We start from the raw sequence: 109,983 nt of genomic DNA on the forward strand, positions 1-109,983 counted from the left end.
TGTATGTTAGCTTATGGCAGTCAGAATCTTTCTTTAGTCAAATTCCTATAGAACAGGGAGGAAGTTCAGCCATTTCTAGATGTCTAAGAACAAACTCATTTATACTGATCTCAAATTGAAAGCAACTACAATTAAATTCCCTAGTCAACTATTCAAAATATCCAATCCTTGCAAAGAAACACATTCAGTTAATAACATTGGTAAATTTTCTCAGTGCTCTGTATTACAATGTATTTAATATAATCCAAGCAATATAATGTTATCTGAATGAGTATGCAGTTTACAGACTCTAAAACTATAAGATATGAGCCACCTGTTCTGGTATCAAAGGTCACCTATTGTGCTGTGTTGATATTGATAAGGCTGGCTGTTGACTGGTACACAATAGCTGGTCATTGATTGCTAATGTTACACAGTCTTAGATTAAAATCAATTTACAAATAATACTGAGCATTAATTGAAATTTTATTTAAAATTGAGGAAGAAACATGTCTCCTAACCTACTTGAGCCTTATTGAAGCATTTATTAACCCTCAAATATCAGTTATATGAAAAAATATAAAAAATTCGAATTTGCCTGTATCTCTGAAACCGTTGGAGATAGGAAGCTCAAATTTTGGGGATTAACTTCTTTTAATAGTATCTCTGAGCCCTCCAAATTTCATTGAAATCTGAGATGGTCGAGCATAACCTCTTGTTGATTTGGCATGGAATGACCCTGCTGTGAAGAAAACTTTCATTCAAGCTGTTGAATATAGAAGGTTTTAAGACATGCGAAAATGCCATTCACAAGGTTACATCACATGCTACATCATTGTACTTTTGGATTTCGCTGAGAACTACTCTTTCTTGGTACAGGATGCAGCGCAGGGGTACCACTGGAACAACAGCCAGTGCACCCTTCATCCATTTGCTGTTTACATGAAGAAGAGCAGAGATGATGGGACATATGAAACAACATTCATATCTACGTGTCATAAGTGACTGCCTGAAGCATGATACTATAGTCATTCACACATTCTTAAAAGCAGTGATTCCATACATTCAGCAACTCAGTCCCCAAATTTCTAAACTTGTATACTTTAGTGATGGATCAGCTGCCCAGTACAAAAACCACAAAAACTGTACAAATCTGTTGCATCACCAGGAAGACTTGGGTATGACAGCTGAATGGCACTTTTTTGCTACTCCCTATGGAAAATCACCTTGTGACAGGATAGGTGGCACCGTGAAGCGTTCTGCAGCTAGAGCCAGCTTACAGGCAGTTACTTCACAACACATACTGACACCACGAGATCTCTGTGTGGGCAGAAAAAACATCCATTTCATTTGGATTGAAAAGGGGGAAGTAACAAGCAATGGAAAAGTTCTTCAGAAGAGACTTTCAAAGTCCTCAACAATACCAGGAACAAGGGACAACCACTCATTTGTTCCCATCTCAGAGAGCCAGTTGCAGATCAGCAGAGTGTCTGGTGGACCAAGCTTCATTGTGGACATGAGTGGCACTCATCCCCAGGTTGTAGATGATGCTGTGAAAGAAGGTTACACCCTGTCAGACATGATCCCAGGAAAATATGTTGCATGTTTGTATGACCAGCAATGGTGGATTGGTAATATCTGTGCAATATCGGAGGAGGAACAGGTGGGCAAGTATAATTTATGCACCCTCATGGTCCTGCAAAGTCTTACAGTTGGCCCAGAAGAGAAGATATCTGTTGGGTTCCACTGATACACATCATAAAGATCATAGATGCACCAATCACATCAACTGGTAGACAATATGTAGTTCCGTCTGGTGTGGTGAAAGAAATTGACCAGTTATTCAAACGCTTCAAATAGACATGCTAAGTCTACATACATAGAATTAAATTTGTGTAATTGACTTTTGTGAGATTTGTAAATCATTTGTCATATTTACAAATATACTACATATATGTATAGTCAAGAGAATTTGAATTAATAATGATGTAGCATGTGATGTAACCTTGTGAATGGCATTTTCGCATGTCTTAAAACCTAGATTCAACAGCTTGAATGAAATAGTTTTCTTCACAGCACCAACTTCATATTTGGTACATATATCAATTAGACCTTGCTCTTTTGACTGATCCAATTTGTTTTCTGGTAGACCTTGTCAGATTTTTGCTATAAGCATTCAAATTACAGACGCGACAAGCTTTTTTCCATTTTTAGGGGCCTATATATGAGACAAATATAATTTGTCACAGATATAACATGTTTTCCTGATAATACTATAACATGTCTCATATATTAAAAAGAATCAGACATCTGGTGTCATTAAAACTGGAGATACAGAGCCAAAAGTGCTACCATGGACAAATGTGCATTCCAGGAAGCCATATTTGGCACGCCATAAATCTGCAAATATGTCACATACAAAGCTCTCCTTCTGTGTACAGAGCTTTATTATATCAAAGAATCATGTGTGCAAATTTGAGCCATTTAGTGTGAACAGTTCAAAAGTTATTAGCCATCAAACTATGGATGTTTGATTGTAACACTTGTCTCGTCTCGATCTGTTTATCTGGGGCCGGGTCGCGGAGGCAGCAGTCTGAGCATGGAAGCTCAAACGTCCCTTTCCCCAGACACCTCAGCCGGCTCCTCGGGAAGAACACCGAGGCGTTCCCAGGCCAGCCGAGAGACATAGTCCCTCCAGCGTGTCCTGGGTCTTCCCCGGGGCCTCCTCCCGGGGGGACATGCCTGGAACACCTCCCCAGGGAGGCGTTCACCAAAACCCTTATGGAGAATCAATCAAGGACTGTGACGTCGCCCGGTATGGCGCAGCCGGGGCCCCACCCTGGAGCCAGGCCCGGGGTTGGGGCTTGTATGCGAGCGCTTGGGGCCCATGGGGCCCGGCCGGGCTCAGCCCGAAGCGGTGACGTGGGCCCGACCTTCTGTGGGTTCACCATCCACAGAGGTAGCAGTAGGGAGCCGGTGCAGTGTGGATTGGGCGGCAGTCGAAGGCAGGGGCCTCGACGACCTGATCCCTGGACACAGCGGCTAGCTGTAACACTTGTTTTTATGCTAAATATGGGGCCACGCCCCCTTTTTGAAGGCTTAATATCTCCGAAACTAGTGGAGATGTTGGCCTAAAATTTTGCACAGCAGTTATTAGTAACAAGGACATTAAAATAAAATAAAAAAAAAAATGAACAAATTCTGAGATGGTCAGTCGGGAACTTTCTCTAAAATTTGGTGATTTGGCACGGAATTACTCTCACGCGGAAATTAGAGTTTTAGTAGTTATGATCTGTACAAAATTCCTCGAAACAGTTGGAGTGACAATGTAGCTATATGGCCTAGTGTTACCTACATAGATGTTGGAATGTACATTCTCACTGCATTTTCTCTGTTTTAATTTTTTTTAAAAGGTCCCATGGCATGAAATTTTCACTTTGAGGTTTAACGTTAAAATGAGTTCCTCTGACCTTCTTAAGGTCACCCCAGTGGCTAGAAATTTCATAATGTGTAAACCAAACTATGCCCAATATTTGAGAATGGTGCGTCAAAACGGCACGTTGAGAAGCTCTTCCCTTGCTGACGTCAGCAAGGGAGATGATCCCCACGCCCCCCCGGATTCCCACCCACCGTATGGATTGCCCGCCCAGTTGTAGTGAGGAGACCATAGAGGACACAACAACATGGCACCACCTAAGCGAGCGAAACATGGAAGTTGTGCTGTACATGGATGTGACAACACAGAAAGGAGTCTGTTTTTACTGCCGACGGGAGAGCCCCTGAAGACGCAGTGGCTTAATTTTATTTACTTCAATAATACGCCGTTGAGTCTACCCAAGACGGTGCATGTTTGTCGGAAGCATTTTACTGATGAATGTTTCCACAACTTGGGACAGTACAGGGCAGGTTTTGCACATCAACTGTTACTGAAGCCTGGGTCTGTGCCAAGCATCCCTGCCGCATCAGCCTCAAACACCGAACAAGTGTATAACTGGTCGTTTTGCAGTGTTTTAAAATCGGTGCCGCGTTAGCCTAGCAATGGCTACATTAGCTGTGCAGCTAACTGCTTCCTGCAGTTAGCCAGGTAATCTGCGCGACAAAACTAAAGAGCATGCAGCATCGCTCTGTTAAACTGAGTTTAGCAGGGGTGATAGCGTTCCGGCGCCACGCCGGATTTCCGGCGCGCCGTGGCTGGGGAAAAAAAAATAAAAAATCTAGTTCGCCCATTGTCCTGTGTCATTCTGAGATGCGCAGATAGACAGTAAAGGGAATTCGGAATTCCCTTTACTGTCTATCTACGCATCTCAGAATGACACAGGACAATGGGCGAACTAGATTTTTTTTTTTTTTCCCCAGCCACGGCGCGCCGGAAATCCGGCGCGGCGCCGGAACGCTATCACCCCTGGTTTAGTCTGGAAATTGACTAACTTATGAGCTTATGTTTGACTATTGCTCTGCAATGCATGTCTTCTGTTGGATAAGCGATATGTTGCTGTAGTTGCTGCTTCTATCCTCTTTGGTTATGGAGTGTGTGTTCAAGCCTAGGGTATTATACGTTTGTAAACTACCATTCCGAACACTCTCACTCTGTTCTCTGTGTCACGTTGAGTTTACGAAAGGAGTCCGAGGGAGAACGGGGTTTTGTCTTAGCAGCGTGGCTACAGGCGCTGATAGCAGTGAGTATGTGTGTGCACGCAAACACTATACTACTATACTACTAGTGTTGTACACACATTTTCCCACTCCCTTATTTAGACTTGTGAAGCAGTTTGTTCAACTGCTTGCGCTTCTGCTTCGGGGTAGGACTCCGGGTCAAAAGCAAAAGCTTGGACTGTTGCTTAACCTGCCATTGCTACTGTTCACACACAGGCCGCAGCTTGGTCAAGCCCCTCCCCCCATGGCCCGCCCCCACCCTCTACCCTTCCCCGCCTCCTGCTTCTCATTAGCAAAATGACGCACTGGGAAAAGCGCTGAAATGGGGCTTTCTCCCAGGAGGCTATATTAACGTGCCGAGGGTTCATTTCGAGAAAGGCTGCGGATATAACATCCGGAAGCCTCCACAAGCCCGTTTAAAGCATCAACAAACCACCATGCCATGGGACCTTTAAATTGTTGTTTGCTGGAAGAGAAGAGCAGGGACGATTGAGAATCAAGCGGCTGTGGTTTATTTACACTTGATATTAAAACTTGTAGCGTCCTAGCAACCACCACAAAGACACTTACAAAAAGCCCAGAAATTCCTCCTTACCCTGGCATAAACGATACAGGATTTATCTTGGTGTCCTGATCCCCAGATCTTTAACCCAGCCACATATAAAAAGTTGTTCTCCTCCATGCTCTTCCAGGTTTTCATCTATTTGTCCGTGTAGAACGATGTCTGCAGCACCAGGGTGTTTGAGATGTCGGGGAACTCAACGGATGGATAATTTTCCAATTCATAGGAAAAATCCTTCTTTACTAGCGAGTAAGGATCTATCCCATCACAAACAGCAACTTTCTGAAGGTATCCTGACTGTGTATTGGCCTCTAAACTGTGAAAATTGTCAGAGACGGTTTCACTTGCTCTTTACATGACAACAGCCAAAACAGTTTGCCTGAACACCACTTCATTCACTGGAAGTAAACTCACAAGCAAAAGTCATGTGACTGAATACAACCTATATTCTATTCCAGGTTAACCACTCGCAAAGAACGACTGAAAAATCTTCAACTCCGTGGACTGTCAGTGAAGAAATTGGCAGGATGGTGGCTGCACACTGACTGTATGGCAGGCCTCGGAGAGAGCTGTTCTCACACAGCATCGTTATTATGGACTTGAAGCTGGAGTGAAACAAAGGGATTCACTGACAGTGACATAAAAAGGCGGACTGGGTTCTTCCTACTGCTGTGAAAAAAAGTCTCCTACTCCCGGATCAGAGATATTTCCTTTCTAAAGAAATGCCCAAGTCAAGTTCCTCAGCCACAATCAGAAGTTCAAGACAAAGTTCTAGGGAAAGAAAAGAAAGCAAGCACAACTTTATTCATCACACACTTGTGAAATTTCCTCTCTGCATTTAACCCATCTGGGGCAATGAACACACACACACACACACACACACACACACACACGAGCAATGAGAGCACACACATACCCAGAGCAGTGGGCAGCCATGCTAACAGCACCCGGGGAGCAAGGTGCCCCGCTCAAGGCTGTCCCATATTAACCTAACCACATGTCTTTGGATTGTGGGGGAAACCAGAGCACCCAGAGGAAACCCACGCAGACACGGGGAGAACATGAAAACTCCAAACAGAAAGGCCCTTGCCGGCCGCTGGGTTCGAACCCAGAACCTTCTTGTTGTGAGGTGACCGTGCTCACCCCTACACCACCGTGCCGCCATTATGTGAAAGGGGACAGCGCAAACGCAGTCCCCCACTACCAGAAATTCTCTCATCTCATTATCTCTAGCCGCTTTATCCTGTTCTACGGGGTCGCAGGCAAGCTGGAGCCTATCCCAGCTGACTACGGGTGAAAGGCAGGGTACACCCTGGACAAGTCGCCAGGTCATCACAGGGCTGACACGTAGACACAGACAACCATTCACACACACATTCACACCTACAGTCAATTTAGAGTCACCAGTTAACCTAACCTGCATGTCTTTGGACTGTGGGGGAAACCGGAGCACCTGGAGGAAACCCACGCGGACACAGGGAGAACATGCAAACTCCATACAGAAAGGCCCTCGCCAGCCATGGGGCTTGAACCCGGACCTTCTTGGTGTGAGGTGACAGCGCTAACCACTACACCACCGTGCCATCACCAGAAATTATGCAGTTGAGAATTCACAAAGGTCAGCACAGCCTGAGTGCAATGGCTGGGCCTCACCTTGAGCAAACCACCTTCTTGATCATGGTGTTGCCCCTGCCAGGGAGACGGTAATACTGTTTATCTTTTTCTCTGTTTGAACGATTGGAACCACAAACAGCGCAAACATGAACCATATTTAAGACATTTCCTTGCTTACAGGAAAGACGATGTCTGGTTGTCCCCCAGTAGACGCTATCATGTGATGTGTGATGTCATGTGCAAGGAGTCTATAATATCAGCCAAATTCATCCAGATGACAGACAACTGTGTGATCAAAATATGACCATCGAAGAAGTCTCTTATGCAATTGACCATCTAAAGGTGAACAGATCTCCCAGTGCTGATGGTCCCTCTGCTGAATTTGAGGAGACCTTTCCAGAAGAGTTGGCCCCCTTTATAACTGAAGTCATATTAGAAAGTACTGAAGTAGACACTCTCCCCCCTTCAGTGACTCAGGGCTTGATTACTTTAATTCCCAAACCCAAAAACCATCTCATGTCTATTGATAACTGGCGACCTATTTTCATTCCTGAATAATGACAAGATTTCTGCCTCCATAAGTGCTAAACAAATTAAAAATGTATTAGATTCAGTTATTGATGAAGTTCAGTCAGGATTTTTAAGAAAAAAAATACATATTTCTAATAATATCAGGTTTGTCCTTGATTTGATTGATTATTCCTTCTTCTGTCCTGATGACCGCTACATCCTCTTTTTGGACTTCTATAAACAGGGATGTGATTGGCCAAGGACAAAAAAAAAAAAAAAATCAGGAAAATATATAGACCCATAATGCGACATGGCAGCAGTGTGGTGTGGTATGGCATGGCGCGGCAAAGACGCGGTGCGGCAACAATGCAGCCACTACACACAGTAACTTCATTTTGATACTTTTAATGACAAGTGCAATACGCAAACATTTAGTGCCAATTTTCATCATTGGAAAACAATTATTTTGAGGGCAAACAACCTCAAACATCAAACAATAGGTGTAGATATTAGAACAGGTGATGAGCACACACACATTTTTTTCAAAATATGCACAATAACAATGTCAGTAAGTGTAGTATAAAGTCAAGAAGTGTAACAAAGTACAAAGTCAGGAAGTGTAACATGGACATAAGTGAAAAAACACTAAACTCCCTCATCAACAGCTTTAATGTCAGGGCTGTTCACTGCAAGTCTGGCCATAAGTCCAAAGTATGCTAGAAAAGATATAATAAAATAAATTGTACAATTATGACACAATCCCTGCATATTTTAGCCAATAAACACAAACTGCAGTACACATGAACTTGGTCTATCACCAGTATACTGACATTGTTATTATGCAGCATGTATGATAATGTGCTATGCAGCCAAGATGGACTATAATAATAGTTCAAGTTTTTCATCAGCATCAACGTTGATGTTATGTTGCCTACACTGTTATGTTATTATGAACCACACTGAACATTCTGTAATTAAGCAATATAACAAGGGTGGGAGTGTGGCTGTTCCTGGATATCCTCACAGGTGTGGTTTAGCTGCAGGTATGAAGTTCAGCTGAGAGTAATCAATGAGTATTGCTATCTTGGCAAGGCATTCCAATCATCTCTACCAACTCAACGACAGAACAGGGTATACTGTACAGCAATCCTTAAATTAAATAACTTTTTTTTTTTTACTACCTTTAGATTTTTACACCATCATGACAGAGTTGCAAGTGTTAATCAGCGACCTTTTGCAATGTGTACACAGATTAACATATATGCGATACATACTAGTGTTTCAAATGACAAACAACCAGTGAATTGCTATGACGTCGGCATCAAACTGTTGAGACCTCAGGTTTGAGACGACAATCTTGATAGGCTAAAGCCCACCATTTAAACGAACTGATGCGAATTGTAGCGGACAGAATTTCAATCAAATTAGGACACCTCATAGTCAAAAAAATAATACCTCTACAACCAAATTTAACACTTAATTGCCTTGTTCACTTAACGTTCACTTAACGCTAACATTCTAAGGCTACGTTTACACTAGACCGTATCTGTCTCGTTTTCTTCGCGGATGCACTGTCCGTTTACATTAACCCCCCTGAAAAAGCGGGGAAACGGGAATCCGCCAGCGTCCACGTATTCAATCTAGATCGTATCAGCTCCGGTGCTGTGTAAACATTGAGAATACGCGAATACGCTGTGCTGAGCTCTAGCTGGCGTCTCATTGGACAACGTCACTGTGACATCCACCTTCCTGATTTGCTGGCGTTGGTCATGTGACGCGACTGCTGAAAAACGGCGCAGACTTCCGCCTTGTATCACCTTTCATTAAAGAGTATAAAAGTATGAAAATACTGCAAATACTGATGCAAATACTGCCCATTGTGTAGTTATGATTGTCTTTAGGCTTGCCATCCTTCCACTTGCAAGTAATAAGTGATATGCGCTGGGATCTCACACACAGCGGCTCAGTCCCGAATCGTGGCTTGTTCACTTCACTCGCGCGCTCTGTGAGCTGCGCAGGGCCGGAGTGCGCACCCTCCAGAGGGCACTCGCTGTTCAGGGCGGAGTGATTTGGAGCGCAGGATGCCTGCGGAGCCGAGCGTATCCGCGTATTGGTGTTGCTGTGTGCACGGCTAACGGTTTTAGTGTAAACGCGAATCATTTTAAGAACATTAATCTGATGATCCGCTGATTCGACGTAATGTAAACGTAGCCTAAAACCTTAGTAACATTAGGAAGCCATCTCATGCGAACGGCTTGGCAATTACTAGGCAAACAATTTTGTTAGCTGTGGCAAATCATGTTGAATGCTGACATACGAAACTTCATCTCATCTCATTATCTCTAGCTGCTTTATCCTTCTACAGGGTCGCAGGCAAGCTGGAGCCTATCCCAGCTGACTACGGGCGAAAGGCGGGGTACACCCCGGACAAGTCGCCAGGTCATCACAGGGCTGACACATAGACACAGACAACCATTCACACTCACATTCACACCTACGGTCAATTTAGAGTCACCAGTTAACCTAACCTGCATGTCTTTGGACTGTGGGGGAAACTGGAGCACCCGGAGGAAACCCACGCGGACACGGGGAGAACATGCAAACTCCACACAGAAAGGCCCTCGTCGGCCCCAGGGCTCGAACCCAGGACCTTCTTGCTGTGAGGCGACAGCGCTAACCACTACACCACCGTGCCGCCCCATACGAAACTTTCCTTTCCTAAAAACAAAAAAAAAATGCCTTTTTCCAACTAGACAAGTAAATCATCTAAACACTTTCAAGAGGAGAAATGTTTACTCACTGATATCTGCCGTTTTCATTTTTTTCAACCTAGCCTGGTAGCTACACACTGACTAACCTGGCTAGTACCATAACTGGCTAACTAAGAAACATTTGACTAACGTTAGCATTAATACCACCGTGGCAAATCTTGGACATTGAGATCAGTGAAAAACTATTAGATAATAGACATGCAAACAAATACATGAAAATATTAGCATGCTACATCACACACGAGAGTAGGGTGACAGCTGCATCCATTCCAACAACAAACTGACTACTAACGCGCGTGCGTCTTACATTACTTGACTCGGGTCACAAAGGTTACTCTCGCGTTCTGCATAATGGACTTTTTTTTTATTATTATTGGCACCGCTTAACCTAGGGTAGGTTATTATGCGCACGCGTGGCTCATTGGAGTTGCCTATGGATAATGTGCTCCTACCCTAGCCTAATAAACTAGACCCACCCGCCTAGCGGCCAAAAATATTTTTGCCTACAAGTGGGTCTAGCCTCGGACCATATCAACAACACACCCAGGGCATCAAATCGTGCCCGCCAATCACAACGCAAGGTTTTTGCTTGGATTCTTTGGGCAGGCTTTTGCAGGAGTGACAAGGCTGCACGACGCTGGAGAAAGCGCTATTGAACAGCGCTCGTTTGACTCCACTTTGGAATCAGTTTTAGAAGAATTAGACTTGGAGTTTTCGTTGAAACATGAGCAGGAAGAGGCTCTCCGCTCATTCCATGATCGCTGAAGCTTCACCAAAACACTCGACCCTCCAATGGTGTCCCTCTCCACATGCTGTTTGTTTACCCCATAGACATATAAACATGGACGCCGCATTGAGCTGGTGGCCCGTTGCTGGGATACGTCAGAGTGTCCGCCGTATTGGATGTGGCAAATCTTCCCTGTAAACCAATGCAAGTAAATGGACTGAACTTCATAAAGCCCCTTTCTACAATAATGTTTACCTCGATGCCTTTTATTCACCCATTAAGACGCACACGTATATATTTGGGAAACAAACAGGCATCAAAACAACATATATAACTTTTAATGTGATGGTTATAAATAGTGTGCAAAATACCCGTCAATATTCTGAATGACCGCCAAACTGAGTTCGGCCAGGTTCTAACGTCATACCAAAACAAAATACATCACTGATTCCTTCACATTCAGAAAGGTTAAAAACATTCATCATACGTTCAAAAACGTTCATCATAGAGTGGCACTGTATTATCTAATTCTCACTGCTTATAACTATACACCTCCCCGGTGGAGATGAGCTGGGAAACTGAAGACTGAAGGAACAGTATTGAAAAGCATTTTTCCAGTCTCACCTGTGAAAGGTAATCCCATGTGATCTCGTTTGGACGGTAAACCTGTTGGTACAGTTAAACGCAGCACATGAATGAGGCATCTTTATTCTCAGCTACTGTCTCGACGCTATACCAGAGACAGTTGAAGAATCTCCACTTTGCCACATCCAATATGGCGGCGAGGATGACGTATGATTCTACGCAGAAGGCGGCGTCTATGTCTATGGTTTACCCTCCCCCACTGCTTTCTGTCGCTCTGACTACGTCACAGTCACTGTTGCGCTGATTGGTCAGAGCGTGGGCCTATACGCACAGAGACAGTTTGAAAGACAACGGGTTGTTCCTACCCACACCCTTCGGAAATGTCTACGACCGAGACCAGACTAAATATTCACATTTAGTCTGGCTTGCCAGGCTAGTCCTACCCCCCCCCCAAAAAAAAAAACAATTTGCATGATTCACGAGGGTCGCATTTTTATGCCTGAAAATCCGGAATTCCGGAAAAATCCGGAAGAATCACATCCTCGAACAATACTGCATGCCATCAATAAACCCGCTAGAAGGGAATAGAATAGGAAAAAAAAAAAGTGTCCTGTATGCATAATATTTAAATAATATTGGCTGGCATCGAGTGGTCTATCAAATATATTCCATTCAGCGAGCATGACACTGAACGAGTCGAAGACAAGTAGCTGAATGGAACATAGCTGATAGATCATGAAAAAAGCCAGCCAATATTATTATTAATGCACATTCGATGGAACAATTATAGATTTTACAAAAAGTTAAGAACGGGGGCCTTTCAGGTGTTCAGTGCAGCTTTCGCTTTCAAAATTCTCTCAAAATCTTCTGCCTTTAACGAAGCAAACCTGGCAGCCATGTTTGTTTACAAACTGTCCCAGTTGCTCACTTGTGCTGAAGTTTTACACGTAATACGCATCTTATTGCATTTTCAATTCACTGCAACAGGTTACTGCGGGCGCCGCTGGCAGAACAGAGAAATGCCGATACACTTCTCATTGAATATTCGCATCATGTTGTCTTGACAACCATGCAATGTCGTAAACCATATTCAACGCTCATTCTCCATTGGGTAGAGTGACGTGATAGACGTAGGATAAGTGATACGCTAACAATATTGCATGCTATCAAACCAAATGAACGAAACCTGCTAGAAGGGAATAGAACACGTTTTTATTCCATTGAAAAAGTGTCCTGGAAGTAAAATAATTCCCGATATTTCACTCCGATGAGGTCACTCCCAGTGATTTCCTGTTGACTGGATGCATGTTTGTCAACATGGTGAACCGGTTCAAAATTACGATTCTTCTGATTAACTTGAGGATTTTTTTTTTTTTGTGTGTGTGGATGTATCAATATATTATAATCAGGGGTTCCCAAACTTTTCCATGCCAAGGCCCCCCGAACAGCATTAGCTTCTGGCCGGGGACCCCCTTTGCAAAACCACAGACAATGCTACAAAATATGTAAAGAAACATCAACTTTTAGAATCTTTTCTCTTACTTTTATTCTATAGAGATCTTGCAGTCACGTGACCGGAAAGTACACAGCCGCCATCTTGTCGGTCAACAGCACAGCTGAATACTGCTGCACTCGTGTACAGAATGGATCAATTTCAACCGACGGACTACACGTCTCATTTTTCTAATGAACAGATAACTAGATATATGTCTAAAATAAACGATCTACAGATTAGTGACCCTTATGGCTTTCCGGACGGAGTTTTCACGACCGTGTCAGTGGATATGGAACTGCCAGAGGTGGAATACCCAGACATGTATAATTACCTCATCAACTTTCCCTCGCTGTTCCAGTGGTGAAGCACTGCGTGCTTATAAATCTCTGGACAGTTTTCTTTACAGAAATTCAGGATTTGTCAGCGACTCAGATGTGGCATCTTGTAAACAAGAAAATGATCCTCACTGGATGGGTAAGTCACTTAAGTATTGAGTATAGCACTGACCAGCCGATTATAGAATAGAATAAGGTAATTCCAAATCGTCCGTGTTGTTTACCTGGCGTTGGAGTGGTAGAGGCTTGGCAGTGGAGGTTTGAGTAGCTGTTTTCTGAGCTTAGTCAACAGGCCGGCTCTGAAGCCTCGCTTTTGCTTCCGCTCCCGGCGCCGCCTCCTTCGCTTTGCTTCCAATAACAATCCACAGAGACCCCGCTGGTCTCGCTATCTCGTCCGGAATGTTTTTTTTTTTCTCGTCCGGAATGTTGTGCATGCGATGGAAATCGCTACAAACCATCATTTTCTGCTGGAAACCAATGTCCAATAAGTCCATACGGTTGTAGTGGATATTGAAGTCCGGTACAGACGAACAACACGCAAAAATACACACAAAAAACATAAATGTGCACAGGTAGGGAGAGCTTGTAGCCACAGCTGTTGTAGTAGAATTGTATATAGTAGCGTTTTCCAGAAGAAAAGGTAGAAGTAGAACCAGAAGTAGAAGGCGGAAATATGGCGTTTGACCGACAAGATGGCGTCTGTCACAATCTGGATCGACTATGACGTCACATGCAAGTGCTCCATAGTCAATAATTGTTATATTTGTTTAGCATAAGAATATTATTAACTAACATGTTTTCAACACAAATATTTTCACACTGAACAATAAATTGTATAACCTCCTGTAGTACCTGATTCAACTCGTTATCCATCCTTTTTGCGACCAGTGCCTCGCGATGGAGCATGCAGTGTGTGGCCACTACATGCGGGGCCTTCTGCTTAATGAGAGCGGTCACTCCACTGATCTTCCCGGTCATTGCCGCGGCTCCGTCCGAACACACCCCCACACAACGGGTCCAGTCCAATCCGTTAGACTCGATGTAATCGTCCAAAACCTGAAAAATGTCTTTCCCAGTAGTTCTTCTTTCAAGTGCTTTACAAAATAGTATTTCCTCCACAAATCTTTCCTGTGAAATAAATCTGATGTACACAAGCAGTTGGGCCTCATTGGATAAATCTGTGCTCTCATCCAGCTGAAGTGCGAAGTATTCGCTGGCTTTCACCTGCTCCAACAGCTGAGCAGATACGTCTTGAGCCATGTCACCAATCCGTCGGCTCATGGTGTTATCAGAGAGTGGGACAGCATCGATTTTTTTGGCAGCATCCTCACCAAGCAATTCTCGGACAATGTCTTTGGTGGCTGGTAAAATCAAATCTTCTCCAATTGAGTGAGGTTTAGCACGAGCAATGTGGTACGAGGCTAAAAATGATGCCTTCAGGGCCTGCTCAGGGACAGTACGGTAGCTTGCTGGGTGAATGCAGCAGATTGCCTGACCAAATGCTCTTCTTTGCATCTGAAGAAATCTACTGTTTTTTCGGCATCTGTCGGATGTTTTTGTACCAAGTGACGCTGAAGTTTCGAAGGTTTTAAGCACTCGTTTGACAGGGTCTCCAGACAGAGGACGCGTTTCGGGCAATCATGGCCATTTTTCTGTATGGCTGTAAAGTCATACTTAAAGGGATAGTTCGGGATTTTTGACATGAATCTATATGGTATCCCCATCAGCAGTGTTGTGCATCCACACTGACTTACCCCCGACAGTGTTCTGTGAGCCTAGATATTGTACAGTGTTGGTCAGTGCACAAGTAGTTCCGGCAGGTTTCCTGGGGTCTGCAAAGTAACACGTTTTTCTTCTCAAAACAGCTCGTGTTCGAATGAGTGATTTATTAGCATAACAAAACCCTTGTAGTCCAAAAAGTCACACCTTGTAATTGCTTGGGGCTACTTTCTCTCAATAGCGATCAGTGCGCGCTGTCACTGTTAACAGTTGTGTGTGAGCTAGCCAACAACTTTCATTAGTTGTTCGACAGTGTTTAGCAGCAGCAAATTGCTTTCCTCCTCAGTATACAAGTGCGCTTCCATGGCAGGGAAAAAGAAACTACCACTGCTGCCTATGTAGTGCCCTATTTATACAAATAGGAGTCATTCAGGATTCAGCCATGACACGAAGCAAAAACATGGCTGAATCCTGAATGACTCCTATTTGTATAAATAGGGCACTACATAGGCAGCAGTGGTAGTTTCTTTTTCCCTGCCATGGAAGCGCACTTGTATACTGAGGAGGAAAGCAATTTGCTGCTGCTAAACACTGTCGAACAACTAATGAAAGTTGTTGGCTAGCTCGCACACAACTGTTAACAGTGACAGCGCGCACTGATCGCTATTGAGAGAAAGTAGCCCCAAGCAATTACAAGGTGTGACTTTTTGGACTACAAGGGTTTTGTTATGCTAATAAATCACTCATTCGAACACGAGCTGTTTTGAGAAGAAAAACGTGTTACTTTGCAGACCCCAGGAAACCTGCCGGAACTACTTGTGCACTGACCAACACTGTACAATATCTAGGCTCACAGAACACTGTCGGGGGTAAGTCAGTGTGGATGCACGACACTGCTGACGGGGATACCATATAGATTCATGTCAAAAATCCCGAACTATCCCTTTAATGTATGCTGCGTCATATTTTCGGATTTTAGTTGGCCAGGACTTCTTAGTTTTTTTCGCAGCAGTGTCCTCCACAGCAGGGCTGTTGGTTTGTTCCTTCGGTCTCTTCAAAAACCTGTCCATGTTGTGCTAGCAATACGCTAGCTTGAGGAGCAAAGCAGCTTGATAAATGGCGCAAACCGCAACGTCACAGGCAATCGGAGAGATAAGCATGGCAAACAACATTTTGATATGATGTATTATTAATAATGATATTTTATAATAATGATTAAAAAACTAATTACAATATATTTAATAATATTTTTAAAAAGTATATTTTTTTCCGCAATTTGTTATAGTCCCTCCAACTTTCTGAGGCCCCCCTAGCGCCCCCTGGCGGCCCCCACTTTGAAAACCACTGATAAAGAACATTACACAGTGGCACAAAGATATGAAGTTTATCTTCTTGTGAATATGTTCACCACTCAAACGTCATATCTTCGTGCAACTGTATAATATCCTCTCTCTATTTTTTTTATACATTACATATAATTTATAATAAATGTTTTAAACACACTTTGAAGCCTTGTACTCAGATGGGTAAGCTTGACAATGTCTCAAAAGCATTTCCTTGTTCAACGGCCTTCATCTCTGGTTATTTCTGTCTCTAAATTCCCACAGCACTTGACTCAATTATGCATTTACACAAACCTAAAAAATATCTTGTCTACAGCGCAGGTTTCCGAGTCCTACAGTAGGCCATATCCTGCACATCCGAGTGTTAAAAATCACCCAAATCAAGTCAGAACTGGTTGTTGATTAGATAATTCATTTAAGTGTGTGTGTGTGTGTGTGGGGGGGGGGGGGGGGGGGGGGGGGGGGGGTTAAATGTGCAAGTCAGGAAATATTCCATGACGAGGACTGAACCTGTGGTCTCCAGAAACCAGAGCATTTTTCTTTCATGGAGCTGGTGGTGTTTGGATGCATTTGCCACACACTAACCTCAGGAATAGGGGCGTTGAGGCCAGGAATCTTGAGATTGGGGTAGGACGGGGGAGGACCGTATCTCTGCATCGCAATAAGCCATGGAGGAGGAACCTTATGGGAGTTCTACAGAGAGAGAGATCGTTATTCACAACATAGCTGTGTCAGAAATGGAGATCATCAGGGGAATAAACGTATGACAAAAGTCTGCTCACGCATGCGCACGCAGTTTGAAAACAGCAGAACAAGCGGTTCTCCACATCTGCAGCACCCTCTGCTGGATAAAGTGCACCAAGTGTTGAAAAGGGTGGGTACAATGGAGAAAGGTACCATTTGTTTTTCTTCTCCGAACCAAATAACGGCACCAAAAACACAATGTTCAGTAGCGAGTTGGAGCATTTCATCTGAACAACTACACTCAGATTTAACTTAAACCCTTCACTGTCTGCTTAAAATATAAGCGGTTACCTAAAAATCAGGAAAAGCCTTGGTGTACAAAAACACACAAAGTCGTTATTATTGTTCCATTTATTTCCCCAAACAGTGGAAATGATCACGTCCCATCACCTCCACTTATGTGTGACCCTTCACTAGCAGACAACGATTTAAAAAAATAAGACACACAGAACCCAAACAGTGCTGAGAAAGTACAACTTCTTTATTAAAAAATAGGTTTAAAAATATAAAATTTTAATCTATAATATTCTCTTTTTATTATAAAAGCAACGCCAATAATTTGGTTGGCCAACACGAGACACATGCAACTTGGCTTAGAGTACAAGGATAAAGAAAATCACAAAGAAGGGTAGAAGTCTTCACTCACTGGTTACACCAGGGGTCACCAAACTACGGCCCGCGGGCCAGATCCGGCCCGCCACCCCCCTTTGACCGGCCCCCCAGCCCCTCTGCCCCCCATCACTTGAACCGGCCCTATGAGGCAATCCCCAAAAGTGGTCATGGCCTATTTTTTAAAATTGCTTTTTGGCAAATAATAACATGTCTGCATCTTGTATTTTGTTTATTTTATCAATTAAATTGATATTTAGTTATAAAATGAACTATTCATATTTTCCGAATTTTCGTCATATGCTCGCAATCAAGCAGTGACAGGCAGCGCATGCGCAGAGAACTGTCAGTGTTCAGGACAGCAAAATGGCGAGCGGTCAGCAAAAAGCTGACAGAGAGTGCAGAGTTTTTAAACAACAGTGGACCACCGAATATTTTTTCGTTCAGTGTAAGCAGGGTTCGAATTATAAATTTGACCCTATGGGGGTCTCTATTTAAAAAAAAAAAAAAGCAATGCATACTCGCTCTCCTGGACCAGCGCACTTTTGCGCACTGCAGTGCACAGCTTTCACACACAGGCGCGCGCATGCACGCACGCACACACAGTGTTGCGCATATATATATATATATATATATATATATATATATATATATATATATATATATAGTTAAACAAATTATATATATAATTATATATATTGTTAAACAAAGGAAGATCGTTGTGAGATAGAGGACAAGTCTTCTTCGGACTTAACTTCACATTCGATTTCGCAGGCTGCAAATTTCAGTTTGCGCGCATAGTGGTGTGGTGGTGAAGTACAGCCGTACATGTTGCGGTTTAATAACACGTTCAATACAAAGTTATGGCTGCATGGTGATCGGAAATGAAATGAGTTTTATTTACATTTATATGGTGATATAGGCTATTCAAGCTTATTATGGTGATATATGACGTATTTGAGAGACTTCCACAGAAAATTAAGTTTGCTTCTTTCATGGGAGCCTGAGGGAATGGGAGCTCAGCTCCCACTGACTCCCACGTAATTCGAACTATGAGTGTAAGGACCGTGCAGTTTGTCTTGTATGTAAAGAAAGTGTGCCGGTTTTCAAAGAATATAATCTGCGTCGTCACTACGAAACCCGCCACAAAGAGTATGCTAGTTTGCGAGGGCAAACAAGAGAAGACAGGATTCGGAGGATGAAATGCGGACTGGCTGCACAACAGAATGTATTCCTTCCCCAAACCCAGATCAACCAGGCTGCTGTCCGAGCTAGCTATAAGGTAGCTCACCTACTAGCTACCCATGGAAAGCCGTTTACTGATGGGGACTTTGTTAAAGTATGCATGCTTGCTGTGGCCGAGGAGGTGTGTCCCGACAAGAAGGATGCGCTCGACGCGGTGAGTCTCTCTGCACCTACTATGACCAGGCGAACCGAAGATTTGGGGGACAACGTGTATGACCAGCTGAATGAGAAAGCGTCAGAATTTGAGTTTTTTGCTTTGGCCATGGATGAGAGCAATGATGTGCAGGACACAGCACAACTGCTGTGATCTATTGCTCATATTATTATAATTTCACTGTTTTTTAAAATTTATTTATTTTATAGGCCTATTTATTTGACCTTTATTAAGTGCTGCATACAATTATTATTTATATTATTAATAATATCAACAGGCCTACCTACAATTTATAATTTTCCACTCACCTTTGCCAGTGTCAATCACCTCAACTAGGCAGATGTTTCTTACCTTGACAGCTTTGATGTTATTTTTATTAGAAAACAAATAAATGGAATATCTGTGGTATTTCAAATTAAAACAAAGTGTGAAGACTCAATTACTACTTTTGCAAACCACTAGTAAAGATAAACAAATATGTGCCAGGAATCAAGTGTTGATATAGTAGTGGGGATATAGTAGTGGGGATATAGTAGTGGGGATATAGTAGTGTGGGTATAGTAGTGGGGATATAGTAGTGGGGATATAGTAGTGTGGGTATAGTAGTGGGGATATAGTAGTGGGGATATAGTAGTGGGGATATAGTAGTGGGGATATAGTAGTATGGATATAGTAGTGGGGATGGCCGTGCCAGGCTAGTAATCTCTACTACACAATGAGGCCTGCTGGTGGTCATATTTGTCTGGGTCATACAATTCTATGTGATATAGCTGACCCGACCCCGGCCCCCCATCACAGTCAGGAACGACAATGTGGCCCCCAGAGAAAAAAGTTTGGTGACCCCTGGGTTACACCCTTATTAAATTCACATCAGTCCATTAATTCACAGCAACATGACCCAAAGTCAGATAAAAAACACATACACACTTAAGAGGATTCAAAGCACTGCACACTATATATCACTCTTGTTAAAACACAACAAACCCAGTGAGGATTCTCCCAAAACAAACAAAAAAACAAAGCAAATTCTATGCTCCCTGACCCCAGGGTAGTATATATAGCAGTTACATATGCCAAGGCTAGATGAGCACTCAGTGAAATTCCTAACCAAGGAAACCCGCACTATCCAAAAAAACAACAAAATAATAAAAATATAAAACAAATGAAAGCAAAACAGTGACTATTAACATTCTGCCACCACTGTACACCGTCCTGCGCTATGGTGGCATCGCGCCAATTAGCTTACTCCAGCTCCCGGCCCAACTTCCCCGCTGGTACGGCTTGCATCTGACCACACAAACCACCGAGGGCACACCACATACGTCTTATTGGCTTCTCTCGGATACCAGCTATACCAACAACCATACACGTTGAAGGCTAGTAATTTCGCCTCACTGTTGGAGTAACATTTCGAAGCTTCAAAAGTTTCACTCGTAGTGTAACTACAGACTTCTAGACCTCACCAGCCAACTTTACGATGGTGCCCTGGCGAATGCTACAACTCATGTACTGCAACCCGCTAATGAGACCAAACAATACTTTGGGACCCAACGCGAGATTTCAAAGGCTCTCTGAGCGTCAAAGTAAAAGTCTCCCACTTACAGCTACTCCATTCTGCCGGTTACATATGTATTAATGTACCGTATTTTTTGGACTACAAGTCGCACTTTTTTCATGGTTCGGCTGGCCATGCGACTTGCACTCCGGTGCAATGTATATATGTTTTTTTTTCACCGCGAGAGGGCGCTATGTAGCTTTGCATGCAAGTATGTGCCGTGTTCTCTATTAATACCACTGAAAGAAAAAAAAATACCGTTACAACTATTGGTGGGACATGGCGATTCATTTCCGCCAGTTCGTTCATGTCGGTCAGTTCAGCAAAGAAATTCGTTCGTTCAGTTCCTTCACTCGTTCATTTTGATGACGTCACACCAAAGCGGCACAACAATGGCTGTCGTCCGAAGTTTAGTTCATCTTGAGTGAACGAGAGGCGGCAGAGGTGCCATCCACAATAGATTTTCATACATTACAATGTGCTTGAGAAAAAGATGGAAGAAAAACATTATCCTAGCATTATCTGAAAAAGACTACATAAACAAAGCTCTGAAAGTTAATTAAATGTAGATGAGAATAAAGCTGTTTTTATATTTATTATATTTATTTTAGTAGAGCCATGGTCTGCCGGCTATGCAGTTGTTCTCTCAAACCCATTAAGCAAAAAAAAAAATTGCTTATTGTAGGTATCATGCCGCCATCTTGTGTCAGAACTACAATTCCCAGGCAACTTCCGTGTGACCTACGTCACGCGTGGGCGGGATCACCTACGTCAGTCTGCCATGCACGCATAAATCCAAGCGGAACCTCCACCATCTTTGTCTCTCACGTCTGGCTTCCGATGAATCTGGACGTATAAAGAGGCGCTCTCCATCAAAAAGACGTCTTCTTTCTTGCAAGATCCATCACTCAGCACAATTTTCTTACTTACCCTTGGCAAAGGTAAACTCTAGAGTCGCGCGATCTTTAAACTCAACCTGAGTTACAATCGGTTTACTTGTATTAGAAGTGACGTCACGACTGCAGCCCAGGCAGTTAGAAGTTAAGAAGCGATTGAATCCTTTTTAACTCAAAAGCGCTGTGCATCTTATTCTGATCAGAGACTTTTCCTCACGAACGCTGAGGTTCGGACCAAGAATCCTCTGCTTTCCACGGGAACCACCCAAGTGCTCCGCTGGACCAGAAAGTTTTCTACGCCTCCATCTCGAGCGGCTCACGTGCTCCCACGGCGAGGCCCGAAACTACACCGGCGAATAGTTCTTCATATCTTGCTAAAGGCAGGATTAAGTAAGATTTTGACATTTGGGCATGATAGTCTTAGGAATTTGCTTTTATTGAAATAGTGTGAATTTAAACCCAGGTTTATCTGTTACACTGTTAGACACGCAGCGTGTTGATTTATTTTGTTCTATGTTCTCTCAATTGTTTTTTTTAATAGATAGGCTGTGCATGCTTTTCTTTACTACTAACATATAGTTCTCTTATTATACATCTTGATCTCAAGATTTCAGTGGATTCAGTATAGTTATGAGCTAGTGGGTTAGCTACAGCTTCCCTTTTGTCTGCTTAGCAACACAAAGCTAATCAAGGCCTACCATGTGCTCAGCAGGCCATCAGGCCTGATAAACCACACCTCAGCTAGAAATCCACAAGCTAGCTTTTAGTTAGCTACGGCTAATACCCTTGTCTTTAGCAACACGTGCTCAGTAGGCCTCACCAGGCCTAACAAACACACTTTAGCTAGGCCATAGGGCCTTTAGCAAACTCACACTAGCAACACAAGGCTAAACACCGAGCTAATCCTTTGTTCTGTTTAGATAACATTCTTTTGTTTAGCTACCAACAAGCTAGGCCTCCACCACGTGTAGTTAGCTACACGAGGCTAAACACATGGTCAAGTCCTACACCCACACACACCTCACTGCTTGTATATATTGATTTATTATTTTTATCTTTTTATCTTTATATAATAAATTCATTTATTAAACAAACTTTGTTTATTTGTGTGATCAACAATATCTGAAGTCCCCAATCTTCTCAAAGAATTCAAAAAGGGTGCATATGTTATGTAATATGGTAAGTGATCGTAATAATTTGGAAATGTACCATAATTTAGCTGTTTGGTAATTTATTATTAAGCACCAGGATTAATGGTATGATTCACTAAATGATTCATTGAACGATTCATTGAATGACTCACTTCAAATGAGACTGATTCTATGGTATGGTTCAATTCAAACGAGTCAAATTAAACGATTCAATGGGATTGATTCATTTTAATTATTGACCTTCAAAATTTAATGAGACTGATTTAATGAGTGATCACTTAATATCAATAATTAACTGATTGCACCCACGTTATTTAACAGCAACACTCATTTCAGAGAATAAACAGGCTGGCTGTTCGTTCGTTTGCGAACTGCTGAGCTCGTTCGCTGTGAACTGAAATGTATTGCTGAGTGAGAGCTCTAAATTGTAAACTAAAGACCTGGCATGTGTCAATGCTCTGATAATAGGGCTCAGATAGCCCTTAAAGAAGTAAAGTGGCGCTGCTCTGCACAGATCAAAATGCAAGTTGGACGCCCTTCTGCTACTGAACAGATCCTGCTGATTCGCCAATGACCGAGATTCAGCGACCGCCCTGCTGCCAGCGAGCAGAGACTGCTGATTCGCGAACGACCAAGAACGAGAGGCAGCACGAACTAGTTCTAGTCGTTCACTTCGAAGACTTGTTCAAAAAGAACGGTTCGTTCGTGAACGACACACCACTAGTTACAACTGACAACAAAACAAATTAGCATTACAACAACGACTGAACAGAAATATGCCCCCAAAAAGAAAATCATATACTGCTGAATTCAAGCTGCAAGTAATTAAATATGCAGCCGAAAATGGTAATAGGGCAGCTGAACGAAAGTTTGGATGCAGTGAAAAACTTGGTAGGGACTGGAGAAAAGCGTTGGATAATTTGAAGAGAATGAAGAAAACAAAAAAAGCTAACCGAGGGCTAAAGGCTAGATGGCCACGTTTAGAAGAGGAGGTATACAAATGGGTCCTTGAACAATGCGCTGCCGGGAGAGGCCTGTAAACTGTGTAGTTACGGCTCCATGCTCAGGTAATTGCCAAGGCAATGGATATAGCGGACTTTGCAGGGGGTCCGTCTTGGTGTTACCGCTTTATGCAACATAACCGCCTCTCTATCTGAGCACGGACAACCGTGTGTCAAAAACCGCCGGCCGACTTCCAAGTCAAAATCGATAACTTCCGCGAGTTTCTGACAAATGAAGTAGCTGAGCACAACGTGACACCAGACCATATCATCAACATGGATGAAGTCCCCCTTACATTTGACATCCCCATGGGCCGAAGTGTCGCAGAAAAGGGGGTAAAGACTGTGAACATAGGGACAACGGGTCATGAGAAGTCACACTTCACAGTGGTGCTGGCATGCTGTGGAGACGGAACGAAGTTGCCTCCCATGGTCATCTTCAAACGCAAAACGATGCCGAAAATTGAATGCCCCCCCTCAGTTGTCCTGGCCATGAATGAGAAGGGGTGGATGGACCAGGACATGATGAACGTGTGGCTGACAAAGTGCTATGCCAAGCGTCCGGATGGGTTCTTCAAAACACCCAAGGCCCTGCTTGTGATGGACAGTATGCGGGCGCACATCACACCACAGTTTAAAGAAAAATTGAAGGCTTTCAACTCCATCCCTGCCATCATTCCTGGAGGCTTGACAAAAGTGCTCCAGCCACTGGACATCTCGGTGAACCGGAGCTTCAAGGCAGTTCTGCGACAACTGTGGGAGCAGTGGATGACTGATGGGGAACACAGCTTCACGGCAACCGGGAGGATGCGCCATGCAACTTTCCTTGATGTCATCGGGTGGATTGACAAAGCATGGGCTTCAGTGACAACGGAAACCATCCTGTCGGGGTTTCGAAAGGCTGGAATAACTGGAGCTGATGCCGAGTCTGACGACAGCCACGCAGAAGAGGAAACGGCACTTCGTCTGCCGCTGGAGTTGGCAGAGTTGTTCAGAAGCGACACCGAGGATGAGGAATTCAACGGATTTGCTGATTTGGAGTGAAATCGTCAGCTTGATAAACTTGATTGACCTGTGTTTTATTATTAATGATAGGCCTATAGTTATTTAAATAAGTTATGTAATGATTTTAGGCCTATAGGCTATTGAATAACTTGATGTTACGGTACATATTCAGCCAGTTTTTCTCTGGGCTATTGTAAATGATTTTGTTTTGCATTTTTAAAAATAACTCTCCTTCCAAGATGAACTTTATTCTTCGTCTCTGATGTTATGGTGTTAATGGTCTGAATAACGTTTAATGTTTTTATCTGATATGACGTTAACTGGCAGGCGCACTTTCTGCCTGTTTTTTTCTCTGAGCGGTTGTTTGTTTGTTTTTTTTCACTAGACGGTTGTTTTTACTACCGTACCTGTCTTTGGAGATGATATACCTATAGCTTACTTGGCCTCTGATTTGATGAAATAAAATTCGACAAAAATGAAGAATGACACTCCTCGATGATGACTACAGCTTTAATAACAGAGATGAAAGAGCCATGGGGCGATAATAAGCCCTACCGGTAAAAATATTCTAAAAGCAAACTGATTAATGAATCAGTAATAGGCTACTAATATTAGTTATAATAATAATATAGGCTATTAGTAATAACGATAGTGATAGTATTAAAGATAGTAGTAGATATTTAAAATAATCAGACGAGGCTACTTACAGGGCAAAGGGCGCGTTATCACTGCTCAGCTGTTCGTTTATTAAATAAACAATGCAGTCGCGCAGTAACCACGCGCCGCTTATCAGATAGAATCACAGATTCTATGGATAGAATAACCCTTCAAAAAAGTGTGACTTGTAGTCCAGTGCGACGTATGTGTGTTTTTTTTCGTCTTCATAATGCATTTTTTGGCTGATGCGACTTAAACTCCGGAGCGACGTATAGTCCGGAAAATACGGTAATTTAATTTCACAGTAAAGATATTGTTCTTTCAGGATTTACTTAAAGGAGAACTGAAGTCATTTTTAAACTTACTTTATTTCTTAATTAACGTGTTCAATTGTGTTTTCGGTTTTAGTAACCTTATATCGTGACTCGTATTGGCAACTAATTGCAATTAAATATTTATTATAATTTATTATAATTAAATATTTATATACTTATTGGCCTATTCGGTTTTTAGCCATGCTGAATTTAGTTCGTTTGGTCCACGGCAGGTGTCGCTTATCTTCACGAGACTTCAAAATGTGAAGTGTCAACCAGGTGTCAGTGCCGCCATTTTGAAAACTGTTTTCCCAAACGAAGTATTGCACAAAAACGAGTTTAAATGATGATTACTGCCTACTTTTTTCAAACTTTCCTGACTGCTATCAAAACAAACAAAACTTCCAGATTGATTACGTCAGCATTCGAAAGAGGGTGCGCACGTCTTGACAATGTTGGCAGATGTCGGTCACTTTGATTTCCGCTGTACGTTTTACTTCTGTGCTACGATGTCTCGCACAGGTCTCAACGAATCTCGTTTACGCCCATCGCTTGGACATATGGACTGATATTACAGAGCGCATTTCAAAACACCCATAACTTGCTATAGCAGTGACAGAATAGCGATCAGAAATGCATTCTGATATTTAATAAAATGGGAGAAATAGAATTTTGATGATAAAAAAATTTTTTTTTTTGCCTTCAGTTCTCCTTTGATATACACTGTTTGCTCTAGTTACCAGTAAATTTGACATTTGAAACAGCACAGTAATATTTCACAAATTATGAAATTTAGCTTTTTGGGACTGTGATAGTGGAGAGGCGGGGTCTCCTTCGACACCTGTGTGCAAACGGTGCCTCAAGTTGTGTGTGATGGGAGGAGGCAATATCTACCCTGATGAAACATTAGACGCACATACATCCCAATTTATACAGAGAATTCCAGGAACGGAAGCTGCGCATTATGATGGGTACTGAACTTCGTCCATGGTTGGCTTGTTCAGGAAATTTCCTGTCCTGAATCTAGCTAACAGTTTAGCTGCTCTAAAGTTACACAGGGCTAAGCCAGCCACTGTGATGATCGCGCATTAATACGCTTTAATTTTAAAACGCATCACGTTCACTACATTCACACGCAGCGTCTGCATCACTGCGGAGTTTTCAAGCTCCGAAAATGGAGACGGGGGGGGGGGGGATGCTCCTGGATATCATTTTAGTGTGGACGGGCAAAAACAGGACGTTTGGAAACAATGACGCAGAGACCCACGTTCGCTTCCTGATTGGGTCTCAGTTATGACACATCTTTCCCCAGATTCGTCAGCCATCACATGACCCTTTCCCAGAAGAAAACAAACGAGATCAGCTGTTTATCCCGGCATGCCCAGTGTACATGAATGGTCATGTGGTGTGCGCGCGTGTTTGTATCAACAGAGATCATTTCTGATACGGAGCTAAACACACTTATCTGGACAAAAACTCTATTTAAAACGCTGTTTTAAAACATTAACGCAGATGGATCCTTAGTCTATTTCGCAGTCTGCTCCTTCCTTAATTAATTCACGAATGAAAGAATAACGATGCTTTGGAAATAACCTTAGGTCAGATATTTGTAAAGTTAACCGACTTATAAATCCTTCTTTCTACACCTGTCACTCCTTTAATGCAGTGTATAAACAACACAAATTTTGAAGTTTATTAATTTATCAGTTTGTATGAATATTTATTACACTGGTAGCAAACTAGTACCGTTACCATTCTACCACGCCAGGTACCGAGCCAACACTAATATGCACATGGGGAACAAAACACACCACGCAAACGAGATCAACATGAAGAAGAACTCACAGGGCCAGTGGGCATGCCCAGAGCGATCCTCAGCTCATCAGACAGATCTCCAGGTTTCTTCTCCTTCAGCCGCGTCTCAAACTCCTTCCCCTGAGAGACGGAGCGCAAAGCAGAACCATGAGGAGGAGTCACACAAAAGGCACGAGAGAGACAGAGAGCATGAATATACGAAATCCTTTTTCTGAAAACACGTTCCAGAGAAAGGTCAGCGCTACTCAAACAGTCGGCATTTTTTCACTCAGGGTAAACATTTGCAGAAATAAGACGTTATGCAGGTGTATTTAAAAAAGAAAAAAAGTCATGTTTCTTGTATTAAACTTATGTTTACATTAGTGTCATCGGATCACCACAGAGAACAATTTTTAAATTTTGTTTCCATGTTGATTCATTTTTTATGCCTTTTTGGTCCATTTTGGCATGTTCTACTGTACACTGAACTATACATCATATAAAACCCCACATCTCTAGTGCATTTTGTGCTACAAGATTGATATGAAATGATAATGTAGCATCTCTGCTTCATTTAATATATGCATATAAAGGAGTCATTTATCACCCGGCAAAAATTTTGCAGTTCTTTAATAATGTGTCCGTCGTTATGCCAAATGACGTTTTTGGTCAGTGTTCTCAAAAAGGAACCCAAAAACTCAATCACGGATTCTTTTAATGCTATCCATTTTGGTAGTTTCAATCTCTATACATGTCGGAATAATGCACAGAAAAAATTGTTGACTGTAAGGCACCGACACCTTTCAGTGTTGATTGAAAAGGTTCACTGGGATAATGGAAAAAGCAACGTAGTCTCCGTAGCCCTCTCTAAACTCGGGGTTTAATCAGGGTTAAAGAATTTCCCGTAATGTTTTTATAATTACCATGAGAAGTAAAGGTATAAAAATGCCTTTAGTCATTACAGACTTGAAGTAATTGCACGGAGTAGTGGTTTAATTGAGAAATGTAGTCTCCGTAGCCTCCAATTCTTCGTTAGGCGTTTCTTCGTTAGAAAAGATATTTGATTCTTTATTCGTACAATTGTTCATTCAATAAAGAACTAGGTAAAATATCCAAATCACTTCTGTTAGCAGTATTTTTGTTTTATTGCATAATAAAATGTGAAAAAAAAATTGCTCTTAGCGATCAAAATTAAGGAGTGTCATTTCATAATATTTCCAATAAAATAAATGTTATTTCCCAGCTGGGAGGTCCACATGGTGAAATACGGTGACAGAGGTCTTGAAAGTACTGACTGAGGCCCTCTGGGCCGGGATCACGGTATTTCACCATACGGCCCGACCTTAAGCTGGTAAATAATATATTTATTTTCTTTACCAAATTCTAACAGAAAACGAGAGCGTCCGAAAGGGAAAACCGAGCCGAGCCGCCATTTTGAATCCTCATTCACGGCTGTAATGCAAATGGCTTCCTCCTCGGTATACAAGTGCACTTCCATGGTAGGAAAAAAACTACATTTTGCCGCCTATGTAGTGCCCTATTTATACAAATAGGAGTCATTCAGGATTCAGCCATGTTTTTGCTCGGCGTTAGCAACAGTTAGAGGTTTTTAGCTTTCTACTGAAATGTTTTCTTTTATTTCTTCTTCCTCAGGGTAGTAAAACTCGCTTTCGCTGTTAACACTGTCATTATCGCTATCCATGCTGTAAAATTAATGCTATTCTCCTGAGAAATGCTGGCAAACATTTATAAGATTTTTAATACTTATAAATAAATCTTATTAAAAAAAAAAATGTTTACAAAAAAAATGCTACCATGTTTGTTGTTGTGAACAAGCGAGTCGACAGAGGTCCGTAACCGGGGTCCGCTCGCCAGCCAATCAAAGCGCAGGATTTGGACCGCGAAAAAAATAAATCTAGTTATACCTTTAAAATTTATATATTTATAATGGTCTTGATCAGGGGTGTCAAACCTGATCCATAAAGGGCCTTGTGGCTGCAGGTTTTCATTCCAGCCATGCAGCAGCACACCTGACTTGGCTCATTCAATCAACTGAACTGTCTTCACACAGTCAAATACTTGCAGCCACACCCACCCTTGATTAAAGGGTGGGTGTGTCAGTTGATTGAATAAGCCAAATCAGGGTGCTGCTGCATGGCTGGAATGAAAACCTGCAGCCACACGGCCCTTTATGGATCAGGTTTGACACCCCTGGTCTTGATCAACAGGCCATAGCTTCTGAATCAGATGAGGAGACCTCATGAAATTTTCACACTGTAATATTAAGATATGTGGAAACAAAATGCACCGACTAAAAATCTGAAAACCAAACTTTCAAAAAAAAAATTACCATTTTGGAACAGAAACGTGTACCCTGAGTGAAAAAAAATGCAGAGTTAAACATGAGAAAGGCCAGTGCATTACCTTGTAGTACAGGTCTCCATGGATGGTGAGCTTCGGCTTGATCTGCCACTTGAAGAAGGCGTCATGGAGCTTCTGGTAGTCGATGTCAATCTTTCCCATCTTTGGGCGAACTTTCTCTCGCATTTTGGTCTTCATAGTTTTTGCATCCTCCTGTTGAAAGGACAAACATTGAGCCGGTATAACCTTTCCTTTCCTCACATTTTATTCAAAAGCACAGGGGGAAGGTTACACTGGACTGCAACAGCATGGAATTCCAATGAAAGGAACGGCAAAGCTGATTACATGTGTGGAGCACAAACACCAACCGGTTTTCCTCTTCAGTTAGTGTTTGAATTTCAACAACCTCTCTTACAGCCTTTAAAACCGACAGAAAGATCCTTCAGGATTTTCTAGATCAGTAAATCATTTTGAACTGTTAAGCCAGTATCTCACTGGGCTGCGACAGCCTGCGACTAGCTGGAGACACAATTGCAATAAAATATGCGAATTTCCACTTGGAATCGCACCAAATTGATATTTGCATATTTTACCGCAAGTGTTGTGTCTCCAACTAGTCGCAGGCTGTCGCAGCCCGGCTTTCCCTCAGCAGGCAGGGAAGGAGAGGAAGCCTCATGGAAACTGACTTGAGAAGGGTTCGCGACGGCTTTGCGACACCGGCGACGCGTTTGCGGCTATTTTGAGAGAAATTTCGTCGCGCGAATTTTTTGAACATGTTCAAAATTTCAGTGACGAAGGAGCGACACTTTGCGACTCATGCGAGGAAATTGAGAAGCTCTGCCAATGTTTCAAGACACTTTTGAAACTCTCTCGCAAATGACGTTCGCAATTTGTCGCAGCTGAGTGAGATACTAGCCTTAGGGCGTTCCATCTGAGATGAAGATCATGACGAGAGCAGAAAGCATGTAGCAGCTCCACACACACACGGTGAAACTGCAGTATATTTGCACTAACAGGTCACAGGGATTATGGTCTGGCACTAGTGACGAGATACATCAGGCCACAATGTTAACTTTTTGAGGCCATTTGAGGTGTCAAAAGTTTTTACCCCCTTGAATTTCCTTTTGCCCTAAAATTTTGCAGTATTTCGGCAAGTTTTCAAGTACACGGTTCAAGGCAATACTGATATGTTTTCTAGCGGTAGAATTGAGTTATCTAGACAAAAGTACATGTTTAAAAACATTTTTTTAAAATTATTTTTAAGAACATTTATTTCTGCAACAGAACAAGACAAGCCCTGAAAACATGACACAATCAATATCATACTGTATGTACAGTACTACTATATAATACGTCTTTTTATATAGGAGTTTAGGACACAAACACACTGTTTTGCCGATAACAATGACGAGCAATCCTGCAAACATGAATTATAAAACAGGAGTCTGTCCTGCAGTGCTGATTTGCCATTGCATTTAGGAGGCAATTAAACCACCCGTCCTCCTCATTTACTGTAGAGGGTGTGGTTTACTATTTGAGACACAAAAGCACGTCTTTCCATTCATTGAATACTTACCACGAGCTTTTTACACACATGCACGACTATTTGCTCTTCAGCCTTTTAGCAGGATATACAGGTTAAAAAATAAACATCAAAATGTAGAATTGAAAACTATATGTTTCAACTGATCCTTCAGTTTCACAGAAACAGCAATAAAAAGATGACTTTTTTTGAGTAGCGATTGCAGAATTGCTTTATATTTATACTCAAGAATCATTCACGCACAGGACAGGCATTTTACAAGGAACTTTGGTATGTCGCAGCCGGGGCCTGAACCTGCGACCTCCTGCTCAGGGGGGCAAACGCTCTACCACTGAACCGCCGCGGAGTTTTAAGAACGGGGAAAATTCTTGCGAATCAACATCTTTAATGTAACTTCTTATTCACGTAACAGGGCTCGACATTAACGGTTGTCCGCGACAAGTGATCCTTTATGTCGGACAAGTTCATCGTCTCAGTTACTTGTCTGATCGGACAAGTGCCAAAATACGCTGATATTCGGGTTACATATCAAATTTATCAGTTTATTCACATGATTTCCGAAGCATCTCACTCGACATATTGTTTTGATGAATCGCCGGATGTTTCTCTTTGGAAAGAGCGATGTGCGCATGCGCAATATTCCACTTGCGAAACCGGCCAATACCGCTTTGTGTATCTGAGCTGAAAAGTAAACGGTCGTTTATCAGACCCTCCAGGATTTCGCGATGTTGCAATTTGCAACTTCAACGCAAATTCAACCAATCCCCGTGAATTCAGGGTGGTGTTGTGATTATATCCAATCACCGCAACTTTCCCACAAATTTGACCAATCGTTGGCGTCGTCTTGAGGTGACGTCGACAAACTACCTTCCGCCTTACTTCCGTGTTTCCGTTCAAGAGAAGCAGCATGTGCGAGTCAGTGTTTATGTAGGCTTAAATTCTGTTACTGAAAGTGTGTTATGTTTACAGTGAAGGACTGTGTGCACTTTACTTTTTTTTTTTTACTTAATACAAGAAGTTAATGGATGCCAACATTTTTGCCAAAATGGTATTTTATTTTCCATTGTTTAGGCAGCTTCAGCATCATACTGTGAGATTCTGTTCAAATTGGGTTTTTTTTTCTTCTATGAAGCCTGAGACATTTATTTTATTAGTTTATAATTATTGTTTAATTTAGTCTTCAGGAGAGACTGCCTGCACACAGTACTAATATTAATAATTTTTTTCTTACATGAAAGCTGAGGCATTTATATTATATTTTAAGGTAACTTCATGTTGTGCTGTGAGGTTCTATGCACTTTAGCTTTTGAACCAACAGGTGCATTTGGATAAGTAAAGCCTATTTTTCTGCATTTTTGTAGTCCTGGTAAAGTTGTTTATAGGACCATTTCTCAGTGTCTTTGTTTTTTTTAATCAATAGTTTTTCAGTAATAACTTAATATTTAACATACTCAATTTTAATCACAAAAAGAGAAAATCGCAACAATTTCTCGCAACTTTCACTTCCTCCCACAATGTAATCGCAACAAAAACCTAAAAAACACCGCAACTTTCATCGCAACCATTAAATACCATACAGGAGCCACACTGAATAATTAGACAACAATTAATCAGTGGAGGATATATATTCAAAGTTAATAATTTAAAAATGAAAATATACTGTATAATTTTAATTTTCTGGTTTTCAATTTCTCATAAATAAATTAATGATTGATGGAGTCCAATTTTTTTAATGCAGTGAATAGATTGTGTTAAAGTAATTCTGGTGAAATTAGTTTATTACAAATAGTTTTTGTGGGGTTTTTTTTCTCAAATTTTTCTTCGGACAAGTCAACTTCACGTTCGGACAAGTAAATTTCCTTTCAACTTGCCCGACAGGACAAGTGGTTTCAAAAGTTAATGTAAAGCCCTGCGTAACATCTACCCCTTTTCCACAAAATCAGTTCCAGGGCTGGTTCGGGGCCAGTGCTGGTGCTGGTTCACAACTCGTTTAACTTGCGAGTCAGCTGAGAACCAGTTTGCTTTTCCATAGCTCACGGTGCTAAGGGAAGCCACGTCATTACGTCGCTGTATACGTCAGTTACGTCGCTACGTTTGCAAAAACCTTGGCGCGAATATCGAAGCAAAAACACCACAGAAGAAGCAGCAGCAGCAACAATAAATGACTTCGCGTTTGTACAGCTGCTGCTTCTCGTCGCTTAAAAATGGCGATCTTTCGCGGTCTTATTGTTGTTGGTCTTAACTCCGCCCCCCGCTGACGTAAGCGGTTCTTTCCTCTGGCCCAGCAGAGAGTTGGTGCTAGCCTGGAACTGGTTTTTCTGGCCCAGAGCCAGTTCTTTGTCAGTGGAAACAGAAAACCCGGTTCCAAACTAAGCACTGGCCCCGAACCAGCCCTGGAACTGCTTTGGTGGAAAAGGGGCAATTGAGACCGACAGAACACTTCCACTCGAGTTTTTTTTTTTTCAATGCTCAAAGCGAATAACTGAGCGGGTCCACATTAAAAACACAACTAAAGAGGAGGGGGAAAAGGGTTTGGAACATGATTATCCACAGCAATGCTTTTATCCTGGGTATAACTGGACGAGGTGGACATAATTGCTCTCAAAGCTGTTCATGAGTCACACATTAATAGAGAACATCATCTACATCTGAGGTCACTGGTCAAATAAAACATTTGCCCATAGTTTATCAGGACCAGAAGCTACACAATCCAAAGATGATTGTGAATATATAGTAAATGCATGCAAGTAACCAAGTGGTTCACCTTCTCCTGCAGGGCTTCTCTCATCTCCTGGATCCCGGTGCGTTTGATGAACTCAGGCAGCTCGAAGGGTGGTTTCTCGATACCCCTCTTCCCCTGCAGGTACTTCCTCCTGAAGCACCAGTGGCGTGGTACGGGTACAGTGTTCCTCGTGGCCTTCAGGTGCACCAGCAGCTTGGGCTCCTGCGCAGTCACATCATGCATCTCCACCACGTCTGGACGAGCCACCAGCTAGCGAACGAGAGGAAATGGTGATCAAAGATTACACATCGTGTATACATGGATAACTCAGGCTTTATATTTCTACATATACATCTTTGTGTGGGGCAGCACGGTGGTGTAGTGGTTAGCGCTGTCGCCTCACAGCAAGAAGGTCCTGGGTTCGAGCCCCGGGGCCGGCGATTTCTGTGCGGAGTTTGCATGTTCTCCCCGTGTCCGCGTGGGTTTCCTCCGGGTGCTCTGGTTTCCCCCACAGTCCAAAGACATGCAGGTTAGGTTAACTGGTGACTCTAAATCAGGGGTCACCAAACTACGGCCCGCGGGCCAGATCCGGCCCGCCACCCCCCCTTGACCGGCCCCCCAGCCCCTCTGCCCCCCATCACTTGAACCGGCCCTATGAGGCAATCCCCAAAAGTGGTCATGGCCTATTTTTTAAAATTGCTTTTTGGCAAATAATAACATGTCTGCATCTTGTATTTTGTTTATTTTATCAATTAAATTGATATTTAGTTATAAAATGAACTATTCATATTTTCCGAATTTTCGTCATATGCTCGCAATCAAGCAGTGACAGGCAGCGCATGCGCAGAGAATTGTCAGTGTTCAGGACAGCAAAATGGCGAGCGGTCAGCAAAAAGCTGACAGAGAGTGCAGAGTTTTTAAACAACAGTGGACCACCGAATATTTTTTCGTTCAGTGTAAGCAGGGTTCGAATTATAAATTTGACCCTATGGGGGTCTCTATTTAAAAAAAAAAAAAAGCAATGCATACTCGCTCTCCTGGACCAGCGCACTTTTGCGCACTGCAGTGCACAGCTTTCACACACAGGCGCGCGCATGCACGCACGCACACACAGTGTTGCGCATATATATATATATATATATATATATATATATATATATATATATATATATATATATATATATAGTTAAACAAATTATATATATAATTATATATATTGTTAAACAAAGGAAGATCGTTGTGAGATAGAGGACAAGTCTTCTTCGGACTTAACTTCACATTCGATTTCGCAGGCTGCAAATTTCAGTTTGCGCGCATAGTGGTGTGGTGGTGAAGTACAGCCGTACATGTTGCGGTTTAATAACACGTTCAATACAAAGTTATGGCTGCATGGTGATCGGAAATGAAATGAGTTTTATTTACATTTATATGGTGATATAGGCTATTCAAGCTTATTATGGTGATATATGACGTATTTGAGAGACTTCCACAGATAATTAAGTTTGCTTCTTTCATGGGAGCCTGAGGGAATGGGAGCTCAGCTCCCATTGGCTCCCACGTAATTCGAACTATGAGTGTAAGGACCGTGCAGTTTGTCTTGTATGTAAAGAAAGTGTGCCGGTTTTCAAAGAATATAATCTGCGTCGTCACTACGAAACCCGCCACAAAGAGTATGCTAGTTTGCGAGGGCAAACAAGAGAAGACAGGATTCGGAGGATGAAATGCGGACTGGCTGCACAACAGAATGTATTCCTTCCCCAAACCCAGATCAACCAGGCTGCTGTCCGAGCTAGCTATAAGGTAGCTCACCTACTAGCTACCCATGGAAAGCCGTTTACTGATGGGGACTTTGTTAAAGTATGCATGCTTGCTGTGGCCGAGGAGGTGTGTCCCGACAAGAAGGATGCGCTCGACGCGGTGAGTCTCTCTGCACCTACTATGACCAGGCGAACCGAAGATTTGGGGGACAACGTGTATGACCAGCTGAATGAGAAAGCGTCAGAATTTGAGTTTTTTGCTTTGGCCATGGATGAGAGCAATGATGTGCAGGACACAGCACAACTGCTGTGATCTATTGCTCATATTATTATAATTTCACTGTTTTTTAAAATTTATTTATTTTATAGGCCTATTTATTTGACCTTTATTAAGTGCTGCATACAATTATTATTTATATTATTAATAATATCAACAGGCCTACCTACAATTTATAATTTTCCACTCACCTTTGCCAGTGTCAATCACCTCAACTAGGCAGATGTTTCTTACCTTGACAGCTTTGATGTTATTTTTATTAGAAAACAAATAAATGGAATATCTGTGGTATTTCAAATTAAAACAAAGTGTGAAGACTCAATTACTACTTTTGCAAACCACTAGTAAAGATAAACAAATATGTGCCAGGAATCAAGTGTTGATATAGTAGTGCTGATATAGTAGTGGGGATATAGTAGTGGGGATATAGTAGTGGGGATATAGTAGTATGGATATAGTAGTGGGGATGGCCGTGCCAGGCTAGTAATCTCTGCTACACAATGAGGCCTGCTGGTGGTCATATTTGTCTGGGTCATACAATTCTATGTGATATAGCTGACCCGACCCTGGCCCCCCATCACAGTCAGGAACGACAATGAGGCCCCCAGAGAAAAAAGTTTGGTGACCCCTGCTCTAAATTGACCGTAGGTGTGAATGTGAGTGTGAATGGTTGTCTGTGTCTATGTGTCAGCCCTGTGATGACCTGGCGACTTGTCCAGGGTGTACCCCGCCTTTCGCCCGTAGTCAGCTGGGATAGGCTCCAGCTTGCCTGTGACCCTGTAGAAGGATAAAGCGGCTAGAGATGACATCTTTGTGTGAGAAACCTGTTTGAGCTCCGCTACAGTCAACCTGTTCATCCTCCTCAGCTTCTTCTTGGAGAGTTTCGGCACATCCTGTTTGGTTTCCTGTGAGAACAAGAAGAAGGGGAGATCTAGTTCAATACAGAACACACGAAATAGAACAGACCCAAACGTTCCAGGGACACGTCACCTTGTCACTGTCTTTCTTTTCCTCTAAAAATTTCTTCTTATATGAGGTGATTTCCTGCCTCTCAGTCTTCTCCGGCTCTTTCTCCTTCTCTTTCTTCACCTCATTGGTCAACTGGGGGACACCACAGAAACCCATAAAAACCACAATAATACGTCTTAGCAATCAGAGCGCTTCTGTGCTGAAACGTGAGAAGCGCGTAACACCCGACTCTTGGTTTTCAGCCTTAGTTTGCACTCTCGACTTGGCAGGACGTAAACGCTCACCTTAAACGCTTCAAAGATCCTCTTGAAGAAAATGTAGTTGGGGTCGTAGCTCTCCGGCTCCTCGGTGACGTACTCGATCTCCACTGCGTGATCTTTCTCTTTGTCCTTCTCAGCCTCGTTCTTTCTCGCCTCCACTTGATCATTCTTCTCCTGACTCCTCTTCTTCTTCCGGTTCCTGCGTCTGCGGCTTTTCTGGAGGTCACATTCAAGTTTTAATGGTCACCATCAATGAAGAAAGTGTTGCATTTTGCTGAACTAAAAGTCCTTAATGGCAGTAAAAGGCATGGGGATGCTGGGAGGTTTTTTTTTTTTTTTTTTTTGGGGGGGGGGGGGATCAGCATCTCTGCATTGGGACAGGCTGCATCGCTCATCCTGTAGTTAATCAAGTTAAACGAATGGCTGCTAAAAGAAATGTAAGCCGGCTGATTGAATTATTGCCACAAACAGACTTGCAAACTTACTTCGAGCATTAAAAAGAAGAGGAGCTGATTGGAGAAGTAAGGAATAAATCTGTGTTATATTTTCCAAAGAAAGGTTTTATCCTCCTCTCACTTTTTAAATAAACTTGTATCATGACTTTAACGATCAATTAGCAGCACACGTCAATTAGCTATGAACCAGAGATGGGACCAAGTCACACATGTGCAAGTCTCAAGTCTTAACCTTCAAGTCCCAAGTAAGTCCCAAGTCTTTTTTGTCTTGGGCAAGTCAAGTCAAGTCACAGGCTATGTCAAGTCAAGTCAAGTCAAGTCCTATAATAAGTCAAGCCCAAGTCAAGTCACCTTAGGCGTATTGGCGTAATTTTAGCAGCAGAATATGAATTTAATACATTGAAAAGGCAATACATAAGTAAATGTCAGTAAACATCCCTGGCACATGTGCCCAACCTGTTAAATATTTGCATTTTAAATACTCATGTTCTGTAAAATACATCATGGAATAAAACAAAACAGTAATAATGTCACAAAGTTATTTATTGATGGCAAAATTGATTGCAAGATTGAAAGCCAACTAAGTTTCTCACATTGTCATCAGCCAACAAGAAAAATAAACAGAGAATTGGCATTCTGTTATGTGCGTAGTTAAAAGAGGGTAGGACGACACCTTGGGTTAACAGGGGCATGAGCTCCTCCAATCTCTAATCACGTCAGATGAGATGATTATTATTAATAAGATACACGTGGAGAAACCTGAAGTGACTTCGATGCATGTTTGCGCCAGTAAAAAAAAAAAACCCAAAGGATAGAGAAATGTGTCAGACATAATTTAGGTCTCAAAAAGAAGACCTGTTCGCCCGTGCAAAAGTGACATCATCTTACCCCATAGGACAAGCTCCAGAGGTGTGTGCAAAAGCGCTCTCTCTCTCTCTCTCTCTCTCTCTCTCCGAGGCGCCTCAGCCTGTGCGGAGCGGGGACAGATAGAGCGACTTTAGCGCAGGAGTCTTGGTTCCCGCTATAATAGATTGTTACGAAAATAAACGTTAAATGAAATATGCATCCCGCGCATTCCTTTCCACAGGAACTTTGCTCACAACGTTTCGGTCGTGGCTAACGCACTGTCCTCCTTACCACAAGCGCAACGTTTCGGGAACAATACGGAAAGGACAGCGCGCGGGATTCATCTTTCCTTCAACAATTACCCAGAGACTTTTTAAATGACCTCACTGGGAAATATCCAGTGCACCTGTTCAGGTACAGAGTTGCGCTCTCTAAATTGTAGTCATTCAAACCATTGTTTTGGCGGCCTGGTAGCCTGATATACTAAATGTAAATTCATGGTTTGGATGACTGCACAATTTATTTTCCTAACACTGTGTTACAGCGGGAACCGAGACTCCCGCGCACAGTCAGCCTGTTTTGCAGAGTTTAGTATCGCTGCTAGCCTGCATTCAAACAGCGAGTGGCATGCCGGGGAATCCAAATCGTGGCGCTTTCTTCAATAGTGCATGATAGGCAGTGGGACGGAGTTTTCTTTTCTTTTTTGATCGGGTAGTGTGACGAAAAAAATGTGCAGGTTGCTGCAGTGCTATTTCAAACGGCTATGATAAACTCCCTGCCTCTCTGCCCTATGGACAGTCTGGCTAATGTACACGAACACACTTACACCAATTTGTGCTGCTCATGACCGTGTAAATGTTCACAAGCTGACCATCAGCTTAACCCTGAAACAGAACAACAGGGTAGGAAGCTGCTTATGTTATTCAGCATCACGACTGCAAAGTGCACAATCAACTTACTACTACTGATATACAATATCATTAAACTTGACGTAACTACATTGCTTACCAGCATTCACATAAGAATTTCACAATAATAAACTGAATCCCGAGCTCCATCTGCAACAGCTAAAATCCTCCTACCGCTCACTCTCGTGGCTAACATTGGCTAACGAGGAGTTTAGCTGCTATCACCAAATAACAACACATTAATAAACTTACTGGGCAGAATGGATCTTCAAATGCCGGACGAAATTGGAGGTCGTGGTCTGGCTGTCAGAAATCGTCACGTTGCAAATCTTGCACTGCGCCGTTCGTCGTTTACCTTCTAGGCAGTAGCCCTTGAAGCCGAAAGTGATTACTCTTGGGATGGCTGACATGATGATATGATGTGAAATCTGTGAACACATCGTGGCATGGGGCGTGCCGGTCTATAGCCCACGCAGAGCGCGTGCCTGATGGACAGGGCGGTGACAACGCAACGGCAGTGCAATCAAAATTACTGAAGTATGTGCATATTACATTTTATTTTCACAATAAAAACACGATGGAAATAACACTCAAGTCACTCAAGTCATCGTGTGTCAAGTCAAGTCAAGTCCCGAGTCTTAAACTTCCAAGTCCGAGTCAAGTCTCAAGTATTTTCATGTTTTGTCAAGTCAAGTCACAAGTCATGAAAACAGTGACTCGAGTCCAAGTCCCCAAGTCTCAAGTCCCCACCTCTGCTATGAACACATACAGTTAGGTCCATAAATATTTGGACAGAGAACATTTTTCTAATTTTGGTTCTGTACATTACCACAATGGATTTTGAACAAAACAATTCAGATGCAGTTGAAGTTCAGACTTTCAGCTTTAATTCAGTGGGTTGAACAAAATGATTGCATAAAAATGTGCGGAACTAAAGCATTTTTTAAACACAATCCCTTCATTTCAGGGGCTCAAAAGTAATTGGACAAATTAAATAATTGTAAATAAAATGCTCATTTCTAATACTTGGTTGAAAACCCTTTGTTGGCAATGACTGCCTGAAGTCTTGAACTCATGGACATCACCAGACGCTGTGTTTCCTCCTTTTTAATGCTCTGCCAGGCCTTTACTGCAGCGGTTTTCAGTTGCTGTTTGTTTGTGGGCCTTTCTGTCTGAAGTTTAGTCTTTAACAAGTGAAATGCATGCTCAATTGGGTTGAGATCAGGTGACTGACTTGGCCATTCAAGAACATTCCACTTCTTTGCTTTAATAAACTCCTGGGTTGCTTTGGCTTTATGTTTTGGGTCATTGTCCATCTGTATTATGAAACACCGACCAATCAGTTTGGCTGGATTTGAGCACACAGTACGTCTCTGAATACCTCAGAATTCATCCGGCTGCTTCTGTCCTGTGTCACATCATCAATAAACACTAGTGACCCAGTGCCACTGGCAGCCATGCATGCCCAAGCCATCACACTGCCTCCGCCGTGTTTTACAGATGATGTCGTATGCTTTGGATCATGAGCTGTACCACGCCTTCGCCATACTTTTTTCTTTCCATCATTCTGGTAGAGGTTGAGCTTGGTTTCATCTGTCCAAAGAATGTTCTTCCAGAACTGTGCTGGCTTTTTTAGATGTTTTTTAGCAAAGTCCAATCTAGCCTTTTTATTCTTGAGGCTTATGAGTGGCTTGCACCGTGCAGTGAACCCTCTGTATTTACTTTCATGCAGTCTTCTCTTTATGGTAGATTTGGATATTGATACGCCTACCTCCTGGAGAGTGTTGTTCACTTGGTTGGCTATTGTGAAGGGGTTTCTCTTCACCATGGAAATTATTCTGCGATCATCCACCACTGTTGTCTTCTGTGGGCATCCAGGTCTTTTTGCATTGATGAGTTCACCAGTGCTTTCTTTCTTTCTCAGGATGTACCAAACTGTAGATTTTGCCACTCCTAATATTGTAGCAATTTCTCGGATGGGTTTTTTCTGTTTTCGCAGCTTAAGGATGGCTTGTTTCACCTGCATGAAGAGCTCCTTTGACCGCATGTTTTCTTCACAGCAAAATCTTCCAAATGCAAGCACCGCACCTCAAATCAACTCCAGGCCTTTTATCTGCTTAATTGAGAATGACATAACAAAGGAATTGCCCACACCTGCCCATGAAATAGCCTTTGAGTCAATTGTCCAATTACTTTTGGTCCCTTTAAAAACAGGGTGGCACATGTTAAGGAGCTGAAACTCCTAAACCCTTCATCCAATTTTAATGTGGATACCCTCAAATGAAAGCTGAAAGTCTGGACTTTAGGTCCATGTCCATTATATAACTATAACTTGAATAGGTTTCAGTAAACAGGTAAAAAAAAAAAAAAATTGTGTCAGTGTCCAAATATATACGGACCTAACTGTACAATAAACCTTTCTACTGACTACAGAGAATGAAACGAAAGACTGCTGGTAAAACTCACCTCTTTTTTTAGAGAGTGTGCTTTCTTCTTCATCATCCGAGTACGGACGAGAGCTGTTCATGTCCACATCGGCCGTGTCGTCATCTTCCTCTTCTGAGAACACAACACACACGCAGTGTTAACCCTTCAGTTTCCTGGAGCAATTTGCTCGGCTCAAGGGCGTTCACTGCGTTCTCACCGGTAGGAGCGGCGGTGAGCTGATCCTGTCGGATCTCCTTCAGCTGCAGAATCTTCTCCAGAGCCTGAGGGATCTTCGGCCTGACTCCCACATCATCACTCTGCCACGCCTGATCACGCAACATACAAGAGATAAAATATCTGGATCAGCAAAGAACAAAATAGTTATTTTTACATTAAGACCTGCGACTTTCATGTCATTTCCAAAAGTTAAGACCCAGAACACTCATAAAATCCCATCATGCACTGCACTGGCTCGTGTCAAGCTGCTGTAGTGTCATGCAAGCAGAACAGCCAGAACACACTGGTGCAGCGATGAAACCATTTTCGTGAAGCATAAAAGAGCAGGTCATACCTCTCTCGCATCTTCTCCAGGTGGAGGTGGTACTCTCTGCCTCTGACTGCTCTGCGGTACCATGGAAACGCCTGGAGGGGGTGGGCCACTGGTTATCAAGGCTACAAGAAGTGTTGAGATGGTGAGAGGTGAATGAAATTTATAGCTCAGCTCACTATTTCAAGCAAGTAGCTTTTTTTGTCCCGTTAGAAAAATTTACAAATTGAGAAGATTGTGTTTGCGCCCATACCTAATGTAAAAATAGCCTTTTGTTACTAGCTGTTTTTTGTTTTAATTAGGTAAAGGTGTAGATCTGGAGGGTCCTCAGGCATAGTGTTTTGGTAAACTGGGATGTATGGATGCTGTCACCCCCCCCCCCCCCCCGGCTATCACACATTCACTCGAGTTTGTTGATGGTGTAGTGGCTGCTGCTTTATGTCCTGGGGCTCCCTCATGTCTGTGTTACCTTCTGGCTCTCCCTTTTAGTTATACCGTCATAGTTGTTGGCCGCTGTGGCCTGATGGTTAGAGAAGTAGCTTTGGGCCCAAAAGGTCACTGGTTCGATTCCCTGGACCAGCAGGACTGGCTGAAGTGCCCTTGAGTAAGGCACCTAATCCCCCCCCAAGTGCTCTGGCAAGAGTGCTGGCGTACCTCGTGTCCAATTAGCCAAAGAAAAGCTGATGATGTGATCATCAGCTCGGGTGGTTCCCGACTGTCATAATTAGCCTTGCTGGAGTCCTTGCTTACACTCAATGCAAAACGTATACTGTTTTTAACCATTCAGTGACACCGGGCATACCCAACAACTTGTGTTTTCACATCTCGATCTCCTGAGATGGAGATGCTGACCTCTTCGGCTCCTCGGACCTGCCTGATCCATCCTGATGCCCTACTTCTGGTTGGAGTCTCATCACATCGCTCCTGTGGAGGACGGCCCCGCATGGACAGTCGAAAGTCGCACTTGGAAGATGCTCTGGACACTTACAGTTTTGCTATGATGGCTGAGGACTACAACTGACATGAGAACTTTAGGACTGCAGTCGTACTCAAGTCTCCAACAGTTGATAACTTCAAAGAGACTTCATATTTAACACTGAGGCTGCGGTCCCCCCGGGGGGACTTTTTGGACTGTTCCAAACACACGTCTGAAGCTCCGCGGGTTTTTGTGCTAGAAACATTCAAGTAACACCACTAGAAACCTTGAATCTTCTAGTTTTCAAAAAAATTTTTTTTATATATCTCAACAGCCTCTTAACGACACACCCTTCAGCTATTCACATGTTAAGCGCATGGAACATCAGTGTCGTCATTCGCTCATTGTGTAGCAAGGGGAGATGAGAACACGCCCCATTTCACCGGTATAAACAAGCGCACATGTTCACTTGTTTCCATACCAACTGAGAAACTTTGAGGAATGGCCAATGCAAGGAAGATGTCTCACTAGCGGTTGTTGTCATGCTTTTTCGGTTAGCGTATAGGGAGAGCTACATTACATTTAGCAGACGCTTTTATCCAAAGCGACCTTACAATTGAGAAAAACAAAATCAAGCTACAGTAAAACACAGGAAATCAGAGTAAGAAGTGAGTGCATGTTTGATGGTTAGTGGGTTGTTAGGATAGGAGGTGCTCTTTGAAGAGAAAGAACTAGTTGATCGAAACGTGCCGTGTTATTTTCGTCAAGTTTTGAAAACATTTTTTCTGTTGCCAAACTATGTTTCACTGATTTACAGTAATTAGTTACCTAAATCAACATGCCCTGCATAGACATAGTTTATCTTCATTGCTAACTTTAGATTTATTATAGTCCATGCATAAGATTATGAAATGCAGCTCTGGCTTTTAGGGATTCTTTTCTTTGCAGTAACTTTCCAAGCAGAGAGGTGTGGGAGGGGGCAGGGAGGTACAGGGGCCAGGGGCTTTGACAAATGGACTATTGACAGTGACGGGGGGGGGGATTACTGGTGAATTACACCTACCTCATGAATATTCATTTGAAAGGCCAACTGGCTTTGAAGAAAACAAGCTGTGTTCACACTTATACCGGTACGAAAGTGGTATAACTGTATCGATACAAAGTATACCGGTACAGTTTAGTGCATCTGTCCACACTAGCGAGAGATATGTTTGCGGTTTTCTTTCACGGAAGTTGAAATGCGCGTGCGCGAAATGTTTCCGTGGTTACCGAGTAACTTCCTTCCGAGAATATGGCGGATGAAACAACGCGTGTGTGCTTTTTGTTGTCAATGTACAGTCTGTATTTCTGGTGGTCATTTATTCAGTCGAACCGTATAAAACGCGCGAGGCAGTTGAGAAAGAAACAAAGAAAACGAATCTCCCTTTCTCCCTCTTCTTCCTTTCTTCCTCCCTCCCTCCCCCCCTTCTCCCTCTTTCCTTCTCTTCCCCTCTTCTTCCTTTCTTCCTCCCTCTTTCCCCCTCCCTTTTCCCCCCTCCCCTCCCTTTTCCCCTCTTCTTCCTTTCTTCCTCCCTCTTTCTCCCTCCCTCCCCTGCTCCCTTTCTCTGCTCCATGTAGCTCCACGGTCGTTTTGTTTTCGCATGCGCATTATATTTGTATTGATACAGAGCCGCTTCATCTGTCCACACTGCAGCGAAGCACTACAGTACCGATACTGTACCGGTACGAAACCCATACATTTGTGGGTTTCGTACCGATACAGTTATACCGCTACAGTACCGGTATGGACCCTTTTCACGTGACGTCACGACAAACGCGGCCGCCATTTTGGACATGTACTACCAGTAGTTTACCACAGCCAACATTGAGGAACGACAGCAAAGAAAGTTTTTACTTTCAGCAAGACTTCCATCATGCCACTATATTGTTGTGCACCTGGATGTAGTAACCATCAACAAACAAGGCAAGGGTTATCGTTTTATCGGATCCCGGTAGATGCTGACTGACAGAGAAGATGGATAGCGGCATACCAACACTTGTGTAGTGACCACTTTGTTGGAGGTAAGACGAATAAAATTAGCCAGAAAAGGCATTACATTGCTGTTAACATTCCATTCTAGTTTACTGTAATTATGATCTGGCAGCTATTTACACCGGATCCAGTGTAAATACCTGCCGGAGCCAACATCCGAGCTAGCGAGCTAGCGCTGGCTCCGGCCGGGCGCGAGCTAGCGCTGGCTCCGGAACCTCGGACGTTGGCTCCGGCAGCTATTTACACTGTATCCGGTGTAAATAGCTGCCAGATCATAATTACAGTAAACTAGAACGTCCGAGCTAGCTCGCTAGCGCTGGCTCCGAGCCTCCGCGAGCCAGCGCTGGCTCGCAGCGGCTCGGAGCCAGCGCTGGCTCGCTAGCTCGGACGTTGGCTCCGGCAGCTATTTACACTGGATCCGGTGTAAATAGCTGCCAGATCATAATTACAGTAAACTAGTAAATACAGTTTTCTGCATCTCGCTCCTTTTTCTTTTATGTTTGTCGCCTTCCTCGCATTCAAACCGATTCGAGCAGAAGTCCACTACATGTCCAAAATGGCGGTCGCTGTTACGAAGGTCACGTGACTGAAAAGGGTCTATAGTTGCTAGTGTGGACAGGTGTTGCGGTACGAAAGTAGTATCGTATCAGTACAAAATCCCTAGTGTGGACAGGGTAATAGATAGTCTGAAGTTTATACAATTAGTATTGAAATTACAGAAAATTTCTGAATGCTGTTCTTACTTTTACGTAGCCAACACCTATGTTTACAAGGTTCAGACTTCAAAAGTCTTGCGTAGATATATATATTTATATAGTTTTTTTTTACAAGGTTTGAAGACTCTGAAAATAGTTTTTTGTAAGGTTGTGTTTGCACTTAATTGAAATAAAGACAAATTTCATTACATTCACTTACTCTCATATTGCTGAGGGCGTCCAGAATATAACCATGTGTGTCACTTTTGCATGGATGTTTTTAGTTGGATGAAACACTTAAAAATGTCAAGGTTTATCAGACTGCCACAGAGCGTCTGACAGGCCCAGGACCTCAGAGTGTTATACTATAATTCATTTCCTGGTTACATAGTAATACTTTGACTATATAGAACACCATTATAGAAGCTTTTTATTTATAAAATCGCACCAGCTTATCACCCAGATGAGGATGGGTTCCCTTTTGAGTCTGGGTCCTCTCGAGGTTTCTTCCTCGTGTCATCTGAGGGAGTTTTTCCTAGCCACCGTCGCCACAGGCTCGCTCATCAGGGATAAACAAATTTATTAGGGACAAAATTAGCTGAGGTGTTTAAAGCCTTTAAATTTTCTGCAAAGCTGTTTTGCGACAATATTGTTAAAAGCGCTATACAAAGAAACTTGTATCTCGCCTCGAGCAGTATGTTGGCATTCGTGGCACTGCTCTCCAATGGTTTAGGTCATACTTGGCAAACAGGAGCTTCGCTGTGATGATTGGCGACCTCTGTTCTTCATATGCATCCCTCTCTTGTGGGGTGCCACAGGGCTCTATTCTCGGCCCGATTCTGTTTTCTTTGTACATGTTACCTCTGGGATCAATTATAAAAAAAAAAAAACACAATCTGTCTTTTCATTTTTATGCTGATGATTTGCAGATATATTTGCCCATGAGACCCAATGAAAATACGGCGCTTACTAAGTTACTGGCTTGTATTACTGACGTAAAGCAGTGTCTGGCACGGAACTTTTTGCATTTGAACGACAGCAAAACAATGTATTTTATTTGGCACGTCACCCACGTCAAATGTTTTTACAACAAATTTTGGTACTCTGGCCCCCTTTTTTAAACAATTTGTACAAAATCTTGGGGCAACGTTTGACAGTGGGCTTAAATTTGAAAAACAGATTAGTTCTGTTGTTAGAACGAGCTTTTTTCAACTTCGTCTCTTGGCCAAAGCGAAGCCGTTTCTTAGTCGGCAGGATCTCGAGAAGGCAATTCATGCATTTATCAGTTCGAGACTGGACTATTGTAATGCCCTGTATGTTGGCCTCAGCCAGTCTTCAATTTTACATCTTCAACTTGTACAGAACGCTGCAGCCCGATTTTTAACAAGCACGCCTAGACGTGAACACATTACTCCTGTGTTGTCGTCACTCCATTGGCTTCCAGTCTGTTTTAGAATTGATTTTAAACTTCTGTTTGTTTTTAATGCCATCAATGGCCTGGCTCCCTCTTACCTGTCTGAGATTTTAACTATTCGTGATCGTGGTAGGGCCCTGCGTTCTTCGGGTCAGCTTCTGTTAGAAGCTCCAAGGTCGAGATATAAACAGTGGGGTGATCGTTCTTTTGCTGTCGCTGCTCCCAGACTGTGGAACAATCTGCCCCCGACATTCGCACCACTATTGATCCCGGCCTTTTTAAATCCAAGTTGAAGACCTACTTTTTTAGATTGGCATACAATCCTGACTAGGGGAGTCTTGTTTTTGAGGGGTGCTTCGTTTCGTCTGTTTTATTTCAAGTACTTCTGAAAGGCTTCTGGTAATCTGCAGCACGGTGGCACCTTCCGCAGTCAAAACCTGTGTGTTTTTATGCGTTTTGGTGTTGTGTTTTATGGCTTTGATGTAAAGCACTTTGGGTACCTTTTGGTTATTGTAAAGGGTTATATAAATAAAATTTGACTGATTGAAAGAAACTGAGTTGACAATTCAAACAGGAAAAATAATAATAATAATAAAAAAAAAACCTATGCAGCCATCTACAATATAGCTACATTGATTTATGAACCTAGATCTGGTTTGAATTGAAAAGGAAAAGGTTGCTATTAAAGACAATCAGCATACACTCTACTACTTACCAGAGAAAGCAAGTGAGAAATCTGCAATTCATCCCTGAGTCTTAAGCTGAACATTGACAGTTAATAAAAGCTCATCAGGAAATGTCCACAAAAGCACTGCCATGTGCAAAATTTGAGACACTGCAATGAAATACACGCGCAGCACGAAACCTGGTTATGCTAGAAAGGTAGCAGGGGCTAATGCTAACTAAAGAAGAAACCCGTAATGCTCGCGCTTCTGCTCCACTCAGTGCTGTTAAACCCAACATTCAACTGAACTGAACCACATCAGATCAGGAGTGAATTCAAGTTTAGAGAATCATTACTTATTTATTGTTTTGTGGATCATATGTACTAAACATCAGATCACATCTGACATGCTACTGCACGGCTCGAAAGTCGCGGTGGTCCGGTCGCCTGAGGCGACTTAATTTGTCATTTGGCAGTTAATTCCTGTCACGAGCCAGCCCGGCTGGCTAGTTGAAAATAATTTAAAAAAATAAAAATAAAAAAAATAATAATAATAATATGAAGCGAAGATTCAGACACGCCGCCACATATTAAGCGCGTGCCGTGTCTGTGTTCATCGATGTGTTTATCGGCAGGACGGAAAATACCGAAGAATTCCGAATCATATCGTGTACGAGTCAGGCTGTCAGTTTTTTCACTACTGCGCATGCATATAATGCATCTCGTTGAATATCGCGGTAATGACGTTATCAAATTCAATAGATGTGGCCACATTATCGCCCATTTAAACACGCGTTTTTGTTGTTTCATCTACATCGCAATGAAGCTTTGGCAGATGTGGAATTTTCTGAAAGGTGTACAGAAACCGCCAGAGACGGGGACAAAGCGACCTCGGTCTGAAGAGGAGGAAAAGGCCACCGATAAAGCGTACGAGAAGGAGAAACGACAAAGGACTTATAAGCAAACATGGGAGCAGGGTAGGCCTTGGCTGCGATACGATTTTTATGGAATAATTAATTTTTTTCAAGTTGATTCCTAGTCAATATGAAGCTCCTAATGCTTTCTCTCTCAAATGGTTAAATACAGAAAGTAGGGGTGGGACGCGATTAAAAATTTTAATCTAATTAATTAGAGCCTTTGAAATTAATTAATCGAAATTAATCGCGTTTTAATCGCATAGAAATATCTGACTTGAGAACAGGTAGAAAGACATTTTTTCCACATGGATTTTGAATGACAATACATAAGCTTAAATCAACAAAATATTGTTGTTTATTTTTTTTTTCAAAACCAAGATCAACAAGCCAGTGCAAATTCTGCCATAAAGTTCAGCATATTTAGGAAAGTTAATTTCAGAAATTCAGGTAGCTTTATAGGTATAGGTAGATCTTCTGTAAACTATAACTGTTTTTGGGGGGTAAAACGCAATACTTTCAAGTACATTCAGAACAAGGTAAACCCTGTTAGAAAACATCTCTGTTGCCTCTGAGGCTTTAACACACTTTGTTGATTTATCAACAGTTGAAATGATTACAAAAAAAATCAGAGAAATTAAATCAAACTCAGTCCAACTCTGAATAACATTGGCCAAGACAAACAGTTCAACATAAAGTGATCCATTAAAAAAGTGCCATAAAGTTCAGCATATTTAGGAAAGTTAATTTCAGAAATTCAGGTAGCTTTATAGGTATAGGTAGATCTTCTGTAAACTAAAACACTTTTTTTTTTGTAAAACGCAATTCTTTCAAGTACATTCAGAGCAATGTAAATAAACCCTGTTAGAAAACATCTCTCTGTTACCTCTGAGGCTTTAACACACTTGATTTATCAACGGTTGAAATGATTACAAAAAAGAGAAATTAAATGAAACTCAGTCCAACTCTGAATAACACTGGCCAAGACAAACAGTTCAACATAAAGTGATCCATTAAAAAGTGCCAGTGATTGACCTCAATCTCAAGTCTTCCAATATCCTTTTGAAAAATAACTGGCCAACTGGCCTCAGGATACATTTAACTGATTACTGCTCCTTCTCTTTCAGCCAGTTGCTGAGACAAACTAGCCTGTTGACATTTTCGGAGCTCAAGGCTGCCCTCTTCTTTTGAGCTATATTACCTGCCAGGGAGAATAATCTTTCGCAAGGGACAGAAGTGGCAGGGCTGCCCAGATACTTGCGGGCCAGGGCAGAGAGCTGTGGATGGGCTCCCTCATGAGTGGACCACCACTGCAGTGGGCAGTCTCTCTCACTGATGGTAGGCTCTGCCCTGTAACGGGTCAAGGCTCCTTTGGGCCAATCTTCATCCTCCGATTCAGAATCTGAATTATACAGCAGGAGGCTCCTCTTCCTTGCTGGCTCCTCTGTGCGTTCCGGAGTGGCTCTGCCTGGTTGTTTTTGCACCAGTGCCTCAATGCTGGTCCACACCTCTCCTCGCTCTCCTCTTGGTAGACACTTTAGGTCCTTAAAATCAGAGTAAGAATCAGAAACAGGTTTGTTGTCGGTTGTCAGTCAGTCATTTGTTGTCAGTCAGAGATTTACAGTGTAAAAGCTGGGTGAAATTCATTGTCATATATGGTTTCCATCATGTTATTAAATAGAAGGGGGGGGGGGCAGAGGAAACGGGTTCATAAGCAAGAAAAGAGAAAAATAAACAAGACATTACAGGTTACCTTAAAACGAGGGTCGAGTGCTGTTGCCACTCTGAGCCATCCATGGTTGAGGGTAGAGGTCGACCGATTTAATCAGCCGATTTTTGCCATTTTTTAATGTATCGGCATCGGCTGATTTTCTTATTTGGTCGCGCCGATTTAAAGTCAGGCACGACAGCTACATAGAACGCGGCGTGCAAAAGACCCAAGCCAACAAATGTTTCAGGAGTCAGCAGAGATAGCCTACAGGTAAGGCTTCAATTCTTACATTTCAATGTCCTAAAGTCGTATATTTGCTCTCATGATAGCTGTAGTCTGTGATGTGTTGCTTCATTTAGCGAAAGGAAAAACGAATAGCATTTCAACTGCATCGGAGTTGTAGAATTCCTCTCGAAACGAAACGTTGCGATGCGTAGCCTTGTGGCCGCGAGTGCGTCGGGAATGCGTCGACTATGTAAGCCCCCTTAACGCTGGTGACCGCTATGTTCCGATCTAAACTGTAGTAACGGACAATCTAAGTGAAAAGTTAACAAAAAGAGGACGCAAAACTAACCTGTGAACGTATTATAACATTGCCATCCCATGTCCATTCGTTTTCGCGATGTATACATGTTTGATTTGATTGTGAACCAGAGACCGATGCTAGACCTCTGCAGTTCCTATTTCCGGTTTCCTGCACAGCATGCTGGGAGACGGAGTTTTATATTGTTGAAACAGAAACGTGTGAAAGTTCAAGGCATGGAAGTTCCACAGTGAAACTGTATAACTTGAACATGTATTTTGCCGTTTTGAAGTAACTATCTGAAGTTGTCACATCATGGAAGTCTTCTTGCACTCTGTTAGTCTATTGATTATTTTAATACGTTTAAGTCATTAATTTGTTAATTCTTATTGTTATGATGAGTACAGTCATTTTTATATAATAATATATAGTATAAATATTATGTATGTTATTTATAATGAAAATAAATGTTATGAATAATAAAATCTAAATGAAATTAATAATTTTTCATTAACATATAGTAACAGTAACATTGAAGGCACTATTAAATGCTAATTGTGTTAAGTTTATAAGTGTTGTGCGTCCTCTTACTAGTATGATATTTTAGCATGCCAATTAAGGACAACACGATAGCATATCGGCCCTAAAAACCGGCCCAAAAAAATTGGCAGCTCATATCGGCTGACTCTGACCTCTAAATATCAGTATTGCCATCGGCTTTAGAAAAACCCATATCGGTCGACCTCTAGTTGAGGGCATCCTCGCGTTGAGACAGTTCCTTTTCAAACGCAGCCTTGAACTTCACCACATAAGCTGGGTCATCATCTGAGGCCTCCATGGTGCGGGTCAGGTGGCGGAGAGCAGGTAACACAACTGAGCACGACACATAATTCTCACCCCCAAGGAGCTCTGTCACATCTCTGCAGAGGATAGTTAATCAATCAATCAAATCAATCAATCAATATTATGTAAATAGCACATCATACATAACTGTCATTCAATGTGCTAAAGAGTAGAGAAAGACAAGAAAGAAGGGTATTGCAATAGTCAACTCTACAGGTAATTAAAGCGTGGATTAATTTCTGCAAATCCTGTTTACATACAACATTTTTAATTTTAGCCATGTTCCTAAGGTGCCAAAAAGCTGATTACAGTGATTAATTATTTTGCCATTTAATAGTGGATTAAAAACAGTATCAACTTTATACTATAGTCATAGTGATATTAACATTCAGTACAATACATTTTGGAAGGGTAATTTAAGTTATACTGGACTCTCAGTCAAATCACAACGTTTTGAATCCCATTAATGAAAGTTGGTGAGTGTTTACCTGCATGGTGAAAGTAGGGTTTCGAGCCTCTGCAGTCTGTCCCACTCAGCAGTAGTCAACATGGTGAGCTTGTGCTTGGCGAGCGTAGCCTTCACAGCATCTTGGTTCTTCAGCAGACGAGAGACCATCAACAGGGTGGAATTCCATCTTGTGGAAACGTCCTGCATCAGTGGCTCGTTGTCTTGGCCTAGTTGCGTTTGCTCCTGGTGCAGTTCCTCTGTGTTTGAGGGGCTGTGTTTAAAATGCCCGACTATCTTACGACATCTCACCAGTGTGGCTGTGAACCCGCTGTCAGCAAGGCAAACTGTGATCGTCCTCTGTAACAGGTGAGCAACACATGGCATGTGCTGGAATGTGAGCTGTCTCATTGCAGCGGTCATGGCATGGGCACTGTCTGTTCCGATTGTGGTGACTTTCTGTGTGATTTCCCAGGCCTCTGCCACAGACTCAAAATCTTCTGCCGCGTTTTCAGCAAAGTGCCTTGTGGTGATCTTCTTGATGGTTAAGGCAAACGAGTGAAGACGCCACTTGTCAATAAAGTGTGCCGTCACACCGAGGTAATTTGCGTTGCTGACCGAGGTCCAGTGATCCCCAGTAATAGCGACGCATTCTGCTTTTTCCAACAAATTCTCTTTCTCTCCCTTTTCACTGTCGTAGAGCTGCTGGACCCTCTTTGTCACTGTTTTTCTGCATGGCAGCTCATACGTGGTGTCAGACAACGCAATCTGAAGTACCTTTTCCAGCCCCTTATCTTCTACCACTGCAATGGGTCTGCAGTCGAGAGCCGCCCAGTAAGCCAGCGCGTTGGTCATTTTCTCTGCCGTGGTCTTGCTGACCTTGCCCTTGAAACTCAGTTGATGTAGTGTGGGTTGGCTGTGTGTCGTCCATGTTGGGTTAGCTTGCGCGCCATCTGCCAAGCTTGCTGCTACATGTTTGGCATTGAGGTGGTATTTCAGGCTTGATGCACTGCGGTGATACACGAACTCCTTGTTGCACAATTTACATACGACCACGCTCTTATCAACTCTCCCATCCTGTATTTTATAACAGAATTTCCCCTGCATGGGGCCAACTAAAACGTTCTCATCCGCTTCTTGTACTTCTTCCATCTCTCCTTCCAAAAACCAGCGTCCTTTGAAAACCGGCGTTCTTCTTCTCCTGTTCTTTTTCTGTTTCCGTCCGGCTGTATTCCGTCACGCATTAGTGCTGCCCCCACAGGTAAAATCCCAAACGACGACTTCTGAGTTTCCAGAAGGCTGTGTACACCATCAGACGTAATGCCACTCTCCACTGCTCTAATGCAGAAGGACGTGTCTGTTATAGTGTGCGATTAAAATACGTTGTTTTTTTTTAACGCGTTGATATTTGTGATTAATTAATCGAAATTAACGCGCTAATGTCCCAGCCCTAACAGAAAGCATGTTGGACATATTTTGGGTGCTATAGTCATAATAGTAAGTATATTTGTTTTCAATACTCATACACCAAGTTGCCAAGTTTTCCAATATATTATTATTTGTTGATATTCTATTATGGTGCTCTGTGTTGTTCTCATTTATGTATTTAACAACAGTATCAAAATACTCGGGTCTTGAAATAAATGCACATTAGTCATGAACAACGGTAACTACTCTCTTTTGCGTTATTTTTGACAGAAGTAAAATTCACACATGAACAAATTTTGGCGAGTTGATTTTCTGTTTCGCTAGTCACTTTGGAAGGTAACTAGTCCGGCTGGCTGGTGAAAAAAATATATGAATTTCTAGGCCTGTACTGGTACCGATACGCATAACGTTCAATTATTCAGTCGGTTTAAAGGCAATGTGAGGCTCCTGTTTGAAAGCTACAATACCGTTCAAAAGTTTGGGGTCACCCAGACAATTGTGTGTTTTCCATGAAAAGTCACACTTTTATTTACCACCATAAGTTGTAAAATGAATAGAAAATATAGTCAAGACATTTTTCTGGCCATTTTGAGCATTTAATCGACCCCACAAATGTGATGCTCCAGAAACTCAATCTGCTCAAAGGAAGGTCAGTTTTATAGCTTCTCTAAAGAGCTCAACTGTTTTCAGCTGTGCTAACATGATTGTACAAGGGTTTTCTAATCATCCATTAGCCTTCTGAGGCAATGAGCAAACACATTGTACCATTAGAACACTGGAGTGAGAGTTGCTGGAAATGGGCCTCTATACACCTATGGAGATATTGCACCAAAAACCAGACATTTGCAGCTAGAATAGTCATTTACCACATTAGCAATGTATAGATTGGATTTCTGATTAGTTTAAAGTGATCTTCATTGAAAAGAACAGTGCTTTTCTTTCAAAAATAAGGACATTTCAAAGTGACCCCAAACTTTTGAATGGTAGTGTACATCAGACAAATACATATAAACTACTTTGCATAATAAATTCTCTCTAACACACAGTTGAAGACTTGAATAAACACAGGATATGTCTGGCAGCCATCTTGGCTAGGTAATGTACAACAATGCAGTTAAAGGTGCTGACTGCAAAGTCATCTGAAATTTAAAAAAAAAAAAAATTTGGGCGTGACATTTTCCTGTCTCACATGTGGAGGAAACGATCATTTTGCTGTCCTGAGGGTCGCTTTCCTCTGTTCTGGGACTGAGCATCCTGCCTTGAGGTAAACAGTACGGCGCTACGGAAACAGCCGAACACGAGGAGCTTTAACTAATTAGCATAACTATGGAACTGAGTCACACCAAGATGGCAACATGCGGAAAACATCGTGACTCTGCATCGACCTCGGAGAGTTTTCAGTCACAGGGATATAATTTATGGTTGACATTCGTGAACAAATTTGTGAAACAAAATATGACTCTCTCTTTTCTCTGTTCCTGCTTTTGTGTTCTCGTTTCTTTCTCTGTAAGACCAAAACATTAGGTGTATAACTCCATACTCGCTACTGTGGAGTCGAGCCCACGCATTCTCAGGCTAAGATCGCTAAGTGCTAGCTAGAATGATTTAGTTATCTGTCCAGAAAAATGAGGTCATCTAATCTTGCTCCATCTTGCAGCTGCACTCACTAGTCAGGTTTTCCTTTTCTTTTCCGCTGGAGGGAGAGTCGAGTCCGCCATGTTTGCCCACGCTGACTTGCTTTGGTTAACAGTAGGTCAGACGCCCCACGGTGGTCACATGATATTGTTGCTCACTTACTTCAGCAATCTCCGGAATCGTAAAACGCGGGACGCTTTTTATCTCGGCAAAACATTTACACACAGGATACACGGTGTGTGCAGCAGTGAAACATCTCCAAACTCCAACAGCAACAGAAATAAAACATTTTACCCAGAATTCAACTTTGCAGTCAGAAGCTTAAAAAGCAATTCTGACTCCGCTCTAACTGTGGAGTGGAGGAACAGACAGTCACCTCTGAGTGGAGGAATAGGGGGCAGCAGGTTGGGTGCAGGTCCTGCTTCTGGGGCCCGGGTGCCTGGTGGTCCCACCTGCTGCAGCTTAACCAGCTCCTGCTGCCTCTCGTGCTCCAGCAGCTGTGCAGCCTGGAGACAAACAGGAGAAGCTTAGTGGTGAAATGGAAACAAAACCCACTGAACACGTTCAAATTAATTCATTTTTTTTTTAGCCGAGTCTCAGAGTACCAAACTAAAACCTGTGTACATGAGTACAGTGGTTATAAATGTTCTTACTCTCTTCTGTTGCTCGAGAAGCTCCTGCTCCTTCAGCTGCTCCTCCATCACTCTGGAATCGCCCTGAAACACCACACACACACACACAAATCCATTTCACTTCCATCAGCAGGCACCCAAATTGTTGGTCATAAGAAGGAAACCATCTTAAAACAGACAATATCACATCGACATTGTGATACATTACGCCACTAACTGCATTTCAGAGAGACACAGTTTGTGCCCAACACTGTTCCTTGTAGCAAGCAGCAGCAGTTTAACGACCAGGGCTGTGAAATAGAAATGACAAAATCCGAGGAAACAATTTTAGCAGGGGGTCTGGGAGGAGCAGCCCCCCAGGAGCCGGGGGCCCCAGAAGCTGAACAGATTGTGTGTATATTGATGGATTTGAAGCATCTCCTGAAAGCAAATATTTTCTCAACCATGCCATTTAATTTGAACTGTTTATTATTATTATTATAAATTGAATATATAAAATGTGAACAAGATGGTCTACCTGGTAATCTATAGATCGACAGCTTCAATTTCACCAATTCCGCATGTTTTTTTCCTTTAACATGGTCAACCAAACGCGTTCTTCCACCAGAACCGTACTTCACATCCTGATGGCACAAGATGCAGTAAGCTTTCCCCGGTTCTTTTAACTTCTGTATGTGCTCATACACTACCGACTTTAAACTCCAGCCATCGCCAATTCCATGGATTTTTGATGCCGTTTTCCTTGTCAAATGTTTGACATCGTCGGTCTTCCCGTCCTCCCTCTGAACGATGTCCCTCCGTGACACGGACATACCGCGAAATTCTCCTTTTCAAAACTGTTGATATCGAAAGCGTGTTTAAAGAACACAAGATTCGTGCCATGGTTTGTAAGCATGGCGCAACCTGTAACTGTTACTGTTATAGTCATGTTGTCTGTTGTTGCCCAAATGAGGATGGGTTCCCTTTTGAGTCTGGTTCCTCTCGAGTAGGGCTGCGTACCGGTACTGTACCATGAAAATCGATTCGGTATAGGTCCAAAACACCGGATCATGAAGTACCAGTACTGTACCGAACAGATAAATTTACACCAAGTATCTGCTTATTTTGTGACTGAAGATGCGTAAATCCTACCACAAAGACAAAAATTTAGCACTGGGAAAGACGTAAAATGCCGCGCTGAAACTTGAAATCAGAGCCATCTTTGATTTGAGATCCTCTCGCCACAGTCTCACGAGACATTGCGAGAGCCTGGCTGATCCAGCGTTCTGATTGGTCAAAAAGACTCAAAATCAGGTCAGCCATTTTTCCTTTGCTGGCACTGGCAGTCTTTGCTGCTTTGTGTAATTTTGCCGCGTAAGTTAAAGGCCGCAGACTGCGCGGAGTCTATAGTACTCTAGTGTAGTCACTTCTCACTGTGAGACAACTTATGACTTTGTCCCAAGTTAACTATAGTGTGAGCAGCAGTCTCAAAAGTAGCCGGTTACCGGCGGCAAATCGCCGTCTGTGGCTTGTTATGCCGCTGGCTATTGTCAGTGGAGTCACAAAATTTAATATTCAATATTTCTGACGGCAAAAAAAAAGTTGTGAATGTAAATTACATCCACTATGTCATGTATGTCCGTTGCCACGTCAACTTTGTTTACATCCTCGACATGAGTGCAGCCATTACTACCCCTTGTGCCATATGTAAGCCGTACTCTGATTGGCTTAGAGTGTTCCATGGACTGTGAATGGTTCATACCATCATGTGACTCACAAATGGCGACGAAGAGAGTTGCAAGCGGCTCCATGCCGGATGCATGGCTAAAAAGGTCTAGAGGGAAAGGTAAGTACGTTTTGAACGCAAATTTATTCTGTCATTGTGTTGATATAGAAAAATAAATACGTCCTAGTCCACCGTTTCTCAGCCTTGCTTAAGACATTATAATCGCAGATCGTAAAGTTGACTCTGCGTTTGACAGCTGCTCGAAAAAACAAACTGCGTGCGTAACAACGCTAATCAAGCTTAAGCTAGACGACCCGCCTCAAATACCCGTCCCGGGTAAATGTTATCCCAATTTTAGATGACCTGTTCGTAGGCCCCTACATGTATATAAAAATATTTCTTGAATTTATATATCATATAATCTTACTTTCTTTGATTTATTTTGGTATGAATCTGGAGAAACTTGTCACCTTAGCTTAGTCAAAGTGCACATCAGACTTAAAATTATTATATCATCCATATGTGGATTTCAATCGGACTACTTATGTGTTTGTTTGCAAATATTTCTGAAATTTGATAAAATGACTGAGGTATGGTTTCATATTTCAAGTTTCCAAATAGTATTGATTACCCTTTATTTTCACTGTTAAAAGTTACCAGAGGCCACCATTTCTCAGAGCATTTCATAAAATTTTCCGTGCCAAAAAGGGGGGGGCACACCTCCCCCTTTGAAACCCCCCCCCGCAGGCTTTGCGTGCATTATGTCTGCCGTTGGCAGACATTTTACCATTTTGCACCCTGCTGTAAATTATTTGTACCCTGCTATTCTCCCAAACTTTGAAGCCCCTGTGTGAGACTGAGAGGGTGACTGAGAAGTGAGGTAGGAAACCTAGTTATGTTCGGTTTTCTTTGAATAAACATACTGACAAGTTGTCAACAGTTTATTAATGATTCTGTCATTATTAAAGAAGTTCAGAAGAATTTGTCAAATTGTTCAGGTACAGGTCCGGACCTGTACCGAAACCTCTGTACCGGTACCTGATGTTACGTTTAGGTACGCAGCCCTACTCTCGAGCTTTCTTCCTCATGTCGTCTGAGGGAGTTTTTCCTTGCCACCGTCACCACAGGCTGCTCATTGCGGATAGATTAGGGATAAAATTAGCTCATGTTTCAAAGGAACAGTCCACCGTACTTCCATAATGAAATATGCTCTTATCTGAATTGAGACGAGCTGCTCCGTACCTGTCCGAGCTTTGCGCGACCTCCCAGTCAGTCAGACGCGCTGTCACTCCTGTTAGCAATGTAGCTAGGCTCAGCATGGCCAATGGTATTTTTTGGGGCTGTAGTTAGATGCGACCAAACTCTTCCGCGTTTTTCCTGTTTACATAGGTTTATATGACCAGTGACATGAAACAAGTTCAGTTCCACAAATTGAAATGTAGCGATTTTCTATGCTATGGAAAGTCCGCACTATAATGACAGGCATACTAACACCTTCTGCGCGCATCGACAGCGCATTGATACGAGTAAGGTGGACTGTTCCTTTAAGAATCCATGTTGGAGTTGATGTAGCTTAAAAGAGATATGATCGATGATTTTGTTGTAAACACAGTGTTCCATTACCTTTGAGACAAGCGGTAGTAAGGAAATTGGCCTGTAGTTAGAGACTTCATTAGCTGGGCCATTCTTTAATATCGGGACGATGTTCGAAAGTTTCCATTCGGCTGGTAACTTGCCTAATGTTAGACATTTATTGAAGAGGGAACATAGTGATGTACATATCAGGGTTCTCCACAAGAGGTTTTAGAGGGGAGGGTCGCCCCCCTTTCTGTGATTCCCGCCCCCGTTTAATTTCTGCCGCCCCTTTACAAAAGGTAGAGACGTCCCTTTGTTTTCTTTGTGACAGATAGCCTTTCTCTGTTGGAGTACCGACAACGCGACAACACCCGAGTGTGAAACGCGTTTACCAGCAATTAGTTTAGTCAGTCTGACGATTATAGTCTAAGAAAAGCGTTTCACGCTTCGGCGTTTTTGACACATTGTTCTTGCGCTGGGAGATAACACGCTGTGGCAGCGGGGGCGTGGTCAAGCATCGGTCTGCTACAGGAGGGCGGAGTCAGGGAAGGTAAATGGCAGAATCACTACACCTGTCATTAATTAATGTGTTTGTGTGTCTTCCCAGTGACCGCGCCCTATTTAAGGAGAGAGAGCGAGAGCAGAGGGAGCTCTCTCCCCAACCAGACGGCTGATGTGTGTGCGTGTGTCTGAGCGTGTGAGAGAGTATATATGAACGCTGAAAAGCTGAATAAAAGAGAGTTTTGTGAACTCAGTTCTGGCCTGCCGTCCTTCTGTGCTCTCCCGGGTTTCAGCACCACTGTGACAGTTCATGTAGGTGGGTGGAGCACAGAAGGACGGCAGGCCAGAACTGAGTTCACAAAACTCTCTTTTATTCAGCTTTTCAGCGTTCATATATACTCTCGCACACACATCAGCCGTCTGGTTGGGGAGAGCGCTCCCTCTGCTCTCGCTCTCTCTCCTTAAATAGGGCGCGGTCACTGGGAAGACACACAAACACATTAATTAATGACAGGTGTAGTGATTCTGCCATTTACCTTCCCTGACTCCGCCCTCCTGTAGCAGACCGATGCTTGACCACGCCCCCGCTGCCACACACGCCTTTATAATAACGTGTGAATCGACACCAAGTTCGAGATAACTGATTGTTATTGTCGGCAGAGAAATAAAGGATAAAAACAAAAAGTTTAAAAGTTGGTGCGGAGCAGTGTAAATATAGTTAAAACAACGTCTTTTCAATGTACTTTACTCTCTAAAAAAAAATTATTTTTTTCCAGTGGTGCCTGCAATTACATTTCCATTTCAAACAATGTCAGCTTTTGTGGAGCAGTGTGAATATAGTTAATACAAAAACTTTTCTGTACTTTTCTGTTCTTTTTTTGTAGTTTGCTAAATAAAAAAATATTTTTCCAGTTCCATTTCAAACAATGTGTCTGAATATGATGTGTAAGTGTGTAATGTATGATGTGTTTTGTACCAGTCCAATTGATTCCTCTATTCTAAATGATTACTATTTGAGAGTATTTTATGCAAATACTATGCAAATTACATGTAAATTTATGCAAATATGTTTCAAGGTCATCCGATTGACCCCCACCCCCCTATATTTTCAATCCGTGGAGAACCCTGCATATGTATAGTGCACAACTCCTCAACAATCGAGCTGGTATCTTGTCAGGACCAGTAGCTTTTGTTACATTCAGCGATAGTAGCGCGTCTTTTACATCATTTGAAGAAAGTTGTAGATCATCTATAGTGTCAACCAAAGGAGTTTTTACAGCTTCAGATGGTGTATGGCTTTGATAATCTTCAGGATTCAGCGGAGGCTTGAGTGTAGAATAGAAGTAGTTGTTGAACAAATTAGCCACTTCGATAGGATTATTAGCAGCTTCTTTGATTGTTCCGTCGTCGCTTTTCAAGACCATTTTGCAAGGTACGCTTGACTGTTTAGATGTTGATTTAAAGATAGACCAGAACTTATTAGTGCTTGATTTTAACAGAGTTGGTAGAGTTTCAAAGAATTCCTTACGCTTAAGGGTGATAAGTGCCTTAGATTGTCGACGTAGTGTGCAAAATCTTTCACGTAGGTTAGTTGAAGGAGTTTTAGCTTTGGCTTTTCTCCTAGCAGTCTCTTTTTTTCTTTAATAGATGCTTGACTTCACTGTCGATCCACGGGGGAGAGCAGCACCTTTTGATCGTCTTCGATGGAATGTATTCTGAAGCAGCAGCTAAAAAGATATCACTCCAGCATTGCCAATCTGAGTCAATGTCGATATTAGATGTCGGTGATGGCGAAAGATCAGCGAATGTTAAAGAAGCAGAGAGACTGTCCCAGTCAACGTTTTTATAGTCAAAAACAGTTATTGAATCGTGTGAAGAAATAGTTGCGTGTGTTGTGAGGTCAAAGAACAATAGGGAATGATCAGTGAAGATACCCATTGTTCCAGGTTCAATGCATGTTATGTTTGAAACCATCTCTGGGGAGTTGACAAAAATGAGATCTAAAATGTTATCTTGTCTTGTTGGATGCATATTTAATTGCTGTAAAAAAAAGTCAAAAGTCAGTTCATGAAAATCCAAAGAACCAGAAGAGATATTCCTCCCAATAGATGTTGAAATAAAATCAGAGTTTCAAGTTAAGTCAGGAAAATTAAAGTCACCAGTAATCAGTATTTTATTGTACTTTGAAGTGAGTTCGAGTAGCAAAGCAAACAGTGACAGCCATTCATTAAGATCACAATTCGGAGGCCGGTAGCAAACGCAGAGAAGACAGTTTTTAGATTTAAATCATTCAAGTTCAATTGCAACGATCTCCAAATGGTTAGACCAGTCCCCTAAAACGATTCCATTGAAAATTAAGGTCTCCTTTAGGGCTAAAAGTACACCTCCTCCTCGCTTATCAGCCGCGTGATCTTTTCGAATTATGTTCTATCCAGTTGGAATGATTTCAATGTCAGAGATACTGTCGTTAAGCCATGATTCAGTGATGGCAATGATGTCCAGCTCTTCTGCATAAACCAGATCTTGAAAGGCTTTCAGATTGCTGATTTGAGTCCCGTCAGATGACTTATTTAGGCTGCGAAGACTCTGAGCGTTAAATGACAAGCAGCGAAAATTTGATGCGACAATAACGTTCCTGGGTGTTGTATCTGAAGCTTGTCTTGGACATGAAACAAATTTGCTAGCCATAAGTAGGAAAATTACGTTAAAAACCATAAAAATATTAGAGACACAAAAGCACACAAACACATCCGGGACATGAATGTGTGCATAACCCGGCGAGGCTCTAGCTTTCTTAGCAGCAGCCTGGAAATTTGACAGAGAAGTTCAGAACATTTCTAGGGACACCATGAGGTGGTCCTTCTTCCATTTCCGCTTGGCTCTACGACAGACCTGCCTGAGGAGGTGGGTAGACTCATCAAGCCACTGTTGGGATTTAAAATTGGGATGTCTGAATTTAAGAGGAGCCACAGTGTCTAAGATGGCAACACAGGAGGTATTGAAAAGGAGCATTAACTCCTCTGGACTGGAGAGGTGCTGATGTGCAGTGGAAATAGAGGTGGTAATGTCATTTATTAAATAACATCGAGAGAACTTCTTTGCAGTGAAAGAGTTAATATGACGGGAGTAGTGACCAGAAGATCTGGTTGTAAACAGGTGGTGAAATAATTTTACGCTGAACACAATAGGCATATGATCGCAGATAGATGCATCCTCGATGCACATGGAATCAATGGAAAACCCACAGGATAAAATGAGATCCAAAGTGTGGCCATGAACATGGGTTGGCTGATTGATGTGTTGGATAAGGCCAAAAGAATCCAATAAGGAACAGAACTCACTAACCATCATTAGCACACTAACTGTGAAAAAAAGTCAAATACAAGTGTTTGCGTGTTAACTGTTCAACGCTGTCAAACCTTAGCATTAATGCTAATTTAAAAATGCTGTCTAAAATGAGCGTCAGCACGCTAACTTAACAAAAACTGTGAAAGACGAGCATTAGTGCGCTAACATTTAACAAAAACGCTCTCAAACTCTAGTGTTAGCACGCTAACTTAACAAAAACCCTGTGAAAAATAAGAGTTAGGATAGTAACTTTTAACAAAAACGCTTTCAAAAACGAGCATCAGCGTGTTAACAAAAATGCTGTCAAACTCTAGCATTAGCATGCTAGTTTAACAAACCTGTCAAAAATGAATGTTAGCACACTAACTTAACAAAAATGCTGTCAAACTCTAACATTAGTGCGCTGTTAACAAAAATGCTGTCAAACACTAGCATTAGTGCGCTAACATTTAACAAAAACGCTCTCAAACTCGTGTTAGCACGCTAACTGTTAACAAAAGCCCTGTGAAAAAAGCGTTAGGACGCTAACTTTCAACAAAAGCGCTTTCAAAAACGAGCATCAGCGTGTTAACAAAAATGCTGTCAAACTCTAGCATCAACGCAGTAACTGTTAAAAAAACGCTGTCAGAAACGAGCGTCAGCACACTAACTTAACAAAAACCACCAAACATGAACAAAAACCATTCACAAACTCTAACATTAGCATGGTAACTATTCATAAAAAACGCTTTCAAAAACGAGCATCAGCGGGCTTAACGTTAACAAAAACCATCAAACATTAGCATTAGTGCGCTAACATTGAACAAAAACATTCACAAACTCTGTTAACGCACTAACTTAACAAAATGCTGTCAAACTCCAGTGTTAGTGCGCTAACTTCACAAAAACACTTTCAAACTCTAGCCTTAGCATGCTAACTTAACAAACTCACTTTCAAAAATGAGCATCAGCGGGCTAACTGTTCACAAAAATGCTGCCAAGCACGAGTGTTAGCGTGCTATTAACAAAAACGCTTTCAAAAACAAGCATCAGCACGCTAACTGTAAATAAAAATGCTGTCAAACTTTAACGTTAATGCACAATCTTAACAAAAACACTGTCAAACTCTAGCGTTAGTCTGCTAAATGTTAAAAAAAAGTCAAATACAAGTGTCAGTGCACTAACTTAACAAAAACTGTCAAACAATAATATTAGTGCACTAATGTTTAACAAAAACGCTGTCAAACTTTAACATTAGAACGCTAACTGTTAAAACGCTGTCAAACTCGACCATTAGCATGCTAACGTTTAACAAAAACACTTTCAAACACTAGCATTAGTGTGCTAACCTAACAAAAATGTTGTCAAACTCTAGCATTAGCGTGCTAACTGTGAATAAAAACACTCAAAAAACGAGCATCAGCATGCTAACTGTAAACAAAAACGCTGTCAAACTAACGTTAGCACGCGGTGAACAAAAATGAGCATCAGTGCGCTAACTGAACAGAAATGAGCATCTTCACAAAAACACTATCAAACTCTCACGTTAGCATGCTTACTGAACAAAAATGTTGTCAATCTCTAGCATTAATGTGCTAGCTTAACAAAAACGCTTTCAAACACGAACATTAGTGCGCTAACTTAACAAAAACGGTTTCAAAAACAATTAGCGCTCTAACTGTGAACAAAAATGCTGTGAAACTTTAACGTGAGTGTGCTAACTTAACAAAAACACCGTCAAACATTATAGTGCGTTAACTGTTAACAAAATGCTGTCAAACTCTAGTGCGAGCACGCTAACTGTTAACAAAAACGCTTTCAAACACTAGCGTTAGCACACCGTTAGAAAAATGCTTTCAATCACTAGCGTTAGCATGCTAACTTAACAAAAACACCGTCAAACTAGTGTTAGCATGCTAACTTAACAAAAACACTGTCAAACATTAGCATGCTAACTGTTAACAGAAACGCTTTCAGACACTAGCATTAGCGTGCTAGCATTTAACAAAAACGGTCTTAAATGCTAATGTGAGTGCGCTAAGTGATCACAAAAATATTTATTCATGTAGTTTATTTATTTATGTAAAGAAGAGAATGCAGTGTGTGTAAATAAAAGCTGAAGTTGATGGTGTTTGTGTGTGATGAAGTGTGAAGGAGAAACACAGTGGTGTTGGGTTTTATCTACACAGACATCAGCAGCTGAACTTCATCCATTTTATTGATCAGATTCAATTCTGCAGTAAATCTCAGTGTGAACTGTAAATCAGCTTTATTCAGATTTGATTCGCAACGACAAACTTCCACAATCATAATGTGTAAAAAACAGACTGTAGGATTCAAATGATTTATTGATGAGAAAACAAACCCCAGGCATTAAAATAAACTGTACAGCACTTTAAAAGGGGAAATGTCTTTCTAACATTCACCAGAAAAAGTAAAATATTTCTTTTGATTCTCACCATTTAATAGATGATTAAATCTGTGAGGTGAAAATTCATTCAGGTTTAAATACAGGAGAGATGATCAGTGGGGCTGCGTTTTTACCTCCATAATTTCCAAAAGTATCGAAGAATGGATAGAGTTTCTGAGTGAAAGACTGAGCAGTGAAAGAGTAGATATGAGATCTGGACTTCACATCGTAAAAGGAGACCAGACCCTCATCATAATCCACAAACACCCCCACCGTCTCCACCTTCTCTCTCAGTGGAAGGGGGACACGGGGACCAGCATTAGCCCAGTACTGATTCTCATCCCTCAGTCCCACAGTCCAGAATCCATTCTGAGGTTCCAGTGTAATCCACCCCTTCCTGTTAATGTTCTCTCTCACAACTCCTAATGTCCACCATGTTTTCCCTCTGACCTGCACTTCATAATAAAATCTCCCTGAGAAACTCTGCTTTCCCACAACACAGCCATACTCAGTAAACCTCTGTGGTGTATCAGTGAGTTTCTGCCGCTCGTCTCCACATCTCGCTTGTTTTCCATCAGCAGACAGGATGAGATATGGATGAGCTGTATCAGGATCCAGAGTCACATCCACTGAGAGAAACACACAGTGTGTGATGTGAGTTTGCAGGTAAAAAAGATTAAATCATCATCCAGTGGCTCAGATTCATTCGGATTTATAAGAGGATTTGTAGAAGATTAAATAATTCAACATTTTTAAATGATCTCTTGTAAAAAGAGAAAACTTGTCCACACTGTTCCAAATGTCTGTCGTTTTCACAGCATTTTTACTGAATAATGAACAAATGCTGACTGTCGAACCTGTAGACAGCATGTTGCTGTAGATGTGAAAAGCATCATGGTCTAAACTCTCTGCTGGGTGAATTCCACACTCAATAGATTTTTCCTGTGAAATACAACACCGTCATTTTGAGAGGTATTTTTTTAGCCGGATCTTTTTCACCTGCTTTTCTCCAGACAGTTTTGTTGTCAGAGTTTACTGATAAGATTCCACAATTTCTTCAGCCTTTGACTTCAGTAAGGTCACTGAGCTCATTATTTTACTATTGTACGGTAATTGATCAGTTTTCAGGTTCCCTGTGTGTGTAAGTTTAAAAGCGCACTGGGAGAGAGAAGGAGAGAGACACACCTTCATTAGCTCGTAGGCGAGTGTGTATAATATTCCCAAAATAAACTATTTACACACAGCATTGTGAGAGATTTTATTATCTGGAGGCATTTAGCTGATGACGTCATCAGTTTGAGGTTCAAGTAACATTACTGGATAAAAGCTAAAGTGGAATCGTGTGTGTGTGTGTGTGTGTGTGTGTGCGCGCGCCACTGAGCTCTGTGTAAAATCTGGAGGGCTCAGAGCCCATCCCCTGCTGTAGAGACGAGTGAAGCCACCTGGCCGCCATCTTACCGCTCACATCGCGTGTATTTGGTTTATGTGTTAAAGCGTCGTATCCGATCAAATTTGCCCCAAGAAAAGTATCTCCTGACTTTTTCCTCTTTCATTCCCTCCTCTTATTTTCTCCACTTTATCCCCCCATTCCTTACAGATCTTTATCGCACTCCGCTTCACTGTTATTGGTTTTTCCCTTTTCCAGTTCAGTCTCTGATCTTTTTTTTGAACGGCTCTTTTACTCCTATAATTATTTTTATGGAGATTATTTCAGTTTCTCTTAGGCTGCTGGGCCATAGAAGGTTCACGCTGCATGTTGCACGCTGCACGCTACACGTTCACGTGAAGAACCGGACCCTGGGCCATTAAACTTCATGCTTGGATGTTCACGTGTTGCGTCTGTTCTACTTTGACCGAGTAACCAACAATATGGACTCTTCGGATGACGACGATTGCCTCATTCTGCTTTTACTGAGACAGAGGAAGAGAAAAAGGAACAGAATTTGGAGCCGAGAACACTTCCTTCTGAGAGAAACCCGTGGTGAATTTCACCGAACATTCTATAATCTGCTTGACAATCCCGATGAAGAACTATTTTTCAATTATACCATTCAATTATATTTTTTCTGAAGTTTTCCCCTGAAAGCATAGAGTTATCTCCCTAGACCCGTTCTGATTGGCTGGCGCGGCGGTGACCGCATGCATTGACTGGAATTTCCGTCTTCACGCCTAGAAAAAAGTGTGCATGTTCATTTCTCGCTTCACGCGTGAAGTGTGCAGCGTGCAACGTGAACGCCGTTCTATGGCCCAGAGCAAGTCATGCTACGTTTGTCCACTTTTCTTTACACGCGTGTAGCGTGCAGCGTGCAGCATGCAGCGTGCAGCGTGAACCTTCTATGGCCCAGCAGCCTTATACAGTCGATATTTCTCTTTCGTATATTTCTTCTTCCTTTCTATCTATCTAGAGCAGCAGCTACAATTATCGACAGTCCATAATTATCGACACCTTTTCAGATTTACCAATAAAAACAATTTTACAAAAGGTGAGTTTCAGTGATAACAGTTATTATTGGTTAATTAATCAACCGGAAGACCCGCCTCACCCTTTGATCATGTCGTCTGATGACACAGCTCGTTACCTGAGATGGAATTTTTTAGCACGATCAGCAATTTGAGGAAAACCCGGGCGTCATCATCGCAGGTAAGCATGGTGGAAAGATCATGGACATGTTTTTACTGATCAAATTCACCGATATTTCATGATCTCCTTGTCGAAACCTACTTTGTTTCTGACTCTTTCATTTGACAGTCGCCATTTTGTATCTAAACGCGTGTTTGAGAGTCACGTGAGGTGTCGATAATAGTGATCACTTTCGTTTAGTAGATATGTTACGTTCATTATGTCTTCTTATTAAATCAAATCATTAGTTTTCTTTTGTTTCAGACGTGTAAAAGTTTTTTCCTTTACCTGACATGTTTCGACGGTGTGACCTCCCTGTCAATATTGACCCTCTGATGAAGACGGAAGTTACACCGTCGAAACATGTCAGGTAAAGGAAAAAACTTTTACATGTCTGAAACAAAAGAAAACTAATGATTTGAATAGTGATCACTTTCACCGGTGTCCACCATTATCGACACCCTGTGGAATTAAGGGACATTTACAACTGTTATGGATCGATCTTTGTGTAACATTGTTGAAGTAGATGAAGGACTTAAAAATATATGAAAAAGTGCTGTGATTTGTAATAATTTTTTTCTGATTGATAACAGAATGGAATGTTTATCGAGTATTTGGAATCCAATTGCAAGAAATAGAATTAGAGCAGAATTAAATTCCTAACATATAAAAAATTACATGCTTGAAATATTCAGATTTTTCTATTCCATTCAGAATTTTTTTTTGCAGTTTGTTGTAAATATCGACCACATATTACAATATCAGGAGACATTTTATATTTTGGTTTGAGGAATGACATGCGACCTTTGACCCGGATGTCCATGTGGTTACAATGTCAGTTGCCTGTTGAGATTTATTGGTAAACGACAAAACTAGAAATTAATACAAACAACAATGAATGACGAACAAAATGTGATCGATGAGAATACTTAGAAAGTGGAACAAAAAGATTTTCTGACAGGTTCAACATTATCAGTTCATTTGTTTACAAACATTAGAATTACTTCCTCATTTACGTAAACACCCACATCCATATATTTATATAAAAGATATTTTGTACTAAATATAAAAGTCTATGTAAAACTAATTTGAAATAAAAACTGTTTTGTTAACTTAATACCACATACCGACTATTTTTTAATGTAAATAATCATCTGGATGTCGATAATTGTGGAACGGTGTCACGTGATCTGATACGCTCAGTAATCAGGAATCAACTCTTGTTTTTTTTTTCCCCAGTGGAAGTTTGAGTCATTATTCATGCACAATTTACATATTGAAAGTCTTTTATACTTTTGCAACGGCCAAAAGATCGTTAAAGTGCCGATAATTGTAGCCGCTGCTCTATCTATCTATCTATCTATCTATCTATCTATCTATCTATCTATTAATTATTATACAAACACAAAGGCTGTACAATATTTCCTTTCTATTTCGGACAGTTGCTGAAACAGGATTATTTTCTCGTGTTATTTGCCATTTTCACTTCATTCTCACAGTCATGTCTTAACAGTGTTTATTGGTCACATAATTCACCGTCATTTTAGACACAAACAACTCAATTTTGATGCTTTTTCTTTTTAAGACCGCACAGTGTTTAGTAAATGGTGTAACCTTTAATGTGTGAAACAAATGCAATGAGAAATAGAACTTGGCAAATGATGCGACAAACAAATGCGACTTTTATCCGCACAAACGTCGCTGTGCACACACGTGTAAAAATGATCACACTATCAACACTCGCAGGTGAAATGTCCGTCCACAACCTTTGACCTGACGGTTTGTACAGTTCACTGCTGCACATGCAGACGTTTTTCTTGTCATTTTTCTCACCAACTCCAGAAATAACTTGTCCAGTTTTTTCTCGTTGTCAAACCGGCCGAGTCGACAGATTTGTTGATTTTCGAAGGTAAATCTGCCATAATTTTCTGAATATTGTTGCTATTAACATCAGGTTTGAGAAAATCATTAAATGATGAAATCTAAAAGATATTGGTTAATAAGTTAGTTAATGAAATCTTATTTCTTTGACATCACCATTCACTAGTTACTGCTCACAGATTCACTGGGTAAGTCCTTTATCTTTCAAATGAATATGAACATGTATTTATATGGTCATGTGACCTTACTAATGAAGTGTTCATTCGTATTAAAACTATTCTATGATCAATAAAATCAATAAAGAAGCAGCATCAATATCTGCATATCTGTAATGTGTGTACAATGTGCTTAAATTATTCATTTAATCCCTATAATACGCCCTTTAATGTCCCTCGGCCCACATCATTTTAAATGTATAAAGTTATAAATGTGGTATTTTGGGATCATAATGTAGCCCCCTACTAATTTTAGTTCATCCTTTTGTATTTGTTTTGTTGTTATCTGCAATGTAGGGTTGCCCTGGTTTATAAAATATCACCTCATTTATTACTTATGTGATTTATTTTATGCATTAAAAGAGGAAACTGTGTATTTTTGTTAAAGTGTTCAAATACCCCACGTTTAGAGCAGATCTTGAACTTCTCATGTCTGTTTTCTGCGGGGGATAGACAGGTGTCAATCAAACAAGTTGGGATAGACTTTTGCGCTGTCGGATTTTGTGAGGGGCGGGACTTAGTTCAGACACGACGATACGGAGCGAGGAGAGAAAAAGAGGATAATACCTGTTTTAAAGTTCATTTTATTCTTTGGAAATACTTTTTTTTGGAAGAATTAAAAACCCAGTGGGATTGCGACTTTGTGTAATTCTAACCAGCGGAGTGTGGGCTGCGTTGCGAGACGTTTTAGTGCAGACCTGGGCATTTTACGGCCCGCGGGCCGCATCCAGCCCTTTGGTTCATTCTGACCGGCCCGCGTAAGGTTAATTAGAAATTACAAAATAAACGCATTTTCTAATTTTACCTCATGCATGGACTGAATGTGCATTGCTTTTATTTTGAAGGTGTGTTCAACAAAAACGCAATGCGCGCGACATGAACATGACATGAAATCCCACGAAACCTAATCCCGCGATAACTACTTCCGTAATTTGTCCAGACCAACCACAAACTTGTACGTCATCCTTCAAACGGTCCAGCCAGTCACATAGTGTGACGTCACCAGCAGGCGCCGGAGCCCGAGCCGATCTGTAGATCTGATTCCTACTTTTTGGTGAATAATCTCATTATTTTTACAAAATATTACATACACAAGTGTCGACATGCCAAATCCCCCCTTCATGGCCTGCTCTTAAGAATGAACTGTCCTTGTTACAAAAATGTCTGAAATATATAAACAATCCCCATGCAGATATACTGCACACATTCAGAGCAGAAGTTATCCTTTCATAAACCCCTCGTTTTTTTCCATTTTACATATATTGTGTATATATATGTATTTGATAAGTTTTCTTTTTAGATTATATTTTCAGAGGAGGTGTGATTTTATGTTGTAATATAAAATAATTGTTTATGTTTAATTTAATAAAAAAAGATCTGATTCCTACACCGAATCGACTGATGATCATCTGCCAGCTGTGCTTCGCATCTCCACCTCAGACATTCAACCTGACTCTGACGCGCTCGTTAAAGACCAACAGAGACGAGATTTCTCTCACTGAACAAATAAAAAACTGAAAAACACCAAATGAGGTGATTAGACTACAAATGTGGGCATCATTATTATAATATGATGTATCTTGCTTGATATTTGGAGTAGAAAGACAATATTGTGATGTCTTTATTGTGTTTTGGGGTGAATGTGACTGAAAAAAATGGTACAAACGTTCACATTTTGTTAACCATTGTTTTGGGAAATTTGATTGAATAAATGACATTTTTTGTAAGGCAACCTCGTTTTTTCCATACTCTTACCAGTCTTAGCAGCTTGTAAAAACAATGTTATTTATTGCTTTATATAAAGAAATACAATTAATATTATGCAGAATTTAGTTCAGTCTTTTGGTCCGGCCCTCCACAAAATTTTCTGTTTCTCATGTGGCCCCATGGAAAAAATAATTGCCCAGCCCTGTTTTAGTGAGTATGGTGACTGAGCTAGTTCTTACCGTTAGTTGCTAAGCTACTACTGTTAGCATGTAAATGGAGTTAGCTGACTAGCGTGCGCCTTCACAGGAGCGAAGGAGACCTGCGTTGGGCTGCATGTAGGAAGCCTGGGATTATTTACAAGTTTGAGTGACTATAGGTATTGTGGATGCTAAAATTATGCACATGGTCGTTCATCAGCGTATTCATTTGAGATTTTGACTTTCAATGTAAGTGTGCTTCAGACATCGCCACTCATGCTGCTGCAATAGAGGTGCTCAGGACTTGCAGCTGCCAGGGACTTTCTGCACGTGGACCGAGTTTTTCTTCTTCCTCCTGCTCGCTGTGTGTGGAAGGTTTGAATGGACTGTTACTACCATCTTTCTGAGTTTCCAAGGGACTGAGAGTACTAACTCTTCTCCAGCTGAGGGTTACATATGAGCTCCAACAGCGCGCCAACGAACATGCTACCATAGACTGAGTTAGAAAATCCCGGGTAATATTATTATTTTCATTTGTTTTTTTTTTTTTTTTTGTTTTTTTGGGGGGGGGGGGGGGGGGTTGAAATAAATACTGTGATATTTTTGCAATCAATGTGTGTGTATGAGAGTGATTCGTGTTAAATAGTGATGGAAGCCATTTCACTGCAAGATCTGATTTATGTGGAACATTAAAGGGCCATATCTGAGTAAGTACGAAGCATGGGAGTTAAAGCTCACACATACAGTATAGCTAAATTATAAGCTAACTGGGCCTCTTTGCACCTTGGTTTGAATCATGTTTTTTTTTTGTACAACCCCGATTCCAAAAAAGTTGGGACAAAGTACAAATTGTAAGTAAAAACGGAATGCAATGATGTGGAAGTTTCAAAATTCTATATTTTATTCAGAATAGAACATAGATGACATATCAAATGTTTAAACTGAGAAAATGTATCATTTAAAGAGAAATTAGGTGATTTTAAATTTCATGACAACAACACATCTCAAAAAAGTTGGGACAAGGCCATGTTTACCACTGTGAGACATCCCCTTTTCTCTTTACAACAGTCTGTAAACGTCTGGGGACTGAGGAGACAAGTTGCTCAAGTTTAGGGATAGGAATGTTAACCCATTCTTGTCTAATATAGGATTCGAGTTGCTCAACTGTCTTAGTTTTTTTTTTTTGTCGTATCTTCCGTTTTATGATGCGCCAAATGTTTTCTATGGGTGAAAGATCTGGACTGCAGGCTGGCCAGTTCAGTACCCGGACCCTTCTTCTACGCAGCCATGATGCTGTAATTGATGCAGTATGTGATTTGGCATTGTCATGTTGGAAAATGCAAGGTCTTCCCTGAAAGAGACGTCGTCTGGATGGGAGCATATGTTGTTCTAGAACCTGGATATACCTTTCAGCATTGATGGTGTCTTTCCAGATGTGCAAGCTGCCCATGCCACACGCACTAATGCAACCCCATACCATCAGAGATGCAGGCTTCTGAACTGAGCGCTGATAACAACTTGGGTCGTCCTTCTCCTCTTTAGTCCGAATGACACGGCGTCCCTGATTTCCATAAAGAACTTCACATTCTGATTTGTCTGACCACAGAATAGTTTTCCACTTTGCCACAGTCCATTTTAAATGAGCCTTGGCCCAGAGAAGACGTCTGCGCTTCTGGATCATGTTTAGATACGGCTTCTTCTTTGAACTATAGAGTTTTAGCTGGCAACGGCGGATGGCGCGGTGAATTGTGTTCACAGATAATGTTCTCTGGAAATATTCCAGAACCCATTTTGTGATTTCCGATACAGAAGCATGCCTGTATGTGATGCAGTGCCGTCTAAGGGCCCGAAGATCATGGGCACCCAGTATGTTTTTCCGGCCTTGACCCTTACGCACAGAGATTCTTCCAGATTCTCTGAATCTTTTGATGACATTATGCACTGTAGATGATATGTTCAAACTCTTTGCAATTTTACACTGTCGAACTCCTTTCTGATATTGCTCCACTATTTGTCGGGGCAGAATTAGGGGGATTGGTGATCCTCTTCCCATCTTTACTTCTGAGAGCCGCTGCCACTCCAAGATGCTCTTTTTATACCCAGTCATGTTAATGACCTATTGCCAATTGACCGAATGAGTTGCAATTTGGTCCTCCAGCTGTTCCTTTTTTTGTACCTTTAACTTTTCCAGCCTCTTATTGCCCCTGTCCCAACTTTTTTGAGATGTGTTGCTGTCATGAAATTTCAAATGAACCAATATTTGGCATGAAATTTCAAAATATCTCACTTTCGACATTTGATATGTTGTCTATGTTCTATTGTGAATACAATATCAGTTTTTGAGATTTGTAAATTATTGCATTCCGTTTTTAATTACAATTTGTACTTTGTCCCAACCTGTTTGCACCGTGGGTCAGAGAGGACTGAAATTTCATCTGTGCTGTATGTCGAGCATGTATAGCATATTTGACAATAAAGTTGACTTGACTCCTGACATTTATTTACTGTAGATCAGGATTTTAAAACATGAATCAGCCTCAGAGATGCGCAGAAACGTCAGCAGTGATTCCATAATATCCATGCAAATTTAAGCTCCAAGATTCATGTCGGGGAAATAATATGGTTTTAAAAAGCGATGACTGAGACAATTCTTTGTATATTTGAGAGGAAACATCAACTTCTTTGAGTGTTTGTGTCACTTGTTGATATTCCACGTGTGCCGGATCCGCCATGTTTCTATCGCAGAGTCGATGTCGGCAGTGAGGAGACTCGAGCTAATAAACTCACGAGGTGCAGGTTCACATCAGATTATTTGAGCTCACGCCAATATATATATATATATGCCGCTTTTCCACTACAAACGCGGCTGAGCCGTGCCGTGCCGAGTCGAGCTGAGTCGAGCTGAGCGGGGCTGTTGGAGTTGCATTTCGACTACAACCGCGCTGAACCGTGCTGGCTGGAAGTGGGTGGACACATTGGGTGGAGTTAGCGAAAGTGGGTGGACGTCAGGTGATGTCGTTAAGCAGCGCAAACAGTGACATCAGTGACAGTGGCGGAACAAGTCAGAGCCGGGCCGGGGGCGGGGCAAATGACCGGGCCCTTTATTAAAGCTTATCATAACATCATTTTAGGCTACAAAATGTCCGCAACTGCGGTGTTTACCAATTTCAACACTACCGGGTGCAACTATGTTATTTAGTACATCAAGTCCTTCAAACGAACATGTAACTCAGAAACAAAAAACATTAGGATACTGTACATGGCTCATAATAAAACATCAATAGCGCACATTATTTGAAGGGCATGCGAATGAGCGCTCAGAGGTTGCAACGGTGACAGGAAGAGTCAGAAATAAAAGGAGGGCGGTGCAAACCTCACTGAATGCACTGTGTTTACCAATTTCAACACTCCGGGGTGCAACTATGTTATTTTGTACATTAAGTCCTTCAAACGAACATGTAACTCAGAAACAAAAAAACATTAGGCGACATACTGTACATGGCTCATAATAAAACATCAATAGCCTACTGCGCGCATTATTTGAAGGGCATACGACGAGCCTTGCGCTCCGCGAACTCGTCCACGATGCTCTGTATGTCACTGATTCAGTGAGCTTTTAAGCGGTAGTCTCACGACCCGAATAGTAAACAATAAACATGGAGGACATGGAGTCGTTAGTGTTGCTGGTCTTGGTGCTGTGGCTTGTTGTCACCTACAACGCCAACAGATACTGGCAAGAGCGTATAGATGAGGCGAGGCGCATAAGGCTTCAGAAATTCTCGTAATTCGTAATTATTCTTCTTCCGGGTTTGCGGTGTTTACAGATCCCAGCGCGCTCGCGGGGCGTGTGTGGGCATGTGAGGACACGCCTCCTCACCAATCAGTGCACAGGGGAGTGTCTGCTCACGCCCCCAACCTCAGTCGGCACGGTTTGGCTCGCTTCAGCCCCACTCCAAAACGGTGCGAGTTTTAGGGGCTAAGCAGGGCTGAAACGAGCTGAGTCGTGCTGGTTTTTGGTAGTCGAAACGCGAGCCGTGTCGGGCTGAAGTGAGCTGAAGCGAGCTGAAAAAGGGTAGTGGAAAAGGGCCAATAGAGAGAGAGAGAGAGAGAGAGAGAGACCATCTAAGCTTCTGTTTATGTAAAAATTGATGGATTTTACAATTATCGAGCCGTTTTGTAATCAGAACTAAAGGTTGAATTGAACAGTTAAACCACTTACAGTGGGGTGATAGGCTTAATTTTTATCTGAAAATGCGGCTGAAGAGACGATCGATTAGTCTGTCAGTGTTTAAACCTCTGTGGGAAACTGAGCGAGCCGTCAGAAAACAAAAGAAAAGAGGAATCTGTCTTTTCTCTGTTCCTGCTTTTGTGTTCTCGTTTCTTTCTCTGTAAGATCAAAACATTAGGTGTATAACTCCATACTCACTACTGTGGAGTCGAGCCCATGCGTTCTCAGGCTAAGATCGCTAAGCGCCAGCTAGAACAATTTGAACAATCTGTCCAGAAAAATGATGTCATCTAATCCTGCTCTCTCTTCCAGCTGCACTCACTCGTCAGGTTTTCCTTTTCTTTTCCGCTGGAGGGAGCGTCGAGTCCGCCATGTTTGCCCACGCCGATGTGTTTTGGTTAAAAGTAGGTCAGACGCCCCACGGTGGTCACGTGATATTGTTGCTCACTTGCTTCAGCAATCTCCAGAATTGTAAAATGCGGGACGCTTTTTATCTCGGCAAAACATTTACACACAGGATACACGGTGTGTGCAGCAGCGAAACATCTCCAAACTCCAACAGCAACAGAAATAAAACATTTTACCCAGAATTCAACTTTGCAGTCAGAAGCTTTAACTGCATGATTATAAAACTCTTCGACTTCTTCGTCCAGCACAACAACAACATTCACCTCTGAAAGGGAAAGAGTTTTATACTCATCACTTTTCCACACACATGGTGGAACAAATCATTCTTTCAGAATAATCCGTTTTTTCCACACAGTGTTTTACTCACATTTATAATCTTTCATTTTTACAAGTGAAGCTGAATTCAATCAAATCATAAAGCTGAACAGTGAAGGCTAAAGAACAGTGGTTTCCTCAGAGTCTGGGGATTTGGACTCCACCCCTTCCAGTCTGATCTACCAGTGGATAAATAGTTTGTATGATCTATAACGATGTCCAAAGTTGATGCTAAGGCCATTATTAAAAAATGTTCTGTTTCCGGTCCACCGGCCGGGTGAGTGCCGTTTGTGCGGTTGAAAAAGTTTTTTTAATGCCAGTTTTTCGACATTTTTTTCAGGTTCATAAATCTAAAATCGAACTTGACATTTACACATTCCCAGGGCTTTCCACTAAGGTGGTGTTTACATTAGACCGTATCCATCTCGTTTTCATCGCGGATGCACTGTCCGTGCACGTTAAAACGCCGGGAAACGACTCCACAGGCGGAACAACTTGAATCCGCCAGGGCCCACGTATTCAACCCAGTTCGTATCTGATCCGGTGCTGTGTAAACATTGAGGAACGAGGAAACGCTGTGCTGAGCTCTAGCTGACGTCGTCATTGGACAACGTCACTGTGACATCCACCTTCCTGATTCGCTGGCGTTGGGATCACACACACAGCGGCTCAGTCCCGAATCACTGCTCGTGCGCTTCACTCGCGCGCTCTGTGAGCTGCGCAGGGCCGGAGTGCGCACCCTCCAGAGGGCACTCGCTGTTCAGGGCGGAGTGATTTGGAGCGCAGGAGGAAGCGCTGAGCCGCACTGAGGTTTATTTACACATTTCAACTTATTTACCTCCTTCAGGCGCTTCCGTGAGAACATGAACATCACAGCCAGGTGTGTTTATCTGCTGGAGAAGGTGTTCGCTTGCCATCCTTCCACTTGCAAGTGGTGAGTGACTTGCGCATGTCCGATATGCACTGGGATCATGTGACGTGCCGTCTAATTAGTCATGTGATTAGCGTATCCGTGTATTGGCGTTGCTGTGTGCACGCGAATCGTTTTAAAAACGTTAATCTGATGATCCGCTGATACGGTCGAATGTAAACACCACCTAAGGCTCATACTGGGGGGGGGGGGGGGGGGGGGGAGTAAACACAAAATAAACTCCTGTGCACGCAGTTCCCAGGATTAAATGTATTTTCCACAGACCATTTATTTATTCACTTTACTCAAATACAAAGTGAAATGGCAGTAAATCTTCTTTCTTTTCTTGCGTATTGCATCATGAGGCGTTCCTGGCTTGTCAATCTCTTATTTTCGGTACATGACACATTCACGCAGCTGAGCATGCTATGAATTAACAACGACAACGGTCTGCAGTGGGGCTACACAATTACACACTCAGCGAACATTTCTCCATTTGTGTATGAAAATACACTCCAACCACTCAGTTTGGCTTCATTTACAACCAACGGTGTCTTTTGATGCCAGCACGTAATTGACCGAGAGAAGACTGGTTTACCGGAGACAAAATAAGCGTTATCTCTGCTTCTGTTCCCTCCGACGGCCCCGACACACTACTGCCTCCGCCGAGTGCACGCGCGCTCTGAACTGAATCAGCTCTGCGCATGCGCCGTGCGGCACAGAAAAATGTCAGCCACCATGAAGGAAGGAGATCCGGAGTTTTCAAACATTTGCTTAAGTGTGAAATCGCAAAATGGTATTCTAGCGAACAAGAAAATAGTAAAGATTCAGAAAAACAAATCATTCAGTGATCATTTTAATAGTGTAATTTCATCCGAACTAGGCCTAACGCTCGATTTAGAGCTACAAAAAGTCCGTGTGTCGGACATTTTAAGTGCCTTTGTAAAAGTTTTGCAAATGTTGCAGTCAGCATTTAAAATGCTAACTTAAAGTTTTTGTACAAGTTTCAGTTGATTAAACTGTCATATTTTATTAAATGTGTCTGCTTTTGTAATAAAAAAGTATTGAAAGAAAAAGCAAACACAGCATTGCGATTTCTTATCCATCCATATAAAAAAAAAAAATCCCTCCCTCCTGACTGAAATTTTTTTTGCTCACCCGGTGGACAGGAAACGGATTTTTTTTTTAAGGATGGCCTAATCTGTGTTTCTCTCCTATGAATGAATGAAAAGTACAAACAGGTCTCAGGTGCTCCATTATAACTCACTAACTCCCCCACACTCCTGCTGCAGACTCCGGAGAAAGAAATAACCTGAGAGTTATAAAACACATTTCTTTATGGATCTGATTCAAATCCACGATGACCTTCACCGTGTTCTGTTGCTATAGTGATACAGGGGCGCGCTCGTGAGAGGGGAGACGTTTAATGGCAGGAGATGTGAAACGGTACGACACGCTCCAGACTCGATGGCCTTTGCCTCGCCCAGAGTAACCCGGATGTTCAACTGGAATATTTGTGGTGTTGAATTTTGCAGCCTGAATCTGACTGGTTGAATCCGACACTGAAATTAGCGACCTGAATCCAGATTTCTGAAGATCTGAAAACTCAGTTATTCTGTCTGAATTTGTGAACACTGAAAAAATATATTTGAAAAAAAACATACTTGATTTTTTTAATCTGAATTTTAAAACATGAATCTCTGAACACTGAAAAACGATAACTTGAATTTCAAGGGTGTTAATTCAAAATAAATAAATACAGACATGAGGTTTGCAACTGTATATATTTCACTCCTGGGTGTAAATTCGAGGGGGTTTGGGTTTTAACCCCCCAATAATCAAAAGCAGCCAATACAACGCCCCAAATAATCATATCGTCATGATGAATGAAAAATATCAACTGTTATAAAACATGATAAAGTGGTCGGTTTTCTTGATTCGATGTAATTAGGAAGTAAAGAATCACATTTCTTTCAGCCCCCCGTCCCTGTGTAAGACGTGTTTGTGGAACCCATCCTCCTCTCCCCGCGTCTTCTCACAAGCAGTAGCCGGTGCGAGCGGGAGCGAGCCGTCATACAAAATGAAAAGAGGAGCAACAAAAAACCAACCGACAGCTTTAACTTGTTGGTGTAAGAAAAAGAGAAAAGCGTCTTCCCAACAGGAGGTATGTTACTGTAATGGCGCTGACACTCATGAGTCAAAGAACTGAATGAAAGTCTGATTTTCTGCTGTGGTTTCACTGTGTGAGGTGAACTGTTAGCTAACTAGACTAGCCTTCAGAGAATCACACCGCTTTTATCAGAGATACTCGCTAACTGCGATTATCTCGATTATTTCGAAGATTTATCAAGTGGTTATTTTTAAATAATAATTTAGGAATTACCCGTTGCCAGGGTTTTAACAGCGATTAATGCTGCAATAATTATGAGGCAGGTAATGATTCACTCAATTGACAATTTGATTCACGATATACATTTTTAAAATAGCGAATGATTTCATGTCCATTATTTGCTCGGAAATCCCCTCAAATTATATCACTTCCCAGCCACAGACTGGCCTGTTTGTTTGTTAGTTTGTTTGAGATATTCCAGAAATAAACGTATCACAATCACCAAATTTCAGAGAGAACTAAATTTCACCAGTTTTATGAAATCGAAAGGCCGTCTCGCTTTAACAATGACTGTAACAGGTTGCCACTAAATTAACACTAACAGCAGCATTAACTGCAATGAAACTTTAAAACGAACAGATCATTGTAATGCATCACAGTAATAACAATTAAAAATCTCCTCCACGTTTTTATTCACAACTGCCTCGAGTAATCAAGATGGCACAACATGCACTGCTAAATGTGAACACAAACATTATCCTGGTTCAGTATTTTCAAGTATTTTCTGCACAGGTTACACTATTGTACAAGACTGCTCAGTGAGGTCATTATACAATTTTACATACATTTTTATAATTATAAAAAATTAAAAATACCCCCTTTACAAAATATGTTTAATGATCTTATGCCTGGCCCTTTCCCAGTGGATCTAGTTAGTCTACGTGCTGATTAAACATGTATATTATTAATGTCCTAGCAACGGCTAAAATGGCTAGGATACAAGGTCTGTAATTATTAACACCCCCCCAAACTAAAAACCCAAGGCCTCGCCCTTCCACTACCACAGTGATCAGTGCACACTCACTGACAAATGGCTTAATTTACATTAGGGGGGACCATTAAAATCCCAGGAATATTCTTAAATTAATATTAAATTAATTTAAATATCCCAGGAATGTTTCCTCGGGAATATTCTTTACTCTGCGAACGTCTTTTTTTTTTTCAAGTTTAACATGGAGCAGTATTTTAAATAGAGCAGCAGCTGCAATTATATGTAAATTGTGCCTAATTACTCAAACTTCCACTGGGAAAAAAATGTTGATTCCTGATTACTTAGAGCAGGGGTGTCAAACTCATTTTGGTTCAGGGGCCACATACAGCCCATCTGATCTCAAGTGGGCCGGACCAGTCAAATAATTGCAAAATAACCTTCGTCAACTCCAAATCTTTAGCATTGTTTTTTCAGTAGGCTATGCTTTATGCTTCAGCCTACATTTGTAGCCGACGATCACTGATCACAAGGGATCTAGATTATTACACATTTATTCACAGAGAGGCCAATGGATTTGAAATAAAATGCATTTCACTCTCAAACAACTGGTTTATTTTTATACAGTTGAGTGAATACATTTTTACATCTGACAACCTGAACCAAGGGGCGGCACGGTGGTGTAGTGGTTAGCACTGTCGCCTCACAGCAAGAAGGTCCTGGGTTCGAGCCCCGGGGCCGGCGAGGGCCTTTCTGTGCGGAGTTTGCATGTTCTCCCCGTGTCCGCGTGGGTTTCCTCCGGGTGCTCCGGTTTCCCCCACAGTCCAAAGACATGCAGGTTAGGTTAACTGGTGACTCTAAATTGACCGTAGGTGTGAATGTGAGTGTGAATGGTTGTCTGTGTCTATGTGTCAGCCCTGTGATGACCTGGCGACTTGTCCAGGGTGTACCCCGCCTTTCGCCCGTAGTCAGCTGGGATAGGCTCCAGCTTGCCTGCGACCCTGTAGAAGGATAAAGCGGCTAGAGATAATGTGATGTGTGATGTGAACCTGAACCAACTCCCCACACTAAACTCAAGTGGGAGCTATGAAGAAAGTAGCCTAAACATCCTGCCTAAACGTGCAAATTTATGAAAAATAAAATTAAATTAACAAAAATAAAAGTTATAGCAGTGCATGAGCAATACGATTAGGCTACATCAGATCAAACTATTTTGTAGGCTCGGCCTACTGAAGCTGAGAATGATACACTGCACAATATTCATTGTCTTTTAAAGTGAAACCAGAGTAATCTTATTTTCAAAGAACTGCATTCTTCAGACTGCAAACATTTGTGAACATTACAAGAATTAGGCCCAGGCCTTAATGCTGATTAACCTCCCTCCCCGCTTTCCCTCACCAAGTCTATCGGCTGCTGCTGGCTCCTGACACTTGGCATCTTTTAGCCTTCACGAGGGCATCAATATCAGGTTTCAAATCCTGAGTAGCAGCACATTTCACAATGTCATTCAAGTGTGCGTTTGATAACCTTGAGCGGTGCTTTGTTTTGTTGAGGTTCATAACACAGAACGCCTGTTCACAAAGAGAGGTAGTCCCAAACATGGATAAAACCTTTGCAGCCAGGGATGTTAATTTGGGGTGCCCTGGCAAGAGATATTGATAAAACGTGTCCTAAGCCCACCGACGCAAATTTCTGCTTCATATCAGAATCACACTGCAAGTCAATTATCTCGAGTTGGATGTCAGCGGGCATATCAGAAGCATTGAGCATTTCGGTTAATTCTTTAAAAATTCATAAGTCGTCACAGGAATGGGCTAGAGATTTACTTTTTTTTGACATCCTTAGAAATTTCTTCTCTACAAGTCTGGGGCCGGATTAAACCATCTAGCGGGCCGTATGTTTGACACCCCTGACTTAGAGTATCAGATCACGTGACACCGTTCCACAATTATCGACACCCAGATGATATTTTTTGAAATAAATAAACAACCGGTATGTGGTATTAAGTGAAAACAAAACAGTTTTTTATTCAAAATTAGTTTTACATAGACTTATATTTAGTACAAAATATCTTTTATATACAGTGGGGCAAAAAAGTATTTAGTCAGTCACCAATTGTGCAAGTTCTCCCACTTAAGATGAGAGAGGCCTGTAATTTTCATCATGGGTATACCTCAACTATGAGAGACAGAATGGGGGGAAAGAATCCAGGAAATCACATTGTAGGATTTTTAATGAATTAATTGGTAAATTCCTCGGTAAAATAAGTATTTGGTCACCTACAAACAAGCAAGATTTCTGGCTCTCACAGACCTGTAACAACTTCTTTAAGAGGCTCCTCTGTCCTCCACTCGTTACCTGTATTAATGGCACCTGTTTGAACTCGTTATCAGTATAAAAGACACCTGTCCACAACCTCAAACAGTCACACTCCAAACTCCACTATGGCCAAGACCAAAGAGCTGTCAAAGGACACCAGAAACAAAATTGTAGACCTGCAGCAGGCTGGGAAGACTGAATCTGCAATAGGTAAGCAGCTTGGTGTGAAGAAATCAACTGTGGGAGCAATTATTAGAAAATGGAAGACATACAAGACCACTGATAATCTCCCTCGATCTGGGGCTCCACACAAGATCTCACCCCGTGGGGTCAAAATGATCACAAGAACGGTGAGCAAAAATCCCAGAACCACACGGGGGGACCTAGTGAATGACCTGCAGAGAGCTGGGCCCAAAGTAATAAAGGCTACCATCAGTAACACACTACGCCGCCAGGGACTCAAATCCTGCAGTGCCAGACGTGTCCCCCTGCTTAAGCCAGTACATGTCCAGGCCCGTCTGAAGTTTGCTAGAGCGCGTTTGGATGATCCAGAAGAGGACTGGGAGAATGTCATATGGTCAGATGAAAGCAAAATAGAACTTTTTGGTAAAAACTCAACTTGTTGTGTTTGGAGGAGAAAGAATGCCGAGTTGCATCCAAAGAACACCATACCTACTGTGAAGCATGAGGGTGGAAACATCATGCTTTGGGGCTGTTTTTCTGCAAAGGGACCAGGACGACTGATCCATGTAAAGGAAAGAATGAATGGGGCCATGTATCGTGATTTTGAGTGAAAACCTCCTTCCATCAGCAAGGGCATTGAAGATCCATCCAAAGAACACCATACCTACTGTGAAGCATGAGGGTGGAAACATCATGCTTTGGGGCTGTTTTTCTGCAAAGGGACCAGGACGACTGATCCATGTAAAGGAAAGAATGAATGGGGCCATGTATCGTGATTTTGAGTGAAAACCTCCTTCCATCAGCAAGGGCATTGAAGGGCATTGAAAGACCCGTGGCTGGGTCTTTCAGCATGACAGTGATCCCAAACACACCGCCCGGGCAACGAAGGAGTGGCTTCGTAAGAAGCATTTCAAGGTCCTGGAGTGGCCTAGCCAGTCTCCAGATCTCAACCCCATAGAAAATCTTTGGAGGGAGTTGAAAGTCCGTGTTGCCCAGCGACAGCCCCAAAACATCACTGCTCTAGAGGAGATCTGCATGGAGGAATGGGCCAAAATACCAGCAACAGTGTGTGAAAACCTTGTGAAGACTTACAGAAAACGTTTGACCTCTGTCATTGCCAACAAAGGGTATATAAAGTATTGAGATGCACTTTTGTTATTGACCAAATACTTATTTTCCACCATAATTTGCAAATAAATTCTTTAAAAATCAGACAATGTGATTTTCTGGATTTTTTTTTCTCATTTTGTCTCTCATAGTTGAGGTATACCTATGATGAAAATTACAGGCCTCATCTTTTTAAGTGGGAGAACTTGCACAATTGGTGACTGACTAAATACTTTTTTGCCCCACTGTAAATATATCAATGTCGGTGCTTACGTAAATGAGGAAATAATTCTAATGTACGGTGGCCGGGAAGTGCAAAACAAAATTACAAACTGTAAAACACTTACATTTATTAAAACAAAATTACATTGCCAAAACACTTTTACCAAGGACAAAACAAATTTACATCTTAGAAAATAAACTGACAAAACATCTTAGAAAACATCTTACATCTTAGAAAACAAACTGACAAGATGTGAAACACTTTTACGAGCGCTGAGACAAATCTACAAGTGGCAGAACACTTTTACGAGTCCCGGAACAAATTTACAAACGAAAATCTTGACAGAAGGGTTACGTACCAAATGCCGCAAGCGACTTGGAAGCATGGTGGCCGGGAAGTGATGGAGTGAGCGGTCGATCTGTGTCGTCTTCTATGGAGTTTATGGTGAAAGAACTTCAACTGTGACTGAACGATGTTTTGCCCGTTTTGTGGAAAACACATGAACCACAAAATGGAACTCTGTCCATTCCAGCAGAATAACCGTGTCCATCATATAAACAGTTCCTGGAGTACAGAAGCTCAAAGACAGAAGAACGACAGTCCTGTAACTGTGGGCTGAAAGGAAGATATCGGCCAAAACAAGGAAGGAAACGTGTCCAGGTAAGCTGTATTGGCTGTTCTATACATAGCATTGCAAAACTGTATATCATATTTTATCAGTGCATGATATATGAAATTAATTACATCTTTCTATTATTTTACTAGATAAACATAAAATTGATGGTGCCACATGGAACTGATTTAAAAGCTCTAAGAGGGAAAACACTCCCGTTATTTACAGACCCGGAGGTAGCAGCACCTGATCTACTGAAACAAGCTGTCCAGAAAATGCGAAATTTCAACAAGGACATGCGAGATGGACTGTATATTCTTTTCTCTAGACTGCTCAGAGGTGATCCATGTGCCTGGGTCAGAAAGGCCATTCAAACTGGCAGAATATAAAAATGAAACAGGAAAAGCATATTCCAGGATTACTTTTTCATTTGCATAGAAAGACACCTTAAAGGAGGTTTGTGGAGCTCATGATTCAATATTTTTTACATAATTACTCTACTGTAGGATACATAATAATCTGTTGGATTTTTTTGTTTTTACAACAGTGGATGATACGTCAGACTCTGATTCTGAGATTGTCATCACATCAAGGAGCACAGGTAAATTCAATCGAGCTGACAGTGTGGTACATACATTTATTATGTATTTAATTTTTTAAAAATAAGTATGCATGTATTCATTCATTTGTTGGATCTATGTTTTAAGCATAAAACCTATGTTCTGGTCTATATTTTAGAAGAACAAGGCTTGTTTTGATTATTTTGCAGTTACTATCAGAAACACGGACAACCTTTCACCATCGATATATACTGTATGTGGGAAGGGAACAATAATGGAAGCTGTTAAAAATTGTTGATAATTGTATGCGTTTCCTCTCAGGTTTTTGAACCACAAAACCAAAGTACTCCCCAACACAAACCTGATGATGAAAGGTAAGTGCTCACTTTTATACAATCAGTAATTTATCTTTAAATTGCTGATGTGATTATCCCAGAGCATTTGCTTTGATGAACATGTAGCAGAAAACACTATACATGTAATGTGATTAATAATAAAAAATAATCTCTTATTTATAAATCTTACAGTTCCTCTGACTACTAAATGTTACTCAGAGCTCTACTGTAGCCTGTATCATGAACGTAGTAATTTTCTGAATTTTATCATGTTTCCGAGACGGACCGGGACATTCAGCCACAAATCAGCCTGGACAGGTATTAAGGCAGACTGTGGCAGCCTGATGTTTCTTGCTTTCAGTGTTGTTTCATACATTTTAAACTGTTTTTCAGATAGTAAGATCTGATACTGAGGATCTGGATCCACCTGAAACAAATCCAGACAAGACTTCTTGCTACAGGGAAGTAAAAAAAAAATAAGAACTCAATTTTAATTCATGGATTCCATGGGAAATAAATTTGTGTTTGTAAGATGTTTTAACATGAAAATGGTAATTTCCCAACAGCAAATACACAGACCAGTACGCACCAGATGTTGAGGAAGAGGAGCTGGCTGCAGTCAGTCAGTGTGAAAACATTTACAAAAAACACACAGCAATGTAAAGTAACAGCTATTAACTGTAGCATTGCAGTTTTTCACTGTACAACGTACACCACTGTCCAGCTGTGGGTGACAGATTCAGATACTTAGACAGCGATGTTTCACTCCAAATCAGATGACGGGGCTCACCACGGTCTGGTTTCATAGTTTGTCAAGATGCATTTTCACTTTTCCCTGTGATGTTTCCAACTGATTTGGATACCTCTTCACCAAATGTTACATTAATAAACAACAAAAATTCAGATATCGCCTTTTAATCATTTCTGTGATAGACTGGTCATGAGATTTTCTCAATCCATTTTAAAACAACAAAAGTGCATTTTCAAATGTACATGATTCTCAGGCTAGAAAATTTTACTTATAGAGCACCAAATTACAACATGGTCGTCTCTTGGCATACATTTAAAAAAAAATGCAGGAAGAAAACCCAACAACATAACCATCAGCGTGCCACATGTAGTTCGGTTCCACAGAGTGGTAGGTTCTTCTTATAAGAACCTTCTGTGTGCTCTCCTCTCACACCCTCGAGGATTAAGGTCCCAGAGCAAATTCATCACATCTCTCTTCACTTGAAGATTGTACTTTTGGTCAAGTACCTGCCACATCGTGCGGCAGCCAAACAGTTGTCCAGGTCCACAAAGTTCCAATCTGATGGCGTTAATTATCGCGTTTGCAGAGGAATAATCCTTTCTGCGGTACAAACCGGCTTCCTTTACTACTTTTAAAAGTCCTCAAGCTGATGTTTACACTGTGTGAACTTGACATCATATCCATGATTACATCGTACGAGTGGCCCTCATTCAAATATTGTACATCATGGCAAGGCATATCTGGTCCTTCTGTCTGGTCCGTGTCCTTTTAAAACCTCTAGAGACCGTCCACACGAAAAGCAAAGCAGTGTTAAGTAGTTCGTGTGTTTTCCACAAAAGGGGCAAAACATCATTCAGTCATAGTTGAAGTTCTTTCAACATAAACGCCATAGAAGACGACACGAATTGACCGCTCACTCCATCGCTTCCCGGCCACCGTACTTCCAGGTCGCTTGCGGCATTTGGTACATTCCCCTTCCGTCAAGATTTTCGTTTGTAAATTTGTTCCGGGACTCGTAAAAGTGTTCTCCACTTGTAGATTTGTCTCAGCGCTCGTAAAAGTGTTTCGCATCTTGTCAGTTTGTTTTCTAAGATGTAAATTTGTTTTGTCCTTGGTAAAAGTGTTTTGGCAATGTAATTTTGTTTTAATAAATGTAAAAAAGTGTTTTACAGTTTGTAATTTTGTTTTGCACTTCCCGGCCACCGTACTAATGTTTGTAAACAAATGAACTGATAATGTTTAACCTGTCAGAAAATCTTTTTGCTCCACTTTCTAACTGTTTTTCGTAGATCACATTTTGTTAATCATTCATTGTTGTTTGTATTAATTTCTAGTTTTGTAGTTTACCAATAATTCAAACAATGCTCAGGTTGGTGAACCTTCAGTATTTTCAAGCAACTGATTTTTTTTTCATTGAAATTTTAAATTTACATCTAAAAATATAAAGTGTCTACTGATATTGTAATATGTGGTCAATATTTACAACAAACTGCAAAAAAAAAAAATTCTGAATGAAATAAAATCTGACGATTTCAAGCATGTAATTTTCTATATGTTAGGACTTCAATTCTGTTCTAATTCTATTTATTACAATTGGATTCCAAATACTCTATAAACATGCCACTCTGTTATGAATCAGGAAAAAAATGATTATAAATCATAGCACTTATATTTTTTTAAAAGTACTTCATGTACTTCAACAAATGTTACACAAAGATCGATCCATAACAGTTGTAAACGTCCCTTAATTCCACAGGGTGTCGATAATGGTGGACACCAGTGAAAGTGATCACAACACGCGTTTAGATACAAAATGGCGACTGTCAAATGAAAGAGTCAGAAACAAAGTAGGTTTCGACAAGGAGATCATGAAATATCGGTGAATTTGATCAGTAAAAACATGTCCATGATCTTTCCACCATGCTTACCTGCGATGATAACGCCCGGGTTTTCCTCAAATTGCTGATCGTGCTAAAAAAAATTCCATCTCAGGTAACGAGCTCATCATCAGACGACAAGATCAAAGGGCGAGGCGGGTCTTCCGGTTGATTAATTAACCAATAATAACTGTTGGAACTGAAACTCACCTTTGTAAAATTGTTTTTTTTTTTTAAATTGGTAAATCTGAAAAGGTGTCAATAATTATGGACTGTTGATAATTGTAGCCGCCGCTCTATTTCTTCTTCCAACCACAACCCCGTAAATTTATTTTTTACAGAAGAATCCAACTCTTTAATCGCCCCAATATCACGAGCACCGATGACCGTCTCCATTTTTGTGCAGGCCGCGTAGTTGACAGAATATACATCGCGAACCGGGATTCATCAAAGATATCCCAACTGACCAAAAGTCAACACTTTAAACACTCTGAGCCGGGAACCGCTAAAAATCACAGCCAGTCTCAAAGCATACAGGACTGAACAGTAATACTGAGGACCGAATCGCAGACCTGAACCAACACCCCCAGCTTTTTTCATCGAATTTACACTGATCTCATGAATGACCCGTATAGATGTCTAAAAACCGGAAAAATCTGATGCCTGCAAAGCAATTTAATAAATTAAATAAAAGTAGTGAGAAGTGTGTAGTCTGATGTAATGGAGTATAAATACATTTTTAAATCATAAATGTACTTGAATAAGAGTCTTGATGGTGGCTGGTGGTAAATTATTTGTGGGCCACAGTAAATAACATACATCACTAATATATAATTAGAAAGTTTATATAAAAGCTTTTTTGTCTTTTGAATCTGAACTGTGTTTCATCTGAATAACAAACACGGTACACAGAAAAGTTTTCACCCTTTTGTTAAAAACAAACAAAAACTTACGGTTTTGTCATCTGTCCTTTTGTGTAATTTGTACTTTGTTTAGAAAATGTGTGCTCAGTCCATCAACTTTCAGTTTCTCCTCCAAACATCTTTGAAAGGAAAAATAATGATGGACTGAATAATCCACTTCATTCATGTTCAGGTCACCTGAGACTGAGTCTGGAACACGCCCACTGGTGACGTAATACGGAAACGTCACCAAAATGGGTTAGAATATATTCACCCATTGGAGCGCAAAACTCGGGGGGCGTGTCACACTGTAGTCACATGATGCGGTTGCCGCTGATTGGCTGCATGACCCTACAGCAGAGCGTCTCCCTGACTACAGCACTGGGCTCGTTACAGTTCCCCCACAGACTCGCGCTTTATATCATTCTGTGTGTTTTTCTGTCTGACTGCGAGTTTAAAAATATATATATATCACAAAACATCCATCCATCTTCTACCACTTATCTGGATCCGGGTCATGGGGGTAGCGGCAGAAGCAGAGCAGCCCAGACTTCCCTCTCCCCGGCCACCTCCACCAGCTCTTCCGGGGGAATACCGAGCCATTCCCGGGCCAGCCGAGAGCTGTAATCTCTCCAGAGATTTTACACAAATCTCTTATTGTTTTCTTATTTACAGAAAACTATCATCATGATATTGTGTTCATATAAATCTATTATAGAGCTAAAGTGTGAAGCTGTAGTTCAGTATAACGGTGAGTTTAATCCTGTAGGATCAGACTTTACTTTCTCTTTCTTCTAACAGACTCCCAGTAAACTCCCAGTGTAGGGGATGGAAACCACAGCAACCCAATAACAATAACAACTATTGTTACTCCATGATTAATGAACTGTGGATTTAAACACAGGTTACACTGAAGTTTTCCAGACAGAGCATTAAAAATTTTGGAATTCAAAATTAATGTCTTTTTTCCCCTCAGCACTTTTGTTTCAAAACAAAATCATATCCTGTTATTTTCTTAAGGATCTCTCTCTCTCTCTCTCTCTCTCTCTCTCTCTCTCACACACACACACACACACACACACACACACACAGTAGAGTTTGTGATTTAACTGTCCTGAAGATAAAAAGTTCAAATTGTTCTTACCTGCACACAACGATTTCTTTATAAACTCTGAAATACAAAACAATATTATTTTGTATTAATTTATCCAAATACAATTAGAGTCAACAAAAATAACAAAATTAATTAATATGTGAATAATATTTACACTACAGACCAAAAGTACAAAACAATGTACAAAAAAAAAAGTTTATTGCCATCAGTAGATTTTCTCTAAAAACACTGAATGTAAAGAAAGGAGAGAAATATAAATCTCAATCTGTTCCTCTTACTAAATATACACAGTTCCCTCCATAATGTTTGGGACAAAGGCAGATGTTTGATTTGCCCCTGAACTCCACAGTTTTAAATGTGGACTCAAACAATTCACATGTGGGCGGCACGGTGGTGTAGTGGTTAGCGCTGTCGCCTCACAGCAAGAAGGTCCTGGGTTGAGCCGGCCTTTCTGTGTGGAGTTTGCATGTTCTCCCCGTGTCCGCGTGGGTTTCCTCCGGGTGCTCAGGTTTCCCCCACAGTCCAAATCAATGCAGGTTAGGTTAACTGGTGACTCTAAATTGACTGTAGGTGTGAGTGTGAATGGTTGTCTGTGTCTATGTGTCAGCCCTGTGATGACCTGGCGACTTGTCCAGGGTGTACCCCGCCTTTCGCCCGTAGTCAGCTGGGATAGGCTCCAGCTTGCCTGCGACCCTGTAGAACAGGATAAAGCGGCTAGAGATAATGAGATGAGATGAGACAATTCACATGTGGTTAAAGTGCACATCCTCAGATTTTAATAAAGCAAATGTTTATCCATTATAGTTTGACCATGTAGAAATTACAGCACTTTTTAATAATATTTGGGACACGGGGCTTCACAGGTGTGAGTGATTATTCAGGTGTGTTTAATTGCTTCATCAGTGCCGTCATCTTTAGAGTCGTCTTTTACTGTTTGTCAGCACGAGGAACAGAGTTGTGCCAGTGAAAGTCAAGGACACGTTAAAAGGTCGAGAGATGAAAATAAAACAGTGAGAGACATTGGCCAAACTTTAGGCTCAGCAAAACCAACTGTTTGGAACGTGATTAAGAAGAAAGAGAGAACGGGTGAGCTTAGTAACCATAAAGGGTCTGGTAGGCCAAGGAAGAGCTCCACAGCTGATAACAGAAGAATTCTCACCATAATGAAGGAAAATCCCCATAAACCTGTCTGACAGATCAGAAACACTCTTCAGGAGGTAGGTGTGGATTTGTCAGTGAAAAATGTCTGCAGAAGACGTCATGAACAGAAATACAGAGGCGACACTGCAAGATGCAAACCATGAGTTCGCCACAGAAACAGGAGGGTCAGGATAGTTTAGTAAAAAGTGATTAAAGGAGCCTGCAGCGTTCTGGAAAAAGGTCTTGTGGACAGATAAGAGCAAGATGAACTTGTATTAGAGTGATGGCAAGAGCAGAGTGTGGAGGTGAAAAGGGACTGTCCAAGATCCGAAGCACACCACCTCATCTGTTAAACATGGGCCTGTATGGCTGCCTCAGGTACTGGCTCACTCATCTTCACTGATGATGGAACTGCTGATGGCAGCAGCACAATGAATTCTGAGTGCTGTAATGTCCACATGGTAAAACTCAGGAGGATAAAAATACCCTTTATGAAAATCTGAGGATGTGCACTTTAACCGCATGACAATGGTTTGAGGACAAATTTAAAATTGTGGAATGCAGAGGCAAATAAAAACAATATGCTGTCCCAAATATTATGTATCTAATTTCTCTACTCACAATTTTTAACAAATTACTTTTCACAAAGTCAGATGTCCTTACCGTCTTCCACTCTCTGTCTCTGCAGCTCTAAAAAGAGAAAAAAGTTCAAATTAGAGATGAGACATACCTGTAGGATCCTGTTTAATACATTGTTATTGCTTCCCATGGTGTTAGTTGTACGTGTTGAATAAAACCAGAGTCCACTTTACTTAACTTGAGATTTCTACTTCATGATTATACATTTTATAGAGAGTAAACATGTGGTGTTGAACACATGAATGTGTTCACAAGTAAAATATTATATACACTATATGGACAAAAGTATTCAGACACCTGACCATCACACCTCCTGTATATGAGCTTGTTGGACGTCCCATTCCAAAACCATGGGTGTTAATATGGGGTTGGCATTGCGCATAGTGATCTGAAGCCTGTGTGCAGCTGTTGGCCATGGAAACCTATTTCATGAAGCTCCTGATGCACATTTCTTGTGCTGATGTTGCTTCCAGAGGCAGTTTGGATCTCTGTAGTGAGTGATGCAGCAGAGGGTTTTTCTGCACTCCGTGCTTCAGCACTCAGCGGCCCTGCTCTGGGAGTTTGTGTGGACTGTCACTTCGTGGTCGAACTGTTGCTGCTCCTCAATGCTTCAAAATAATAGCACTAGCCCTATGTTCACATTAGCGTGTCACAAGTCACTCATGTCACTTGTAGTTTGTCTCTTGTGTGCATGGAGCGAGCACTCCTGTTGTCGCCGGTGGGTGTGTACCGTCCATTCAGCTCCAATGAAAAGGAGTCCTGAACAAAATGTAGACTACAACACACAATTTACTACAAGATATGATTTACTTGTCTTTAAAATATATTTTTTCAGTTGAAACATTGTATTGAAGTGGAAAAAATGAGGAAAATCTGGTTGTGTGTTGTATGTTACATAACATGCATATTTGTATTAGCTATTAGCAACACACGCTAACTGTAATACCTAGTTACCTCGCCCCCTAGTGGGATGGCAAGGTATTGTGATCACCCTGTGAGTCTGTCTGTGTGAGATTGTGTGTGTGTGTGTGTGTGTGTGTGTGTGTGTGTCCGTGTCCCCCACCCCAGATTTTCGCTCATAACTCAGCAACGACTGGACGGATTGACATGAAATTTGTTGGGCTGATGTATCATGATCATAGGAACCCATTCAATTAATTACATTGTGGTGCAAAGAAAAAAGAAAAGAAAAAGAGTACTTTCACATGTATATTTTCCAAACAATTCTGCTTTATGAGAAAAGAATGAACTATGATTTGTTTTGATCTGTTTAATAATACTAGCGCCGCACTGCCTGTCTTTAATGATGCCCTTGAAAATTGATAAAGCAATGTATTGTAACCCTACAAAAATTATATTCAACTGGAGAAATGGAAGAAACAAATAAGAAAAAAAAATAGTGCATGAATATAATCTGAATGACCCCCTTCTAGCCAAGAGGAAATCATCGTTATGCTGCGGGGGCGATGTCTGCTATCTCTGATTGCCTTGTTTTCTTTGTAATGTCTCAAAACAGGTTTAATGAGAAATCATATATGACGGTTAAAATTAAACCATTCACAATGGCCGCCAAAGTTGCATCATCACCTAGTTTTCGTAGCGGTTTATCGCAGTATGCAAGTTCGTTGCCAACTGATGCTAAGCAAAGACATGCAGCAAAGCTTCTGTACAACAGTGGCACCAAAGTTATGCCTGATCCTTACGCAGTTACGAACAAATGGGACCCAAATCCAAGCACCTGGCCTGACCTTCGGCGATATCTACTGTATGTGATTGACACGCCTTCAATATACACAAAAGAATCAATGAAAGCCTGAAAGTCTCTTGATGCATACAAGTGTTATTCAGTTGTTTTTATTGAAATACTCATTTATATTTGCTTTTTGTGCCTAATAATAAAAAGACAAAGATTAAACAGGCACAATATAATCTTTGAAATATAAGTTAATGTTGTTGCTTCACACGCGCACACCAAAGATGTACAGTACAGTACTAAACTTCAGCAAGTTCTACATTTAGAATGCACAAGCAGTGTTTTAAATCCAGGCTATGCTATTTATCTTCAAATACATATCATGAAAAGCTCGACCAATCTTCTCATGTCAAATATTTATACTGCAAAAAGTACATAAATGTGCCGCGAGTGCGTTTGCGGAAATGGTACTCATGTGTGCTGCATACAAATCAAATCAAATCAAGTTTATTTGTATAGCGCTTTTAACAATAAACATTGTCGCAAAGCAGCTTTACAGAATTTGAACGACTTAAAACATGAGCTAATTTTATCCCTAATCTATCCCCAATGAGCAAGCCTGCGGCGACAGTGGCAAGGAAAAACTCCCTCAGACGACATGAGGAAGAAACCTCGAGAGGAACCAGACTCAAAAGGGAACCCATCTTCATTTGGGCAACAACAGACAGCCTGACTATAATATTAACAGTTTTAACAGGTATAACCCTCAACTGTCCTCATGGGGCCGTCCTTCACAGGAGCGACCCTTACGAAAATTAACCATGGTTTTACTATGAAAACTAATCATGGTTTTACCATAGTTTATAGTTATTCATGGTTTTCATGGTTTTTTGGGTAACCATGAAAACCATGGTTCATGACTATTATTATTATTTTTTATTATTTCATGACTAGTATTTTTAGAGTGTATTATTATTGTTGTTGTTGTTGTTTAGGATGTACTATATGCGTTTTACCTCAATGTTCACTTACATTTTTAGGTTCTAAGTAATGGGCTGTTAATCGAGATCCTTCTCTATAGCATTGACTGTTGGACAAAAGCATGGTAATACTACAGTTAGTGCATCCTTTTAAAAACCATACGATCCCTTTTTAAACTAATTTCATAGTTACTATGATCTATTACACATACAACTATGATGCTACCACAGCTACTGCAGTACTATGGATAAACCACAGTAATGCTATGGTTGGTTCATAGTACTTAGAATCACCATGAAATACCATAGTAGATCCATGGTTACTACCATGGATGAACCATAGTAATACTATGGTTGGTTCATAGTACTTAGAATCACCATGAGATACCATGGTAGAATCATGGTTACTACATAAAAACCATGGTAAAACCATAGTAAATCATGGTAGATTTTCGTAAGGGGATGCGATAAAACTGCGAAAAATCAGCTGCTCGTGCGTTTTTACTCATCTTTTGGTTGATATCTAAGCAATGTCATAGCACAACAAATTATTTCTGATGAGGAAATTTTATCTAATATCACAATATTAAACTGTAAAACAAAATAATAAAAAATCATGTGTCTTGCCAGATATAAAGTGTCGAAAGCAAACACGGTCGTTGTCAGTAGGTTCCCACTTGTCACGCTTAATTGCTGTGATCCAAAGCTTTCGGTGAGCTGCAGGTTTCTTTGGTATGCGGTAAAAGCTCTTGGGATGATTCTTATCAAATCTGTATGTACAGCCGATAACACGACACTACCATAATTAATTAATGACCCAATAACTCCGATCGGCCATTTATAAATAGCTTCTTGCCAACCAAAACATCACGTGACCATTTCGTGACGTCACGGCGAACGCTCCCAGAGAACATGAATGGCTGCCTGTTGTTTTGTTGCTCGTGAGTGTGAACATATCTTTCCAGCTGACTGAGGCAAATCTAGCAGAGCAGAAATTTCACAAACTGGCTTGTGGTAAAAGCGGCATCCTCTGACAGAGCCGTGTTTAAAGTCACTGAGCTCTTTAGTCCGACCCATTCTACTGCCAGTGTTTGTCTGTGGAGATTGTACAGCTATGGGCTTGAGTTTATTCACCTGTTAGTAATGAGTGCGGCTGAAACAGCTGAATTAGGAGGGGTGTCCACATACTTTTGGCCATGTAGTGTACAGCAGAGCTAATGTATGTTAAAATGATAATTCACATCAGTAATTTGTGTATTTACTGAAATTCCTTTCAGACCACACACACACACACACACACACACACACACACACACACACACCATTTCATTTTATGTGTAGACCTTTTAGAGTGCTTTATTATCTTACAGTTGATTATTCACTATAATTTTAAAGCACAAAATTTATTCTCACCTGCGAATTCCTTCTCCTTTTGAAGCTCTGAGGCTGAAACAGAGAAAATAGTTGAGTATTCTGTGTAAATTCAGTATAAATAGATGAAGCAGTGTAATATAGTGATAATGTAAATGAACAACACATCAGATTGCGGTTATGAAATGTAAGTGTCCTCTGATGTTCTATATTTGTTAAATGATGACGCACACTTCACACAGTGGAACATGATGTTACAGGTCAGTTATGACTCCGTATATATAACAGGTCAGTTATATCAGCAGTTATGCTCATATTTACATCAGAATAATGTCCATGAAATGTATCAGTCAGGATTTAGACCTCATCATAGAACAGAGACAGCTCTGGTTAAAGTAGTTAACAACCTACTGTTGGCGTCTGATCAGGGCTGTGTCTCGCTGCTTGTGTTGCTTGACCTTAGTGCAGCATTTGATACCATTGATCATTCCATTCTTCTGAATAGACTAGAAAATGTTGTGGGAGTTAAGGGAACGGCCCTCTCCTGGCTCAGGTCTTATTTAACTGATCGCCATCAGTATGTTGATATAAATGGTGATATTTCTAGACGTACTGAGGTAAAGTTTGGTGTTCCACAAGGTTCTGTCTTGGGTCCACTGCTTTTTTCTTTATATATGTTACCTCTGGGTGATATGATTTGTAAACATTGTATTAGTGTCCACTGTTATGCTGATGACACACAGTTGTACAACCCCGATTCCAAAAAAGTTGGGACAAAGTACAAATTGTAAATAAAAACGGAATGCAATGATGTGGAAGTTTCAAAATTCCATATTTTATTCAGAATAGAACATCGATGACATATCAAATGTTTAAACTGAGAAAATGTATCATTTAAAGAGAAAAATTAGGTGATTTTAAATTTCATGACAACACCACATCTCAAAAAAGTTGGGACAAGGCCATGTTTCCCACTGTGAGACATTCCCTTTTCTCTTTACAACAGTCTGTAAACGTCTGGGGACTGAGGAGACAAGTTGCTCAAGTTTAGGGATAGGAATGTTAACCCATTCTTGTCTAACGTAGGATTCTAGTTGCTCGTGTCTTAGGTCTTTTTTGTCGTATCTTCCGTTTTATGATGCGCCAAATGTTTTCTATGGGAGAAAGATCTGGACTGCAGGCTGGCCAGTTCAGTACCCGGACCCTTCTTCTACACAGCCATGATGCTGTAATTGATGCAGTATGTGGTTTGGCATTGTCATGTTGGAAAATGCAAGGTCTTCCCTGAAAGAGACGTCGTCTGGATGGGAGCATATGTTGCTCTAGAACCTGGATATACCTTTCAGCATTGATGGTGTCTTTCCAGATGTGTAAGCTGCCCATGCCACACACACTAATGCAACCCCATACCATCAGAGATGCAGGCTTCTGAACTGAGCGCTGATAACAACTTGGGTTGTCCTTCTCCTCTTTAGTCCGAATGACACGGCGTCCCTGATTTCCATAAAGAACTTCAAATTTTGATTTGTCTGACCACAGAACAGTTTTCCACTTTGCCACAGTCCATTTTAAATGAGCCTTGGCCCAGAGAAGATGTCTGTGCTTCTGGATCATGTTTAGATACGGCTTCTTTGAACTATAGAGTTTTAGCTGGCAACGGCGGATGGCACGGTGAATTGTGTTCACAGAAAATGTTCTCTGGAAATATTCCTGAGCCCATTTTGTGATTTCCAATACAGAAGCATGCCTGTATGTGATGCAGTGCCGTCTAAGGGCCCGAAGATCACAGGCACCCAGTATGGTTTTCCGGCCTTGACCCTTACGCACAGAGATTCTTCCAGATTCTCTCAATCTTTTGATATTATTCACTGTAGATGATGATATGTTCAAACTCTTTGCAATTTTACACTGTTGAACTCCTTTCTGATATTGCTCCACTATTTGTCGACGCAGAATTAGGGGGATTGGTGATCCTCTTCCCATCTTTACTTCTGAGAGCCGCTGCCACTCCAAGATGCTCTTTTTATACCCAGTCATGTTAATGACCTATTGCCAATTGACCTAATGAGCTGCAATTTGGTCCTCCAGCTGTTCCTTTTTTGTACCTTTAACTTTTCCAGCCTCTTATTGCCCCTGTCCCAACTTTTTTGAGATGTGTTGCTGTCATGAAATTTCAAATGAGCCAATATTTGGCATGAAATTTCAAAATGGCTCACTTTCGACATTTGATATATTGTCTATGTTCTATTGTGAATACAATATCAGTTTTTGAGATTTGTAAATTATTGCATTCCGTTTTTATTTACAATTTGTACTTTGTCCCAACTTTTTTGGAATCGGGGTTGTATGTTTCTGTAAAATCTGATGAGAGACACCAGCTTCATAGAATTGAGTAATGTGTAAAGGACATTAGACACTGGATGCTTATTAATTTCCTTCTGCTTAACTCTGACAAGACTGAAGTACTTGTACTAGGACCACATGCAGCTAGAAGTAAGTTTTCTGATTACACAGTAACTCTGGATGGCCTTTTTGTTTCTTCATGTGCAGCAGTAAAAGACCTCGGAGTGATTATTGACCCCAGTCTTTCATTCGAAACTCACGTTGATAACATCACCCGGATAGCTTTCTTTCATCTCAGAAATACTGCTAAGATAAGAAATTTAATGTCACTACGTGACGTGGAAAAACTAGTTCATGCTTTTGTTACCTCCAGGTTGGATTACTGTAATGCCTTACTGTCTGGATGTTCCAATAAGTGCATAAACAAGCTCCAGTTAGTTCAAAATGCAGCAGCAAGAGTGTCCCCTGATTTCAAGTCAACACTGTTACTGACACAAAAACACCCCTGTAAAATAATGGCACATTCCAGCAGTGACATCATTCACAGGAAGTTACATCATTTACAAGAAGAGGATTAACAATCTTTGAAACACAAATAAGTTTCTCTCTTCTATAATGTAAAATTTTATTGTTTTATGAGATTGTTGGGGGTGAGGACATCATACAGCATCATTACTGTTACCAATTTTTTACATATTAAAATTATAATTTTCATATATTGATGTGGGGAGGCACGGTGGTGTAGTGGTTAGCGCTGTCGCCTCACAGCAAGAAGGTCCTGGGTTCGAGCTCCACTGCATAATATGATGCCCATATTATGCAGTGTGGCTGCTTATGAGCGCTTATTACAGTCTTGGTAACATTTGCTTGTAGTGCTTAATATTTAATGACTTACTGAGGTTGCTGTCTTATTTGCTAGCTAAAGATAATGTAATATTGTTGTTTTGATTATTTGTTTATATTTATGCTTCGATACACTTTTACAGATGCTATTAGTATGCCATTAAGTGCAGCAGAAAAGCAAAGGCGCTATCGCGCTCGCCGAGACCAAGATCCTGAGAGAAGGGCCAAGTACCTTGAGTGGGAGAGGAAGAAATGGAAGAGAGACAGAGAACAGGGAAAGAAGAAATCCATACATGAGTGCAGTCAGAGAGAGCAGAGGTTACAGCGGAGAAAATGGACACAAGCCCAGGCAAAGAGCAGAGCAGCAAAAAAGGCAGTTTCAGTTGCACTCAGTAGTGTAGCAACTCCTCCAGTGAGCCCAGAACAGGCAAATCAAGAAGAAGCTGGTCCTTCAAGGTCAGAACAATAAAAAAAATAAGTCACTATAAGCCAGGTGCACATGCAGGTATACATATACACAGATAAAGAGTGTTAGAAGCAGTGCAATTCTGCATGGAAGAATGCATTCAAGAACAGACACAGAACAAGTACATTATATATGTGTATTTCTAAAACTGATAGTTCCGGTCCTTGATTGTGATTGGTTGAATCACGTTCTATGCCATTGTAAAATCCACGATGGCTCCGACAGCATTTCATTCTATATTGCTGCACCATAGAAATTATCTATGAAAAATTTATTACATTTCTCTGAGCTCCATTTCTTATTAACATTATAGTATGGTTACATTCTCAGTTTTAAATCTCATTTTCCTATGGTGCTACCTCCCTCAATGGCAGGAAAGTTTTCATTTCTAATACTATGTTTGTACAGCTGTTAGTCTCTAAACTGCTACACAATACAGTTGCCATACATTCTCAGATTTTTATGCATTTACTTTCATTCTACCCTTAAAGTATATGTTTTCAGTTTTGATGTGAAGATGATACACTTTCATATGTGCTGATTGCTATTGCTGTTCTCAGTGTTTCACACATCTTCAATGAGGCATGTAACTTGTGATAAGTGTTAATGGTCTGGTGATGTTGCATGTTCACCATGTTAACCAATTTGGTGGAGTTTTTACCCGACTCAGTGTGAATTTTGATTTGATGGAGTTTTTACCCGACTCAATGTGAATTTTGATACTTCAGAGATTTGTGATGGGTGATCGGTCTTTATGGTCTGGTTTTACTGAAGATCAGTTTCAATTAAAGTAACATTCTTCTAAAATTCTTGTTAATGATGTGTAAATGCAATGACACACAGAACCTCACCCTCTATCTGTTAAAGAAAATGAAACCAAATATCAGCTAAAAGAACTTTGTCTCGAAGTCATAATTCCAACTACAAATCCCTCAAAACATTACATTTCTTAGAATTCAATGTGCTTCACTATTATAAATATTCAAATTCCATGCAAATACTATTTCAAAGATACTGTTACTTATAAAGCATAATAATAACAACAATAATACATGCAGTAATGTTTTTAAAAGATACAAATATGTACAATGTGCTGAATATTGTGTCTCATCATCCGTGTTACTCTTGTCAGTCCTGTTACTTCATAGGTCAGTCCTGTTGTTGTCATTAATTTGATAAAAATGTAAAAATGACAATTAGAAGGGCCAGCCAGGTATTATCATTCCAATTAAGACTGTAAACCATTTTAGAAAATACATTTGATTCAATACCTCTCTCATAAAAATACTTATATACCTTAATTTATAGGTGGTCTACTTTTTCAATTTAGACTTTCTTGATCATTTGAAAGATAAAATATAATATTTATAATTATATTCATAATCTGCAATAATCCTAGTGAAAAGAGGGACTGATGTGCTGCTCATACACGTGTAAAATATTACACAATTCAAATTCTAAATATTTTATATAGTAACCATTTTGTCCATAACAGGGTTGACAGATAAATCTATCAGGAAGTACATAACATGTCATGAAATGAATAAAATAAATAGCCTGAGATGGCACCATATAATTTATTGTCACTTTAAGATATCTTCTTTCCATAGGTATTTTAAAAATTGAGAAAAAAGAGATTTTATATTTAAATTTTTCAAAGTGGGCGGCACGGTGGTGTAGTGGTTAACGCTGTCGCCTCACAGCAAGAAGGTCCTGGGTTCGAGCCCCGGGGCCGGCGAGGGCCTTTCTGTGTGGAGTTTGCATGTTCTCCCCGTGTCCGCGTGGGTTTCCTCCGGGTGCTCCGGTTTCCCCCACAGTCCAAAGACATGCAGGTTAGGTTAACTGGTGACTCTAAATTGACTGTAGGTGTGAATGTGAGTGCGAATGGTTGTCTGTGTCTATGTGTCAGCCCTGTGATGACCTGGCGACTTGTCCAGGGTGTACCCCGCCTTTCGCCCGTAGTCAGCTGGGATAGGCTCCAGCTTGCCTGCGACCCTGTAGAAGGATAAAGCGGCTAGAGATAATGAGATGAGATGAATTTTTCAAAGTTGAAAAGATACCGATTTTGTGGAATGACCCTTATTCTCACCTGCATTTTGCTTCTCCTTTTGAAGCTCTGAGGCTGAAACAGAGAAAATAGTTTTGAGTATTCTGTGTAAATTCTATATAAAAGTATAAATAGATGAAGGAGTGTAATATAGTGATAAAGTAAATGAACACCACATCAGATTGCGGTTATGAAATGTAAGTGTCCTCTGATGTTCTATATTTGTTAAACGATGAAGCACACTTCACACAGTGGAACATGATGTTACAGGTCAGTTATGACTCCGATAGAAAACAAGTCATTTAATGTATTGTGAGTGATGTGTTTGTGTCTCTGCTCTTCTTACAGAACCCTCGATGGAGTGAAATCAGAGTCAGTAGAAACTCAACCTGAATTTGTAATGCTTGAAAAGAAATGTGTAAATGTGATGATTGAAAACAGAGTGTGAATCTTAAGATATTTGAATATATTTGTCCTAAATTAAACCATCTGAAATTCTGACACTGAAAATTTAGGTTACGAAATTCAAGGTTTCAGAAATTCTGGTTTCAAGAATTCAGGTCGTAATAAAATGATGTCGTATAATATCGGGTTCTGCTAACGCTGATTTCACTCCATAAACCTCCTTCCTGTTTACGTACTTCCTGTTGTCAAAATCTGAATACATGACCTGAGCTGCCCATAATCTGGTAGCATTCATTTCACTAAACATGAAAAGGAGCTGTAATTTCTGCCCTCTGCCCCGATCTGCACCTTCACCATGTTAAACTGTGTCTCTATAAGTCCTGGGTACTGAGGGGAAGGGGTTGATAAAACTACTGAGTCAGTGTTAGTGCGAGTTCAGCACAATCACTACCACATTTAATAATCACACGGTGCCTTACTGCTGCACAATATGATAGAAAATCATCAAATACACTACCAGGACAAAAAAAGTCACAGTTTGGATTTAAATTAGTAAATGCTTAAGAGCCTTTGATTGGATAATTACTGAGGTCATTAATATGTTTCAGCTGGCAGCAATTATTTTCAACAAATACAATTAGATTCAATAACAAAATTGTGTGTAGTGCATCATGTGAATAATATTTACACTACAAACCAAAAGTTCAAATTTGAGACAAGACATACTTGTAGGATCCTGTTTAATACACTTATTATTTCCCCAAACTCTTGCGGTTACCAGAGGACTAGCCCCCCACTGTAACCCTAGCTATGTAACAGGCAAGAGGCCGAGGGCTACAGAAACGGAGATCGGCGCTGCCCTATGCGCCATATGGTGCGGGAAAGGACTTTAGCCTTTATTATTTCCCATGGTGTTAGTTGTACGTGTTGAATAAAACCAGATTTCACTTGACTGAACTTCCGATTTCTACTTCATGATTATACATTTTATAGAGTGTAAAAATGTGGTGTTGAACACATGAATGGGTTCATATGGATAATATTATATACACTATATGGACAAAAGTATGTGGACCCCTGACCATCACACCTCCTGTATCTGAGCTTGTTGGACGTCCCATTCCAAAACCATGGGTGTTAATATGAGGTTGGCATTGCGCATAGTGATCTGAAGCATGTGTGCAGCTGTTGGCCATGGAAACCTATTTCATGAAGCTCCTGATGCACATTTCTTGTGCTGATGTTGCTTCCAGAGGCAGTTTGGATCTCTGTAGTGAGTGATGCAGCAGAGGGTTTTTCTGCACTACGTGCTTCAGCACGGTGGTGTAGTGGTTAGCGCTGTCGCCTCACAGCAAGAAGGTCCTGGGTTCGAGCCCCGGGGCTGGCGAGGGCCTTTCTGTGTGGAGTTTGCATGTTCTCCCCGTGTCCGCGTGGGTTTCCTCCGGGTGCTCCGGTTTCCCCCACAGTCCAAAGACATGCAGGTTAGGTTAACTGGTGACTCTAAATTGACCGTAGGTGTGAATGTGAGTGTGAATGGTTGTCTGTGTCTATGTGTCAGCCCTGTGATGACCTGGCAACTTGTCCAGGGTGTACCCCGCCTTTCGCCCGTAGTCAGCTGGGATGGGCTCCGGCTTGCCTGCGACCCTGTAGAAGGATAAAGCGGCTAGAGATAATGAGATGAGATGAGACGTGCTTCAGCACTCAGCGGCCCTGCTCTGGGAGTTTGTGTGGACTGTCACTTCGTGCTTGAACTGCTGTTGCTCCTTGACGATTCACAATAATAGCACTAACCCTATGGCCCCTGATGTCACAAGTCCCCTCATGTCGCTTGTATTTTGTCTCTTGTGGGCGTGGAGCGAGCACTACTGTTGTCGCCGGTGGGTGTGTACCGTCCATTCAGCTCCAATGAGGAGGAGTCCTGAACAAAATGTCGCCTCCAGCACGCAAGTTACAACAAGATATGATTTACTTGTACTGAAAATATACTTTTAATTGTAACATTTTATCAAAGTGGAAAAAGTGAGAATTGTGTGTTTGTTGTACGCTGTATAACATGCAATTTTGTATTAGCGGAACAGAGCTCCATACTTAAGAGAATATGGGAATGCATCGACCTGATTTTTGATGGCTTTTGACTGTACAATGTCCATCTGTCTGTATGAACATCTCATGAACACTTGACCACCAGATAACGAGATTTGTATCTTTATTTACATAATACTGATTTTTCCTCCCAGTGCTTATTTTTAATTTGATTTTGAAAAAATAACTCTACAATCATATTTTACACTAATCGGGAGCACCGCTGTTGGGCAGTGCCATAAACAGTGTGTGTGTGTGTGTGTGTGTGTGTGTGTGTGTGTGTGTGTGTCTGTCTCGATACAGGTTTAATGAGAAATCCTAAAGGACAGGTTAAACTGAATCCACTGTGAAGAGGTCCCCCCCCCATTTTAGTTTAGTTAAGCAGTACATAGGAACTAATTGCAGGTTAGGGTTATAAAATAAAATAAAATGAGGCAGGAAAGAAAAAATATTGTACTACGTGTCCCAAACGATTAGTCTGAGGAATCGTTTGAGCCAGTTGGTTGGATTTACCACTTCATACCTAATTTGCATAACGTTGAGAAAATGTAAACTCGCATGTTGCTTGTCGCGTTGTCACTGTCGCTGAAATCGCAGCTCTGTGTCACGTGTGTATAGAGACATGAATGGCTGCCTGTTGCTTTGTTGCTCGTGAGTGTGAACATATCTTTCCAGCTGACTGAGGCAAATCTAGCAGAGCAGAAATTTCACAAACTGGCTTGTGGTAAAAGCGGCATCCTCTGACAGAGCCATGTTTAAAGTCACTGAGCTCTTTAGTCCAACCTATTCTACTGCCAGTGTTTGTCTGTGGAGATTGTACACCTATGGGCTTGAGTTTATTCACCTGTTAGTAATGAGTGCGGCTGAAACAGCTGAATTAGGAGGGGTGTCCACATACTTTTGGCCATGTAGTGTACAGCAGCGCTAATGTTGTATGTTAAAATGATCATTCATATCAGTAATTCGTGTATTTACTGAAATTCCTTTCAGCCCCCCCCCCCCCCCCCCACAGTTTATTCTCACCTGCATTTTGCTTCTCCTTTTGAAGCTCTGAGGCTGAAACAGAGAAAATAGTTTTGAGTATTCTGTATAAATTCAGTATAAATCGATGAAGCAGTGTAATATAATGATAATGTAAATGAACAACACATCAGATTGCGGTTATGAAATGTAAGTGTCCTCTGATGTTCTATATTTGTTAAATGATGAAGCACACTTCACACAGTGGAACATGATGTTACAGGTCAGTCATGACTCCGATAGAAAACAAGTCTGTGGCAGCGGGGGCGTGGTCTAGCATCGGTCTGTGACAGGAGGGCGGAGTCGGGGAAGTTAAGTGGCAGAATCACTCCACCTGTTGTTAATTAATGTGTTTGTGTGTCTTCCCAGTGACCGCGCCCTATTTAAGGAGAGAGAGCGAGAGCAGAGGGGGCTCTCTCTCCCCAACCAGATGACTTATGTGTGTGTGTGCGTGTGGCTGGGAGAGTGTGGTTTTGCGACTGAAAATTGCAAATAAAAAGAGTTTTTGGAACTCAGTTCTGTCCTGCCGTCCTTCTGTGCTCCACCCACCTACATGGACTGTTACAGTGGTGCCGAAACCCGGGACCCGAGCACAGAAGACAACAGCACCATGGAGTCCTCCACCTTCGCTGACCTGATCCACGCCCTCTCCACGGCCCAACAGAGCCAGCACCAGGCGCTGCTCGCCCTCCGAAAGGAGCAAGAACAACGGTTCGAGGCCCTGGTGCTGGCGCAACAGGAAGATCGTCGGGCATTCCGGCACCTCCTCGCGTCGGTGGGGTCCACCATCTCCACCGCCGCGGGCCCTTCCCCCTCACCCTCACGAAGATGGACCCGCAGGACAACCCCGAGGCATTCTTCACGCTCTTTGAGCAGGTAGCAGAGACCTCGGGGTGGCCGGTGGAACAGCGCGCGGCACGCCTCCTCCCCCTGCTAACGGGAGAGGCGCAGCTGGCCGCGCTACAGCTCCCTGCCAACCGCCGGGTGGCCTACGCGGACCTTCGCCCTGCCGTCCTCCAGTGGGTGGGACGCACCCCGGAGCAACATCAGCATTTCCGTGCTCTGCGCTTGGAGGAAGTCGGCCGGCTGTTCGCGTTTGGCCAGCAACTCCGGGACGCCTGCTGGCAGTGGTTGAGGGCCAACAGTTGCGACGCCGAGGGACTCATCGACCAGGTGGTACTGGAAGAGTTCGTCACGCGTTTACCAGCGGGAACTGCAGAGTGGGTCCAGTGCCACTGCCCGGCATCGCGGGATCAGGCAATCGAGCTGGCGGAGGATCATCTGGCGGCTGTCCCGGCGGCAGGACAGCAGATGGCATCTTCTCTTCTCTCCTCTTCTCTCTCTCTCCCCCTCCTCCTGTGTCCCATCCTCTCCCCGTTCCCCCACCATGGAGGCGGGGGCTGGCACCACCCCAGCCGGCCCGCCGCACCCGCGGTGCCCTCCCGTTTCTCCCTTCTGTGTCTGTCTCTCCCCCACCTCAGGTGAGTGAGCCCCAGATCACCGGTGCAGAGGGAAAGCCCAGGCCGGTTTGCTGGCGCTGCGGGGAGCCGGGCCACCTTCAACAGCAGTGCATGGCGATGGAGGTGGGTGCGGTGGTTCGGATCCCCGACGCGCCAGAGGCCGCCCTCGATCGGGCTGGAGCGTATCGCATACCGGTGAGTATCCAAGGGGCTACATATCAGGCGTTGGTGGATTCTGGTTGTAATCAGACCTCAATTCGCCAAAGCCTGGTTCAAGACGAGGCATTGGGGGGAGCACAAGGGGTGAAGGTGTTGTGTGTGCACGGGGATGTTCACCGCTACCCTTTGGTGTCAGTCCACATTATTTTCAGAGGGGAAAAATTTATAGTGAAGGCGGCGGTTAATCCTCGCCTTACCCACTCTTTAATTTTGGGGATTGATTGGCCGGGATTTCGGGGTTTAATGACACGCCTAATAGAGAGTGGGTCCTGCCATTTGACAGGGGGAGGTCCCGGTGTCGCTTTGGCGGGAGCAGCTGTCACAGAGCCGTCTACGTCATCTCTGCGTCAGAGTGAGGAGCCGCCGGCTCCTCCTCTCTCTATTGGGGAATCCCTCGTGGATTTCCCATGAGAGCAGTCACGAGACAAGACTCTGTGGCATGCATTTGACCAAGTGAGAGTAATCGATGGTCAAAGGCTCCAGCCGAACGCCACCCCGTCCTTCCCTTACTTCGCGATTATGAAGGATAGATTATACCGAGTGACGCAGGACACTCAAACTAAAGAGCGAGTCACGCAGCTTTTAATTCCGAAGAGCCACCGGGAATTGGTATTCCAGGCGGCTCACTTTAATCCCATGGCTGGACACTTGGGGCAGGATAAAACACTAGCCCGATGTGGCAGCGGGGGCGTGGTCTAGCGCCGGTCTGTGACAGGAGGGTGGAGTCAGGGAAGGTGAGTGGCAGATTCACTACACCTGAGAGCAATTAACCTGTATTTGTGTCTCCCCAGTGACCGCGCCCTACTTAAGGAGGGAGAGCAGGAGCAGAGGGGCGCTTGCTGAACGTGTGTGTGTCTGAAAAGTGCACATAATTATTAGGCTGAAAAGTGTGATAAAATGACCTGTCAAACCTGATCTCTGTCCTGCCGTCCTCTGTGCTCCACCCACGAACACTGAACCGCTACAGTGGTGCTGAAACCCGGGAACTGGAGCACAGCAGCCTCCCAGACCCATGGAGTCCTCCCCGTTCGCGGAATTGATCCACGCCCTCGCCACGGCCCAGCAAAGCCAGCACCAGGCGCTACTCACCCTCCGAAAGGAGCAAGAAGAGCGGTTCGAGGCCCTGGTGTTGGCCCAACAAGAAGATCGCCAGGCGTTCCGGCACCTCCTCGCGTCGGCGGGGCCCACCAGCGCCCCTACCGCGGGCCCGTCTCCCCTCACCATCACCAAGATGGGCCCGCAGGATGACCCCGAGGCGTTCATCACACTCTTTGAGCAAATCGCCGAAGCCTCGGGGTGGCCGATGGAGCAGCGCGTGGCGCGCCTCCTCCCCCTGCTCTCGGGAGAAGCACAGCTGGCCGCACTACAGCTCCCCGCCGACCGCCGGCTGGCCTACGCGGACCTCCGCCGGGCCGTCCTCCAGCGTGTGGGGCGCACTCCAGACCAGCAGCACCAGCGCTTCCGCGCGCTGCGCTTGGAGGAAGTCGGCCGGCTGTTCGCGTTTGGCCAGCAGCTCCGGGACGCCTGCTGGCGGTGGCTGAGGGCCAACAACCGCGACGCCGAAGGAATCCTCGACCAGGTGGCGTTGGAACAGTTCGTCGCGCGCTTGCCAGCAGGAACCGCGGAGTGGGTCCGGTGCCACCGCCCAGCGTCGCTGAATCAAGCAGTCGAGCTGGCGGAGGACCATTTGGCGGCTGTCGCGGCGGCAGGACAGCAGATGACGGCATCTCTTCTCTCCTCTTCTCTCTCTCTCCCCCCCTCCTCCTGTGTCCCGTCCTCGACCCATTCCCCCTCCGCGGAGGCGGGGGCCGGCACCACCCCAGCCGGCCCGCCGCACCCGCGGGGCCCTCCC

The 109,983-nt window shown here is 42.0% G+C and overlaps 1 protein-coding gene, 1 long non-coding RNA gene and 1 pseudogene across 2 annotated transcripts; 1 reads left to right on the plus strand and 2 right to left on the minus strand.

The window, feature by feature from the left end:
* Window positions 1–1,205: 1,205 nt before the first annotated feature.
* Window positions 1,206–93,584, minus strand: LOC132885390 (splicing factor 3B subunit 2-like). The gene is made up of 18 exons (XM_060920038.1): window positions 93,513–93,584; window positions 93,227–93,253; window positions 92,954–93,075; window positions 91,454–91,469; window positions 56,364–56,426; window positions 56,087–56,216; window positions 42,515–42,615; window positions 42,161–42,269; window positions 41,979–42,075; window positions 37,332–37,518; window positions 37,069–37,179; window positions 36,903–36,983; window positions 34,087–34,314; window positions 29,843–29,992; window positions 27,470–27,559; window positions 16,879–16,986; window positions 1,404–1,529; window positions 1,206–1,299 (listed from the first exon to the last, which is right to left on the minus strand). The coding sequence occupies exons 1-17, from the start codon at window positions 93,582–93,584 to the stop codon at window positions 1,485–1,487; spliced, it is 1,737 nt and encodes a 578-aa protein (XP_060776021.1). The 3' UTR covers window positions 1,206–1,299; window positions 1,404–1,484.
* On the minus strand, window positions 6,744–6,898 carry LOC132896973 (U1 spliceosomal RNA; annotated as a pseudogene).
* Window positions 86,422–87,242, plus strand: LOC132864732 (uncharacterized). The gene is made up of 3 exons (XR_009650249.1): window positions 86,422–86,485; window positions 86,766–86,818; window positions 87,173–87,242. It is a non-coding gene; the product is annotated as an uncharacterized LOC132864732 (long non-coding RNA).
* Window positions 93,585–109,983: the final 16,399 nt, after the last annotated feature.

This window comes from Neoarius graeffei, chromosome 1 (genome assembly GCF_027579695.1).
Source record: "Neoarius graeffei isolate fNeoGra1 chromosome 1, fNeoGra1.pri, whole genome shotgun sequence".
Lineage (NCBI taxonomy): Eukaryota > Metazoa > Chordata > Actinopteri > Siluriformes > Ariidae > Neoarius > Neoarius graeffei.

Excerpts from the sequence above, each read along its gene's own strand:
- LOC132885390 (XM_060920038.1), bottom strand. The coding sequence starts at position 93,584 with ATGCGCAATGCCAACCCCATATTAACACCCATGGTTTTGGAATGGGAC. Across the intron at positions 93,076-93,226 it reads GAGACAGAGAGTGGAAGACG|TGCACATCCTCAGATTTTCA; the intron begins GTAAGGACATCT and ends ATGCGGTTAAAG. Across the intron at positions 42,616-56,086 it reads CCCTATTCCTCCACTCAGAG|CCTTGATAACCAGTGGCCCA; the intron begins GTGACTGTCTGT and ends CACTTCTTGTAG.